Source organism: Pleurodeles waltl, chromosome 4_2 (assembly GCF_031143425.1).
Source record: "Pleurodeles waltl isolate 20211129_DDA chromosome 4_2, aPleWal1.hap1.20221129, whole genome shotgun sequence".
In the NCBI taxonomy this organism is placed as follows: Eukaryota; Metazoa; Chordata; class Amphibia; order Caudata; family Salamandridae; genus Pleurodeles; species Pleurodeles waltl.
In genome coordinates this window covers 934205782-934349960 of record NC_090443.1, presented here as the reverse complement: position 1 = coordinate 934349960, position 144179 = coordinate 934205782, and positions in this window count along the sequence as shown.

Below are 144179 nucleotides of genomic sequence, written 5' to 3'. Positions count from 1 at the left end.
GGATTCCTGTGATATTGATAAAGCCTGCGGTGCTGTGGCCTACTCCAGTGGAGCGGCAGCATAGAAAGTGGAAGATGGATCCCTGTGATATTGGCAGAGTCTGCAGTTTTGTTATTTAATCCAGGGTAGCAGCATGCAAGGTGCAACATGGATTCCTCTGATATTGGCAGAATCTGCACTCCTCTGGCATACTACAGGGCAGCAGAAGCATATAAAGTGCAGTATGGATTCCTGTAATATTGGCAGAGCCTACAGTGCTGTGGCATACTATAGGACTGCAGCAGCATATAAGGCGTAGTATGTGTCCCTATGATATTGGCAGAGCCTGCAGTGCTGTGCTGTGCTCCAGGGCAGCAGCATATACGGTGCAGGACGGATTCCTCCGATATTGGCAGATCCTGCAGTGCTGTGGCATACTCTAGGGCAGCAGTACACTAGGTACAGGATGGATTCCTGTGATATTGGCAAAGTCTGCAGTGCTGTGGTGTACTCAGATATGTAGGCCCTTTAGCTCTGGATTTATTAACTGGAAAGAAGAGAAAACTCTCTCGCTTTATATGATGTTAATAAGACCTGCTTAATGGATATTTTAAATAATATTGCATGAGAAGAGAGTTTTACGAGTCACTCACTAATTTGGCATGCATGGATGGCTGTAATGAAGCTATGTCACTTCAGCATGAAATTAAAGATAACTCAGATTTTCTAATGTGTTTCAAACCAATTTTTGGTGAAATGTTTGGCCTGGTGTTGCCCACGCCCTGGTCTTTTTGTGCTGTTAAAAGATGTCTAGATCAAGGGTTTGGTCTGCGTCTGTCTTTCTCAAATATGGCTTGCAAGGTGCTTTTTAGCATGTGCCTCTTTGCATGATTGATATCTGTTATACCAGTCAACCTTGTCTTCCCCCACACTTTTTGCATTCCTTCTCCATTTCTGCTGATGTTTTTGCTGGCCTTGGGACTCAGTGCAATTTACCACCGGTGCTAAAGTTCATGTGTTCACTCCTGAAAACATGGTAACATTGGCTTATACTCAATTGACATATTTAATTTACATATAAGTCCCTACTATAGTGGTCATACATGTACCCAGGGCCTGTAAATTAAATATTACTAGTGGGTCTGCAGCACTGAATATGCCACCCACTTAAGTAGCCCCTTTAAACATGTCTCATGCCTGTCTGTGTGCATTTTTGAAAGTGCAATTTCGACCTAGTAAAATAAACATTTTCCCAGGCCCCAAGCTTCATTTTCATTACTGCATAGGTCGCCCGAGGGTAGGCCCTGGACTGCCCAAAGGGATTGGTTCCCATTGCTGCATATGTTTTGCTGGATTTTTACTTGCAAAACATCACGCTCAAGAATTGTTTATCTCCCTGCCTTTTCACAACAATTGGTGATGAGTTCAATTTTTGAATTACCCTTAGATGTATTCATTATTGTTGTCATGTTATTTTTTTAGATTATAATTACTGTACCTGATACCGGGATGATTCTCTGGCTTGTTTTACTTTTCTATGGAAACCCGCCTTTTTTCAGGATATTACTTTTAACATACTTCTTTTTTGTTAGTGTATGGCTCACTGCTTCGCATTAATTTTTGAAGTCCTGATGATGACCTAGTACACAATTGGGGTTGAAACACCATTCGATTAAAATGGTAAATGGAACCCGTGTGACTGCAGTCCTTCGTTGACATAACTGAATGTACAAACAGCAGCATCAATTATTATCCTTTATTTCCTTTACCTTAGTGTTTCCTTACACACTACATTTTTTACCTGTTATTTGTTACTATGTGAACACTCACGAGCATGAAGCACTTTTTAAACATCAGTAACATGTTGGATACTTTCACAATGTGTGTGTTTTCATCAACTTGAATTAATTTGATGGTATCTGATTTGGTTAACCCTTTATTACATGGAACCCATGTTGTATGTTTAATAAAACGGATTGTCATAAATATTTTTGAAGAAAATCTTACTAAAATAATTAACATATCTTTGAGACTTTTTAAACATTTTACAGGCTATGAAATCCAACCCTAGAACCCACGACAAGAGGTTCCCTGGACTCCAGCTGAAAAGCATACAGCTCCAGCTCAGAGCGCTTAAAAAATATGGTAAGCTCTCCTGTCCTGGGGTCATGAATTCCATGACCTGGGAGACTCACTCACTTGCTTTTAATGTTGCTGGGGGGTGTGGTGCTGCACTTACTGCACTCCCCCACAACATTTAAAAAATGGTAGGTGGTGTCACTGTCCCTTCTAGTGGTACCACCAAGAAGAAAAATGTTGTAGGGCAATATGAGACACTTCTTGAATGGAGGAGTGAATAATACATGAGCAGCACCTGCTGCTTATTATTAATATTGTTTTTATCAACATGGGTACCCTGGTACTCACATACGGCATCTACAACATCCAACTTCTTGGGGGCTATGAGGGGAGCCTGAGGTCCCCCGGTGTTCCAGCCAGCCCCCCCAGGCAGCACTTAAACTAGGTGCTGGCATTTTTTTGTTTTTGCAAAGTGGGTGCCTCAAAGCCCAACCAGGGCACCCACAATATCCAATTTGTTGGGGTCCACTGGGGGAGCCCGAAGGCCCCCAGCCAGCCCCCATTCAGCACCCATACAGGGTTCCAGCGGGAGCTGGCATTTATTTTGCACAGTGGGTGTCCCCGTGCCACCCACCCAGGACACCTACTACATCAAAGTCACTGGGGGCAGCAGGGGAACCCCAATGCATCCATTAATCCGGCATGCTCCCCAGCCAGTACCCATTGTGACACTGGTGGGAACTGGCTATTTTTTTGCTCCTGCCTGGGGGGAGCAGCTTCTTTTCTCTGCTCCCACCCAAGTGGGAGAAAAGTTGTGTTGCCTGCCCAGGAGAGTGCAGGGAGGGAATGTCCACACTCTCCCAGGCAAGAAACACACTAGTCAGGGTAATGGGGTCTCTGGAACACTGCACTAATTTCTCGAGCCCCGGGGATGGGGTCCGCAGGGCCAATAAATAGAACATAGAAGACACCCGTCTTCAAAATGTAAAACTCATCGTTAGAAGATGAGGTCCCTAGGGCCTCTAGAATGCTAGGGGAGGGGAGCTGCATTCACTCTCCCCTAAAAATATTAATCAACCCTGAAGGATAGGGTCCCTTGGGCCAGGATGAGGCTTGGGGAGGAGGCCTCCTAGCCACTCCGTATATATGTATAAGGCTCAGGGGCATGGGGCCCAAAGGCTTCCATAAGTCTTGGGAGTGGGTGTGCATGCCTCCCTCCTCTATAAAATTCCCCAAGTCCTACAACGGCTGCCATTGCATCTTCTTTTCACAAGTTATAGCTACTTTCGGGCACAGGCTATAGTTCTTAAGATAAATATAACTGGTGAAATTCAGCAGTTTTAAATGACACTTTTATTTAACTATAACGTTCCTTCAATCTTTGTTTTGTTTAGTGAAGTTCTAATGTTTTTCTAAAACATTACTTTAATCTTTGTTTTTTTAAATATTCAGTAAGATGTTGCTCGCTCTGCACAGCACCCCGCTGGTATTAAACCCCCAGCCCCACTGGGCACGCCTTTGATGGTTTGCAGCATGGGGTTAGGTGAAGGCCCTACCTCCACAGCAAGAAATGGAATGGTTGGATTTGGCCTGTGGGCAGTCCCTGTGTCCAAACCCCTGCTTGTGCCCCATCTCATGCTGCATACCCCTTTGGCCGTGCACAGTATGTGGCTAGGCGTAATATGTGCACTGCAGTCAGGCCCTAGAGCCAACTGCTGCAGATATGCACAATTATGTGATGTTGCCATATAAAGGGTGTTAATTTAAATAGGGCTACTGAGATTGTCAAAGGATCAGAAAAGCAAAATATAAAAAAGGAGCCTATTGGTTTTATCAAGGGGTCAGCATATCAACATATATAAAGCAGTCATATTGTCTTTGTCAAGAAAATAACCAATAACAATAATCAAATGTATTTTTATAAATTCACACATTGTAATGTTTACTAAAGCTTTGTGATATAATTTGTTTAATAAAGCATTGAAATAAAAAATCATTAGTTTGTCTTTGAGTCTCTATTTTAACATTTGTCCAGCCACAAACTCCAGCCATAGAATTAACCACAACGTGTATCTGCACTCCAGCTGAAGAGCATAGAACTTCAAAGTGCTTAAAAAAGATATGGTAAGCTCTTCTGGGGTCAGGGATATAATGTTCTTTACAATGTTGCTGGGGGGATGCTGCATTCCCAGCAGCCCTCCAGAACATTAAATAAAATGTTTGGTGGTGCCCATTTCCCTCCCAGGGCCACCATCAAGATCTAAAAAATTATGAATAAAAAGTCATCACAAAGCAGGATAGAGGGCTCCATATTGGAACAGTAAATATTAACTCAGCGGTTCCTGCCACTCATTTATTATTCTGTCTTTTCATATTTTATTATTATTTGGGTGCTTTACTGTGCACATGCCCTTAAAAGGCCCTTAAAAGGCCTCCCCCACCCCTGGCGACTCCCCAGTCACCACCATGGTGGGATCTTCTATTGTTTATTAAAAGTGGGTGCCCGATGACCACCCGGGACATCAACATGTCTTCAGCCATTGGGTCTGTGGCAGGAACCCCAAGGCCCCATTACCCCATTTCCTCAGGCAGCATCTCTTCGGAGCTGGTGGAAGCAGGCTCCATTCTCCTGTGTTCTCACCCAGACAAAAGAATCTTCTTTGTGTGCTCCCGCAGTTGTGTTTTGGCGCAGGAAAGTGTGGGCAGAGCATGCAGGCACTCTCCTAGGGAGAAAGCAGAAGTGTTCAGGGGGATAGGGTCCCTAGGACACTACTTGTATTGGGCCCCAAGGGATGGGTCCTTAAGAACAATCTATGGCTTGCTGAGGGAGGTCTGATGCACCCCTATCATTTAAACAAATAGCCTTGGTGACGAGGTCCCCAGGGTCTCATAGAGGCTTAGAGAGGGGGGCCCTGACGTCCCTCCTCTATATTTTAAAAAAGCCCCAAGGGATAGGTTCCACAGAGCCTCATAGTTGCTCAGGGAGGAGGCCCCACACTGGCCTCCCCTTTCAAAACAAATTTATTGTGCTACCCCCGTCTGCGGCGTGAAATATACAACATTGTTAGCCTTAGTTTTTCAAAAACTTCTGAACGCATTTATATTAAATTACAAAAAGCACAATTTCTGGACCAAGATCTAGCTTTCTGGGAAATCTGGTGCAATTCCGTTGAGCAGTTTTTGCAGTATCTATGTTTAATTTTCATATAGAAAAATGAATGGGAAAAATGTGGTTTGGAAACCCCCATCCCCAAACCACCCCACCCCCCTGCTTTTCTCACCTCCCTCTAGAATGCTCACCCTGAAACACTCCAGGAAGGAAGTCAGGTGGATAAGACTTTTTTATTAAAGTTTCATGAGCGTTTGTCACATGGCACCATAATTATAAGCAAACCAAACCAAAAATGCTTTTCCTATGGATATGTGTCCTAACTATTTCTAACCAGCAGTGACCACCAATGGAGTGAGTTAAAAATGTCCTATACACAGGATTGAGAAAAACCAGTGGGGGCACTGCTGATGGGAAAATTACCATTGCAGGGCACAGAGGGCATTGTTTCAAGCTTTAGCAACACCACTATCCACATATAAAAGAGGACCTCTTAAGAAAATGAGATCTAGCCCTGGAAAGTAAATTAGGGAATTTATTGACAGATCAAAAGAACCAGACTTGGGATGAATGGGTGAACACTTTGTAACTGTTTCACAAGAAAACATTTCTTGTGGTGTTTCCCAATTTTCCATCCTTTTGCTACTGCTCTTTAATCTATATTTAACCCCTTTGGCCTGCCTGATTGAGTCATTTGACCTAAAAGTGTTTTCAGTATTTAGATGATTCCAAAATAATTGAAGGCTTCAAATAAGCTGACACCAAAACAACATCTAATTTACGGGAGTGCTTAGGAAATGTCCAATTTTGGATGAATTCCAACTACCTTAATCCTAATGGATTTAAAACAGAGATTATTTTAGGCCTGGACAAAATTGTGATTATGCCAGAGTAATCAGAGTAATTTCAGTAATCATGCATTACTATTGTGATGCAAAATTACACGATTACTCCAGCTTGAGCGATTAAGAGTAAAATGGGGCAAAAATCCTACCAAAGGAACAACAAACTAAGAGAGCATGAGCGGGTGCTGACTACTGCTGTTCATGTCCTGTAGCATTTAGTGCTGTTTTCTGAGGGCAAAATGCATCTTCAGGCTTATTTTGGACACAAGGGTGCATTTGGCACTAAGAAAATAGTGCTAAATGGTGGTTTATGCTTCCCATATAATTATGAGTAATTTTGTGATAATTACAAATAATTACAATTATGCCTGTTATGCCCACTCCAAGTTTCTCTGCTGTACTAAACCTATGGCACCACTTGCTTCGACTTTTTAACGATCCAGCCTATGATATTCTCCTACACTGATCCCGGGAACAGAGAACTTGGGTATAAAAATTGATGCACTAACTTTAACAAACCAAGTGATGGCTGTGAAAAGGTCTGTCTGTTTCAACTGCACTCTCTTAAGTGAGTGCTTTATCTTGTCAGATCACACTTTTAAATACCTTTATATCTTTTCTACTGGATTATTGTATTTCCATGTATTTAGAAGTAGTGGCCCAAACTATCAAGAAACTGCAACTGGTGCAAATGTTTGTGGCAAGGCATGTCACTGGTACTCAAGCACTGTTTTCATATTTCCAAAGTTTTTCCCAGCTGAACTTTGTAATCCTCAAATTTAGACACAAGACAATTGGTGTTAGGGATTTCTCAGTTACAGCTGCCCAGAATTGGAATATGCTTGCAGACACTCTAAAAAATGAATCTGATCTTCTGAAGTTTAGGAGGAAACTTAAGACCTGGCTCTTTCCTCATATGTAATTTGGACTATTGATAGCAGCACTACAAACTGGTTTATGACATACGTTAACTCATTGATACCCCAGTTGGGACATAGATGTGCTTTATAAAGCAAATAAATAGAAACATTTATAAACACTGTACTGACATCACCAGTGGCTAGATCAATGGTAATAATGGTAAGTCTTATCATATGTGATACAATCGGATTCCTGCAGCGCACATGGTGAGTAGGTGTTTAAGAAAAATATACTTCCACCTAGCTGATCCGTAGGACTTGCCAGGGGTGTTAGCAACAGGGTTTTCAAAATAGTTCAGGATAAAGGTATAAAACAGGTGAATCAGACCCCTACATGTCTAATCAGTGCACAACCGCTAGGTCTACTAAAGCAGGTACAGAGTTAGATATAGAAAGTTTCGTAGTGTAGGGAGGAGTGGCACTGATATCACATTCATTTCAAATGTGTGGAACATAGGAATATCCTGTGGCCATTGCTAGAGGTTTTTTTACCACTTCCTCGTACCTTTAGAAAATATTTGTAAATAATGTAGATGTTATTGCTGCAATTGGGAATACCAATATAAGCTTGCATATTGCTGAAATCATCTGGTTTCCCCATTCAGGCAAATTATTGTGGTAATGATCCATGGCTTCACCAACCTTGGAGAAAAATATGAATGTCCTTGCTTGGACCAAGGTAGCTGCTAAATTCTAAATGTTGGGTCATAACATCTTATGGCATCAAGCCTGAGGATTCTGGTACTCAGAAAGTGACATAGTGATCCTACAAGATGAAAAAAGGGAAGGAGGCAGGAAAGTTAGTGTTTGCCTGCTCTTGAAGTACAGAGCCCTAAGACTGAGACAGGTGAAACCTTTTTCTGGGGGGTACTTTCTGAGCTTGCTCAAATTGTAGGCAGTAGAATGCCCCAACCCTGCAGTCCTTTAGAAAGAGTCTGCAGCCCAAGTAAACGGTAAGTACTTTGCGTCATTCATTGTGTACTGGGAGAGTATCATTGTCCACAAGGAGCCTAAGGACAGTAGGCTTTGGGCCATGAGGAGGTGTTGAGAGCTCAGAGTTTGAGATTCCTTGCATGAGTTAGGTGAAGATAACTCATGTTTGGGATTCTTTCCTTAGGCTAAGACACATGGTAAGATGGTTAGACATTGTACTGCCCATGGATGAGAGGTAACACATTAAGACCCTCATTACAACCCTGGCGGTCGGTGATAAAGCCACTTTAACACACCGACCGCCATGGCAGAATAAACAAGTACCACAACGGTAACCGTCAACAGCTAGGCGGAAGACAATGTACCACCCACAATATTATGACCGACCTATCCGCTACCTTTTCCGGGGCGGTACCAATGACATCAAAAGCCTGGTGGAAACAGGACTCAGAAGTCAAAGGACTCACCGGTGGAGACTCAGGGAACAACCACGACGCCATGGAGCCTGAGTTGCACATATTCCCCATGCTCGTCTACCTTCTGCTGCATTATGAACATCAACGCTGATGAAGACGACCACGGTGAGTACTTCCGCCTAGCACACAAGGGAGGTGGGAGGAAAAAGAGAGTAACACACATGCAACACGCACCACCCGACCATCAACACCATACACACAAACAGATGCAGCAACGTTACATATTCTCCCCGTACCCCTCAGGAATAATGCAAGGACAAAATGATTTGAAGAAAGTGAGTGTAATACCATAAAATACTAGGAATAAGTGCATCAAAATCTAAACGTATATACATATTTACAAATGTAGGGACACTGCCTAGTCCTCAATGTCCGTGGGCCACAGGGCCACATCACATAGGCCAAGGCCCCACCTCACTCCTGCAATAACACAGAGAGAACACTGTAGGGGCATCAGGTTGAAAATACACAGGCACCTCAGGGGGACTGGGGAAGGGGGGCTCCTCAGCCGGAATATGGGAGAACTCCACTGGTCCTGGATGGGGCTACATGCTCACTGCTTGGTCCTGGGGATTGCAAGGCCACAGTCTCTCAAGTGGGTGGTTTGCCCACTGCTTGGTCCTGGGGAGTGCAAGGTCACAGTCTCTCTAGTGGATGGCTACTTCCATTGGTTCTGGAGGGGGCATTGTGCCCGGTGTGCTTCATCCTGAGAAGGATGGGGTGAGTGGATGGCTTCTTACACTGGTTCTGGAGGGGGCATTGTGCCCGGTCTGCTGCATCCTGGGAAGGATGGGGTGAGTGGATGGCTTCTTTCACTGATTCTGGAGGGGGCATTGTGCCCGGTCTGCTGCATCCTAAAAAGGATGGGGTGAGTGGATGGCTTCTTCCACTGGTTCTGGAGGGGGCATTGTGCCCGGAGTGCTTCATCCTGGGAAGGATGGGGTGAGTGGATGGCTTCTCCACTGCTTCTGGAGGGGGAATTGTGCCCAGTGGTGCAGATCTTGGGGAGTGCAAAGTCACAGTCTCTCAGCTGGATGTCAGACCCACAGGATTTGCAAGGCCCAGGCCACACAACAGCCCATGAATGCAGGACTACACACTGCCCGCCGATGGTGACGGCTGCTCAGTGGTGGCGCCAGTCCTTCCCCTGCAGCCTTGGATGGCTGCCCACTGGGGCTGCTACTGCTGGTGGCGGTGCAGGTGGCGGTGCTGGCAGTGGTGGGGGGAGGCTCCAGCCCTTCCCCTGAAGCCTCGGACGGCTGCCCACTGGGGCTGCTGCTGCTGGTGGTGGTGCAGGTGTCGGTGCTGGCAGTGGTGGGGGGAGGCTCCAGCCCTTCCCCTGCAGCCTTGGACGGCTGCCCACTTGGGCTGCTGCTGCTGGCGGCGGTGCTGGCGGCACTGCTGGTGGCCATGCTGGTGGCCATGCTGGTGGTGGTGCTGGCAGAGATGGGGGGAGGCTCCAGCCCTTCCTCTGCAGCCTCGGACGGCTGCCTACTGGGGCTGCTGCTGCTGGTGGCGGTGAAGGTGTCAGTGCTGGAAGAGGTGGGGGAGGCTCCAGCCCTTCCCCTGCAGCCTCGGACGGCTACCCACTGGGGCTGTGGCTGCTGACGGCGGTGCTGGTGGCGGTGCTGGTGGCGGTGCTGGCAGTGGTGGGTGGAGGCTCCAGCCCTTCCCCTGCAGCCTCAGACAGCTGCCCACTGGGGCTGCTGCTGCTGGTGGTGGTGCAGTTGTCGGTGTCGGTGCTGGCAGTGGTGGGGGGAGGCTCCAGCCTTTCCCCTGCAGCCTCAGACAGCAGCCCACTGGGGCCGCTGCTGCTGGTGGCGGTGCTGGTGGCGGTGCTGGCAGTGGTGGGGGGAGACTCCAGCCCTTCCCCTGCAGCCTCGGACAACTGAACCACCATGGTTGTAGGTGGGGGCTCTGACTGAGTCCCAGCACCAGGCCTTTTGTCCTTTTTGCCTGCTGGTGCAGGCCCCTTGCCCTTCCTGTCAGCAGCCGAGGATTGCCCCTTGCCCTTCCCTGTAGCAGCTGGTGGTGCCTCCTTCCCCTTCCCTGTAGCAGCTGCTGGTGCCTCCTTGCCCTTTCTAGATGCAGCTGGTGGTGCCTCCTTGCCCTTCCTAGACGCTGCTGATGCAGGCATCCTTTCAGTGTGGCTGCCTGGTGCCCAGGATCCTCTCCCACCTGCAGTAGCTGTCGACAATACTGTGGCTGTGGACTGGGTGGCTGAGGTGCTCGTCTAGGTTCTGACCACCCTGGCCTGATGTGAAGGACGGGAGGGGGAGTGGTAGGGAAGAGGTCAACGGTGGAGAGACAAAGCTTCTTATGGACATTGGGACAGGAAAAGGGTGAAGGTTTGGGAGTGGAGGAAGAGGAAGTGGTTGTAGGAGGTGTCTGTCTGCTGATTTTGGGTGCAGGTGCATGGGCTGGATGCTTTTGTGAGGTGAATGGCTGTTGGGTGTCTGAGTGCTTGCGTTTGTGTACTTTGGGGGGAGAGGGCACAGACACAGTGGAAGAGGACACAAGGGACGTGTGCATGGATGTGGGGGTGGTGACTGCCAGTGAGAGGCGTGTAGTGATAGGCGTGATGGTGGTAGTGGATGAGGATGTAGTGCATGCAGGTGTGAGTGTAGATGCTACTGGGAGGGAGGTGGACGAGGAGGAGGAGGGGGACACAGTCGAGGCAATGGACGTTGGTATGTCTGATTCTGGATGGTGTTTATTTGAGTGCCAGTGGGATGCCAGCCCGTGGATGGGATTCACAATGGTTGACTGCCCAACAGAGATGGATCGCAGGAGCTCAATAGCCTCCTCACTCAGGGCAGCAGGGCTAACTGGGGCAGGACCTGAGGTGCCTGGGGCGAAGGAGATGCCCACCATCCTGGGTGAGCGGGCACAGGAAACACGCTGAGGGGCTGCTGGGAGAGCGGTGTTGGTACGGGGGTGGCAGCTGTACCTGTAGTTGGGGTGGGCACAGAGGTGTCCGCCACCACCAGGGAGCTTCCATCGGAGGAGGTATCACTGTCTGAACTGTCCCCTCCAGTCTCCGCCGTGGTGCTCCCCTCGCCCTCCTCCCACTGGTGCCCTCACCCTTGGTGGATTCGGCCTCTTGGGCCCTGTTGGATGCAGCTGTTGCCGGTGCCTCTGCTCCTCCGCCAGATGATGCTAATGCACATAAGGACAGGGTGACAAAACAAAAAGGGGGAAGAGAGACAAAGGATACACTTGGTCAGTGGCGGCAACAACACCACCGTTGGCGTACACAGCACACTCACACAGGGAACAGCCCTACGCACTAGGCAATGAACTAACCGTCACAATGCTAGTCACTAGCCCATGGACAGGGACACCTAACACCAATTGCAGCATACCTGAGACCCACAGACCCCTGCCCAGTAGTGGATGCCTACTAGCTTGGTTGGTGGTATTTTTCATCAGAACCCTGCCCAAATTGGGACCTACCCTGCAATGTCCAGCCTGGCCTAGGGGCACCCACAAGCCCACATCCCCCACCCAGATGCCACCCCACCACGTGTAAGTAGTAATTGGGGCACAGTTCTCATCCCCTTGTGGCTGCTGTGATGCCCCCAAGCACCCATCCAACTCCAGATAGGCCACCACCAGTATACGGGCCATCAGAGGGGTTAGGGTTCGACGGGCACGTCTTCCTCATTGGGAGGCCATCCCCAGCTGGGCCTCCATGGTCTTCCGTGCCCAGCGTCTCAGGTCCTCCCACCGTTTCTGACAGTGGGTGCTCTGCTTGCCATAGACCCCCAGGGTCCGCACGTCCTTGCCGATGGGACGCCGTACACCCTTTTTCTGATGAATGCAGAGAAATACACATAGGAAAAGGTATCAGTCAGACTGTCCTGCCTGTTACACTTATGGGCCACCATAGCCCTCATATCCCCTTATGCACAGACATGGCCCACCATACATGCAGCACGCTGCCCAGTTCCCTTCCACCAACCCCCCCTACACAAGGCCTTCGCACACACCACTCCATGCATTCATGCCCCATGCATCGTGCTCACAGTGTACTCACCTGTTGGTCTGGAGGCCCATACAGCATTCGGTACTGGGGTAGGACCCCATCCACCAGTTGCTCCAACTCTGCCGCGGTGAAGGCAGGGGCCCTTTCCCCAGTGGCATGAGCCATGGTAGATTCCAGACACAGGTCACAGCAGCACATGCAGTGTAGGTCCTCTCCTGTTGAAGGTCAGGTAGAAAGTGAGTGAACAGATAGGAAATGGCAGTCACGTCCGCGGCGGTACATCACCATTGGCCACTGTAACCCATAAGGCCCAATGTTAACCAATGAGGAGGTCCACAGCGGTTTTCGACCACCTCCCGCAACGGCGCACAACATCTGCAGGATTACCTCATTTCCACATGTCCCTCCTAATAGGACAGGCGGACGCCATTTCAGGGGGGGGCAGGCCATGGCACCTAACTGCGTCACAGTACACAGAAGCAGCATTTGGGCCTATCCTACAATATACTGTTACAGTCACAATATGCAATGAAGTGTAGTGTTTGAAAATATGGGATACTGACCAGCTGCTCGCCGTTTTGCCCCCTAGATTGCAACCGCTGCTGATGAATTTCAAATGGAGACATCTACCTGTGCACAGGCCCCTGGTGAACTTGGCAACAATGGAGGACAGGCACATTATCTTGACCTATAGTCTTTACAGGGCCACAATCACTGAGCTGTGTGCCCAATTAGAGCCTGACCTGATATGTGCTATCCGTCACCCCAACGGGATCCCCCCTCTTGTGCAAGAGCTATCAGTGCTCCATTTCTTGGCAACTGGTTCTTGCCAAGTGACAGTGGGCTTGGCAGCAGGAATGTCACAGCCAGTGTTGCAATAGTGCTGACCAGAGTGTTGTCTGCCCTGATTAAACACACGCACAGCTACATCGTCTTCCCCCAGGTGGAGGATTTGGCCACAGTGAAAGCTGATTTCTATGCAATGGGACATATCCCCAACATTATTGGGGCTATTGATGGTACACATATTGCATTTGTCCCCCCACCCCCCGGAGAAATGAACAGTGGTTCAGAAATCGAAAGAGCTTTCACTCTATGAATGTGCAGATAGTGTGCCTGGCAGACCAGTACATTTCCCATGTCAATGCAAAGTATCCTGGGTATGTGCATGATGCCTTTATCCTGAGGAATAGCAGCATCCCATATCTGAGGGCTCAACTCCAGAGGCACAGGGTGTGGCTAATGGGTGAGCCCTGGTTCCCACCCAGTGGATGTTGGTGTATGGGTATGGTGTGGGCCCTAAGGGTGAGTGTGTGACTAACAGTTTTTCCCTCGATATTTGCAGGTGACTCTGGTTACCCCAACCTCTCATGGCTACTGACCCCTGTGAGGAATCTCAGGACAAGGGCAGAGGAACGTTACAATGAGGCACATGGGCTAACAAGAAGAATCCTAGAGAGGACATTCGACCTCCTGAAGGCTAGGTTTCATTGCCTCCATCTGACAGGTGGTTCCCTGTGCTACTCACCCAAGAAGGTCTGCCAGATCATCGTGGCATGCTGCATGTTGCACAACCTTGCCTTACGTCGCCAGGTGCCTTTTCTGCAGGAGGATGAGGCTGGAGATGGGTGTGTGGCAGCAGTGGACCCTGTGGACAGTGAAGGAGGCAGAGGATGAGGATGAAAACAACAGATAATAATTCGACAATACTTTCAATGACACACAGGTAAGACAGTGTAACTTCACATTTAAATGACTGTTTTGTGTTTGACATTGTCACTGGCAGGCTGATTTTCTCACTTCTATGGCAACTCACTGTACCCTTTGGCATCTCTATTTGCAGATTTTTGTGCCCAGCTATCGCACGTGGTGTGTTGACTGCAAGGTCATTCCTATGTATACATTACTGTACAGTTGTATTGCAGTGTTTAAAGCTTGTTAAACAAATACATGGTTCAATCATTTGACAGACTCCTAACTTATATTTTTTCAAATGGTGTTTATTTAAGTACTAATAAGTAGAGGGGGATGTGCAATGGGCTGGGGTGATGGTGGAGGAAAGTCCAGGATAGAGTCCAGTCTATGTGGATCACAGGTGCATTGTCCAAGGGGGCATAGGAAGTGGAGCAATGGCAATTCAAGGTGGACAGGGTGACAGGGTGGGATACAAGGGTGATCAGGAGAGTCTTATCTCCAGTCGGGGGTCTTGGCAATAGTCTCTAGCTTCTGCCTGGATCGCAGGGACCGTTTGCGGGGTGGTTCTCCTTCTACAGGGGGAGGGGTGCTGGTATCCTGTTGATCCTGTGGCGGGGCCTCCTGTCCACTAGCGGCAGTGGAGGTGGAGGGCTGGTCATTGGTTTGGCTAGTGGTAGGGGCCCGGTGGTGTGCCACTGCCTCCCTCATAGTGTTGGCCATGTATGCCAGCACCCCTGCAATGGAGACCAAGGTGGTGTTAATGGACTTCAAGTCCTCCCTGATCCCCAAGTACTGTCCCTCCTGCAGCCGCTGGTTCTCCTGCAACTTGTCCAGTATCTGGCCCATCGTCTCCTGGGAATGGTGATATGCTTCCAGGATCTTGGTGAGTGCCTCCTGGAGAGTCGGTTCCTTGGGCCTGTCCTCCCCCTGTCGCACAGCAGTCCTTCCAGCTTCCCTGTTGTCCTGTGCCTCTGTCCCCGGAACCGTGTGCCCACTGCCACTGACCCCAGGTCCCGGATCATCCTGTGTTTGTGGGGTGGCCTGGGGTCCCTGTAGTGGTGGACACACTACGGTATGGGCCCGCTGGGTGGGTACTGTGGTGGTGTTTCCTGAGGGGGAGGCTCTGTGGTGGTATGGGACTGTGCCTGGGTAACCGACTGTCCGGAGTTCCCTGATGGGCCAGGTTGGTCATCCAGGTCCAGATGTCCAGAGCCTCTGTCATCACTGTGGGCCTCTTCTGGGGTGGGGGACTGGATGTTGCTGGCACCTCTTCTCCGGTGACGTTGGGTGGGGGACCTGTGGATGATGTAAATGTAGTGTTATTGTTTCTGCGTGTAACATCTTGTGCATGGGTGTGTTGCCCTCTAAGGTTGTTATTGCCCAGGCAGATTTGCCTGTGTGTGAGTTGCTATTTGGTGGGCTAGGTGATTCCCTCCAATGTGCATGCAATGGTGATAGGTGTCCATGTAGGTCTGTGATGGGGGTCCATGCATTGATGTTGCATGCAGGGCTTGGTATTGGGAAGGGTGGGTTGTGATGGTGGGGTGTGTAGGAGGTGGTGGAGTGATGGGAGTGTGGGTAAGGGTGGGGATTTGTGATGGCATGCAGGTAGGGGGGGTGATAGTAGTAAAGATTTGACTTACCAGAGTCCAGTCCTCCTCCTACTCCTTCCAGGCACTCAGGATGCTTGATTGCCAAGACTTGCTCCTCCCATGTTGTTAGTCGTGGGGGAGGAGGTGTGGGTCCACCGCCAGTCCTCTGTACAGCTAGTTGGTGTCTTGCTGCTGTGGAACGCACCTTCGCCTGTAAGTCGTTCCACCTCTTCCTGATGTTATCACGTGTTCTGGGATGTTGTCCCACTGCGTTGACCCTGTCCACGATTCTCTGCCATAGTTCCATCTTCCTAGCAATGGATGTCTGCTGCACCTGTGATCCAAATAGCTGTGGCTCTACCTGGATGATTTACTCCACCATGACCCTCAGCTCCTCCTCAGAGAATCTGGGGTGTCGTTGTGGGGATGATGTGTTGGGGTGTGTGATGTAAAGTGCGTAAGTGGTGTATAGGTGATGTGGCTGTGGTCTTGCTATCTCTCTTGTGGCACTTGTTTGTAATTGTAAAGGGTTGTGAGTAATGTGGGTGTGTGTTTTATAGTGGTGTGGGTGTGGTGTGTATGGGTGTCAGGTGTGTGTAGTTTGAATTGTCCAATGTGGTGTTGTTTTGTATGAGTGTGTGTATTTTGAGCGCGGCAGTATGCAGCGCTAACGGTTTACCGCCATTGAATGTCCGCTGTTTTGATTCGTTGGTCATAATGTTGTGGGCGTAGTTCTGTTGGCCTAATGGTGTGGGTTTTGCTACCGCCAGTTTATCACTGACCTATGGGCTTGTGGACTTGTGTGTGTGGCTGTATAGTGACGGATTGCTATGTGTGTGTCATAAAATGGGCTACGGTGATCCGCTGCGGCGGTGGTATGCTGGCGGCAGTCAGCATGGCGGTAAGCAGTACTTGCCGCCAATGTCATAATGAGGACCTAAGTCTCCCCTGATTTCTCTGCCTGTGGTGAGAACGTCTTTTGGAAAGTTGGGGATGAATATTTTGTAAACTAATGCAGGATCCTCAATAACCAAATCATTCAAGTTGTGTAGGGTGCTTTGAGAGACACCTCTCCTCATTGTTTCTGCACCTGTGATGAAAATGGCCTTCCTCAGTATCTTCACTAGAGTGGAGATCCAAGAGTAGGTGGTCACAGACAAAGAATTTGTGAGACATATTGTAAAAGCTATTTGTTAACCATTATTTTTCATCTCAAACTAATGGGTTTGTTAAACAGCACAATGGTCAGTCTGACACAGAGAATTAGAAGGAACTGGAATATCTGGAGTAACAAAGGCCCAGCAGTGACTGTGGTGGGTAGAGGGGCTGAACTCCAGGGGACCCCCTCAGCACAGTACTCTGGCCTGATTGCTCCTGAGGGAGTCCAGAGAGGGGGCTCCTTCATTCACTGTGTAGGGGAGCCCCCTCAATTTTTCTTACACCACTGTTACCATTCCAGTTGTTTGCCCTAAAAAAGATCTCACAGAGGCACGTAGACCCTTTAAGCTTCACTTTGGACACCCTGTCAGGCTTATTGTAAGAGAGGTGTGGAAGAAAAACCTCAGGCAAATCACATATGATATTACAGAATATGCACTACATCTCAGGTCCGAGATGGCCTTCTATATGACAAAGGATAACAGTGACTTGGAGCTGGCCAAGAGTTGGTTATACATTAGTACAACCAAACGGAGCACTGCCCTGGACAATGGTCTTGGTAATGAGACTTATGTTAGGCAGAGTCCTCCAGGACGTGTTGATTATGCTTCTCAGTGATTAACGAAGTGAGTGAGGTGAACTATGTCACTGCTTTGGAGACGTCAAGGCAGGCCCACAAGCTCTTAAATGCCAACCACACTAAACACCACTGTTGGAGATCTTATTAAGAATAAAAAGAGAATGCGCATTTGCTTATCTGCTAGTGGTAAAATGTCTATGGTATTAAAAGGATAGAGAGGAAAATTCAACTCTGCTGAGATATCAAACTTTGGAGGCCCGAACAACTGGTGGCCCAATGCACTAAAGTGGGATTCAAAGCAATCAGTGTTTTTTACATACTGATTGGTTTGCGCCCCCACCTTCAGTTTGCTCTATAACTGATGTACTAATAGGTTGCATTGTGAAATGCCTATTTACAGAAAGTCACACAAATTCCTGTCTCATCAATATTTATGAGGGAGGAGTCTTTTTGTGACAGCACTCCGATTTACTTATTTGTTTATGTTTTTTAAAAAGCTATCTCTGTCCATTTGACGGAGAAGGCTAATTTTAAAAATTAAAGTTAGCATTCAGTGAAGGACATTTGGGGAGCATACAGTGTTCCCCTAGACCACTGTCTACTTCATTTCCCCCACAGACCCCAGAATCCACAAGCACGCATTGACGAGATGAAGCTTTCTAACAGGGGCTGACTGCACTTTGAGAATGATTGCAACCCATACATGTATTCCTTTGTGGCTCAGTAGGACTGTGTAGGTGTGAGAGCATTTTGCTAGTATGGAAGGTATTTCTGACCACAATTTGCTTTTTTCTGTCAAAAAGTCTGTGATTTTGCAAAATACAGGCTTGGCGATTACAAACAGGCTCAGGTAGTGTTCAAATACATAACCACTCTGCCAGCTTTAAAGGCCCTTTAGTACACCTGTGCGCAAGGAACTAAATGAAAAATGTAACACTGTCTATAAAGTTCTTTGAATAGCAGCATTAACTGCAGGACACGAAGCTGACTGTAGGTTATGACAAAGCATCAATCTGTCAGTTGTTGATTCTACTTCTGTCGCCTAGATGCTTTACATTTCCTTTTCTACAAGGCAAAGTGGTAATCAGATGAAAACATTTTCCTTGGCACCTTCTGTTTTTTATTGATGCCCAGCACAGATGTAATCATTTCTGCCTTGGCATAAAGTGTGTCGTGAATGTTGCAAGCTGGCAAACAACTTTCTTCATTAGGGAACAATGTTCTTGCGGTACAACATTTCTAATTAACTGGATGAATAATTTAGCTGGAAGAAAACAAAAAGAAATTATAAAGTTCAGAATGCTAATATAATGCTCACCCACATTCTGAAAAGTGTGTTAGTTTACAAAGTGTGCACAACATCGGACTGACACGCATGGTGTCCTCATCTTAATCCAGTAACGTTGCAAGTACGTCATAAGCCTTAATGTAAGCAAGGAAAATGGGACATAGCCCTCTGGCTGGGCAGTATAAACACAGCAATGACATGGGTGCAGCTGGCCCTCACTCATATCTGCTCCTCGCGGACACTGCACATTCTGCTTCATGTAATGTAAAACAAATTTATCAATTACTGCAAAAGGTGCACCTGGAACTGTACCCTATGATATGTTTTCCCAGAAAGTGTCTGTGTGTGTGTCTCAGAAAGCAAAAAGGTCATGGAGTGCTGCTCCCTCACTCCTAATGATGTATTTAAGGTCTGGAGCTCCCAATACGCCCTCTCGTAAAACCGCCCAACATCAGACCAACTGTCCGGTTTTATTATGGGTTATGTTAGACCTTCCACCTCGGACATTGAAATACCAATATGTTTGAAACTGCTGGTGGTGGAGGGTGGAGGTTCTGGTTTGCAAAGAGCATGCCATTATGCAAACCAGGCCTAGCTCGGGGGTGTTCGGCCTGGAGGCTGTTCTGCTAGCAGAGCACCCTGCAAGGTACTGCCAGCTTATGCATTATGTGTCGTAGAATACTACTGAGAGAGCGTAGTTTAAATATTACATGTACTAAAAGTGAAATGCTCATATCAATGCTTAATGACGCTGCATAGAAAATGACAATAATTAGTGTATTGCTTAAACACGCATCTGAATTACGACCATAATGTATGAGGTTACCAATATACGTGAACTAACAATAATGAGTAAAACTGTTCATGCTACGATTTATATTAACACTTACGATATTGCATTTGAATTAAAAATCTCATAGGCCTTAAGTTAGCGTGAGTTGTAGATTTAGCTGCATAGCTCTCATATTAAAAGCATTTTCTCTGTTTTCAGTGTGCTGACTCGCAAAGGGCCATGATCCTGCACTTGTTCCTTTCCTTTCATTTTATGTAACAACCCAGATTCAGTTCTCATCCGCATGGTAGCTGCCTTAGTATGAATTCAAATACAATTTTGAAACAAAAGTAGATTAATGTAATGTACAAGGACATTAGACCATGGACAAAGGAACTCATGACCCGAGAAGACGTGCCAAGTGGTGAAGAAACCCCCCGGATGTGCCACCTCGGAAGGCGTCAATTATGAAGACCAATCAAAGTGTTATAAATTATCGTGGGGTGACCATTGGAATTACCTAATGTATAATTTGATAGGTTAAAGTTAGTGGGGTATAGTAAATGTCCAATAGAATTTTGGGGGAAGGTACTACGAAAAAGGTATAAAAACTCATGTCACAGAAGGGACGTTAGAACTAGGTAGGGAATGCTGTTGATTTTATCCAGAAACTCTGTCACTCTGTTTGGTGACTTTGAGCCATAATAAACCGTCCTCACTCATAGACTGCCCCTTTACGCTTCTCCTCCTTATGAGGGAAGTGTCCCCTGTCCTTTAGACGAGGTTAGACTGATGGCGATTCGACTGATGTCCTGAAGACGAAGACTGATCCTGTGTGCTGACTTAATCCTTGGAGGGTAATTATGACAATGCGATTTGTAATTTGTCTGTTTGGTTTTCTTTTCTAGGTACCAACTGCTCATTTTTAAATAGAGGCCATAGCTAGATGTTTTCTAAATTGATGTTCTAAATTATTTTGCATGAAGCCCAACATGCTGATGCTAATTAGTGGTTAGGACAGATAATCACTCTGACTGACGTAAATAGACAAAGACTGATGTTGTGCTGAACTGAGACTTACGTGATATTCATTGTATTCTGATCTATGTTCATGCCGTGCTATGTTCTTATGTTTGTGATTCTTGCACTAATGAAATCTTATCACAGTTGTCATATTGTGACTATGCTCTTATGCTTCTTGGTTTTGAGATTGACACTTTTGCTAGTAGATTGTAATCAATAGGGAATACAATTCATAAAATTCTACCAAAAGGTGTGGTTATCCATGGCTGTAAGGTCATGGTTGCGTGGACAATTTGATTAATGTCTATAACCAAGATAAGGTGCATTGTGGTGGTGAATATTGATGACATTATTGATATATTGCTTGACATATTGATCAGTTATCTCGTCCTACGGTGTCTCACCACTGGGTCACAAGATTCATTGGCCTAAAACGAGTCCTAAAGTGTATAAAATTGACATAAAAGGACGCGTTATCACTACTGACCAGTGACTGGGATTAACTTCTGGCGATCTGGTGCCATCAAACAGAGGGATCTAACATCAGACAAATGGGGGAGTACTATTAAGAAGGTGAGGCACAGAGTCATTCAGATTGGAGCACAAGAAGCTCCTAACTCAGATTCTAAGGGCGTAACACACTAATACTGCAGCGTTTTTAAATGTTTAAAAAAGAAATGTTTCTACGGAGTCGTGGGTTGAATTCAGATAAATTTATTACACACATATTATTAATAATAGCAGGGCGATCATGTACAGCTTCTTGTCACCAATGCCTCCTTCCTCCAGCTGACATAGTCAAGGTTCCAATTATAATTCCTCGCTGACATTCTACACCCACCGTCATACAACATATGACCTAACACATCTTTCCCCTTCAAACATTAAAAATAATATAATCAATGTATTCCCACAACTATAGCTACAATATACAAAGTAACAAACATACATGAATTGGAATATACACAGACTTTAGGAAACCACAACAATCGGTATTGCTAAACATTTTTAGGAATGTTAACACTGTAATTTTGAAACTTGTTAGGTAACATTTTCTTCCTTAAAGACATCCTTGTTCAGAGTAATCTTTACTCACACTCTCATGCCTTTTATCGCTAACTTTTAATTCATTTTTATTTTCTACCTTCAGTTTATGAACCACAGACAATTTTTCTTTATTCCACCACTTGCCATCTCCCACCTGGACTACATTTTATAAACATCCAACACCTTCTTAGACGTTGAAAAGTTTGACACCCCTTTGGGAGCAATGTGAGAATTGAAAATTCTTACATAATCCCCCACATTTATGCTCACTGTCTTTCTTGGCTTCTCCACATATTTGTTCTGAGCTTGTATTCTTTTATCACACCTCGTCTAGCTTTCTCTTATTAGTAGAGAAATTCCCCATCCACTGCCTTGTTAATTGTGACGCTGGAACTTTGCACCTCAACAACACAAACGATGACACATCAGTATCCACATTAGGCGTAGTGCGTACTTCCCATAATAAGTTCTTGAGTTCCAATTTACAATTCAATCCATTAACTTTAGCTAACTGCACATTGTCTTTAGTTACCCTATTAAATCTTTCAACAAGACCATTGCTTCTTGAATGATATAAGGAAGTTTTGGTATGTTTGACTCCTAAAAATTTCATAAAATCAGAGAACTGGCCAGATGTATATTGAAAACCGTTGTCTGTCACAATTTCATCAGGAATCCCCTTCTTGTAAAAAATTAATTCCAGGAATTCAATGGCCTTAGTAGTGTTAACAACGTTTACAAATTTGACTTTAGGCCATCGGCTATAGCAATCTATCATCCCTCTAGACAGTACATTGGGACCAATAATGTCTATAGCCAACTTGCTTCACGGTTTGCTGGGCACACATCATGCAATGCCTCACATAATGTTCAACACTCCCGTCAAACCCTGGCCACTAAAAATGTTCATGTATTCTCCTTTCATTGCATGCATCCCTTTGTACCCTTCATGAGATAAGGCTAGTACTTTGTTCCTTATGCCTTCTGGTACCACCTACACATTAGATTGCATCAAGATATCATTGACTATGGACAATTCTACGTGTACGCCTCATTTAGCCTCACATTATTTTTCCATTCAGTCCAATCTTGTAAAAGACCTTGCTTAATTTCCTTCATCTGTACATCTGCATCACATGCAGCTTCCCATTCCTCTTTCATTATAGCACCTTTTGAATGACCTTCCACTGTGCATACTAATTCAGTGTCATCCTCAGTCCATCCTTCACCTTCAGTACCCACACTCAAAGCAGGAAGGCGAGAAAGGCAGTCTTCTAGCAGATCTTTTGCTCCAGGCACATATTCAACATGATAATTATATTCTTGCAATCTGTATTGCCATTTAGCTATCCTTGGAATCACTCGTTCACCACCCTTTGTTGTAACTAAATGTACTAATGGTTTATGATCCACCCTAACAGTGAAAGGTGTGCCCCACAATTGTGGCTTGAAAAGAACAATTCCCCATCAACACGCTAATGCTTCTCTTTTCATCACAGAGTACGACGACTCTGCTTCCCTCAAACTGTGAGATGCAAATGCCACCACTTCATCTTTACCATGCCTTCGCTGGAGTAATACAGCACCCAGATCTCTTTGACTGGCACCAGTCATAATTATTGTCTCATACCTGGCGTTGAATGGTTTGAATGGAATAGCATGCATAGCTTCCTTCTTCACTAAATCAAATTGTCAATTATAATCTATACTCCATTCAAATTGAACATTTTTCTTTAAAAATTCCTCATGTTTTATGTTTTTCCACACATCTGGGAATGAATCTGGTATAGAGTTCAATCAATCCCTTCAAATATCTTAATTAATCCTTATTTTCTGGTGCTTGAAAGTTGTCACTAGACTTGAATTAGGTTTCACCCCATCTGCTGATTTTATTTTCCTAAATAGACAATACTTGGTGTGTCAAATTTGCATTTGTTCACACTGAGAGTAACAACTCTGTCTTTTAAAATGGACAAGACTTGTTATAATCTTTTATCATGTTGTACTTCTCCTTCCCCAAAAACTAGCACATCATCTTGGAAAGCCACAACACCTTCAATATCTTTAAACAGACTAACCACGACCTGCAGGAAGCTGAAGCTAGCCCAAATGGCATACGTTTAAATGGGTATAATCCGTCTGGTGTTATGAAAGTCAAATGTCTAAATTCCGGGGGTAGATTAATCTGATGGTCCGCAGATGTCATGTTTAATAACCTAAAGATGCTAGCTTTCTTCAAAGTGGATAACATCTCAGTAATGTTGGGTAAAGGATGGTGATCCACCATATCTTGTCATTAAGAACACGCAAATCTACACACATGAGAATAGAGCCATTACTTTTGCGAGCTATAACAATAGGGGCAAACCAATCAGATGATTCAACCCTTTCAATAACATCCTAATGGTTTGCCTAATTCTTTCTTTAATTCTGCTCGCAATGCTAAAGGTACTCTATGAACTTTGTGTATTTTGGGATTTGCCTTCTCAACCAGTCTAATCTTGTGAGTGAAACCATTAAATACACCACCAAGTTTTTTCTGGAATACTGCAAGAGAAACACTCTTTCTGGACCGCGCCCAGCGCCACCCCCCTTGGTCCTCGCGCCCCCGCATCCCCTGCGTCTGTTTCTCAACCAACGAACTCCGCGCACTCAACCCTGGCCCCTCCGCAGAGTGCTTCCTTGCAACCCCGAAGCACACAAAAGGACCTTTCTCCTGCCGCACCTGCAACTTCTCCTGCGACAGAACGGCGAAGCCAACAACAAGAACTTCCAACACCAACCACCTGAACTGCATCCTCATCAACACACGCTCCGCACGAAAACACGCCATCGAACTCTGGGACTTACTCGACACCACCGCCCCTGACGTGGCCTTCCTGACCGAAACCTGGTGGAACGACTCCTCGGCCCCGGACATCGCAATCGCCATACTGGACGGATACAAAATCACCAGAAGAGATCGAACAAACGGAATCGGCGGCGGGATAGCCATCGCCCACAAATCTACCCTCAAAATCCACACCCACACGGACGACACCCTCAAGACAGCCGAACACCTCCACTTCCAGATCCACACGGACCCCAACACGACCCTCAGAGGAACACTCATATACCGCCCTCCAGGACCAAGAGCCCCCTTCAGCGACACCGTCGCCGACCTCGCGAGCACCCACGCCCTCGCTTCCCCAGACTACATCCTCCTGGGAGATCTAAACTACCATCTGGAAAATAACAACGACGTCAACACTGCATCACTGACCTCCAACCTCCTCAACCTCGGACTCCGTCAACTGGTCAACACTCCCACCCACATCGCCGGACACACTCTTGACCCCCTCTTCACCTCAAGCAACCACATGTCTTTCAGCCACACCTCCGAACTCCACTGGACCGACCATCACTGCGTCCACTTTTCCTATAAGAAAATCACCGAACACCACCGCATCCCTCTACCTCCTCACCGCCGCTGGGGAAAAATCACCCAAGACCAACTAACCAGCACCCTCGTCAAAAACCCACCACCCGACTCAACCGACCCGAGCGCTGCCGCCATCAACCTCCATCAATGGATCTTCGACTGCGCCAACACCTTAGCCCCACTCAAGAAACCCACCGCCAACCAAGGAAAGAAAAAACCAGCCTGGTTCACAGACGAACTGGCCGCCTCCAAAACCCTCTGCCAGAAGCTCAAGAAGAAATGGATCTTAGAGCGCACACCCGACAACCTTGCCTCCCTCAAAGACGCCAACCGTGAACACCACCAACGGATCCGAGTCGCCAAGCGCGCCCACTTCACTGAACGCATCAACAACAACGCCCACGACTGCAAAGAACTCTTCGGCATCGTGAAGGAACTCTCAAACCCCAATGCCAACGACATCCCGCCCTCCCAGAAACTCTGCGACGACCTCTCCACCTTCTTCCACCAGAAAATCACAACCATCCACGACAGCTTCAACGCCACTCCGCCGCCAGACCCCACCCCTGACGTCTCCGCAGACGCCTGCCGCCTCACCGCCTGGACCCACGTGGACGACACCGAAACAATAACAACCATGAACACCATCCACTCAGGCTCCCCCACGGACCCATGCCCACATCACGTGTTCAACAAAGCCAACGCCACCATCGCCCCCAAACTCCGCAAGATCATCAACCTCTCCTTCAACTCCGCCACCTTCCCGGACAGCTGGAAACACGCAGAAATCCAACCCCTCCTCAAGAAACCCAAGGCTGACCCCAACGATCTCAAAAACTTCCGACCGATCTCTCTCCTCCCTTTTCCAGCAAAAGTCATCGAAAAGATCGTCAACACACAGCTCGCCCACTTCCTCGAAGACAACTCCATCCTAGACCCCTCTCAATCCGGATTCAGACGAAACCACAGCACCGAGACTGCACTCCTCGCCGCCACAGATGACATCAGAACTCAAATGGACAACGGCGAAACCTCGGCCCTCATCCTCCTCGACCTATCAGACGCTTTTGACACAGTCTGCCACCGCACCCTACTGACCCGCCTCCATGAAGCCGGCATCCAAGATAAAGCCCTCAACTGGATCTCATCCTTCCTCTCCGACAGAACCCAGAGAGTCCGACTCTCCCCTTTCCGCTCCAAAGCCACCAACCTCATCTGCGGCGTCCCCCAAGGCTCCTCCCTCAGCCCTACGTTGTTCAACATCTACATGGCCCCCCTCACCAAACTGGCCCGCCAACATCACCTCAGCATCATCTCCTACGCCGACGACACCCAGCTCGTCCTCTCCCTGACCAAAGACCCACTCACCGCCAAAACCAACCTCCACGAGGGACTAAAAGCCATCGCCGAGTGGATGAACGACAGCCGCCTGAAGCTCAACTCCGACAAGACGGAAGTCCTCATCCTCGGGCGCACCCCTTCGGCCTGGAACGACTCCTGGTGGCCCACTGACTTCGGACCCCCACCCACCCCAGCCAGCCACGCAAGAAACCTCGGCTTCATCCTGGACTCCGCCCTCACCATGTCCAAACAGGTCAGCGCCGTCTCCTCTTCCTGCTTCAACACCCTTCGAATGCTCCGCAGAATTTTCAAGTGGATCCCGACAGGAACCAGAAAGACGGTGACCCAAGCCCTCGTCAGTAGCAGACTTGACTACGGCAACGCACTCTACACAGGCATCCCAACAAAAGACATCAAACGACTCCAGCGTATCCAAAATGCATCCGCCCGCCTGATCCTCGACATACCCCGCCGATGTCACATCTCCCCTCACCTGAAGGACCTCCACTGGCTCCCCGTGGACAAGAGGATCACCTTTAAACTCCTCACCCACGCTCACAAGGCTCTACACAACACCGGACCTACCTACCTCAACTCCAGACTCAACTTTTACGCCCCCACTCGTCAACTCCGCTCTGCCAATCTCGCCCTCGCCATCGTCCCCAGGATCCAGCGCAAGACCTCCGGCGGCAGATCCTTCTCCTTCCTCGCCGCCAAAACCTGGAACTCTCTCCCCACCTTCAGGAGACTCCTCAAGACCTGGCTTTTCGACCGCTAACAGCTCACCCACCCCCCCCCAGCGCCTCGAAACCCTGACGGGTACATAGTGCGCTATATAAATGAAATGATTGATTGATTGACTCCCATCCATTATTTTTGATAGATAGGACATGTTTGTAATCTTTACCTAAAACTACTTGCACAGGGTTGTTAGCATCCAACAATATACCAAGATTCTTCTGGTCATGTCAACCTAACAAACAGGCATCATCTTTTGCTACATAAACAATTCCTGTTGAAGTATTACCTTGAAAATTGAGCTTAGCCTTGTATTCCCCAAGTACTTCTATCAGTTTACCTCTGTGACCTACTAGTTTTATAGTTGATTCCTTTAATTTTATGTGGCTAAAACTTCTTTCCATTTTTGTTCACTCAATAAATTAAATGGAGAGCCAGAATCTGCCATTAGTCTTACCTCATTTCCATCAATGAGTAAATTGCAAAAAAGGTCTTTTTACTTTGTTTAAGGATACACCACACACAGCAACATTATGCATATAATTTTTGGACATGTTATTGATTGTAAATACACCTTGTTGATGTGTTTTTGACTCCGATATGATCATTTGTTCCATGCACGAAATAGCATTCTCTATTCTGGTCGCAATTTCTACCACTTTATCCAATGTTTAGTTCGGAGTTGCTAATAAGGTTTCTTGCACCTCCTTATTGTTACTTTTTTCAACCAGTTGATCCCTTGTCATTCCCTCTTCACAGGTTTTGTATTCAACAGATACAGCCAAAATCCTTAAGCCCCCCACAAAACTTGCAGCAGATTTGTTGGAAAATGGGTTATATGTAAGGGCAGGTAAGTACCTACACTTAGCAACAGGCCACTTACCTCCACTTAGGTCCAGTTAGGTCTCAGTAAATTAAACCCAGCTCAACCCTTGGTAGCTTGGCAACGAGCGACAAGGCTTAACTTAGGAGACAGAGTATAAAGCATTGAAATGTCACAAAACAGTAATTAAATAAAACACAGGATACCATTTAAAAATCCCAAACCAATTCATAACAATAGATTAGATTTTTATCTTTAAAATGACACAATAACTAACAGATTTGGATAAGGGGAACCGGAGATATGAATTTTTAAAGAATTATTGTTTTCTAGCGCCTAGAAACAAAAAGCGCCGATCTGGTCCTCTGGTCGCACCTCGACTGGGGCAAAGTCAAAGTTTAAGGCTGACCACGATGGAGCCCAGCTCGGCTACAGCCCGCGGGAGGCCTCGGTCAAAGGTTTACCTTCGCACTTAGTCGTTTTTCTGAAGATTTTCTTCAGCAGGACGTACCTGCAGTCCAATCCGACCTCCTGGAACTCTTCTCCGGGTACGTGTCGTGGGAGCCCTCGGTGGAGATTTTTACCTTCGGACTTTGTCGTTTTTTCGAGGTGAAAATCCTTCGACTGGGGTAAACCTGGATCTTGATCTGATGTCCTTGGAGCCCTCCTCAGATACGCTGGCTAGGAGGTCCCGGTCAACTTTCTACGTTTGGACTTAGTCTCTTTTTTGGAGATTTTCTTCACCGGGACAAACCTGCAAATCAGGGTGGGTCGCGGTTGAGGCAAGCCGGCTAGAGTTGCCGCGGCGGGTGGCTCCCTTTATGGAGCTTTTATTTTCAAAAGTTCTCCAAACTCCTCCAAACTTCTGGATCTTCTTCCAGATGTTCCTTTAAGGTTCTTTTGGTGTCCACAGCTCACCCCAAGGTTCCAGAAGCTCTGGGATGATCCTTGGGGGTGTGGACTACAACTCCCAGAATGCACCTGGCGCAAACTCCTTTTTGGCCACTGGACAGTTGTCAGCTGGTTGATTTCTTCAGGAGTTGGTGCAGGGGACTCTGGTTAGCAATTTCTCCTCACCTGTAGCAAGCAGGGAGTCCCTCCTTGAACCAGTTGAAGCAAGACAAAGTCCTTTTTGTGGTGAAGCCCAAGTGTGCAGCTGGTGCAGTCCTTCAGAGTGCAGGGTCCAGGTGCAGGCCAGGGGTCCAGCAGGGCAGTCCTTCTTCTCCTTCGGTTCTTCCTTGTTGGAATCTGATGGGGATCTGAGGTGTGGGTGCAGGTCTGCCAATTTTATCCTTGCTCCTGGGTGAAAAACAGGGGGGTCCTGGTTTTCCAATCAGATGCAGGGTCCTTCTCCCTCTGATGACCACTTCCTGGGAAGTGTGGCAAAAATCAATCCCAGGAGGCAACATTCCTCAAAGATCCATCATGGCTGAAAGTGATTTTTGGAGGTTACATCTGGCTGATCCCACCCACTGGTGTGGCGAAAAATCATAAACACACCCCTCTCCTGCCCTCTCCTAATCTAATCAAGGGGGCAACTAGTTGTCTGGGGTTGCAGGATGTGGGGGTGTTGCTGGGTTGCTCCAAATGTTCTTCTCTGCCTTTGAAGACCAGTTTGGCAGCCACCCCCTTCCTGCCTCACCATCTGTTGAGGGGAGATCCCCTCCTACAGGCACATCTCTTGGTGTGAAGCCAGGCCACTTCACACCTCATCAGGGCAGCCTGGCCAGGCTGCCAGAGGCTGGCCAATCAGAGCACAGCAGCAAAAACAATGCAGGGCTGAAGTTGGCAACTTTTCAGGTAAAGTTTAAAACTCTTTACCTGAACAAGTTATATTAAATCCAACAATTGGAAGTTGTGGGATTTATTATAAAAATTAATTTGATACCAAACTCTTTGTATCTGTCACTTAAGGGGACTTTTAAAATTAAAATAAAGTCTCCCCATTCTAGCCTATGAAGGCCATTCACTACAATGATGGAAAAACAAATGTGGCTGTTTTTACCTCACCAGGGCGTATAAAACTAGTCAGTAACCACCAGTACCTGTCCAAAAAGTGTGGTGGTGACCAGGGCAAAAAGGAGGACTTTCCTACAAGATTAATCTGTTATTTGAACTAATTTGTAGAATTTATACCTTTCCATAATAAATTTTTTACATGCCTTAAATCTGGTGTCAAGAGATTTGATGGCTGAGGCATAAACATCGATACCCCATCTCCTTCACCTTTTCTTAAAGCAACTATCTCTTTTTAATATTTCACATTCTTCTGATGCTAAACAGTGCCGTAAGACTGCAAATCTTTTATTGTGTGTAAATGTATCACCTTCTAGAGCATCCAAATACGCTCCAAAACTTTCCTTCCACAATTCCCATTCAGATTCAGGAGATGTAGGACTTGGTAGGAAAACAGTAGGTGGAATTATTGAATGTTGCATTTTGAAAGTAATATATGTCTGTACACAGTAGTTCTGAAAATTAAAAGTAAGTAGATGCGGTTTGCTTGAAATTCTGAAGTTTTTAAAATAAACAGTATTTGCTAATGGATTGAAGTACACATTAGTGGAAGTAAATTGATGTGCTTATGTCAGGGTGTCCGGATCCTCGGGGTTTGCACCTGTTCCCAATATATCCACCTCTTGGCAGCTCCAAACTCTGCTAGCCATTATAGCACAGAGTTAAAGAATGGCCAAGTGGGGTATGGGGTTTTAGGTTGGGAACACCGGGGAAGGAGACCTGTGGAAGTAAAAGTTAAGAACACAATAGCCAGATTATTCACATTGACTTTCATAAGCTTTGTTCATAATATCTATATACTGATAACATGAATGATCAAGAGCTTTCCTATATCATGACCTTATTAGCTCTGAATACCTGGAAAATAAATAAGGATTATGCAAGCTTTCATATCAGAGTTTTGTAGAATACAATCTTATGCTCTGAACCTTGAACTGACTCAAGTTATTTCTTTGACTAGAAACTGCTTGATAACAATAATCAATAAAAATGTTAGTTTTCAGGAATAAACTGTGTTAGACTCATGAATGATACTGTAAGGACACACTTTAATAGTAATCAATGAACACATTGTTTTTCAGGAATAAACTGTGATAAGCTCATGAATGATACTGCAAGAACACACTCTGGGGGTGATTCTGATTCTGGCGGGCTGGCGATTCCGCCCCCATTATACCGCTCCGCGGTCAGAAGACCGCGGAGGGTATTATGAGTTTTTCCCTGGGCTGGCAGGCGGTCTCCAAAAGACCGCCCGCCAGCCCAGGGAAAAACTCCCTTCCCACGAGGATGCCGGCTCGTAATCGAGCCGGCGGAGTGGGAAGGTGCGACGGGTGCAGTGGCACCCGTCACGTATTTCAGTGTCTGCAAGGCAGACACTGAAATACTTTGCGGGGCCCTCTTACGGGGGCCCCTGCCGTGCCCATGCCATTGGCATGGGCACGGCAGGGGCCCCCAGGGGCCCCGCGACCCCCCCTACCGCCATCCTTTCCCGCCATGAACAGGATGGCGGTAGGGGGGGTCAGAATCCTCATGGCTGCGGAGCGCGCTCCGCAGCCATGGAGGATTCAAACGAGCAGCGGAAAGTCAGCGGGAGACCGCTGACTTTCCGCTTCTAACCGCGGCTGAACCGCCGCGGTCAGAATGCTCGTTGGAGCACCGCCAGCCTGTTGGCGGTGCTCCCGTGGTCGGTGGCCCTGGCGGCCACCGGCCGCCAGGGTCAGAATGACCCCCTCTGTCTAGACTTTCAAGATTCAATTGCTTAGGAATTATTATACACTTTGAATATCAAACTGTGCATCAAGATTTCAATGTCTAGAAATTATCGCGCTATCTGCCGATCTGAAACACAAGGGTTAAATGCCAAGAATGACTCATGCACTCTGCCATTGATTCAACCATCAGGATTTAAATGTCAAAATATGATTGTGCACTCTGCCGATCTGAGTTGCAAGCTTTAATTGCCAAGAATGAATCGTGTATACTGATGCCGATTCGACCATCAAGATTCAATTGTCAAAACATGATCGCGCACACTGCCGATCCGAACTACAAGAGTTAAATGCCAAGAATGAATCGTGCACACTGCTGCCAATTCAACCATCAAGGTTTAAGTGCCAGGATATGATCGCGCACACTGCCGATCCCAACTACAAGAGTTAAATGCCAAGAATGAATCGTGCACACTGCTGCCGATTCAACCATCAGGGTTTAAATGGCAGGATATGATCGCGCACACTGCCGATCCGAACTACAAGAGTTAAATGCCAAGAATGAATTGTGCACACTGCTGACCATTCAACCATCAAGGTTTAAATGTCTAGATACGATTGCGCACACTGCGGATCCGAACTGTAAGAGTTACAGGCCAAGAATGAATCGTGCACTCTGTTGCTGATTCAACCATCAAGGTTTACATGCCAAGGTACAATCGTGCGCACTGCCAATCCGAACTGTAAGAATTAAATGTCAAGAATGAATCGTGCACTCTGCTGCCGATTCAAGCATCAAGGTTTAAATGCCAAGATATTTTTGCGCACACTGCCGATCCGAACTGCAAGAGTTAAATGCCAAGAAAACCATTGCACACGTGATTTAACCAAAAGGCCCAAAACTTGAGTATTTCTGAAAACGGAGTCGGGGGCCTAACCCGACCTCTGCCTTACCGCCCTGCTTGAAGATCACCAAGGAAATGAAGACAGGGCCTGGAAATCCTAGGTAGGCCTCCAGGACAGGAGCTCAGGAAAATGCTGCTGCTCTGCACCGGGACCTCTGAATAGTGAGCACGTGGAGCTGGGCTGGCTCCCTTAAATAGAGCCAGGCCCCGCCCACGTGCCACACCCAGCCAGGCTGCAGGAAAGGTTTCTAGAAAGGCTTAGAATAGGGAACACACCCTAACCACACCCTGTAATCCTGCAGCAAAGTCTTGAAAATGAGCAATACATTGCAAACAGCATTAATGATGTTTCAATATGAATCTCTAAGGCCCCAAACATTATTTTTGACCTCCACGAGGTCAAAAATGCTATTAATAGATCAAGGCAGGGAAAAGCTTCCGGCCCCGATGGGGTTCCCGCTGATCTTTTTAAATCAGAAATTGATCTTTGGGGTCCGCTAGTTACAAATGTTTTGAATAGTGTGGTAAACAGTAACGTGCCCCTTTCATGGAAATCGGCCATTATTGTTCCTATCTTTAAAAAAGGTAATAGACAAGATCCTTCCTGTTACAGACCAATCTCTCTTATTGATTCGACGGCAAAGATTTTAGGTAGTGTGATCTTGTCCCGGTTAGAAGACTGGGTGTCCGAGGCCCAGATTTTATCCCCTATTCAATTTGGTTTTAGACCTGGTGTAGGCACAGTTGAGCAAGTTTTAAACTTGCAGCTGATACTCAGCAAATATGTGACAGTCAAAAAAGAGTCTATTCACATGGCTTTCATTGATCTAACCAGTGCCTTTGATATGGTTAATAGGTCAAAGTTATGGCAAAATTTGGAAGCCTTAGGCTGTGATCCGCCTCTATTGGAGCTTATTAAACGCCTACACACAGACCTAACAATTTCTGTTCAGGTCGGCTCACATGGGCAGAGAACCTCCCCCATCCCGTCAACTAGGGGCGTAAGGCAGGGATGTATCTTAGCCCCTTTTCTCTTTCTGATTTATATAAATGGGCTCTATGATTCACTTTTAAAACATGCAAAGGACATACCGAAGATGGGTCAGAGACACCTTCCAGTTTTATTATACGCTGACGATGCAGTTTTAATTGCCCGTACTGCAAACGGTTTACAGGGACTACTGGATGTATTTTACGATTTTATGCTGAATCTGGATCTGAAAGTAAATTACCCAAAGACTTTTGTTATGACTTGTGGCCCACGCAATACAAAGTCTAAACTATTTTCTATGGGAGGGCACACTCTTAACAAGGTCAAAGAATTTTGTTATCTAGGCATGTACATGAGTTCTTCTTTGTCCTGGAAGACACACATTAATTTTAAGCTCCAACAGTTGATAAGGAACAATGAAGCAATTTTTCGCTTTTCAAATAAACTAGGTCACAGACCCCCTGCTCAGTTGAAAACTCTTTATAATTCCAAATACACTGCATCAGTCCTTTATGGGGCAGGCGTCTGGGGCTATAATAAAATACCCTCTCTTCAGAGTGTAGAAAATAAATTCCTGCGCAGATTATTGTTGGTTCCAAAATGCACCGCAAACATAATCTGCCATGAAGAACTGGGTCAGTGCTTTTTGGAGGATAGGGTCTTTATGGCTCCCCTACTGCTGTGGATCAAATGTTGGTCAAACCCTATGGCAAGTTTGGTCCAAGACTGTATCACTGATTGTCTTCAATTGGAATACTCAAATAGGATTCCCTGGCTTATGTTTCTGCAAAACTCCTTTGAGAACCTAGGGCTTAGATATATGTTTGATGATCCCCATCTATTAACCACAAACTCTAGGTCTGTTTTGAAGTCTACTTATTCCAAGCACATATCAGAGCTGAGATTTTATAGTTCCCTGAAATTGAAATCTTTCGATTCTTATTCTCGGATTGTGACTGTTCCATGCCTTGAACCCTATTTGTCTTGGTTTTCAAGTTTTAAAATAATTTCCTTTTTAACACTTTTTAGACTTAATCTAATTCATTTTAAGGTAGCTTTCCCCGAACCATGTTTCTGGAAAAAGGATTTACCGCTTTGTCCCTGTGACTCCAAATCAACCCAGAGCACTTTGCATTTTTTTCTTTTTTGCCCTTTATATGCTGCACCTAGAGGGGCCTTTATTTTACCCACGTTACGTCTTTTTAGACCTATTCATTATAAGGAAGCCCTGCTATACCTTCAGAGATTGCCTAATATCCAAATTTGTCACCATGTATTAGACTTTGTCACAGCTTCTTTACGTATTAGGAAAAGGCCTACTCCTTTTTAAATATTTTATGTACGTATAGTATATCTTTTTAACGCTAACATTTGTACTTTTTTGACTTTGTGATTTTTAATCATGTCTAGTATATTTATCTATGTATGTCAAGGGGTTTCAGATTGGATGTTCATCTGGTGCTTCCAGTAATGGTTTTAAAGTTTTATTTTACTATTTATAGATTGGGAAATGTGTCTTGGTTTGTACTTTTATGGCAATTGCCGAATAAAGTTATTTGACTGACTGACTGACAATATGAATCTCTGCAATGCAAAAGGTTAACATACTCCATTAACACATAAAGCATGAATTATTACATTATATACGGATTGGCTTTTTGCATTACGTCGCCCGTAGAACGCACACTGTCCTGATGTTGACAGCTTATAATGTAAAATATTAACAATTGACACAACAATTGACACAAGAGGTTACTGAGACACTGGTTACCATTGTGCATGTGTGTATCACAGATGAGTTAATTCAGTTTATCATATAATCTTCTCCTGATGTACTTGTCATTGAAAGCTTGGGGGGAATGATTAGTGTCACGCTTTTAAAAGTGTTCGTGTCACTGTAACTTCAGAGGAATGAAAGCGTATGGTACTGATCAATTACACGCTTTTAGAAGTGTGCGTATCACCAGTGTTTCGAAGGTTTATGTGCTATGCTATCAAAAGGTGTGTGTATCACCTTTCTTGAAGGAAATTGCCATGGAAACGGAAACTTTCTTCAATTTGGCCGCCAATGTGAGGACTCTACGTCAGGGCAGCAAGGTCATGTAAGAGAAGAGCGTTACACAGCTGCACCAACTTTGAAGTTGCACAGGGAAGATCAATGGAGCATAGGGTCACGTGACAGCACAAGAGCGGTATTCACAATTTTAAGAGCTTCTGGTTATAAGAAGATGTCCTCCAAGAATCAATGTTAAAAGCAGTGATGTCCACACTGAAAGAGGCTGTCATCGAAGTGGCGAAGTACAGAATAGTCACGCCTGCAATTCAAGCACATCGAAATCCTATCACGTGGGATGAATCAGCCAGCGGAAGTTCCTCGTCGCCAATACAGAATCATGGGTTGAATTCAGATACGTTTATTATACATATATTATTAATAATAGCAGGACGATCATGTACAGCTTCTTGTCACCAATGCCTTCTTTCTCCAACTGACACCGGCAAGGTTCCAATTAAAATTCCTTGCTTACATTCTAATGCTGACATTTAGCACCCACCGTCATGCAACATATTATCTAAAAGTTTCCATAGTAGTTTACAGAAGAAAAGTACAAGCATGAAAACGTACAGTGCGCCTGGCTTTCCCTCACTACCTCCTACTCTTATCACACTGCCAAGGTAGTTAAACTCTTCCACCATTTGTAAAGTCATTGCTAGGAGGCCGCTCCCTGTGCTCCTTTCAACAGATGGACCCAATTGGTAATCTAGAACGTTGCTGTGCTACTCACCATGCAAGTGATGAAGCATTTTCTGTATGCTCTAATTGAAGAAAACGTTCCATCCTAGCAAGAGTAAGGCTCTAGTACTACATGACATCAATCAACAATTAATTTACAGTACGGTCTATTTGGCCACACAATGAAAACCCAAATCAGAATGAAGGTTAAAGGGTTTTATTACAAACTAATATTCAGGTGAATGTAAACAATTCTCAAACACAAGATATAAAGATATAAAATCACCAAAATAAGTTATTGTGGATCAGCATAAGATAATCTAAACACTCTATGACTGCAATACAGAATAACAACAGTAAAACTTGATGTTCTGAGAATAGGCAGTGGCCCAATCTTTTACACATTAGTGCAAATCAAAATCATCTAAATAAGCTAGCTAGAGCAAAGGGAACCCTCCCTCAACATCATGTCACTAGTTGCCATGAGCTAAACTACAAAACAAACATGGGAACAAAGGGTAAAAAGTAAATAAAGGACAAAAGGAACCTGGAAAAGGGACCTCTGGGGCAAAAAGAAGCTAACTAAGAAAGGTAAAAAGTTGGTAAAAAGGGAAGGTGTCAACATTTCAGAAGCTTGGTCAAGAGCCATCTCAATGGGTCAGAAAATGTCTAAGTTGCTCTCAGCAAGCATTGAGAAAATGTAGGGCAAACGAAAAGAGGTCTGCACCTCTCAAAGTCCAAGGTAATCTGCGTTCTGCCTTCTGCCTCAAAATCGATCAGTGAAAGCCCTAGATAAAGTCACAATTTCAATTAAGTAGCATTTCATGGTGTAACTTGCAACAATTCCTCATCATTCCCCAAGACAATCCTGGGAAGGTAGCTGTTTTTGGTCTTCTGTACAACTTTGCAACATCATCAATAGGCACAGTCTTTATATTCTCTGTACCTCTTCCAAGGTTGCTTTCTTAGGCTCTCTATGAGTACAATAATAGCACCTCTATTTCCAAACTAACATTTCATGTGAAAATACCTGCAATGAAATAACATGTTAGCAGAAAATGAAAAACAGTTTCTCACATTTTAAAAATTGAGTCCTAGCACAGTTGAACTAAAATAGAATTAGAATTGCACATTAAGTTCCTCTTACTTTAAGCATGTTGACTTTTACATTATAAAATGTCAGTTACATTATTATTTGAACTTCATGTTACATTTAATAAAAACAAAACAAAACTGTTAACACATGTAAATGAATATGATGGAGAACTACATGAGCCTACATATTAATACACACATGTTATTAACATTGTTATTGTTTTAAAGGTAAATGTTCTCTAACTATATGTAGACGGTTGAAAATTCATAATCAGGGGAGGAGGAGCCAAGATGGCGCAATAGTCGGACGCGTCTCGAAGAGCTCCAAGACGGCCTCCGATAAATAAGATCCTAACTGCCCGCCTCATCCCTCCAAGACCTGCTGATGGGGACTGGGGGGCTCCCTCTGCCTCCGGACCCGGGGGCCCCCGGTGAACTGTGGATCCCGTACCGGCGAGCTGGGGAGCAGCTACCGTGCCCTCTGTGTGGCGAGGAGAGTAAGCGGCCTGGGCCCGGTGGAGGAGGGGACCGCCGAGGAGGATATGCGGCGAGACCGCGGGCCTGGGTGCGGCCGTGCCTGGGCCCGGGCGTGGTTGGAGTAGCCTGGACCCCCCGGGACTGAGTGCTGCGGGCTCTCCAGAGCGGGATAGAGAGAGGCGCAGAGGGAGGGAGGAGCCCTCGCGCCCATCGGAGTGAAGACCCGCTCCGAATCCCCACGGAATAGCGGAGTGCCCGGTGGATGGGGGCCCACACCAGGGGCCACGGGTCAGACCAGAAGGGGGTCGGCTGTCCCTGGAAGGGGCCTGACTGCCCCGAGCCCCCTCGGAGTAGTGGAAGGCCCGATGACTACAGGTACCGCACACCGTGGCCTGTGCTGCTGGGATGTGCTCCGTGTGTCCCCCCCTACTGCTGCATAACTCGCGAACGACGATGGGTGATGAGAGGGACGTCGATGAGGTCCACCCATAACTCAGACCAGAGGTGAGGAGAAGGGGAAAATACAAGTGTGCCGCTTGAGATTTGGTACAAACAAAATAGATAAAGCAACTCCGCCAGAATTAAAAGAGGGGGAAAAAACACCCTACACAAAACTTGGCTATCGGAGCTGACCCCATAGGGTGGAGAGGAGAGGCGAGACCTGCGGCAGCAGTGGTGGACCGGGAACCGGACGCTCCCCCTTGGGCCTGGGCCCCGCAGCGGCCTGCCTACGGTGGAAACAGAAAAGAAATCCTGTTGTGGCTCTTGGGCCATTCAGAAACTTAGCGACTCAGACGGGGCTCTGAGGGACCCCAGACGGCACGAGATAAAGACCCCAAGACGCCCCGACAGGGCAAAATTGACAGATATACAAAAGTAGTGACCCCCGGTGTCCGCAGGGGAGTCCACGCCTGCTCTGGACAACAATGCGCTTCTCTCGGCAATACATACATCAAGAGGAGCCCTCGAGGAATGGATGGGTGAGGTACATTCGGAGGTGTCCCTCCTTCGACAAGACCTTCGCAAAGTTGCGGAGAGGGTCACATTCGCAGAGACTCGCATCTCGGAAATGGAAGACACGGTAAGGGACCTACGGAAGGAGGTAACAGAAATTAAAGTTATCAATAAAGACGTAATGTGGCGGTTGGAAGATGCGGAAAATAGAGCAAGACGCAATAACCTCCGCTTTGTGGGATTTGCAGAAGGAGTGGAAGGAACTGACATGAACAGCTTTCTAAATCAATGGCTCAAACGTGCTATCCCGCTGGAAAAGTTCTCGATATGTTTCATAATAGAACGTGCACACAGGGCTTTGGGGGGGGCCCCGCCGGGTGCGCCCCCTAGACCACTGATAGCCTGTTTTCTTAACTATCAAGATAGAGACATGATCCTATCAGAGATTCGCAAGATGGGAGAGGTTAGGCACGAGTACACAAAGATCCTAGTCTTCCCGGATTATAAAAGGGAGGTGCAGAGACAGCGACGAGCCTTTGATACAGTTAAAGCCCAGCTTCGGGGCCTCCAGCTTGGATATATGCTCCTCTTCCCGGCCAAACTTAAAATACTGTTTCAGGGAAAATCCTTTTTTCAGTCTCCAGAGGAGGCCTGGGACTGGATTGAAGAGAGACCCTGACTTGGAAGTGAGGGATCTAGAGAACCTGAAAAGACGTCCAAGACAGCAGAGGGCGCGAGACCTAAAGAATGGTCCCTACCGGTACGCAGAGGCAGGCGGAGACAGAGAACTGGAAAAAGTATGCCCTGGCAGATTCCCAGGCATGTGGATGCGAGAGCGGACACTACGGATTCGGAGGGTAACTGCAGTGTAAGAGCCTGGACACGGAGTGGACAAGAAGGGACAAACCCACAGACGCCTGAGAACAGAGCGGGTTTGGGAAGGGAGTCCCCACACCCATTGTTGGAGCTATTGATAGAATGGAGGTGGAACAAGAGGCCCGGATTCCTCAGAGTCCGGATGGGTAGATACAAGACTGAGATGGAATGAGGCGGTGAGACATCTCGATCTTACCCCAAACTTGTAAAAGGTTTACATCCCCTTATACTAGGGTGGTTCGAACATTATATCCAGTTTACACGTTTGGGAGGGTAGGAAGGAGGGAAGGGGATACAGACCTCCAGTCTCTTGTGGACTAGAGCTATGCCGCAACATGCTCACAGGGGCCATTGGGAGGTGGGGAGGCGGGTGTGGAGGGGGTGGGGAGGGTGGTGGGATGGGTGTTAAGTTATAGACAGTTATACATTAAATGGTTATTTCTAAGTTATATGGCAAACCCACAGACGCAGACGCGAATAGATTAGCATCACGTGACATCAGAGAATGTCCCCAAACTATACTATAGTAAACCCAGGGAGCTCCACTGAGATTTATTACAGGAGATGGCTCCCGGAAGTGCAGATAGAATGACATCCCTTGGGAATGAAAAAGGTTTTAGTGTACTCTCCTGGAATGTTAACGGTCTTGGAGATAGAGTGAAAAGAGGTCTAGACTCCCAGTACATTAAAAGGCAAAAGCCAGATATAGTGCTCCAGCAGGAGACCCACCTTAAAGGCACAAGATGTAGTTTTCTGAGTAGAGGTCCTTATATAGTACTTGCACATGCGGGATACACATCCGGCTCTAGAGGAGTAGCAATTCTGATCCGTAAACCCCCCCTTTCAGATCACTCGAAAATGGGAACACGCGGATGGTCGCTTTGTGGGAGTTGAAGGGTCCTGGGGACGGAGAGAGATCCTATTGGTGAGTACATATGCCCCCCAAGACTACAAGGCCCCTTACTAGACAAGATTGCAAGGCTCTTATTAGCATACTCTGCATCCCTTCACATACTGGGAGGAGATTTTAATGATGTGATGGACATAGGGCTGGACAGATCAGGAGAGAGATTGGCAACAGGACAGGTTACCCAACTACATGGGTTTGCGGCCTCCCTGGGATTGACAGATATATGGAGAAGGATGCACCCTATGGAAAGGAAATACTCATATTTCTCGGGGGCACACAGGGTCTTTTCCCGCTTGGACTATACCTTCGCTCTGGCCGGAGAAGTGGGAAAGGTACTCGGGGCGGACTACCTCGCGAGGGGACTTTCAGATCACTCTCCCCTACTGGTGACTATGGGTGGGAAATCTGGAGGACGCAGGGACTGGTGGCTGAACGCTTGGGACCTGCAAGATCAAGAAGTGAAGAGAGGACTGCGAATAGATACCGAACTGTACTATAAGGAAAATGTAGGGTCAGTAGGCTCCACAGTGATATTATGGGAAGCCTATAAGACAGTGCTTAGAGACAGCGCCCAAAACCTAGTGGCTCAAAAAAGGTGAAGAGATAATAAAAAGCTGAGTGATATGGAAAGTGAGCTCCTCGAGTTAGAGGCGAAGGTGATACTGATGCCCACACCCACACTTCTCCGACAGCTAGAACTAACAAAGGTGGAATATAGAGAGACAGCAGGAAAAGAGGCACTCTCCCGCCTCCAGACGACCCAACACAGATTGTATGAAACTGGAGATAAAGCGGGAAGTTTCTTGCCTGGCTCGGGAAAAAAGAAAGAGAAGCTAGATGGGTTCAAGAGATAGAGACCCAAGCCGGGGTTGGAGTAACTGCCGACAAGGACATTGCCGAGACGTTTGCTAGTTACTATGGAGATTTCTATAAGGCAAGACCGTTAGAAAATGTGGACTGTATTACGAATATCTGGACAGGACAGATGTCCCCGTACTCGACAATGAGGGACGAGAAGGACTCGAGAGCGAAATCACAATAGGGAAAATCTTGAATGCTATGGCACGGCTTAGACCGGGCAAGGCACCAGGACCAAACGGCTTCCCGCCAGAGGTCTTTAAAAACCTCCGAGAGGAGGCTCCCCATTTACTAAATATGTATCTAGAGGCTTGGAGACAGGGGATCCTTCCCCCAGACTTGCGAAGGGCTGAGATTGCGGTTATATACAAAGGGGGAAGGCCCAAATGCAGCTGTGCCTCTTACAGGCCGATATCCCTATTAAACGTTGAGGTAAAGGTCCTAGCCACCGTGTTGGACACCCGAATGTTAGGGGTCATCTCTTCATTGGTTCACATGGACCAGACCGGCTTTATGCCAGAGAGATCCACAAGACACAACTTGAGAAGAGCGCATGTATGGTTAGCCACAATTATGAATCCCTTCGGAGCCGCACCTATTTCTAGCCCTGGATGCGGAAAAGGCCTTTGATGCAGTCCACTGGCCTTTCTTAGAGGCGACAATAAAGAGATTCGGTTTTGGCCCAAAGTATGTAGAGTGGGTGAGACTGTTATACAAGAAACCGGTGGCGAGGGTAAGGGTCAATGGAGTCCTTTCCTCAGAGTTTCCCACAGAGAGAGGCACGAGACAGGGATGCCCATTGTCTCCCCTACTATTTGCCCTTACCCTCGAGTCTCTGGCGTGCAAGATCAGGAACTCCGTAGACTTATATGGCTTTAGACTAAAAGCACACGAGAGTGAAGAGGAACGTATCTCCCTGTATGCGGATGATGTCCTCCTCTACATCACCCGCCCTGAGATGACCCTGCCGCAATTGTTTCTCTTGATTGAGGAATACAGGAGACATTCTGGCTACTGCATTAATTGGCAAAAATCGATCCTTTACACACCACAGGGGGGTGCTCGCATGCCCCCATTGCCGATGAGGCTACAATGCACAAAAGAAGGATTCTTACATCTAAGAATATACGTTACTCACGAGGCTGACAGAAGCCATGACAGTAATCTTGGGAGGGTGGTGAGGGAATGCAGTTCTGATTTCAACAGATGGACAACCTTGCCTCTGACGTTGATGGGGCGGGTGGCCATGGTTAAAATGATTTCTTTACCAAAGTTCCTATACGTTCTGCAGAACACGTATTACCAAATTCCCCCAGGCCAATTTAGAGACATAGACGGAGACATACGAAGTTTTCTGTGGGAGGGGAAAACCCCACGAATAGCCCTTAAAACCCTACAGCGTAATCAGTACACAGGGGTTTGTCCCTACCAGATATAGAGACATACTATTGGGCGGCACACCTTATCAATGTGAATGATTGGTTATTCGCCATAGACGAACATCCCACATTCCGTCTGGAATGGTTACAATGGGAGGGCAAGACATGTAGACAATTCCTCTATGAGAAAGTGGGGATCCAACACCTCACCCCAGTCACGAAAGTGACCCTAATGGCCTGGAAAAGAGCTAACAAAATGGTGGGATGGTATAGGCGGCCCACCAAGGTGACCCCTCTATGGGAGGGAGGTTGGTTAAAAGAAATTAAGAAACTCAAGGGCTACGAGGTTTGGGATAGGATTGGAATTTCTGAACTTGGGGATCTGATACAAAATGGGGAAATTATGCCCTTTGAATCTCTCTAGCTAGAATATGACCTAAACAGAACACAATACTTCCACTATATACGACTGAGACACGCATGGATAGCGGAGGGCTTTCGGGGAATGGATATCCCAGACTGCTCCCTCCTGGAGGGCCGGTTATTGTCGACTAAGATAACAGAAAAAGGGACCTCAGCAGTATACAAGACTATAAACTATAATATGCCAAACACACTGATCAACCTGCGCACCAGGTGGGAGACGGAAATAGGACCTCTGGAGGACATAGACTGGGAGACTGCTTTGATGTTTCCAAGAGAGGTCGCAATTAGGATACGACTCAGACTGATACAATTTAAGATTTTACACAGAATATACTATGACCCACAAAGACTACACTTGATGGGGAGGGCCAGGCGTCCAGACTGCAGCAGAGGCTGTGGTGGGGTTGGATCCTTTTTTCATGTCCTATGGGAATGTCCCAAGATTAAGGTGTTCTGGAACAAGGTGATAGGAATACTTGCTGGGGTTTTGACCGCGTAGATCCCCCTAGACCCCAAATACATACTACTAGGCATACCCAATGACACAGACCTGCCTCGAAGAAAGCTTTTGTTCTGCGGTCTAGGGTTGATGATAGCCAAAAGAGATATAGCACGATTATGGGGAGCCGAAAGTTGCTCCACAATAAGCGCCTGGAGAAAGGGCATGGATGGGTTCATGATGGGGGAAAAAACAACATATATAAACAGAGGATGCCTGCGGAAATTTCAAAAGGTATGGGGGGACTGGCTCACATACTACTCCCTAGAGATATAGTTCAGATAAGACAATGGACTCACTGGAGACACGAGAGATATTGGACCATGGGACGTTCATGGAGAGATTACAACTACTGATTTGGAAATGAAAAGAAAAGAACAGACCGGTGGGACTGCTCAAAGTGATGATGGGCGCCATAAAGGGAGTTTGGGGAAGGGGAGTTTTTCTTTACTGAATAATATGCATCTGTATCTTTTTGCTCAGAGACACTATAGTGTCATTCTTATGTGTAGCTCCTTGGAACTGTTATGTCCCAAGGCAAATAAGAAAACTTAAATAAAAAAAATAAAAAAGAAAATTCATAATCAGTAGTTACATTTCAATTAATATGGTTATACCACACAAATTTAGTTCTCTAACACTAGAGTGTAGGCACTTCATTGGTGACTTTGAGTGCACCACTTTCACATTAATTCACATATTATTGTTTTCATTATGGTCACATGTAGATCAGCATTTTAACGTCAAAGGTTATCGGCCATTTCTCCGGTGCAACACAAGCTATCTGCAGAAGTGACCACAAGAGGAAGCGCAGATGCTTCATGGCAGGGTCAATAAAAACATGTGAATTATCATTGTTTTGCCTTTGCTAAAGATCATAGTGTGTGTGGGAAATCAATGGTTCCCTTGGAAGTGTTCAATTAGAAGTACTAAGAATCAATATAGTTTCCACAACACATTTTTTACTATATAACAAACTGACATTTGGAGTGTTTTCAAGTTATCACATACATAGCATGAACAAGCAACAAGCTATACATGAACAAGGCAGGGGGAAAACAAGACTAAGAATTTTCATGAGTGCAATAGTGAAAATCTAAACTTAGGGAGGCACTGGTTCACTTAATGGATTGACAGTGGTGAAAAAATTGCAAGAAGATCAAGGAGTACTGTATGGACAGCTAGCACATTTTCCTCTCACCCTTCGCAGTTCGTAAAATGCTTCCTTTCACTCAATTTGATGGATATTTTCACTCAGTGAAGAGTGTGGTAACCAGTTTCAATCAATTCAACCCAAGCAACAATTTAAACACCATGACCCATGTGGCCATGGATGAAAAATCCAATCAAAATAAAAGTTTCAAAGCTTTCTTTATAATCACAAAGCAAAAGTCACCCTTATTATTTATAAAATCAAGTTGTAAAGATTAATGAACACCATAGGCTGACCAAAAGCACAAAATACGTTTAATCAACTCAACATCAAAACCATTAGACAATCAACAATAATGCATATTAATAAAGCAATCACTTCAGAGACAGAAACATGTTTCAGACTCAGACAGTGAATTCATTAGTCAAGCCGAACTGCACAGATTCAAACTTCAGGGATTGGTGCATAGGTTCTCCCTACTACTAACCAAATCAGAACAAGCATGTGTGGGAGCGGGCTACACATGCAGGCAACAGTCAAAAAGAAAAGACAAAAATAATTTGGAAAAGCATCTATCATGGGCTAATTTAAGCTAGCTAAAAATAATAAAAGAGGCAGATGTCAGCATGCTATCCTTTACTCAGAAAAGCAGGTTTGGGGAAATACAATTTGCATTAGACCATACCTCTCCTAGGTGCAGCATTCAATTCAGTTTCTGATGACATGTAGGTCATCATCAAAGTCCTTTAGAAGCACAATTGGGGGAAAGTGCAGAACATGGGCAGCACATGGAAATCAGGAAACGTCCAAGTTAACAGAAAAAGACCAAGAGGGGGCTGCCACTTAAACTTACGAGTCCTCCCCTAATCTAAAATACTCAAAACAGTTATATTGGTCAGTTTGATGATTCCACATTACACAAAAGGTGCAATATCCAATCAGTCCCTTGGCAAAAATCATGTTTGCAACATCACAGCAGTTTCACGTTTGGCCTGATGTCATCTCCTACTGCCTTACTTTTCAGTTCTCAGGTTCTAAAGTAACAATATCAAGGACACTGTGAAATGAAACTTACACATAATACAATAAGACTCTTTACTAATCATGTGAAACAACCTAATGGAAAAAGTTGTGTCAGCATTAATAATATATCATCAAAATATGCAAAAGCAATTCATTAATAATGCCAGTCTGTGTTAAGGCACCGCATTAAATACAACAGAGATGCGCATTTATTTCTCTGCATACATGTGACTTTAAACTAATAAATCATAAATTATTATAAATCACATTCATTTCTACTGATGGTAATTCATTCTAATGACTAAAATATTTTTCAACATTGTATAATCATGTTAGCACTTTGTCAGTTCTAATAGGCACAACGTCCGCCATGGTAGGCAGGATGTCTATCATAAAATAGAAATATGTACACTTCTAAAATATGTCAATGCAGTGTTTTCTGGTAGGCTTACATGCATGAATATAAATTATAACAAATGCTCACTTCTGGTGCATGAATACATTACTAAACTTTACGCCCCAACAGGACTAAAGTGCCTAAATTACAAAGCAACATGTGTGTCCCCGGCTGCAGTGCCAACATCTTTTTCAATGTTTGCTGGTGCAAAAAACATTATCTTAGAGCACCTAACAATGTGGGTAGCAACAATATGTTTTAATCTCATCTGCACCAATATTAAATCCAAAATATAGATTGGCTGAAATTATGTCAAATTAAATTTTGAAATAGATGGTGCTTTTAAGTTTTGAATGGAATCAAATCGGTGAGAAATCCCTGTTTTCTGTGGCAGTAGATCTGCATATCATGTTGCTCCTACATTGAGTAATCCGCTTACCAATTACAACTTTTCATTTCTATAATTGCCAAAACACAGATCCTTGGGATGGTATAAAGAAGTGCTCAATGTCTATTACATCATGCATGTGAGCTCCTGTTTCAAATGTATAGCTACACCACAGACAATTCAGCAATCATAAGCACAGCTTGGTGCAGTAATGCTTTAGGTTAATGACTTCTCTGTGATTCTTTAACTCTTCACAGATCTAGTAACTCTTGAAAAGACGACTGAATAGCAGATTGCTTGCGACAACTGCAACATTCATTACCTATAACATCCATCTAGGCAATGGGTTCTCTCTCATAAGGACACATAATAAGGGTTGTAGAATGTACGGTGGGTATACCTACTTGTTAACTGTGCAAAAATCAGCATAATGTTGTGGTATCACTTTGAATCCTCCTCCATGATGTTTCCTTGAAATGCTCCAAGGCCAAAAATAGACACGATACATGCACTTTGATAAAGTGAGTAAGTGAATGTTTATGGAAATATTAAGACAAAAGGAGGTGCCTTTAAAAATCTTTCGACCGGGTGTACTGGTCATTCTTCTTACATACCCTGCGACAATTCAGCTTCTGTGAACAATTCATAACATGTAAAACAAACAAGGTTGTGGCTCTGCATATGGTTCGCACCTCCTTATGTGTACACATCAATGTATTATTCATAAAATGAGCTTGTTCAAGCCAAGGGTGCCCATCGGTACTAGCACCTAGCCACTACAGGTACAAAATTAGTTGCTGACAAAACCAGCCAACAACATGTGAAGAATATGTACCGGGGCACACCCAAAAAGTCCAAGAAATCTAAACTTTTCTATGCTTGCAAGTCAGTGCGTGAAACGAGTATATGGTACATCAAAAGGATTTTATTCATCCGTTGGCAAGAGATTCAAATCAAGGCAAGTATAGTGGGAGAGACACAACCGCACGACTTATCAAGGTCGTAGCACGACACTTGATTCGAAGCACATTTTACGCTTTTTGTGTACATGACAGACATTGGACTTGGTGGGATGTCCAGAACACAGGATACTCAATACAGTCTTTACAGTATTGGTTCATGCCTTTCAATGATGCCTTGAAAAAGTCTCTGAGAGGAAACACGTGTCGGCTGTTTGGCTGTTGTTGCCATTGAACTTACTGTTGCCTTGATTTGAATCTCTTGCCAACAGATGAATAAAATCCTTTTGATGTACCATATACTCATTTCACGCACTGACTTGCAAGCATAGAAAAGTTTGGACTTCTTGGACTTTTTGGTTGTGTCCCAGTACATATTCTTAACAATTCATTACATGGTGGGGGCCAACTACACAATGCTTCAAGCACACCTAATGGCCCATGGAGTGGATTTGGATCTCTTTCGTTTAGAGAGAGGGACACGGCTTGGTGCCTCCTTTCCCTACTTTTGTTTGCTCTAAGTATTGAACCCCTAGCAGCCAAAACACATGCAACTCCCTCTATACGAGGTCTTCTCTTTGGGTCAACAGAACAAAAAATCTCTTATTTGCAGATGATGTGCTGCTATCACTTACTTCCCTTCAGATCTCATTAGTGGCTCTACAAACTGAGCTTTGGCACTACGAAGAGGTGGCAGGCTTCCGCATCAAAGTACACAAATCCTTATTGCTCAACTTGACCCTCCCCGCTCACGAAATGGAAGGTCTAGTGAACTTTGTGCCTTTCCAATGGGCTAAAAAACACATAACTTACCTAGGCATTAAAATCACAGCTAGAATACCAGACCTTTACCGAGCAAACTAACACCTGCTCTTACAGCAACTAAAAGCAGACCCCAAGAGATGGACATCCATGTATTTCTTGTGGCTTGGCCACATCCACATATTCAAAGTGATGATCTTACCAAAACTATTAAACCTCTTCCAAGTGCTCCCGATCGAGATAGACTGTGACTTTTTGCCTGTGCTTCGCTCCTTAATAACCCATTTAATCTGGCATAACCGCAGGGCTCATCTGCCATATAAATTGTTGAGACTACTGATTTTTGCCTATATGATAAAGCAGCAAAGTTGAGGGTGATCTCAGAGCGCTCCTTACAAGAATCTGATAAACATTGGCTACACATGGATAGAGATGTGGTAAGCAGGTATTTATGGGATGTACTATGGAAGCCAAAGCTAGATCGTCCTCCTTCTGCATACCTTAGTACTCCCACTAAAAGGAATCTTAAAGTGTGGCACAAGGTAAATCAGAATGCTGAGAGAATCACTTTTTCCTCCCCTTTTACCCTGATTCACTACACCCAGCCATCACATGCGCTTTACCCAGGCCCCGTTGACCTATTGAGGGATATGCGCTGCCTCACCATTTCTGACCTCTTTCAATGTTGGGACAGACTCACTTTTGAAAATTGCCGATATGTTAATATTCTAAACTCAGAACACTATTGTTACACACAGCTGAAGCACTGGGTACTTCACCTGGACATTAAGACCACGGCCAGTAGAGACTATGGGCCAGATGTAGGTAAGTATGGTTTTGCGAGTTGCAATTTGCGAGTCATAGAGACTCGCAAATTGCAACTCGCAAAACCACATGCAGAAAGGTGTCTCAGACACCTTCTGCGAGTCGGTATGGGGTCGCAATGACCCACCTCATTAATATTAATGAGGTGGGTCGCAAATTGCGGCCCCATACCGACTATGGGCACTCGCAAACATGGAGGCCTGCTGTCGTCAGCAGACCTCCATGTTTGCGACTGCTTTTCAATAAAGCAGGTTTTTTTTTTCAAAGTGCAACCCGTTTTCCTTAAAGGAAAACGAGCTGCACTTTGAAAAATAAACCGAAACCTTTTGTTTCGGTATTTTTCAGGGCAGGTAGTGGTCCATTGGACCACTGCCTGCTCTGAAAAATTATTTTTGTGATCATTCACAAAGGGGAAGGGGTCCCATGGGGACCCCTTCCCGTTTGCGAATGAGTTACCATCCACTTCAAGTGGATGGTAACTGCGAGTTGATTTGTGACCGCTTTTGCGGTCACAAATCAACTTACATCGCGGTGCGAGTTGCAAATAGGAAGGGAACACCCCTTCCTATTTGCAAGTCGGAAACACATTTTGCGAGTCGGTTCCGACTCGCAAAATGTGTTTCTGCGTCGCGCACAGGCATTAGCGCCTCGCAAACGGCGTTTTTCGCCGTTTGCGAGGCGCTAATGCCTTGCTACATCTGGCCCTATACCCCTATTAAACAGTTTTCTAGATGGGTGGGGGGTTCCTACAAACTTATTGCTCACTACTACTGTCATACTGCAACCCTACCACATCACCTTTTAGCGGTGAATCCCGGAGGTGAAATGGCATTAACTCTGGAAAGATATCCCAAAATTCAAACATTTTATAGGTCTGTGAGAGGTGAACTACAAAATACTTTTCCATTTGTACGTTTACCCAACCAAGGGCCTCATTCTGACCCTGGCGGACGGCGGAGGCCGTCCGCCAGGGTACCGCCGCTGAATGACCGCACCGCGGTCAAAAGACCGCGGCGGCCATTCAGACATTTCCTCTGGGCCGGCGGGCGCTCTCCAAAAGAGCGCCCGCCGGCCCAGAGGAAATGCCCCTGCAACGAGGACGCCGGCTCAGAATTGAGCCGGCGTAGTTGCAGGGGTGCGACGGGTGCAGTTGCACCCGTCGCGTATTTCAGTGTCTGCTTAGCAGACACTGAAATACTTTTCGGGGCCCTCTTACGGGGGCCCCTGCCGTGCCCATGCCGTGCCCATTGGCATGGGCACGGCAGGGGCCCCCAGGGGCCCCGCGGCACCCCCTACCGCCATCCTGTTCCTGGCGGGCGAACCGCCAGGAACAGGATGGCGGTAGGGGGTGTCAGAATCCCCCATGGCGGCGCAGCAAGCTGCGCCGCCATGGGGGATTCTAAGGGCAGCGGTAAACCGGCGAGAGACCGCCGGTTTGCCTCTTCTGACCGCGGCCGAACCGCCGCGGTCAGAATGCCATGCGGGGTGCTCCCGCCGACCCTGGCCCCGGCGGTCTTAGACCGCCGGGGTCAGAATGACCCCCCAAATGTTTTAAAAAATTCAGGCCACGTCTGATTTCTGCTGGAGTGGATATTGGTTGCTAGGGGATATCCGTCACATATAGTGGGATTGCCAACCATTCACCCATTCTCAACTGAAATGTTAGCCCAACTACTTAAAGAAATCCTGGGGTACCTGATTCTGACCTCCCCTGGGTTTGCCCAGTTGGGTTTGCTTAATGACTACCTCAACCGTCAAATGTCTGGCAATCGAGTGATACTGTGGTTGTGTCTTACAGCTGCTAAGATCACTCTGGTGACCGTATGGAAGAAAAAGGAAACACCATTGATATCTCAGTGGCACACCAGACGCTGGCAGGCCATCACTATAGAGAGGATGGTTTACATTCTCAGACACCTACAAAAATTTCGAATACACCTGGGGCTTCCTGGTAGAATTCCTTTCGAGAAGTCTCCCATTGTGTGCATGTCTAACCCGCATGACGGCACTCCACCTCTTTCAAATGTAATACTTCCAACTATCACCATCCCCTCCCCCCCTGGAGACACTACGTTTCCTGCCCCAAACTTGAGCCTTGCCCCTTCTCCATTGTCGCATACCCCATTATAATGCCACTGTCCTCACTACATACATGTACTTATGTTTAAGGGTTTTTGTCTGGGGGTGGATTTGGGGTAAAATGGTTACTCTATTTTGAGATATGATTGACAGTGATATTCTGTAGAACTGTATTATTTCACTCAGGATACCTTCTCATAGTGGAAACTGTTTGCCAATCTAGCAATTCCGATATATGTTATTGGTGTCCAATGATGACTAAATTGTTGCTGTTGTACTGTATGCTAAATCTCAATAAAGAAAGTTGGACATAAAGAGGTGCCTTTGACATCAGCGGTAGAAACATTTGCCCGCTCTGCATCTGAAATTTAAAGGCTTCTGTAGTTTCCAACTCATGTTGCTGACCTATTGCACACTATCTTTAATTCTTCAAACACAACAGGAATACTTCATGTTTTCAAAAGCATTGGATTTGGCTTGTAGACTGGCTTTAAAACTATTGTTGACTCTGTTCCTTCATTCATCAGTTATTTATTCCCCAGTTTGGTTGCTTTTCAACTACACTTGTGGTAGTTATTTGTGCAATTATCATTTTTCTTCTAATAAAGAAATAAAGCCATGAAGGGCAATGCCAATGGAAATCATCACTAACCCACAGAGCAGCAGTGGCAGAAAAATATGGCATTATACTTTGGAGCAGATTTGTTGTTGCCATTCAGTGAACACTGGTTTTGTCATTTGGTAAGCTGCTAGCTCCTCTAGAAAAAACCTCCTTCTGGTGCATAAAATATTTTGAAACAATCTGCTTGGATGTTTCCTTGGAATTGCCACCTATCGCATACTTCAATATGAAGACATATGACCCATAACTACATTGCAATGCAGCTACCCATCCTGAAGTATGCAGCACATGATTACCCATCAATACTGACCACACCTAATCCAACAGCTATTTCGATACCTGCTCCATCACCTGCTCTGGTGAGAGTCAGAGCACAAAGGCTTTCTTCCTCCCTGGATTCCAGTGACGCTGCAACATGTGAGCACCTCATCTTCTATGTCAGCAACAACTCTGGTGTTGTCAAATTCAGCCATTGCTAGTCTGCAAACTATCACAGCTTCAGCCTTATCCTCTATGACTTCAACGTATTAATTTAATTAAATATTTATGTCAACCCCTTCAACTGAAAAAGACTAACAGTGACAAGATCTGCATCACAGAATACAAAAAAAATTCCTGCTTTTTTGGAATTTACATGTAGAAATGCTTTTTAAAAGGAACAGTTTGTGTCTTTTTTGCTTTTGCTTTTTTAAAATATTTTTGTACCCAGGTACAACAATTAGAAAATAATATGATAATCAAGATTAAATAAATGAATTATTAGAGGCATTTCATTTTTTGCTTTTGATTATCTTTATGTTTCATCATTATTTTGAAATGATAGAGTTTCTAGAAGGTTGACAATTGAGTTACCCTTGTGTTTCCAAGAGAATACTGCATGGTAGAGTGACAACTGCTGAAAAGGCGTTACACCCTTTCAAAAACTGGATTAAATTATAAAAAAACATATGGAGAGCTAAAGTCAGACAGGACTTCACGCCTGGTGACAGAAGGACAGATACATAGTTGTGCACCCGCCTTGACTGAAGCTACCAAGTATTTAGCCTTAGGTAGCTGCTTAGCCGGTAACACTGCAGACTGTGCTTATCACGAGCAAAAAGGGTATATGCGTGAGAATCATCTTTGAAACTCTAAATAAGATTTTCATTATTAATGCTGTACTAATGTGCTAGAACTAAAGCTAGTATAACACTTACAAGTAGTAAATAAGGGGTTAATGCTATAGCTTCTATAGCAATAATGTTGGAGTATTTCGTATTGTTTACGTTATTATTTATAAACCTCCTTACTGTCTTAATGTTTATCTTCATTGTGTTAACAACTCACTTCATGTGCACTAGATTAGAGTTAAGTTTCAAAACAAATATTTTATATGTACATTTCGTTTTTAGTGATCTTTGATTGTGTTGTTCATTTATAGATTATTCGGTGTTCCACTAACTGTCCCTGTTAGGTCTCATGGGAATGCACGTTACCTGAAACACACCGATGGAATCATTGCTCAGTGCGTTATGTATGGGCTGCAGTTTACCTGGGTTTCTGGTTTGGGTGAGTACACTGACAGAGTCTTTGGTGACACTAGGTCAGAAATCCGAAGTTTGTGACTCCAGAAAACTTGAGAGAACATAACACAAATGAACACTATGCATGCCATGTAATCAAACTAGTCAATATGTAGAACAAAATAGCCAGAAAACGCAATGTATATCCTTGCAATAAAAATGCCAATCAAATGATTTCGGAAAAAAATATATGTAAAACTAAGTAATATAATTCAACTTATTTCATTAACCATTTTAACCAAGTCAGTATGAAAGGCTGAATGAGTAGTATGCACAGCTGCCTGAAAAGGTATACACTTGCCATGGCTTGTGTGTTTGGTGAAGTGGGACACTAGCCAAGGGCAGAAGGACTGGGTTTGCCAGTGCTTGTCTAAGTGCTTGATGCCACTGTCTGGGCCTCCATGTACTAACAAACAGTAGATCCCACTGTTATCCAAGCCACTGGTAGTAATGTTATCATGGCCACTTTGTGTCCTTGAGCAAAACTGGTCAGCTGTGGAGTCCATTTATTTATATGTGGTATTTCTCAGGGCTAATTATATTATTTGACATAGAATGTTCTACTTACACAGATGACATACAGCGGGTCTTCGAAGCTCATTGTTTACAAGTCGATCTTCAAGACATTCTAAACACTTGCATGTGAGCAATACAGATTTGGATGAGTGGCAACTTTCTAACCCTCAATGTAGAAAAGTTTAGTTTAGTATAGGTTAGGAGTTTGTAAAGCGCATGGCTACCCAAAGGCCTCCCAGCGCTAGAGCGGAAGCAGAATGACAAGGAGGCAACTTATGCTGAGAACAGAACGGTCTTCAAATTCTTCCGAAAGGAAATTTCTTGACTATCCTGAGGGAGCTCCAAAGGAAGGGAACTCCAGAGATTTGAGGCTCTAAATGCTAAAGATCGACCTCCCCATCTTGCTTTCTTAATCCGTGGAAAGTTAATTAGGGAGGCCATTGAGGATCCAAGATCCCTTTGAGGGATGTAGGGCTTTGCAATCTGTTTAAGGAAGGCTGGACCCTTATAATGCAGAGCTCTGTGCAAAGTGCAGAGGGCCTTGAAGTTGATCTGTTATTCCACAGGCAGCCAGTGAAGGGAAACTAAAGTTTTGCGGACAGGGGTCTGGGAATCTTCATAAGTAGGCGTGCTGTGGCATTCTACACCACCTGAAGTCTTTTTAGTACATGTCCAAGAATAAACCACAGCACATCTCAACTTCAAATGTCTTCTGTGTTTATTGTTCCATAGTGTATTGGTGAATATCCAAACATAGAAAGTTCATATCCATTCATAAATATGCAAAACGTAGAACAACAGCAAAGGCTGAAGTGATTGACCAAGATGCATCACATGGAAAGCCACCACTGGATGCTCCTTTGGGTCTTTTCTTCTAAAGTAGGGCTTACTGGCCCTCCCGTCTTAAACACACTGAACCAAAAAATGTGGCCAGAGCTGCCAAGTCCTAGACCAGTTAGAAGCTGACACATGAAGCGCACCATTATAAAGACCATTATTTTTAGGTTGAAACATGAAATCATGGCAAAATGAAGACGTTTGAAGAAAACAATCTTCTCTATCTTCTTGGTATTTGATAGGCTTAAAAGTGGTTGTATTGTTTTGGTTAGGGTTCGGTCGCACATCACTTGCGCTGATGACATGCCTGGGGCCCGGCAAATAGATATAATCTGTGCATGGTCTTGCTGACTAAGTGGTATCTCTGTTCTATGTAGGACATAAGTGTGATATTCTGTCTAATGTTCTCGTTGTGTTTAAGCTATGTACATTTGTGCGAGATATTAAAAATTGCGTGTCCTAATTTGTGTGAAATCCAGATGTCTCTTATGTCTCCATAATGTTTACTGATTTGATGTGTCCAAGCAGTGTGAATTATTTGTCTACTGTGTTGTGTTAGGTTCGAGTGAAGTTTCATAGCAGCTACTGTCGTAGTAGCAATGTGACAGTCCACTATGGATCTGTCCTTGCTTTTATCGGATTTATGTGAAATGTGCTGTCTGATGTGTTTTCTAGCTTTAGGTCAGTGGGTGTATAAACATGGAATGTTTGGCGGACTCCATTTCCTGCATAGATGTGGTCGACATAGACCAGGAACGAGACTTACCACGGTCAGCAGGGTTTACCCTTCACCCTGTTCATTTTACTATTGAATGACCTTACTTACTTCCCTACTTACTGTGTCGTCTCATAGCCTTGAAAAAGTCACCTGTTGTGACAAAACACGTGTTGGCTGTGTATATGGAACTATGCTCAACTGACTACTTGGTTGTATTTATGGATCAATGCTCAACCGATCTCTTTTGATGCCCTGGCTACTAATTAAAGGAATCCACTATAACCAACTCAACTGGAGTACATCTTTATTACGAACATTGTTTTGAGTGCTGCGGCTTCTGTGCTAAAATTCATGGAATGTTTAGTTTCACTGGGACATAACTGGCAGGGAGTGCCAGTGGTGAAAGAGGTAGAGACTGCAAATGACAAACTAAGGGTCTCATTTACAAGGCCCGTGGTGCCTTGCTGCACCGCCCTGCACCACCAGGAAAGGGCAGAAATGTGCTGTATCTACAAGATACAGTGCATTTCTGTCCTCTCTCCCTGTGCAGGCGCACAAAGTCCTGCCATGCACCAACATAGGCACCCTTGCACCATGCAGCAAGGGTGCCTCCTTTGTGAGAATGATTATTTTTGTGCCAGAAGGGATACCTTCTGGCACAAAAACAATCACAAGAAGTGTTTTCCTCTTTCTATGTGCAGAATGCAGCACACATACAAGAGAAAAGAAGGAAGAAATAAAGATATTTCTCCAGATTGTGTCACACTTACACCACCCCCGAGGTGGTGTCAGAATCTGGCGCATTCCCAGACCTGTAAATCTGGGAATGCAGCAGAATGCTTTGGGTTCCAGTGTTGCGTGGGAACACCCCAACCAACACCCATGGAATGCCCCCTTTATGTAGTGTTATGCATGAAAGGGTTCCATATTTACAGGGCCATGAAAAGCCACACAAACTGACTTTGCATGGCATTGTAAATATGGGCTGGCACAGAAGCCCCCAAAAAATGACGTTCTGGTGGTGCAGTATGCCACTAGGGCCTCGTAAATGAGGCCCTAAGGACCAGATTTACAAGGAACTGGCGCAGCACAGCTCTGTGCCAAGATTGGCAGCGCCATGCTGCGTCACTTCTGAAACGCAGGGGTGCGGCGTATTTACAAAAATACAGCGCACCTCTGTTTTTCCCCTAGTATTGGCAGCACCAATGCAGACATCCTTGCACCAAAGTGCAAGGGTTTCTGCATGAAAGGGAATGATTGTTTATGTGCAGGAAGGTGACCTTTCCATTCATGGCGTTTTGTTCTTTCTATGTGTGCTGCAGAATTCAGCACACATGGAAAAAGCAAAAACGAGGAGAAATAAAAGCATTTCTCCTTATTTCGCCATGCTAACAGTGCCCCTTGTGTGGCATTGGTTTTTGTCTGTGCCTCACATTTACGAATCCTTGTAAATCTGGGGCAGCGTCAAAAGCAATGGGTGTTGGGGTGGAATGCCTACAGCAATACCCATTGCACGCCCCTCTGCCGCAGAAAACTGCATCGGAGGGGCCCATAATTTCACAGTGGCTTAGCACCGCCTTGTAAATATGGCACAGCAGCATCCAGTGTCACAAAAAGTGATGCTCGGTTGTGCTAGGTGCTTGTAAACATGCCCCTAAGTGTGAAACAATTATGCATATGTTGTTTCGATGCCCAAGTTTGGGAGTACTGTAAGGCCCCTGAAATAAAAAATACAGGAACATGTATGTGCTATGAAAAATAAAGACACCAGGAATCCATTAACATCCATTAACATCCCACATGAGGTTATTCACGCTGAGGATGCGTGCGTCTGGTTTCAGGCGGTGGATTATGTACCCCCTCATCAGAGAGGAGGAAACAGAGAGTTAACTCTATGCCAGAAAGAGGCAGCATGATTTGCCCCATGCGAGCGGTTGAAATGGGCCACAATACAGACAATGAATTTCATTATTTCTTATAATTTGATATTGTTTACTATGAATGCAATCTTTTTGAAGTTATTTTAGATTAACATCAGGCTGTTCTGATTGGTGCTGTCGTGAGGAAGTGATATTTTAGAAGATAGGCATGTTCTGAGAAATTTCTGTTCCTACACTCTCTAAGATGGCCACTGTGGTTCTTACTGACCATTTGGTTGATTGTATAAATTGACTAATATCTAGTGGGTGCTTCCTTGTATTTAACTGCAAAGAACATGAATACTGGTGGGAATAAGCACAGGACTTGAATCTAATGAAGAATGATCTCCCATTGTCTGTACACTTCGGAATATTTATGTTTTATACATGCCCTAAGATGGCCGCTGTATTTATCACTAGTATCACGCCCTTTGACTAACAGGACTTCCTCTCCGGGCCGGGATGGCTTGTGTATTAAGTGTCTAGTGGGTGCTTTTTTAATTTAACTGTGAAGTACATGAGTACTTGTGGGAAGTAGAACAAGGTTTGAATCTAATGAAGAATGACTGTAATTTGTCTCTGCACTGCGGAATATTCACGCTTTGCACATGCTTTAAGATGGCTGCCGCATTCACTACTAACATCGACGAGGCATGTCCTCCGACATACGGGACTCTGTTTCCGGGTTGAGACGGCTTGCATACTAAGCGTCTGCATCTGAGGACGCCGAAATCGGCGGTATATTTAAAACTGCGCTGCGTGTCGTTTTTTGTGCCGATCCATGAATAAGGACACTCAGGAACTTTTGCTTATAACAGGAGTTCTTTTATTGATCATAATGATCTGGGAGATTTGAGCAGGTACTCTTGTTGTTTTGTATGTGTGGAAGTTGTGTTGTATTGTGTATGGACTCATTTAAAACTGCTTTTGTAACTGGGCCTTGGACTTTATTTTTATATGGAGAATGAGAATGCAATTTTGATCTAAATTTATTGGATTCAATCTGGTACTTACCATTGAGATTATAAGATTTAATTTTGTGATATCAACACTTCTGTGTAGTAGATATTCCCCACATTGTTTTCTCTTCATATTAGATGTGTTACGGCTGATTCCAGGGGTATGAGGAAATACATAAAATAATAAACCAGTCAGAAATGGATTAGGTATGTTTAATTTGGCATTTATGGGATTCACATTAATTGTTTACATATAGGTCACTTTTATATACACAAATTAATTTATGAGCGGATTACATTAGGTATTCTCTGAGACTATGGTGGTCATTACAACCCTGGCGGACGGTGTTAAAGCTGCGGAAATACCGCAAACAGGCCGGTGGACAAAAAAAGGGAATTATGACCCTGGCGGAAACCGCCAACAAAGACAGCCACTTTAACACTTCGCCCGCCACGGCGGTACAGACAAACAGCGCGGCGGTCACCGCCAACAGACAGGCGGAAGACAATGTACCGCCCACAGTATCACAACACACCAATCCGCCACCTTTTCCGGGGCAGATTCTCCGTGGATAAAAACAAGGCGGAAACAGCTTTGCTATGGGAAAACGCTCACCTGAACACACTCCACGAAGAACGACGACTCCATGGAGCCGGAACTCCAAATCCTACCTGCCCTTGTCTTTCTGCTCCTCTACGAACAACAGCGACGTAGGCGGAGAAGATACCGGTGAGTACTGCATCTACGACACGGGGGGAGCCAAAAGTTAGGGGGACACCCACCAAACACCCCCACCCTCGCATATCATAACATACACACCAATGCAGTCAAAAATATCACATTAACAACCCACAATCCCCCCGGAAGAATGAATACACAAAGCGAATTGCGGTCAAACATTGTAATGTGCCAATATACATGTCATACAAAAATATACTGATATATATCTCGAAATCTGTCATAATTATATATACAATATAAGAATTAGTGCAGATATGTACACAACAATGTCCGTGCACCAACAGTCCAAAAATGCATGGGCGAGGCCCACAATAGACACCTGACCAAAATTGGAGAAAACACTGCTGGGGCATCAGATAGAAACACTACAGGCACCTCAGGGGGAAAGGAAGGGGGGGCACCTCAGCCAGATGAATGCGAAGCCAGATCCACGACGGGGCTACATGCCCATTGATGTATCCTGGGGAGTGCAAAGCCACAGTCTCACAAGTCTTTACAGTGGGTGGTTTGCCCACTGTGCCATCCTGGGGAGTGCAAAGCCACAGTCTCACAAGTCTTTACAGTGGGTGGTTTGCCCACTGTGCCATCCTGGGGAGTGCAAAGCCACAGTCTCACAAGTCTTTACAGTGGGTGGGTTGCCCACTGTGCCATCATGGGGAGTGCAAAGCCACAGTCTCACAAGTCTTTACAGTGGGTGGGTTGCCCACTGTGCCATCCTGAGGAGGGCAAAGCCACAGTCTCCCAAGTCTCTACAGTGGGTGGTTTGCCCACTGTGCCATCCTGGGGAGTGCAAAGCCACAGTCTCACAAGTCTCTACAGTGGGTGGTTTGCCCACTGTTCAATCCTGGGGAGGGCAAAGCCACATTTTCGCAAGTAGATGCAGTTCTCTACTGGTACTGGGTGGGACTGGTTCCCAGACAGGATGAGTCTCCCCGTGAAAGTTCCTCTCCTGTCACTGTCCCAGCTGCACATGGGATAAGGATGCCTGATGTGGCGGCCTATTCATACCCACACGGTGTTTGCCTTGTTCAGCGGTCTTCACCATGGCGGTCTTTGCCCTGTTCAGCGGTCTTCACCATGGTAGTCTTTGCCTTGTTCTGCGGTGCTTTGCCATGGCGGTCTATGGACTGTTCAGCGGTGCTCTGACATGGCGGTCTTTGCCCTGTTCAGCGGTCTTCATCATGGCAGTTTTTGCCCTGTTTAGCGGTCTTCACCATGGCAGTCTTTGCCTTGTTCAGCGGTGCTTTGCCATGGCGGTCTATGGACTGTTCAGCGGTGCTCTGACATGGCGGTCTTTGCCCTGTTAAGCGGTCTTCACCATGGCAGTCTTTGCCCTTTTCAGCGGTCTTCACCATGGCAGTCTTTGCCTTGTTCAGCAGTGCTTTGCCATGGCGGTCTATGGACTGTTCAGCGGTGCTCTGACATGGCGGTCTTTGCCCTGTTCAGCGGTCTTCACCATGGCAGTCTTTGCCCTGTTCAGCGGTCTTCACCATGGCAGTCTTTGCCTTGTTCAGCGGTGCTTTGCCATGGCGGTCTATGGACTGTTCAGCGGTGCTCTGACATGGCGGTTCGGATACTGACATTGGTGTGTGGCATGACGAACTCCACACTGGACATTGGTGTGTGGCATGACGATCTCCATACTGGACATTGGTGTGTGGCATGACGATCTCCATACTGGACATTGGTGTGTGGCATGACGAACTCCACACTGGACATTGGTGTGTGACGAACTCCACACTGGACATTGGTGTGTGGCATGACGATCTCCATACTGGACACTGGTGTGTGGCATGACGAACTCCACACTGGACATTGGTGTGTGGCTTGACGTTCCATCATCGCCCAGCGGGGCTGTGGGATCCCGGTCCCTCCTGGGCTGTGACTCTGGCGGTGGTCTCTGGACCAGTGACGATACTTGGGCCCTCCTGGGCTGTGACTATGGGGGTGGTCTCTGGACCAGTGACGATACTTGGGCCCTCCTGGGCTGTGACTATGGCGGTGGTCTCTGGACCAGTGATGATACTTGGGCCCTCCTGGGCTGTGACTATGGTGGTGGTCTCTGGACCAGTGACGATACTTGGGCCCTCCTGGGCTGTGACTCTGGTGGTGGTCTCTGGACCAGTAACGACGGTGCTGGCAGTTGTGTCAGGACCGCCGGAAATGATGGCGCACTTCTCCGCCGTGACACTCACAACAGGCTGGGGAGACTTCCTCGGGACCTTCCCCACCTTCTTTGGAGTTACAGCTGACTCACCAATCGCCTTCGATCCCATTTCAGTTGTTGTCCCACCAGGAGTCTTGACACGGTCCCGTCGTCCACTCTCCAATTTCAGTGCCTTTACAGGGGGTGGGCTGACAGTGCCTTGGCTCCGGGTCCTACTGCCTGCCCTGGTGGACGGTGCACTCCAAAAACCTGGAACACGCACCACTGGTACTGGAAGCTTTTTGGCTGAGGCGCTACGACGGGACTGATGAATTGGAGGGGAGTGTGGGGGCAAAAAGGTCAATTTGACATAGGGACAGTTTCTGACGGACACTGGGATGGGTAGCTGGAGGGGGTCTGGGAGTGGAGGAAGAGGAGGTGGTTGTAGGAGGTGTCACTTTAGGTGTTTTGGGTGCAGGTGCAGGTACTGGAGGCTGTCGTGAGGTGGATGGATGTTGTGTGAGTGATTGCCGGCGTTTGTGTACTTTGGGAGGGGGCGTCACAGACACACTGGGAGAGGACACAGGGGACGTGTAAATGGCAGTGGAGGTGGTGAGTGCAGGTGAGCGGCTTGTGGTGCTGGGTGTCCTGGTGTGAGTCTTAGTGCCTGTAGATGTGGTGCATGCAGGTGTGTGTGAAGACGAGACTGGGAGGGAGGAGGGAGAAGAGGAGGAGGGGGACACAGTGGAGACAGTGGATGTTTGGTCTGTTGTCTGCATGGGTGTGATGCTTGTGTGAGTGCCTGTGGTGTGTGTGGTGCCTATGTTTGCTTGAGCTACTTTTGGGTGTTGACTTGTGTGCATGCTGGTCTGTAGGTGTGCTTGGGATGGGCTGGGGTACAGGGGATTGGGTCTGGGAGGAGGAAGTTGGACGGGGAGGCTGGACACAGGGACAATGGCTGCCATCAGTGCTGAGGCCAGAGATTGCAGGGTTCGCTGAAGGGCAGCCTGACCAGAATGAATGCCCTCCAGGAATGCATTACCGTGTTGCAACTCTCCTTCTACACTCTGGATGGCATTCACAATGGTAGACTGCCCAACAGTGAGTGACCTGAGGAGGTCAATGGCCTCCTCACTGAGGGCAGCAGGGGTGACTGGGGCAGGGCCTGAGATGCCTGGGGCGAAGGTGATGCCCACCCTCCTGGGTGAGCGGGCACGGGGCGAACACTGAGGGGCTGCTGGGAGGGCGGTGCTGGTAGGGGAGGTGGCGGCTGTACCTGTAGAAGTGGGGCGCACAGATGGTGCCGCCACCACAGGGGAGCTCACATCGGCGGACGAGTCAGTGTCGCTGGTTGGTGAACCTGTGGCCGACGTGAAGCTCCCCTCGCCCTCCGTCCCACTGGTGCATTCAGAGTCTGTGGTATGGCCGTCCATGGCCATGTGGGATGCAGCTCCCTCGTGCTCCGGTGCCACGGTACCTCCGCCTGATGATGCTGATGTACAAAAGGACAGGGAGAGCAGGGAAAGGGGGGGAGACAGAAGAAAGAGAGTTTTAGTGCATGGCATACCGCTACCGTTGCATTACACCGTGCTCCTTCCCTCTGCACATGCAATTTCTGGGATATGGCCTACATGGCAATGGTAGAAATCTGCGCACATGGATGGCAAAGGGGCAACTATACCTCAACTTGCCATTGTTCTGAGCTGGAGTAGAGTCCCACATGGCCTACATTACGGAGGGGCCTTGCCTACCTAACTCGCCCTGGCCTAGGGACACCCACAGCCCACCTCCCCCACCCAGACCCCTCTACTGCGCGCAAAGTCCACAGAATGAGGTTGTACTCACCCCCTTCTGTCTGCTGTGATGTCCTTAAGCGCCCATCCAACTCCGGGTAGGCCACCGCCAGGATCCGGAACATCAGGGGGGTCATGGTGCGACGGGCACCCCTCCCACGTTGGGAGGCCATCCCCAGCTGAGCCTCCGCCGTCTTCTTGCTGCAGCGGCAAATGTCCTCCCATCTCTTACGGCAGTGGGTGCCCCGTCTCTGATGGGCCACCAGGGTCCGGACTTCCTTGGCGATGGCACGCCAAATGTCCCTTTTCTGGTGGGCGCTGACCTACATGACATGCACAAGGAAAGAGGAACAGTCATTACCTACTGCACCGTCAATGTGAGTGGCCCCCTCCCAACTCTGCCCATGTGGCCCATTCATCCCCATGCATTTCAGTTCTTAGAACTCTGCCCCCTTCCCTCTCCCACCCAGCCCTGTCCACCCAGGCCTAGCTCATCCAACGTGCTCCCAGTGTACTGACCTGTTGGTCTGGAGGACCGTAGAGTAGCATGTACTGGGGGAGGACCCCATCCACAAGTTTCTCCAACTCCTGTGCAGTGAAGGCAGGGGCCCTTTCCCCTGACGCAGCAGCCATCGTCGCTTCCAGACCGAGGTCACAGCAGCACTAGCAGTGTAGGTCCTCTCCTGTCGAAGGTCAGGTATCTAGTGATTGAAGAGATAGTAATTGGCGGTGACGTCCGCGGCGGTGATGTCCGCGACGGGGCGCATCATCACCGCCGGCGCACCTGTTCAATGGCTCCTGGGACCCATAGGGTCCAATGTTAACCAATGCAGCATTGCGCCGCGGTCTACGACCGCCTACCGCGACGGTGTGCAACGCCAGCGCAGTTACCCCACAATTCCATTGTCCCAGTTTAGAGGTCAGGCAGCCGCCATTTCAGGGGCCCACATGGCTTCATTTACTACTGCGTCACACATACTGAGGCCTACACTCAAAACATATCCCGGAAGGGTTAATTGTCTGTTGTAGTCTTGTGTGTGACTGTGGGTACATACCTGGAGGAATGGTGACTGTTTCTTCGCTGTTGTCCTTCTTAGGCACCGTCAGTTGGGACATATGGGAAGATGGCGGAATCCTCCGGTGTACCGACCGCTGGTGGACCTGTTCACAATGGAAGAGAGACATTTGATCGTGACCTACCGGTTTGACCGTGCCACAATCCAGGAACTATGTACCCAGTTGGAGCCAGACCTGACGTCACCAATTCGCCATCCGACTGGAATCCCCCCTGACGTTCAGGTGCTGTCAGTGCTCCATTTCCTTGCAAGTGGGTCATTTCAGACTACTGTGGCCATGGCATCAGGGATGTCCCAGCCTATGTTTTCCAATGTTTTGTCCAGAGTGTTGTTTGCCCTGCTGAAACACGTAAGGAGATACATCATTTTCCCTGAGGTGGAGGATTTTCCTACAGTTAAAGGTGACTTCTATGCCCTTGGACATATCCCCAACGTCATAGATGCCATTGATGGGACCCATGTAGCTCTGATCCCCCCCGCAGGAGTGAACAGGTGTACAGGAACAGGAAGAGTTATCATTCGATGAATGTCCAGATGGTCTGTTTGGCAGACCAGTACATCTCGCAGGTAAATGCAATGTTCCCTGGCTCTGTGCATGACGCCTACATCCTGCGGAATAGCAGCATCCATGATATGATGGGTGAACTCCAGAGGCACCGTGTATGGCTATTGGGGGACTCTGGTTACCCCAACCTTTCCTGGCTATTGACCCCAGTGAGGAATCCCAGGACCAGGGCAGAGGAACGGTACAATGAGGCCCATGGGCGCACTAGGAGGGTGATCGAACGCACCTTCGGCCTCCTGAAGGCCAGGTTCAGGTGCCTACATATGACAGGTGGGTCCCTATTCTACTCACCGAAGAAGGTGTGCAACATCATCATCGCCTGCTCCATGCTCCATAATTTGGCATTGCGACACCAGGTGCCTTTTCTGCAGGAGGATGATCCAGATGACGGTGTTGTAGCAGCGGTGGAGCCTGTGGAGTCTGTGGACAGTGATGAGGATGAAGCTGAGGAAGAAGAAAACGACAACAGGGAGTCAGTCATACAGCAATATTTCCAGTGAGACACAGGTGAGTACATTTTCAGGTTTAACATAACATTACCTTTCACACGTCTACCTCTATCCTGTACCTACATTTCACTCACTATTTGTTAACTGAGTTGTCCCCTTCCATTTCAGTTTCACAAATGTGGTAACCTACGTGTCAACAGCTTGCACCCTTGAAGGGCTTGTGATGTGTGATATTGGTATGTTGGCCTTCCAATGGGTAACCCTTTTTGACACTGTAATTGACAATACAAAGTTCAAAATTATAGACTGACTCCAGTTTTATTAGTGTTTCAAGGGTGTTTATTTAAGTGCATAAAAATTAAGGGGGGTTGTGAAATGGGGATGGGTTATGGTGGAAGAATGTCCATGGCAGAGTCCAGTCTATTAATCTCACAGGTACATTGCACATCTGGGCATTGGAAGTAGAGCTGGGGCAGTTCCAATCTGGACAGGGTAACAAAGTGGGACAGTGGGGGGACAATCAGGGTAGTCTTATTTCCTGGCGGGTGTCTTGCCATCTTGCTCTGTCCTGTTCCTGGATCTCAGGGACCTCTTTCGTGGTGGTTGTCCGTCTGCAGGGGGTGGGGTGCTGGTGTGGTGGTCCTGTGGCGGGGCGTCCTGTCCACTAGCGCCGGCAGAGGTGGTGGGCATTTCATCGTCCTGGCTAGTGTCAGGGGCCCCTTGGAGTGCCACGGTGTCCCTCAAGGTCTTTTGAATGTCCGTCAGCACCCCTACAATGGTGCCCAGGGCGGAGCCTATGGTCCTGAGCTCCTCCCTGAACCCCAAATACTGCTCCTCCTGCAGACGCAGGGTCTCCTGCAACATGTCCAGGACCGTTGCCATCGTCTTCTGGGAGTGGTGGTATTCTCCCATTATGGAGGAGAGGGCCTCGTTGAGAGTAGGTTCCCTCGGCCTGTCCTCCCTCTGTCGCACAGCAGCCCTCCCAGTTCCCCTATGTTCCTGTGCCCACTACCACTGCCCCCAGGTCCCTGTTGTTGTTGGGGTGGTGGGTTACCCTGGGTGCCCTGTAGTGGTGGACACACCGCTGATTGACCTGTCCTGGGTTGGGTAGGGAGGTATGGGCCCGCTGGGTGGGTGCTGTGCTGGTGTTACCAGAGGGTGTAAGCTCGGTGTTGGGCTGTGGCTGTGCAAGGGGAACCGACTGTCCTGAGGCCCACGATGGTCCAGGCTGGTCATCAAGATCCAGTAGGGCAGGGCTGCTGTCGTCACTGTGGGCCTCTTCTGGGGGTGGAGTGGTGTTGTCTGGACCCTCTAGTGTGGTGACGTTCCTTCGGGTTCCTGCGGGGGTATAAGTACATCATTATTGCATGTGTGTGTTTCATGGTGTGCAATGGTTGGGTGTGCGTGTACACCAGTGCAGGCATTCCTGTGTGGGGGCTTGTGTGCTGATGGTTGGGGGGTGTTCTGGGTCTGTGCAGTGGGCATGCTTTAGTGCTGGGTATCCATGCTTAGTTGTGTCATGCAGGTCTTGGGGTTGGGATGGGTGGTTGGTGTTATGGGTACATTAGTGAGGAGTTAGGGTGATAGGGGAGGGTGTGAGGGTGGGGGTGTGTGATAGCATGCAGGTAGGGTAGGGGATATGATAGTTAAGATTTGACTTACCAGTGTCCGTTCCTCCACCGACTCCTGCGAGGCCCTCAGGATGCAAGATGGACAAGACTTGCTCCTCCCATGTTGTTAGTTGTGGGGGAGGAGGTGGGGGTCCACCGCCAGTCCGCTGTACCGCGATGTGGTGCCTGGATACCGTGGAACGCACCTTCCCCCGTAGGTCGTTTCACTTCTTCCTGATGTCCTCCCTATTTCTTGGGTGCTGTCCCACGGCGTTGACCCTGTCCACTATTCTTTGCCATAGCTCCATCTTCCTGGCTATGGATGTGTGCTGTACCTGTGAGCCAAATAGCTGTGGCTCTACCCGTAGGATTTCCTCCACCATGACCCTGAGCTCCTCCTCAGAGAAGCGGGGGTGTCTTTGGCGTGACATGGGGTGGTGTGTGTAAGGTGTGGGGTGGTGTATGTGGTGATGAGTGTGGTGAGTGTAGTGGTATGTGGTGTTTTGTGCGTGGGTGTTGTGTGGGTGATGGTGTAGTGTGCCTCTGTGTGATGGGGTTCTCTATTCTGTGCTGTCTCTGTATGGCCTTCGTCTCTAATTTATGGTCGTAGGGGATTGTGGGTGATGTGGGTGTGTGTTTTATATTGTGTTGGATGTGTGGGAGTGTTGTTTGTATGTGTGTCAGGTGTGTGTATTTGGAATTGTCCAATGTGGCGGTGTTTTGGAGCTGTGTGTGTATTTTGAGCGCGGCGGTGTGTACCGCCAAAGGAATACCGCGGTTGAAAGACTGTCGCGTGGATTCGTGGGTCGTAATGGCATGGGCGTGTTTCTGTTGGCGTGTAGGTGGAGGATTTGTTTCTGCATGTTTATCGCTGACCTTTGGTGTGGCGGTATTGTGTGGGTGTCTGAATTTCGGAGGATTCCGTGATGTGTGTCATAATAGCTGTGGCGGGCTCCCGCCGCCGCCGCGGTGTATTGGCGGTCTTCTGCACGGCGGTAAGCGGCTTTTACCGCCAATGTTGTAATGACCCCCTATATATTATTTGGTTACTGTATTAGTGATCTCCTGTCGAACTCTCTTGCCAGTTTCTCTTGTTGTTATGTTTATACTTATTTGTTCGTATAACTGTTTATAGCAGTTCATATTTATGTTTTCTCATATGTGTAGATAAAATGTGTTTTTTGATAATGTTACATGTGGATACTTGTCTATTGTTGTTTGTGCTTTCATTTTGTATTATGTGTTACGTTACAGCCCTGAAGAAGTCCTATGTTGAAGGAAGAAACGCGTTGGCTGTTGTCATCACAATTTTATATGTCGTTGTGAAAAAGAAGAAGAAAATAAAGAGAAGATTTATCAAATTTTTACGTTAAAAGAATTGGACTTTTCAATATAAAATTGGTCTATCTGGAAAAGTGGTGCACCACCATAATGTTTTTTAAAGTTTCCCCCTTTTTTCATAAAAAGGTTTATACCTTAGAAGCAGGTGTTTGGTTGAGGTGCACACAGAGAACAATATAATATCTTGCCTATGACCTAGCTGGAGATATATAGGAATAGGTGCGCATTTTATGAGTCTGCTGCGTTTGTTGGTTTGGGTGCTGAAATAATGTCTAGATTTAATAAAGGGGAAACAATAGCTCTGAATATCTTGCAGTAAGTATGTTTTTTCAATGGTTTTAGAAGATGTGTAAATGATGTGGTTACTTCAAGGTTGAGAATGAATAAGAAGATAATGAAAGGTTTAGTTGCACGAATATTAATAAATATACTAGATGATTGGTTTGTAGTGTTTGTTTGTATTAATTCATTTATATCCCATGGGCTACTAATATGAAAGTGACCGACCTTTCTTTTATTTATTTATTCTCCCATAAACAAAACGTCTGTGAACCACAATGTAAAATTGTGTAATTTCCTTTCCTGTTTTGTGAAGTTAGTTACACTGGTGAAAATAACGAGCACGATTCAGGGTAAAATGAGTTTGTCTAGCTGGCCGATTTACAGTCAGGATTACCCTCACAGATGCCAGTGTATGAACTTGGCCCTAAATCTGCCCACGCACAACAATAAATACCATTACTTAAATCTTGCCAAGTGGTATGTGGATCTTCACTCTGCTAGTTATGAAGCGAACAGCGAGTGGCCTCAGAGGAGCATCCAAGGCAAACAGGATAACATGGCAAATGTTTGACAAACGCACTTCTATTCACAATTTGTCAAAAAAATCCTATGGATGGTATCCGTCAGTTATGTTTCCACTTTTAAATAAAATAATTCGCAGCAAAAATGAATGGTCATATTTATGAAGGTTTTGCGTTGCCCTACCGCCACGCAAGGGGGCCCAAGGGCGATGCGAAACCCAAGTCAGAATTATCAATCCACACAAGGCCACCTTATGTGGACTAGTATGACTTGATAAATCCAGAGTTACATAACGCAGGGCAAATCGTTGCGCTACATTATCCTGCACCAGGTAGGTGAAGAGTGGGTGTTATATAAGAAGGCATTGTAGGGGGCACCCTAGCCCCCTGGGGCTCAGAGGGGTCGCCCTTGGGTCCCAAAAAAACTAATCAGAGTGGGTACCATGGTACTTCAACAAGCCCCAACATGACCCTCCTGAGAGATACAGCAGTACTCGTGAGGGAGCCAAACTGCAGGATTATGCATGCTGCACTTGGTTGGCAGATGTTGCTGTGTCAGTGGTTGGTCATGTGTGGTGCTGAACTTACTACTATTTCCTTTTTTGACAGTTGTAACATACACTCTTACATTTTGTTTCAAATTTATCTATGTGAATAGCCGCAATTTATTACAAATACCTACTGAGCAATTAGAATTGTGGCTCTACAAAGTTTTTTTAAACGTGTGCTTTTGCTTTGGCAAACTACTGTAGCAATCATGCATGCTTGATTCCCTCCATGGACTGAAGTGGACTTGTCATTTTGTCAATTCAGTAATTTATGAGCTCCCAGTCTCAGAGATTAGTGGTCTGTGTAGGGGTTCGTAGGAGTTCCTCAAATCTACCTAACTAGCAGGTGTTTCTTTTGCTTTTTTTCCCCATCCTTACATTATGCACACATAATCATATCATGCAGAGAAATTCCACAGACACCAACATTTCTTCATGCCCGTTATTTTAACATATTAGTCTTACCTGCCCACTGAAACATTCTGGTAGTTTCCTTTAGTTAGTCTTATAGAAACCCAAAGACAGATCTGTTAAACATGCATTTTCCAAACTGAAAGTGTGCTCTTTTGAGTTACCAGCTGAGCTTGGCTGTTGCATTCAACAATGGATACTGGAATCTTCTAGACCAGTGCAGGGAATGAGTTCAGTCGCAGAAGAAAGATCCTCAGACTAATGAGTGGATCACGAGGGATCATTGGTCTGCTTTCTGAAGTCAAATTAGAAGCAAGCAAAGGCCTTATACAGTACTTACCCATTACAAAATGCAGTTCACAAACCTAGAGATGGAAATATCCACCTCCAATTCACCTATATTTTCAATGGGTTGGTCTCTGTAGGTGTAAGCTTAGGAGGATTGGTAGGAAAGTGGGGTAGATCTCTGCTAAATTGGAGGTGTTTAGGTAGACATAAGGGGGGATTTAGGGAGGAGTTAGGAGAAGTTTAGAGAGGGGGATGCTAATGAAAATAATTAATATATCACCCCTTAGAGAATAATGTAAAAATAATTACATCATTTCAGATTTTAAATTGTGCGTGTGTATATAGTCTTTAAAATTATGCAAACGTAATAATTAATGTTTAAACTTTTATTAAAAATTAAAATGATATATACATTAACCAAACAAATTTAATTACAAACACTACAGAGCAATTTTAAAACATACTAGGTAGGGTGGTTTTATTTTATTTTTGTCCCAAAAATAAGTATTTATAAAATTAAATGATATGTTTCAATTATTTCATTATTTAGTAAAAATGTATTTGGAAAAGGTACTGTGTCTATCATTTTATTTAGTTAGTTCTAGAGTAAAAGTAGTTATTTTATTTCAATTATTCTACAGTTAGATTTCACAGTATAATGAATAGAATATTTTTGTTAAAAATGATAAACTTTCATAATTTTCCCTATTTTTTTCCTATAGGGAAATCTCCATCATTGTCAAGGAAATCTCCTACAAAGCTGGAAGAAATATCCACCTACTGTCACGATTCCTTGGGTCCCGAAGGGAGCCCCCGACACTTGTGGGTGCACCAGCACTGCAAACTGACCCACTGCCCCATGCAACCAGCACAGCTAAGTATATTATGTTTTCCTGTTACATGGGAAGGGGTTGACGTTTGTATTTACTTTGTAACATGGCATAGACAAAAAAAACACGTTTCATTGAACACCCATACTGCCACACCACAGATATTCACTAGTATGTGGGCAAACTGTGTTATAAGTGTCATCAGTTTTATCATTGAATTTATCATCTTGGTCCTGCAACATCTGCAAAAAGAAATTTCTTGACTTGCACAAGATCTACTGAGATCTCACACAATCATGGCAGACCCCATCGGCCATGTTGGGCACCTGTCTTCTAGGAGTCGCTTTGCCTTGAGATTCTCCGAGGCTTCAGTTCAACTTTCTCCACCGATTCCTGCTCTGCTTTTCTGGGCTGGCCAACTTTCTTCTGGAATATGCCTGACACCTCCAGAACTCTTCAACCCTCCACTCTGCCTCCCGAAAGAAAAACAAAAAAAACTGTAAGTTCTTCGTTTCGTTTTGGCGAGGACCACACCACTGAAAATATCCATGGCACTGCAACAGTGACAAGGTAACCCAATGCAAGTAAGTGCTTCCATACTAGCAGAAAGGAGGCAATAACTTTGTTAACATTAACCCGGCGCAACTCATTTATGGTGCAACCTTTGGTTTGATTGAGCACTAACTCAATGCAATTTAACTGTGCCATTTATTATTTATTAGAACCCTAACTTGGCATTACCTACGCACTAACCCACTAGGCACTACTGCCACAGCCTCTTGTTCTGATAACAGGCAAAAGACTGTCTAGGACTATTGGCGCCTCTGCTACAGTTGCCTGTGCTGATAACAGGTTACAGTCTTCATAGAACTATTGAACCTACATTCAAATTTACAGAATTACTGACCAGTATGTTGTGGCAATGCGGGCGGGTGGAGGAAGGAAGCCTTATCAAGGTATGAATGATTAATGTGGTAATGCCTGCTGTCCTTATTATATTCCTGCCTGATCAATTCTTTCTCCATAGATCAACCCCTAGAGAAGAATCTGGATGGAAGAACATTATCCACACAGTGTGTATCCCCAAACAGCATAAGGACGTCTAGCTCCCAGTGATTGATCACAGATAGAAGGGGCTGGGGAAGCACATGTGAGTGATAACTAAGAAAAACAAGGTCTAAGGTTTCAGAACACAGGTTACTCATTTTGTGACATCTCTCCCTCTCTTAAAAGGTCACCAGTTATGCACTCCAAGTCATCCCTGATGACATCCATCATCCAGGCCCTCTTCCCTGGCCCTTACCCGATGTTCTCCTAGTTATATACAAACTCACAGGCAGTAAGGTAGGGTATGAGGAATTGGATCAATGTTATCCCTGCGAACCAAGCAGTGCGAGCTATAAGGTAAGTGTTGCATTGTTGTGACCTGACAGAAGGCAAAGCCCAACATCCATAAAAGTGGGTAACGCCGCTCTGTGGCAAGAGATGATAACCTTTCAAGCGAAATAACACAGGTCAAAAGATCCCTGGGAATTACCACCGCCGGTCCTACATATGAAACCTGTGTTGAAGGTTCCTAGTTTTCAAATGCCAACTGGTGCTTCACCAGCTACGGTGAGTAGTACCAGTACCCCTCCAACACAGATACATGTAGTTTCACTAATGCTTGTCCCTTTAGCACCCCCAGAATACTTTTATGGGGATGCTAATAAGTTCAACATCTTTCTCAATCAATCCTGGAGCCGTTCCCAATGATGCCACTAAGGTAGCGATTATACAATCCTACTTAGGAGTAGATTTAAGCTTTAAGGCCAAGTCCCCTTGTAGAGCAAGTAGCCGTACAACTTTAGGCAGTTTAAGGAAGCCATGAAAACACTTTTGTTCAAGGAACAAACGAGCTATTGTATTTAAAGCAGGGATCTACGGATCTGCTCCATTATACATCCACATTTAATTGACTGGTTATAGAAGCTGAATGGCCAGAAGACTAGAGAGTGTCACTGTTATATAGAGGACTTAAGGACGAGGTTAAGGACCTCTTATCCCAAATCTTGAACCCCCAAACGATTGAGCTGAGTTCATAGACTTAGGGCCTGATTATGAGTTTGGTTGTCTCAGGACATCCAAACCCATGGTGGTGGTCAGACCACCACAGTCCTGGTGGTCTGACCCCCAGATTACGATCCTGGAGGTCAGACGACCGGGAGACCACTGCCACCACCAGGATCATAGATGCTGATGAGTTGTCGAGTTCAGCACCTCCATGCTGATCGTGACTGCACTTTCCACCAGCCTTTTCATGGCAGGGTCCCCACCATGGAAAGGCGGTCAGAAAGGCAGTGGTGGTGGTCACAGGGGGTCCCTGCACTGCCCACAACCATGTCATGGGCAGTGCAGGGGCCCCCCTCCCAGCACCCTTGGAAATCGCACTGTCTGCTATGACCATTCAGTGTGCAGTCGCCACATTCTGAGGGTGCTGTGTGCAACGGTATTGGCCTTGACTCCCTTAAAAGAAGCCAAGGCCAATTGCATGCACTGTTTCTGCCAGGCTGACTGGCAGAAACATCCTAATACCATGGGTGTGAGGCCATCAGGTTGACAACAGCATCATTCCCGTGGCTTTGGAGATCTGATGGTCAGACTGCCAAAGTCATAATCAGGCCCTTAGTAGTAAAACTAAATCTTTGTCTCTGCTAAAGGAAAGGGGAAAAGGAGAAAAGCAAAACCGTAGTTCATAAAGTCATAGTCATAAAAGGGAATAGGAATTATTTCCCCAATAAAATCAGTGCGCCTGAACCCATGCAGATAGGGTCAACATGAGGCCCTCTTACAAAGGAGGAAAAGGAAAAAAGAAGGTAATTGAACCAGTGCCTCTTCTGTGGGAAATTAGGTCACTCTGTTAAGGAGTGCCCAACCCATCCATCTAACAGAACAAACAAGGCAGGGGTGTCTGCCAGTTCTGTTGCAATAACTGAACAGTCAAAAAACGAGTAAGCTCCGTAGCCAGTGAGGTCAACTTACTTGGTCAGTTTTTAAGTTCAACATGACACTGGCCTGACCCTGCATCATCTTAGAATTTCCATAGTGCTAACTTCGAAGTCCCAACATTCCTGGGTTGTAGAAGCGTTCATAGATTCTGGGGCCACTGGAAATTTAGTGGGCACATAGTTTCTGCACACCCAAGGGATCTTGACTGTTCCAAAAGATAAACCAGAGTTAGTTAGGGCAGTGCACGAAAAGGAATTGTCCTCAAGACTCATACAATGCCATGCAGAGACTCTCGAGATGACGGGAAAATGCACTTACTGAATATTTACACTTCAACATCATTGATGTACCATAGTTGCAACTCATCTTAGGAATCCCATGATTAGTCACTCATAACAGACAGATCAATCTTTCCGTTCAGCCTTCTGTGCAACTTCCTGCTTTCCCAAATCCACCAAACAATATACCATCCAGGGCGCATGATTTTCCTAGACACATCCATAGTGTGCTAGCTCTGGAGGGAATACCAGAAGAGTATGCTGATTTAGTTGAGGTGTTCGAAAAGCAAATACCTTACACTCTATAGGGATTTCGATTGCAGGATATATCTGGTGCTCAGAGCAAAACTATCCTGCAGTGACATTTATTCTCTCCTAGAGAAAATTAATGACCACCCTCACACCTACCTTGATGAGTATCTGACCAACTGATTTATCTGTCACTCTAAATCCCCAGTGTCATTGCCTCTCTTCTTTGTGTCCAAGAAGGAGGGGAGCTCAGAACCTGCATAGACTACTGCACAGTGAATAGTGTTACCATTAAAAAATTAAAGATCGCTACTCCTTGCTCTTGATACCCACATTGCTAGACCAGGTAAAAAACGCTACCATCAACACTAAATTTGACCTGCATTGGGCATATCACCTACTGCGAGTTTAAAGGGCTGATGAATGAAAGATCACATTTCGAACAAAGTACGGTCTTTACGAATACCAGGTCATGCCCTTCAGACTTTGCAACACCCCCGCAGCCTTCCACATTTTTATTGATGAAGTACTAAGGGAATTATGTGTGCGGTGTAGTCTATATTAACAATATTTTAATCTATCCAAAGAACAAGGACCTCATTACAATTTTGGCGATCAGACCACCAGACCACCTTGCTGACAGTCCTGAAAAGACCGCCATGTTGGCAGTCTTTCAGACCACCCTCTTATGAGTTATGCAGGTAGGACTGCTGACTGCCAACCAACAAATGGCAGACTGCAAGCGATGCGGCAGACTGGAAATAGGCAGTCCGACATCCAGCGCTGACAACGCAGCAACCAACCAGTGACCTTATTACAAATACACAGTTGCTGTGGCGGACACCCATGGCAGTCAGTCAATGGCGGTCCAAACCACAGCAGTCCGTAGTCACCAAAGTAATACACAACTGCACCTTGGATGAATTTGAAAATAACGCAGTTGCAACACATTGCCATACTGGACATGCCTGCAAAGCACACTATAAAACACACCCTATCACACATCACAATCCTTCACATTTACACTAAAACACATAGATGCCCGAGCTAATTCATTTCCATACAGTACAGATACTGGGTACCACTTTTCTTCACCATTCCATACAACACCCTGTGCACACTTTTGCCCAGTCACACCCTTTTGCACTTCCCCTCTTTAGTGAGTCACTGTCACCCATTTTGTTTTTACCACCATGGCACATTAAAAAAAATCCCAGTTTTTCTGAAGATGAGTTAAGAGTTGTGGTGAATGAAATAAGAATATAAGAATAAACACAAATGTTTGGAGCACAAGTCCAGCATGCTCCTCTCAGAAGGAAAATGGAAATGTGGGACAGGATTGTTGACAAAGTGAATGCTGTAGGCACCACCCTGCACACTAGGGAGGACATTAGGAAGAGGTGGAACGAGCTCAGGGGTAAGGTCCATTCCCTGATCTCCAGGCACCAGCTGCAGGCCAAGAAGACTGGTGGTTGCCCTCCCAGTTCCCATTACACCTCATTCTATGGAAGGAGAAGGTCTTGGCCATCCTGCATCCTGAGGGCTTGACAGGAATACCTGGGGTAGTGGAGTCTGGTAAGCCACAACCCTACAAATGGGACCAAAATGCCATGTCATGAATGCCCACAGCTCACCTTTCACCACTTTTACTGTCACTCCACTCACCAGCCCAGTGTCCATCTGTCCAAAGACCTTGATTTGGCAAAACACATTTGAAGTGCACCTACTTGGGGAGATGACATTTGCATAGTGTGTGTAGTACAGGTACTGACATGACTGCAACTCCCAGCAGGCACTAGTCCTGTAACTTCAAGCATCAGCACAGTGCTCACATGTTACAATACATCTCTTAGTGAACTCTCAATTGCACTGTACTGACCTGGGGGAGGACATTGGTCAAGGGTGTGTACTAAAGAGAGTGACATCACTGCAACTCACAGGGAGACACTGTTTCAGCAAATCCAAACACAAGAACAGTGGTAACTTGTCAAAAGACCCGTGTCTCAATTTAAGTTTACTCAATTTGGAAAGTAGGGGGAATGACATGACTGCTAAGGTCAGGAAGACCCTGTGTCTGAAAAACCAACCACCAACTCAGCGTTCTCTTGTCCAAATACCATTGTTTGGTAAACCACAAATGAAGTGGCGTTACCTGGGTAGATCACATTTGTATAGAATGTGTAGTACAGAGACTGACATGATTGTAACTCATAGCGGGCACTGTTTCTGTAACTCTAAACACCAGCACAGTGTCTTCTTGTTCAAAGACGCCTGTGTCTTAACTCTCTACTGAAGTCTACTCAGTTGGGAGGATGATGTTTGTACAGTGTGTGTAGTACAGGGACTGACATGATTGTTCACATGATTGTTTAGGCCAATAGGCTCTGTTTCTGTAACTTCAAACACCAGCACAGTGTTTTCTTGTCCAAAGACCCCTGTTTGACAACTCTTTCCCTACTGAGTTTTACTCACCTGGGGTAATACCATTTGTCAAGAATTGGGGAGTAGTGAGAATGACCTGACTGCAACTCCCAGCAGGTCCTGTGTCTGTAACTCCAAACACCAGCACTTGTTCAAAGACCCCTCTGTATTAACTCTCTATTGAAGTCTACTGACCTGGGAGGATGATATTTGCACAGAAGTGTGTAGTACAGGGACTGCCACGAGTGCTACTGCCAGGAGGCTCTGTCTCTTTAAATCCAAACACAAGTCCAGTGTTCTCATGCCCAAATACCCCTGTGTCTTACCTCTCAAATGAAGTTCACTCATCTGGGAGGATTACATCTGTCAAGTAGGCGTAGTATGGATAGTGACATGACTGTAACTACAAACACCAGAACAGTGGTTACTTGTCAAAATACCCTTGCCTGCCAACACTCAATTGAAGTTCATTCACCTGGGAGGGATCAAGATACAGAGCATGCTCAGCTCTGAGATGTGTCTAGCCACTTGGCTCCATTTTGACCAGCTAACCCAAGATAACACTATGGAAGAGAGAAAGGACAGCCTACCCTTGTCTAAAACAATGATCCCAAAGGCCTTAACATGCATCACCAGAATGGCATTGGCAGCAGATACATTCACATTGCACTATGCACATGATGACTTTAGTCACATATACAACATACTCCTGGGCCTGCCTGCATCACAATCAACTAGGCCTCAAAAATAGCAAATCCATATCTTGCCTTGCCACTGTTTTACCTGCACTGGTGGCAAGATGGCATTCTCAGGCCATCCTCAAAAGGGCTAATGATCTCCACATTTTGACTCAGATGGAATTGGAATGTTTCACAAATGTCAGGTCAGTACAACCAACATCATGGGTACTTATTGCAATAAGATTAACTGCAAAATAACTTTGCACCAGGTCTATGCCTAATGTAACAGTAACTTGTGGGAGGTAGATGTCACAGTACAACCAGTAATATTGTATCTTTCACATCAATAGGCCACGCTGCCACTGGGCACACAGAGCCCACAGAAGAGACTGCCACTACCTCCCTGGATGAAGACCTCAGTGAAGAAGACACCCCTGGACCATTGAGTGTGGAGGACAGTTCTGGCCAATCTGGGCAACCTCCTCACAGGCTACAATGTGCCACTGTGTGCAAGTTAGACTTCTTGTGTGCTTGTAGTTGCAGTCTGTGTGGCATCAATGGGATGTACAATGTGCAGGCATTGGTGGGCAGTACCATATGTTAAGTTAAGTCACATTGGGGGTGATTCTGACCGCGGCGGTCGGCGGTCGCCGCCCGCCAAGCGGTTCCCGCCGAAAGACCGCTCCGCGGTCAAAAGACCGCAGTGGTCATTCTGGCTTTCCCGCGGGGCCGGCGGGCGACCGCCAGAAGACCGCCGGCCGGCCCAGCGGGAAAGCCCCGTCAACAAGGAAGCCGGCTCAGAATTGAGCCGGCGGAGTTGAAGGGGTGCGACGGGTGCAGTTGCACCCGTCGCGATTTTCACTGTCTGCAAAGCAGACAGTGAAAATCTTTGTGGGGCCCTCTTACGGGGGCCCCTGCAGTGCCCATGCCATTGGCATGGGCACTGCAGGGTCCCCCAGGGGCCCCTCGACACCCCATACCGCCATCCTGTTCCTGGCGGGCGACCCGCCAGGAACAGGATGGCGGTATGGGGTGTTGGAATCCCCATGGCGGATTCCCATGGGCAGCGGAAAGTCGGCGGTACACCGCCGGCTTTCCGCTTCTGGCCGCGGCTGTACCGCCGCGGTCAGAATGCCCGGCGGAGCACCGCCAGCCTGTTGGCGGTGCTACCGCCAACCTCCGCCCTGGCGGTAATTACCGCCAGGGTCAGAATGACCCCCATTGTGTTGTGTGAGGTTTTTGGGGTCCGAGATCCTCCTTGTGTTGGATGCACATAATAAGGTATGAAAACATTACTGCCATCCCATGATATCTCTTTCCTCGTGATTGTTGTAAATGTCAGATAACATGTATGTGCACGACAGCATGAGCTGTGCATGCATGTTGTATGATTAATTTGAGAATAACGTGAGCAATGTGTATAGTGGCACAGAACTTACAAGCCACATCTCAATTTGCAAGACTGTTGAGTGTAAGGCATATTATGTGTCACTGTGCCCTTCATGTTGCCACACACACCGCATGCCAAATTGCTGTTGGTTACATGATATACTGTTATGCATGTAAGTGATGGGAATGGAGTCAATCAGTCAATCAACCAATCAGGAATTTGTAAAGCGCACTACTCACCTGTGAGGGTCTCAAGTTGCTGAGGAGGGGGATAGGGGAGGGCGGTCAGGGGGAGTGTCATGTAAGTCAGGTCTTCTCAGCCTGCAGAGGCCAGGGGCTGTCAAATGTATCTCTCAGTGTGGGACCTAGTCTAGGCTGTGGTAGACTTACTGTGGCTATGCAACTGTGGCACCGTGGCCACACACAGCACCCTGGCAGAGCCTGTCATGTGGCCAATTTGATGCTCTGGTGGCAAAACCTGTTCTGAATGCCTCATTCCTTTGACTAGATTAGGAATGGGTACAGAAGTAAATCATTAACCTAGTCCATATGTACGTTTAGCATCATTGTCAATGTGTGCCTCGGACTCATGACATGTCCCTTACTCATACAGCTCTGTTATCACCTTAACACAGGTCATATTTGCCTGTATGCACATATTGTATTACTGACAGTCTCACAGTGCAGACAGTGTGTTGATTCCTGGGAGGCCATGATATGTGACTCAGTAGCTTGGTCACATAGCAGAAACATAGCCGAAATGCATGCCTTTGTTAGTTGGATGCCATCTCTGTAAGATATACACATATGTCCAAATTAATGTTCTGTGGTACAGGTACATAACACAGAACCCCACCACTCGAAGTGGCATAAGTCTGCTTTTGTTATTCCACATGTCCACAAGTGGACAGGGAAGACACTTTCTGTGCCCACAATGGAAGCCCCTTGATTATTGACTTTATGCATTGAGTCATTCTCACAGAGTGTGAATGTGTTGGTCCATTCATGCCTAAGGAGTTTATCCTTCAGAAGCCACATATGTGTGTAGTGTTTCATTGTGGCTCACATCACAGTAAAGGAGCAAGGGCTGCCTGATGTCAGTAAGCTTGCTTAGTCATTATAGGCCATGATCAGGATAGCGGGTTAATCTGTATGCGCAAATACATATCTCTGTGATCAGGTCCAGGTACTTATTGGCTTGCGTGTTTCACACTTGAAGAATATTTACAAATAGGAAAGTCCTAGCTTGGTGTTACTGACATGCATGTGATTCAATTGTTTGTGATGAAAATTGTGAATGTAATCTCTTGATTTGTCTTCTTGATCCATGCAGGTCAACACCCATCAGAAAAATTGACTATGGAGAGCCATCACCTAGAAGGTGCGACCCTGTACGGCCACAAACGGTGAAGCACTCACTGTCGGAAGAGGTAGGAGGACCTGAGCTGCTGGGCCCAGAAGATCACAGAGGCCCAGCTGGGGATGTTTTTCCAGTATGGATGGGGTGCCCGTTGGACCATGAACTCCCTAATGGCCCGCATTTTGGCGATGGCCTACACAGACCTTGATGAGCGTTCAGTGACAGCACAGACCACAAGGGGGTGAGTACAGGGAATGTTCCTGCCTTTCAGTGAATGTGTTAGTTTCTGACAGCTCACCCTAATGGTTAGGGAATAAGCCATGTGAAGCACAGTAGATGAGTGATAGTTTGTGCAGACATGTCATGTGTTGTATAGTGATGTGCCTTGCCTATGTGCCCATGGACCTAGGACACAAATATGAACAATCCACAAATAACTTGCTCTCCAGGGACAACATATGGCTATTGTTGGGAAATGGCCTCTCTGGAGAGTCACCCCAGACATTTTGCCTTCCCCCGCTTCTTTTTCTGACCTCATTTTTGCTGGCTTTAGGACTCTGGACACTTTACCACTGCTCACCAGTGCTAAAGTGCATGTGCTGTCTCCCTAAAAAAATGATAACATTGGCTCATACCCAATTGGCATATTTAATTTACTTATTAGTCCCTAGTTAAGTGTGCTACATATGCACAGGGCCTGTAATTTAAATGCTGCTAGTGGGCCTGCAGCATTTAAATGGCACTGATTGTGCCACCCACATAAGTAGCCCCTTATCTATGTCTCAGGCTTGCCATTGCATGGCCTGTATGTGCAGTTTCACTGCCACTTTAGCTTGGCATTTAAAAATACTTGCCAAGCCTTAATCTCCCCTTTTCCTACATATATGTCACCCCTAAGGTAGGCCATAGGTAACCCAAACGGCAGGGTGCTATGTAGGTAAAAGGCAGGAAATGTACCTATGTGTTTTATATATCCTGGTAGTGAAAAACTCCTAAATTCATTTTCCACTACTGTGAGACCCGCTCCTTTTATAGAATAGCATTGGGACTGCCCTCATATACTTTTGGAGTGGTAGATTCTGATCTGAAAAGGGTAACCAGGTCATATTTAGTATGGCCAGAACGGTAATAGAAAATCCTGCTTATTGGTGAGTTTGTATTTTATATTACTATTGTAGAAATGCCACTTTCAAAATGTGAGCATTTCTCTGCACTTAAAACCATCTGTCCCTTACAGCTTTTGTCCATCAACATATGGTCTGTGCTGGTTGACAGCTCCCTTGTGCATTTTACCCAGACAACCACAAACACAGGACACTCAGTCATACCTGCATTCATCTGCATATTGAATGGGTCTCCCTGGGCTGGAAGAGTGGAGGGCCTGACACTTACATTTCAGAGGCCAGTGGCCTGCCCTCACACAATGGACTGCTAAACCCCCTACTGGGATCCTAGCAGCCAGAACTGAACTGAAAGGGGAACTTGTGCACTTCAAAACCACTCTTTGAAGTCTCCCCCACTTCAAAGGCATTTTTTGGGTATATAAACTGGGTTTCTGACCCCACCAAACCAGACACCTATAGACCTACACCTGCACCCTGTCAGAGAAGCTGCCCAGCTGTCCAAAGGACTCATCTGGGCTGCTTTGCTGAGAAGGACTGCTGCGCCACTGTTGCCCTGCTGCCCTGATCTCTGTACTGGGGGTGAATGTTTGACATTGTTCAGCATTCCGTCCATCACTTGTTCTTTTTGCATTTGTCGCCCTAAGTGGGAAGGGTATGTCCAGACGTGGGTTCTGGTGCTTCCCATGCCACTGGATTCAAGCTAGCCTGGCTGATGAGGGGTGAAACCCTGAAACCAGTCCCAGGATGCTTGTTTCCAGTCCAGGAAAGACCTGGCCTGTCAGTTCAGGCTGGACTGTTCTCATGGGTAACAGGGTCAAGACTGATTTGCATATGTCTGGGTCCAAACTAGAATGGCCTGGGCAGAAAAAAAACTATGGATTTAGGCCCAGATCTCTGTACTGGGGGTGAATGTTTGACATTGTTCAGCATTCCGCCCATCATTTGTTCTTTTTGCATTTATAACTAAGACACTACTGTTTATTTCTAAGGATTGAGACTCTTTTAAACCTTTTAAAAGTGATATTTTAAGTTGTGCTTATTGAATCTTTGTTGTTTTTACCTTATTTTACTGAGCTAGATATTATCTATTTTTCCAAACTTGTGTGGTGTATTTTTGTGGTGTTTTCACCCTGTTACTGTATGATTTATTGCACAAATACTTTACACATTGCTTCCTAAGTTAAGCCTGACTGCTCAGTGCCAAGCTACCAGACGGTAGGCACAGGATAATTTTGAATGTGTGTGACTTACCCTGACTAAGATTGTGGTCCCTACTTGGACAGGGGTGTATACCTCTGACAACTAGAGACCCTGTTTCTTACAGCTATGTACATTGATCAATCCAGTACTGTTTGTTGTTGTGGTGGTTGTAAACTATATGCAACAGATCACTACTCTTCAGTGTTACAGGCCAAAGGTAGGTAAGTGATGGATCACTGTCCTCAGCCATGTGTCTGGTGAAATGAGTATTGTGTCATCTGCCACCCAGAGGCTAGTTGTCTTCAGCGTATGACGGGTGCTTGTGCCTCACTACAGTCTGTAATATGAAGATGGCCATCATACATGTAACAGAGCATATATTGTTCTTTGGGTGCAGCTACAGATCAAAAATTTCCCTCTGTAAGTTGGGAATGTCCATTGACATGATTAATGTGCCATTACGTCTGCCAACATTCCTTGAACCAACATACCAGCATGTGTCCTTTTCTCTTGGACAATACATTTGTAGGCTGCAGTTTCATGCATGGTCTACCTGTGTCGATGGAATGATGTCTGTATTGCCTCACATATATGTGCATGGCAACCTATGTGTGGAATGAGACATTTAAAATGGGAGAACATTTCATGTTGTGCCACATACAGGAGTGTGTCACCACTGTTTATTGGCTGACACATACCCTTAGGCATCATAGCATGTCATTTGGCATGCACAACTGCAGTAGGAATGAGAGATATTACAGGTAAGACTAGTTTTTGTTTCCTAGTCCAGGGATTGGCAACCTAACTGCAGCAAACAAATACATTCCTGGAAAGCATTAATGGTGCAATGTCTGGTCTGCAGGGAATTTTACAGGCATTGGCATCCACACTGACAGTAGCTAGTCACCCCCCACCTTCCAGCCCCCCTCCACCTCTCTCTTCCCAATCCAAATCCTCCATTCCCCTACCTAGCCCAAGCATGCCGACTAATCCCCAAGCCCCCACTTCAACACACAAGAATAACACACACAGACACAAGCACCACAAAACACACTGGCACGCAAACAAACAACAGACACCCAGAGACACAACATAAGTCACCACTTCCCCAGACACCCCACCCCCCCCCATCCCACACACAACATTACGCATACCCACAGGCACCACCACAACAGTCAGTGACACACCCACCACACCCAGCATACCTGCAGACACCACCCAACAGACACACAAACATCCACCACAACCACCATACCCACAGACACCACCACAACAGACACACACACATCTACCACTTCATCCCCAGCACCTTCACCTCCTAGCCCCCAAGACACACAAAATTACATACTCACCATGCAACAGACACCACCCAAACACAAGCATACCTACCAGATGCACACACCCACTATATCCATACCAACACAGCAGACAACCACCCCCTCAGCCTCCAAAATCCCCAGCCCATTCTTCTGAACCTCCCTTTGTCCCTAAGAAGGTTTTTATATTTATGTTTTTATGTTTTACCTTGACCTTTCCCCGTTCCCTCCACCACCCTGTCCCAAACCCAAGATGCTGCTACCCACCTCCCATCCCACAACCTCCAAGTCCTCCCCTGTCACACCTGCCCCCCTGCAAGCACCCATACCTCATCCCCTCAAGAAGAAGCCTACCCCTCCCAAGAAGCAGTCCACCCCTCCCAAACCCAAACCAATCGATCCCAAATCCAACCCCCCCCTTTCAAGGATGATCCCTGAGGTACCTGCCTGCCCTCTTGATACCCCTTCCTGTGGAGGTTCCCTTGCAATGATGTGTCTGTGCACGTAACTATGGACTGGCCAATGGCCTTGGACTTTAAAAATGTTCAAGTTAATAAACTCAAACAGTTGGTTTTTGGGGTATAAATCTGTCCTGCAATTAATTTTCTACCTTTATGTTGTTTCTGGGTGACTTGTGTTATCTGCCTACAGGTGTGTGTGTTTCTGTGATCTGCTTCCTGATCCATTTGCTGTTGTTTGCACTATCTGACTTTGTGGGCAGTGCTGGTGCCCCCCATGACAAGGGTATATGCTGACTGTTTGGATAAGTGGGTGTAAATGCAATGTTGGTGACATGGCATTATGTTCTGTTTGATATGGTAAGTATTTAATCTTGTGTTGCCCAATGTGAGTGTGTATGGTGTTGGACTTGTCCAACTGATATGGATTATGTATTCATCTTATGTCTGGCAGCTTCAGTTTTGTTTGTGCAGACATGGAGTGTGTTGAATTGTGCTACCTTTGGTAACATTTGCCTGTGCATATGTCCATTTAGCTGTGTGTACCTTGCAGCTACTTCATGTAAAGGTATGTCCCATGCAGCTGGCGTTGTATGTGCTTTGTTGACTTGCACTTCCACATTGTGCATATAGGCATGTCATTAGGGTCTAGTGCTGTTTGTCCCATAGACACCTGAAGTGCCAGTTCCTATGCAAGTGTTGTTTAAGGGGCATGTGCAAAGTGATATGTGTCCTAGTGTAGCCCTCTTTCCTGAGTGTTCCTGATGCTGCCATCCCGATTGTGTAGGTATTGTTTCCATAGTGATCTCTGTATTTTGTCTCTCTGTGTATTGTGCATCCCATTGTCCTTCCATTGTGTTGCAATGTGGGTAATGTGTGTGTCCATTGCGAGGCTGTTTACTGGGAGTGGTGTTTGTGTTCTGTGCAACATCCATACATATGTGTGTTGAATGTGATGACAGTCCACGACATGTGAGGAATGTGAGTGTGTAAGCTGTATTTGTACAACTTGGGGTGCTGTTGGTGTTGTGTGAGACAATGTTGTGTACACTTCACTGTCCCTGTGCCTGATGTTAGCAGACATGTTGTTGTGCAGTATGTGTAACTGTGAATGTGTCATTGTTTAGTGAACAAATCTGACTTTAAACACAATGAGACATGTACTTGTTGCCCGTACTGTGACGTCCCCATATGATGTGGCTGACGGCACGACGATCTGTTGTTGAGCTGCATGATTCAGGTAGGTGTGTGTGTACTTACGGTTGGTTGCATTCACAGCAGAGTGCATTTTGAGCACGTTCAAGGGTCATCAACAGTGACAGAACCTGTGTGATGTGCACCATGGCGGCACCAAACATGAAAGGCTGTTTGCAGGTGAGTGTCTCCTTTTATAGTCCCCGTATCCCGCTACAGAAATTTAGTGGATTGACTGCCATGGTCACATTGGTGGTGTGCAACCTCGTAATGTGTCAAGCAGAAACACTGTCTCTGCTGGCCTGTTTGTTCAGCCTTGTGACCGTGGCAGTCTGTGCCGCCTGGCGGTGCCGATGGGACCGCAGCAGTCTTTCCCCCATAGGCCCGCATGTCTCGTAAAATGATGGACCGCCAAACTCGTAATAAGACCCCAAGTCCAAGCATGTAAAACAGGTGAGAGCCATCCTCCAGAAACTGCGCCAAAATTCCCTCTATGTAAAATTGGAAAAAAGCATATTTCATTCAACTGAGTGGGATTTCGCAGCAGAAGAAGCACTCCAAGCAATAAAATCTAAATTTACCACAGCACCAGTGCGTATGCCCCCATATCCAGCAAATTAATTCATCGTAAAAGCGGACGCTTCTCAATTTTCTATCAGGGTATCCTATCCCAGAGGAATGTAGAAACAGGGCAAATACATCCTATTGCATATAACTTACCTCTAGAAAATAATGACCCAATTGCAGACCGTGGATTGTTGGCCATTAAAGCAGTCTTTGTAGAATGGTGCCATTACTTGCTGGGGGGGCCGGACATCCCATCACGATTAATACAGACCATCAAAATCTAAAATGGGTGCGTTCCATCAGAGTTTTGTCAGCATGACAACTTCGCTGGATGATGTTTTTCAGTGATCATAACTTTATCATAGCATATCAACCAAGAAAAGAAATTCCCTAGGCAGACGCCTTGTCATGTATTGGACATTGTGATACTGACATTAACACTAAAGACCAGTGGCCAATCCTACCAACCACCTGTTTTCTCAAGCAGGCATTTGTACGTCCGCCATGGTGGACAAAATAAAGAATATCATTTTGTCAAAAAACCGAGAGGAATGGTTGTCAACATACCCTTCATTAACTTACAATACTGGGCTCCTCTTCTACGCTGACACCCAAATGTTCAGACTCAGTTCAGAGTTACAGTTCAGTGCGATGTAACTCAGCCACGGCACTTCACTCTCTGCTCATACAGGCATTAAAAAAAAACTACCCCTTAGCAAAAATACATTTTTGGTGGCCCTCCATGTTAGACGATATACAGAAATATGTTAAGACATGTGCAGTATGCACCCAAAGTAAAACCCCTCATTAGGCACCAAGTGGGCTACTGCATCCAATCCCCATTCCACCAAAACCATGGCACACAGTTTCCTTAGACTTTGTTGTGAAATTAACACCAACATAATCCAGGTACCGACGTAGACGACTTGTCTAGAATGGCTCATTTTGTTCCCTTAAAAAGCCTTCACACAGCTTTTGACTACCTTCTTTGTTTCTGACTAACATTGTCTGCCTTCATGGCATGCTATCTTTTCTCATCTCTGATTTTTGAGCCCAATTACTTCCCACTTCTGGAAAGCCTGATGCAAGGCATTAAACATTAAGGTGTACTTGTCATCAAGCTATCATACTCAAACAGATGGTTTAACCAAGAGGACAAACCAAACAGTGCCTTTTTTTAGACCACGATGAAGATTGGGGATGTCCTCGTTTTATTGCACTCAAGGTTACCACCCTAAGGATGTCTCATGGGATGAGCCCATTCTTACACAGGTATCCACTAGGGGTATGCAAAGAATTCCACACCGCCAGCGGAGTTTGTGCAGTTTTCCTCACTCCGCGCAGAGCATGGAATTCCGAAAAACTCCATGAAGTGGCACAGAGCACTTTTGTCTCTTGCTTGCTAACGTTAAGTTGGCAAGCACGGCATGAGAAATCTGCTGCACGCATTGAGGAAGCTGTCGCACAAGTAAAAAGTCTACTTGAGCGTCAGAAAGAAGTTAGGGCCAGGTGTATCAAAGCTTTTTGCATTCGCAAACGGTGCGAATGCCTGTTTGCGAATGCAAAAAGCCATTTCAGAATGTATCAAAGGCATTCTGAAAGCAATTTTAAGGAATCGATAAAATAGCGATTCCTTAAAATTGCGACTCTCTAAATAAGAAATCGCAAATAAGGACTCCTTATTTGCGATTTATAAAGCACATGTAAGAAGCAATTCCTTAATGCGAATTGGGCATTAAGGAATCGCTATTTACCACCAAGTTGAACTTGGTGGTAACCATGTGCAAATTTAAAAAATGCATTTAAAATGCATTTTTAAAATGTACATGTAAAGCACACATGCCCTTTTGTCATGTGTGCACCTTACATGTTGTAAAAAAATATTTTGAGGCCCCCAGCACCAGTTAGGAATTCGCCATTTGGGACATGCAAAATATTCGCAAATATGGGCAGACAGGCCCATATATGCAAATGGGGGCCGGTATCGCAATTTGCGATTCGGTAATAGCATTTGCAATTTTTAAGAAATCGCTATTATCGAATCGCAAATGTGATACATTGCATTTTGCGAATCAGAAATAGCGATTTCTTAAAAATCGCTATTTCTGATTCGCAAAAGGCATTCTTGACACATCTGGCCCTTAGTGCCCTCTGGCGCTCCGCATGATGCTGTTTGCACTGATTTATAGCGCAGGATAAACTCCTGGCACAGAAAATCAGCGCAAACAACACAACTTACCCAAATGTCATTCACAACTGCAAAAGATGTTTCAAAATGTCCGTTTCCAATTGGCCAAAACTAAAGAATACAAAAAAGAATTTGGTGACCATCACTGTACAAAATAACCACAATATAAAGCGAGTGATCAAATGGGGCTTTCAACAAAAAACCTTGCCTTAAAAGTAAGAAAGAAATGCCTTCCCCTGTTTGTTGGCCCTTTCCTTATTTGTACTATAGGGAACCCAGTTGCGATAAAACTGACACTTCCCACTACTCTCAGGATAATTCCAGTATTCCATTTATCCCTAGTTCAGCCATTTCACCCTGAGACCAGAAAAAGCAAGCCAATTCTACGCCTTGAAATTTAAGGGAAGCAGGAATATGAAGTCTGCACTATCTTGGACTCCAAATGGGTCTGTGGCAGACTTTTTTACCTAGTAGAATGAAAGGGGTATGGCCCGGAAGACCGATCCTGAGAAGCTCTGGCCCATCTACAGAGTGCCCCATGACTTTTGCTTTCTTTGAAACAGGGATTCAAGACAACCTATGATCCATTGCCACAGTTTTGTGGAGGGGGACGGGGTGGCTTTACTGGAAGAGTACTTTCACGATTCCCCAGGTCCCCAAGGGAGCTCGCGACACTTGTTAAACCCCACCCACAGACCTGTGCAACCAGCACCGCTAAGTATATTTTGTTTTCCTTGTTACATGGAAAGTTTTTGATGTGTATTTACTTTGTTAAAATGGCATAGACAAAAAATGCATGTTTCATTGACCACCAATACTGCCACACCACAGGTATTCATTTGTGTATGGGCATCACCGTGTTAGCAATGTTGTCATTGAATCTACCACCTCAGCCCCCAGCACCTGAAAAAAGAAACGTCTTGATTAGCACAAGATCTACAGAGATCTTGCGTGCTCTCTGCAGACCCCAGCGGCTATGTTGGGCGCAGTTCTATCTAAACCGCATCCATCTTCTAGAAGCCGCTTTGCCTCGATACTCTCCAAGCCTTCAGTTTGGCTTTCTCCACACGTTCCCGCTCCACTTTTCTGGACTGGCCTACCTTCATCCAGAACAAGCCTGACACGTTCGGAGCTCTTCAACCCTCCGCTCAGCCTCATGAAAGTAAAACAAAAAAAACTGTAAGTAATTTGCCCCATTTTGACGAGGACATCACCACTGAAAATATCAGCGGCATCACAACAGCAACAAGGTACCCAATGCAAGTAAGCACCTCCATACTAATTGAAAAGTGGCAATACCTTTGTTACATTAACCCGATACAACTTATTTTTGGCTTGTTTTCGGTGCAACCTTTGGTTTGATTGAGCACAAACTGAATGTAGTTTAACTTTGGTGCCATTTATTTATTTGAACCCTAACTTGGCATTATATATGCACTAACCCACTAGGCGCTACTGCCAAAGCTGCCTGTGCTGATAACAAGCAAAAGGCTGCTTAGGACTAACCGAGCTCCTGCTACAGTTGCCTGTGCTGATAACAGGTTACAACCTTCATACAACTATTGAACCTACATTCAAGTTTACAGAATTACTGACTAGTACGTTATGGCAATACGGAAGGGTGAAGGGAGGAAGGCTTATTAAGGTATGAATGATTACTGTGGTAATGCCTGTTGTCCTTATTAGATTCCTGCCTGATAGAATCAATACTATCTCCATAAATCAACCCCCAGAGAAGAATCTGGATGAAAGAACATCAGCCACACAGCGTCTATCCCCAAGCAGCATAAGGACGTCTAGCTCCAATTGATTGATTGCAGGTAGGAGGGGTTGGGGAAGCACATGGGTGTGATAACTAAGAGAAACAAGGCCTAAGGTTTCAGAGCGCAGGCTACTCATGCTTTGACATCTCTCTTTCTCTTAAACGTTCAACAATTACGCACCCCACGGCTTCCCCAACAATGTCTATTATCCCGACCCTCGTCCTTGGCCCTTATCAGATGTCCTTGTAGTTATATACCAGCTCACAGGCAGTAAGGTAGGGTACGCTGAATTGGGTCCATATTGTCCCTGCAAACCAAGCAGTGCAGGTTACCAAGTAAGTGCCTCATTGTTGCGACGTGACACCTACATGTGAAAAGTTAAAAGGAGTAACTTTACACTCATAAATGTATCTCCACCCCTGTTTTCAGAGGATGGAGCCTTCCATACTTTGGACTAAACTTACACTCACAAAGGTGAATAGCCAAAGCAGTAAATGTATTCCAAAGTGTAAGCGTAATTTCACATGTGTAGATTCATCCATGTGAAATTTACCTTTGCAAATAGGATCAACAGTGTATATATCTACACCTAGACCTCCATTTGGAAGGGGCCAGTTACTAAAAGCATTAACTTGAATCCTGCATCTAAATGGATGTTACCACTCTCACAATTCAGGGTGTGTATGTCATGCAGCTCTCAGAAATTCTCCTGCACTCTTCAACCTGTGGAAATAGGAAACAGGAAATATATTTCAACTTTGCTCAATGCTCCTTATAGAGGCAATATCAAGGTGAATCACTTCAAACTATAAAAGTACATGACTGTGAGTGTGTATTGTCACCAAAGTCAGCTGTTTATCGGAATTATTATCCCCAAAGAGAACCCAAACATAATCCCATATTTTCATCTCAATCAAACTTAACTCAGCATAGTTGTGAAAGTCAGAGTAGAGCTCCATATGTATAGAAAGCCCATACGTCGCTGATTTCTCCTTAAATCAGGCCAACATGACCCTACATGTGTCAGAAACACACTGGTCATTAAGATACTCCAGAGGATGATCCCATAGGGGTGAACATATCACCCTGTAATGCCAATAATGTATCTGGATGAACATGCTAATCTACTCTTTCGGTCTCAACGGAGACCAATTGGGGCCTACCAGTGTGCGTGTGGTGCAGCGGGAATACAATGATACATGTACTATCACTTTTGCTGGGTGCGGGGTTGGACCTCAGGCCATATCTCAGCCCAGTGTTCCTTTGATACAGTGCTGTTCTGCTGTTGGCTTCTCCTCTATCTGCGAGCTTTCCAGGCACCTGTTCCAACCCCTGGTCAAGCAGCTGGCTTTCCTCTCTGCTTCCCTCTGGCTGGGGTGTACTCTCCTTTTCAGGGGTAGAAGCTAGGACAGGTGTCCACTTCTCCATATTCGCTAGTGTCTTCACACTGGATCATGCCTGCGCAGTGCAAAACCACAACATGTTACTTGTCACCACTTCCTGACCTCTCTGAGTGGATATCACGGTTCCTTTCACTGCTGTCACTTTCCATGACCCCTTTTCAAAAAGGGTGTGAAACTTCCACTCAGTTTGATGATCACGTAGGAGAACCAAGCCACCACCTCTCAGGTGGCAGCTCGCCGAGCCCGACTGGTCCTATTGTTGATCTTCTCTCTCCTGGCCTGCACATCATCCTCATTGAGGAGCAGAGGTTGCCACCCTGGTCCTGTAGGGATGCTGTCCCGAGTATGTCACTGGAACACTAGGTGCATCAGGATGCATTTGGTTGTGGAGTGGGGGTGTTACAACAGGTTTGCAGAAATTGTGTAACTCCCATTCTCAGTCCTGGCCACTCTCAACTGCCGCTTGTAGTGATTTGTTCAATGTGCTCATAAATCTCTCTACAGTACCATTGGCCTGAGGCCACTGTGGTGTTATTTTCTGGTGCTTGATGCCTAATGTTTCCAGGTATTGGTTGAACTCCTCGCGCTGAAAGGAGGGGACCATTGTCTGTCTTGATGGCGGATAGCAACCCATATGCTGCAAAAGTATTTTCCAGCAGTGACTTGACATGTGAGAACGCCATGGTAGCCACTAACTCCGTTATGGGGTATTTGGATCTGTCATCGACGATCACCATGGTCAGCCTCCCATCCAGGAAGCTGCTGAAGTCCATGCTCACTTTCTCCCACGTGGTTCTCGTTGCAGCTTCTCTTGGTAGGGGGGCTGGAGCTGCTGGGTTGCAGAGGAGCTGGCACATTGGGCAGGTGCACAAGACCTCTTGTATCTTGTTGTCCATCTGGGGAAACCAGATTTTACTCTGGATTTGTGATTGATGTCCTTCATGGGCTAAGGCAATTGTGCAATCTTCCATTTCACTGGGAATGACAATTCGCTGGCCTTTCATGATGATCCCTTCCGGCATCAGACTGAGCTCGTCTCTCACCTTCCAGAGATCTTAGAGCTGTGCCCTTCTTGTCCGGGTGCAATGATTGAGAAATAACCATCAGGCATTGTTTGTGATGGCATCTTCCACATGGTTCATGACATCATGCCTGGTTGCTGCCTGCTTGATTTCCTCAATTGACAACACTTTTGGGCAGGCCGCAATAGTCACCATGTGCATGAACTCCTCTACCCCTGCCTCATCAATCCCTGCACTGTCCCGTGCCACTGACATGTGTTGTGATAAAAAGTACACATGGTTCCCTACGTCAGGCCGTTAGACTACCTTGAGGCGATATGGTAGTAACTGTACCGCCCATCGTTCAATCCATGGGGGAGGGTGTTGGGCGGTCCCTGTGGACAGGCTCACCAGTGGCTTGTGGTTGATAATCACTTTAAATTCACAGCCATAGACATACAGGTGGAAGTGGTGGCATACCTACTTTATGGTCAGCAGCTCACATTCAATTTGTGCATTGAGACCCTCAGTGGTTGTGAGCCCACGGCTTGTTGAATGTGAAGGGTACCCAGATTCCTGTATCTTGCAATATGATCGCACCTAGGCCCACATGGCTGGCATCCACCACTTTGGTGACCTTTTGCCGAATCAAAGTATGCCATTGTGGCATCAGCTAGGAGGGCATTCTTGATGCTGGCGAAAGCTTCTTGCTCCACCTGGCACCAAAATCATCTGGCGTTCTGTCTTGGTGAGTGCCCTGAAAGGCTCTGATATGTTGGCAGGGTTTGGGAAGAATCAGGCACAGTAGGTTGTCATGCCCAGCAAAATGCGGACCTCAGTTGGGTTCTTTGAGGCTGGGTTTTTTCATGGTCATCGACTTTTGAGGGTCTACTTGTATGCCTTCTTGTAAGAACACAAATTCAAAGAATTCCACATTGGGCTCAAAGAATGAGCACTTCTTTTATTTAGAGTTAAACCACTTTCCTTCAACCTCTGTAAGGTGGCCTTTAATCGCTTGTGGTGATCTGCTAGCATGGAAGAGAAGATGAGGATGTCATCGCTGATGTTTAGTACTCCTTCCAGGCCAGAGAGAGTCTCCCTTATTGCATTCTGGAACACTTCTGCTACTGACGAGATACTAAAATTCAATCTTGTAGTGGCATAGCCCCACGTGTTGAAAAAGTGGTTATGTATCAACTGTCAGGATGAAGTACCAACTGGTGGTATCCACTTGGCCCTGTTTAAATATGTGATTATGTTGTCCATTGTTAGTGTCATATGGCGCTCTTGGCAGATTGCTTTGTTGGGTAACCTCATATCTTTTCATGCCCTGATGGCCCGGGCTGTTTGGGTTTTTCAGTGACCACCAGTGGGGAATACTTTTTCAATCACAACCAACTTCTCCAGCTTTACCAGTTAGCTTTCTACTTGCTGGTGCAAATGGAATGGTATTCAGAGGTCCTTTAACACAGTCGGTTAGATTGTCTTCTCAATGTACAGCTTGATGGGAGAGCCCTTATGACATCCTAGTCCCACAAACAGTTCTGGGAATTGCTCAAGTATGTAATTGACTTGCAGGGTGTGTATTTCTTTAGTGAAGAATGCAAGGCATTAGTCTTCTGACATATGGCATCCAATTAGGGTGTCTTCCCCTTCTTTTGTAATAAGAAAACGTGCCTTCACTTCCTGGTCTCCATGTCGCACCAGCACCTCCATGGCTCCTACTAGGGCCAGTTCATTTTATCTTCTCTTTTTTCTCTGCTTTTACTCCAACACAGGGTTTCATTCTCTAGCTTTGGTTTTGTTTCTTTTATGTTTTAGGACTACAGACTGTACATGTGGTGTTTCCTAGGTTCCTTGGCAGTCACAAGCTAAAAATCTCTCTTTTTGCTGTTTTTGATGTTTTAGAGCTTACTGTGTATAATTCAATGTAATTTAATTAGTGTGGTTATATTGACACTGTTTTATTGTACATTTTTTAATATTACTCCTGATGTCCATGTTCAGTGGTATCTGCTGAGTCCTAAGTCGTTGGTGTTGATGTTCTTCCTGTCTATTCTGCATTACCTTTGACCACCATGGTTACCGGGGGAGGACGGGGGACTAAGTAGGGTGGCTGGGGAGAACCTGCAAGAATTGCAGGTACACCACTTGGAACGGGTGCCATTTTTCCTCCTTTCTCTTGTGTCTTCCAGAGCTGCCATTTTGGGCTGCGCTCTAGTGGTTCTTCCTGTGGGTTTCCTGCCCCCATATAAGGGTGACTATGTAGCAGCCGCGCAGCGGAAACACTTGACTGCTGGTACTCCTTTTTAACTTTTGTTTTTAGTATCTGATACTTTGCCCTAAATCGTTTTTAATTATTGTGATTATATTGACACTGTTTAATTGCACATTTTTTAATCTGACTCCTGATATCCATGTTTAGTGGTATCAGCTGGGTCCTAAGTCATTTGTGTCCATGTTCTTCCTGTTTGTTCTGCATTATCTTTGACCGCCTTCCTTACAGGGTGGAACGGGGGACTAAGTAGGGTGGCTGAGGAGACCCTGCAGGAATTGTAGGTGCACTGCTTGGGATGGGTGCCATTTTTCATCCTTTCTCTTGTGCCTCCCATCGCTGCCATTTTGGGCTGCGCTCTAGTGGTTCTGCCTGTGGCTTCCCTTCCACCATATAAGGGTGACTATGCTGCAGACGCACGCAGCGGGCACGCCACTGATGCGCCTAAGGCATGCCTAAGGGAAGCCCATTGAGCCCATCCTCGCCCGGCCAGGTCCAGGGACCAGAGATTCTGTCATCCAATTCCAAAAAAAAGTAAATCTTCACTTCTAGTGAACTGCACTCACTTAGAACATTTCCACCTGAGGGCTGCCTCCATTCTATCGACCTCAGTTCAGCTGCTTGTATTTGCAACAGTTGTAAGTTGTCTCCCTGGCTTGGTTATAGCCAGCCTCAGGGTAACAGCAAAGTGGCAGTTAGGCAGTTGTTCTTAGTCAATTGTCGGTCCTTAGCCTCAAATAAACTGGATATTCAATGTCTTTTAAGTGAATTGGCACAAGATGTTCTAGTTCTAACAGAAACCTGGCTCCATGAGGAGTCTGCCCCCAACGTTGCACTCGCATTACCCCCAGGCTACTTTGTAAGTAGGCTACATAGGGTGGATGTTAAAGGTGGTGGGATAGCCACTATCTATAGGGACACAATCAAATGCTCCTCTACGCCCTTTATCATTCCAGACTGTGACAAAGTTATTGAATTCAACTTTTACGTTTTCTGGAATCCTCGTATACAGACCTCCTGGCCCTTCTGATCAATTTATTCAGGCCCTTCATGAGTTAGTCTCAGGTCCAGTCCTTAATATACCTAATTTTGCTCTTCATGGGGATTTTAACATTCATGTTGATGATATTAATAACTCTGATTCCAAGAATCTTCTTTCTGATCTTGCTTCGCTGGACCTTACACAGTTGGTTAGTGGTCCCACACATATTAATGGACATACAATTGATCTTGTATTTAGTAACATCACTGCATTAATGGTTCAAAGCCCACTCCTGCTTGCTTGGTCCGACCATTTTTTAATTGCTCTGAAACTTCCTATCCCCTTGACTTCCATCCCCCCTCCTTCGACCAGGTGGTTGGGCCACTGTTGGCACAAGTTGAATCTCAGAGAACAACCCATGGTATTGGAAAATTCCAGACCTGACCCCTCCGACCAAATTACTTTATCGTACAACAGATTCAATGAATGGATCTCCAATTCAATGGATACTGTACTACCAGTAAAGGCTTTTACAAAGGGTCACCACAATAGGAAATCTCCCTGGTTTGCTCCTTATTAATTGGAGTTAAGAAAGGCTTGCAAATGTCTTCAGAGAAGGTGGATGAGTCTTATGAAAACAATATGAAATCCGATTATAGGAAAGCTATTAGAACTACCATATTGAAATAAGAACAGTCCAGCCCTCCTATTATGCAACTAAAACAGAAGATTCTGCCAATTCCCCAAAGAGATCTTTCAAATGTTTAAAGAAATTGTTCAGTCTGTTCCTCCGAAGGACCCTGTAGAGGTTTTCCTTGGAGCATAGCAACAACCTGCCACTCTCTGCTTTCAAAAGAAGGTAATGAATATCTATTCAGCTTTTCCTGATAAGTCTATCCAGGAAGTCAATCAAGTTAGCCAGTCTATTTTTCAACAACCCGTTGCCTTGCTCTCAGTTTTTCCACACCTCTCAGTCAAAATCGTGACAATCCTTTTTCATACAATAAAATCTGAGTCTCCCCTGGACCCCGCACCTCCCTATATGCTTGCCCAGGGGCGGGATATTATTGGTCCGATTTTAACTGACCTACTCAATGTATCACTTACTGGTCTGATTCCCCATCAATGGAAACATGCAGTGGTTAAACCTCTGCTAAAAAAGCCTCATCTTGACCCTGCCCTTCTGAATAACATAACTACAGGTTGATCTCTTTGCTTCCGGTTGCCTCCAAGCTTTTGGAAAAACATGTTAACAAATATCTCTCTGGCTTTCTTGAGGACCATGATGTTCTACGTCCCACTCAAATTGGTTTTAGACCTCAACACAGTACTGAAACAGTTTTGCTGGTAGTGATGGAAGAGCTAAGGCGTCGTCTTGATCTAGGAGGCTATGCTGCCATCATTCTCCTGGATTTAGAGCAGCCTTTGATATCGTGGATCAAACCATTCTAATTAAAAGAATTTCCAACATTGGTATCAATAGTTGTGCTTTAAAATGTCTCACTTCTTTTTTGGAGAATGGTATCTTTCAAGTTCTTGATAGTCCTGTATTTCTGATAGTTTATGTCGTAATTGTGGGGTGGATCAGTTGTCTTCATTGAGCCCCACACTTTTTTTTACAGTTATATGGACCCACTGGCAGTGATTATATGTCCTTATGGTTTGTCACTGGTTTCTTATGCCGATGACACCCAGTTGGTTATTTCATTTTCCTCAAATTCTAACACAGGTCAATTTCAACTAATACCTTGTCTTCAAGAGGTAGCCAGATGGATGGCGGACTGCAAGCTAAAACTGAATAAAGACAAGACAGAGGTTATGTTATTGGGGAACAACTTTCATCATAGGTCCCTGCCCCTTGTTCCGGAAGGTCTAAAGACTTTACCTCCTCCGAAAATCACAATAAAGAGTCTGGGGGTGTGGCCGGACTCCAGCCTTACATGGACCATCAAGCAAGAAAGCTTGCTGCCATCCGTTTTAAAGTGCTGAAGTTGTTGAGGAAAGCCTTTGATGTTCTTCCTTTCTTAGCCCAAAAACGTAATGCTCAAGCCCTCATAATCTCATGTTTAGACTTTGGAAATGCCCTCTACTTTGGCTCACCTGAGTACATAGTGAAGAGGCTCCAGGTTGTGCAGAACACCACTGCTCACCTTCCTATGAACATCCCAAGACATCAATCTGCTAAATCCTCCACAGCTGCTCTCCACTGGGTAGCCATGCGCAATACAGATCCCTTAAACTAAACTAAACTAAACTGAAATGTTTGAAATAATAATCAAAACTATTTTTAGCCCACTTGGGCATTATTAAACATGTTGGCTGGATGGTATGGTATACAATTTCTGTTGCCCCGGGATACATTGGACATTGATGTGAATTTGATTACGGGGAAAAGACTTTTGGGGTCATTACAACCCTGGCAGACGGTGTTAAAGCCAACAGGCTGGCGGTCTTTTTTTTAGTATTATGACCATGGCGGCTACCGCCATGGTCATCCGCCGTTTCCCCGTTCCGCCCACCAGGGCGCAGACGACCGCTGGCCTGGAGACCTGGGTCTCCAGCCCGGCGGCCGTGACAATACCGCCGCCGGTATTGTGACCCGGCTTACCGCCGTGGATTTCCAGCGGTAGGAACCGCCATGAAATCCATGGCGGTAAGCACTATCAGTGCCAGGGAATTCCTTCCCCTGATAGGGGTCTCCCCCACCCCCACTCCGACTCCCTCCCCTACACCCCCCATCACCCCTGCCACCCCCCAACGGTGGCAGGGCCCCCCTCCCCACCCCGACCCCCAACATAACATTACTGACACACACCCGACACGCACGCAGGCACCACCAACACACATACACGCACACACACCGACATACATGCCAACATCCACACACACACTCAGACACGTACACCCACATTCACACATTCACGCACACATCCATACAGACATACATACAGACAGACACGCACACATTTCCGAAACACGCAACACCCCGCAAGCATACACGCACTCACACACCCCCCCTACATACACAGACGCACACCCCCATGCACCCACACAACACACAACACCCCCCACCCCCCTCCCCTAACGGACGATCAACTTACCTGTTCCGTCGATCCTCCGGGAGGGGACGGGAGCCATGGGGGCAGCTCCGCCAACACCACACCGCCAACAGAACACCGCCGCGCAGAATCACAGGACGTGATTAGCTCAGCGGTGTTCTGTTGGCGTGGCGGTGGAGGTGGAGCAACCTCCACTTCCCCGCCGCCCGCAAGTATGGCTGTTGGCGGTCTTCCGCACGGCGGCCCCTCAGCGGTCTTCTTAAAAGACCGCCGCGGTTGTAATGACCACCTTTGTACTGAGGCAAAGAGTCTATGTGGAACATTATGCGATTGCCTCTGTTTTGTTCATAATCTATTCATGCCTTAAGTTTGGCTGTTGAGAGTCTGCCATGTTGAATTAGCATGATACCGGTATCCACTATGCTGGCATAATTAGATATTGTATATAATCATGAATAATGACTGAGTTTATAATGAACAGAATATGTAGGACCTACATAATAATATGTGCTATGATGATACCTATGAAGTAATAATATTGATAGTTATACAGTGGACTCACAGGTCTTTGGATATGTAGCCAATATAAGATTGAGCTGTGTTAATGTGGCTGCCATTATACGAATGAATTGTATTTGTTTTGGTAGTCCTTTGTTGATTTCTCTAATGTAAGTGGTTGGTATTCACGATATATGTTGGGAAAATGAAGATTTTCTTCACCTGCGACCAAGGCGCCAAGAGCGCTGAAATGTGTTATGTGTCGGTTCCGTATCTGACAACCAAGTGCAGTTTGTTCTTGAAATAAATTATGGGATTTGCAACACAATCGGACTGTGGGTGATCCTTTCGGTATTGCGTTGGAGGTGCTGTATCACATTCACGGGCTGCCTCGCCCACACACGCACCGCTGGGACCTGGGCAGGAGGCTCCTCGGAGGACATTTATATATATGTGTGTGTATATGTGTGTGTGTATGGGTGTGTGTGTGTGTGTGTGTGTGTGTGTATGTGTATATATAAGTTTTTCACTGAAAAAACTGCCACTTACCTTAGTATACATTTTATATATATATATTTTCACTGAAAAAAAACAGCCACTTACCTTAATATACATTTTTAACACTCAGCAACTTTAAGTAAAGAATCAAACTCATGGGATGATGTCATCAGTAATCTCATTTGAGATTTCATCAGTGATGTTATCAGTGATGGCACTGACCATGTCATGAATAATGTAATATTTGAGGTCATAAGCAGTGCATTATGGGGGCGCAAGTTATAGTTAACTGAATTAACTATAACTGCTAAATTTCTTTGGTTTGGTACGAATGAAATGTGAGCCTAACTATAACGTTCCTGTGACCTTGTTTTTTCAATGAATTTCTAAGGTTTTTTAATTCTATTTCCTAAATATAATGTCCCTTTAACCTTTGTTTTTTTAGTGAATTTCTATGGGTTTTTAAAATTATATTTCCTAGCTATAATGTTCTTGTAATCTTTGTTTTTTTCAGTGAATTTTTAGGGTTTTAAAAAAATATATTCCCTAAATATAACGTTACTGTAACCTTTGATGTTTCCACTGAATTTTGACTTTTTTTTATTAATATTTTTTATTTTATAGGTATAACTTATTCTTACTTATGGTTGTTTTAGTAAATGTTTGAGGTGTTTTTAAAATAAAGTAATATATTTACAGTCAAAAATCAAACCGCTTTTTAAATAAAGATTTTGGAGTTGTGTACCCCTTGAAAACCTTTGCGACAGGTAACTCGTGTCCGGCGTAGTTTCAGTAGCATAAAAAAAATATATAGACTGTGTGTACTCTTTTTTTTTTGCAAGAGGTTCTCTAACAAAATTATAAATATATTAGGAAACTTAAGAAAATAAATGTTTTTGATGGTTTAACATAAAATTGAGGAGTTGTGACCACATCTGTTAGCTGCACGTATCTCCGGAATCACGGTGAATATGCGACTCTGACATATTTTAAAAAGTATAAAGATACTATATTACAGAGCTCTAAAGTATAATTTACATAAAGAGGTTTATTAGTAAACCAAAAAATAGAATAGATAAGGAAAATATTCAGTTCTAAACTCCTTCTAACATATTTTATGGAATTGCTACCTCTGCACGACAGAGGCTGGTAGGGGTTGCGTACCCGATGTGATATAAGAAAATATGCTTCTGATAGGTGGAACATCTTTCTATCAAAAATATAGAAAGGTCCCACCTCTTTTTTTTCTATCATTTTGAGTTTGGCAGCACTTGTGCCCACTTGTGCTGGAGAAGTTGAGAGTGCTTTTCTGTTCCTTTGTCTTTGCATTACCTTTATGTGAAAATAATGGTAGGTGCTTCTGAGAATGTTCTTGATGATAACCTGAATATCCTGGAGGAAGAACATAAAGTAGAAGAACAAGAACCACAAAGAAAACACAAAGGAAGTGTGATATGGGAGTTTTGCCCGCAAAGTTACTTGTAAGATAAGCCAGAAGGTGCTTTCAAGGGGGAGTGAAAAAAGTACAGCTGCAGTACACCTGAACAACATGCATTCAAATCATCTGGTGAGAGCAGAGATGAGACGTTTGGAGATGGACAAAACTGCATCATCTTCTAGGGACACCCAAGTTGGAGCATGGTCAAGCACTCCAGATGTCTCTAGTGGGTGCATGGGTAGCTGTATGGGTGAGTGACTGGGTGCATGAGTGGCTGTATGGGTGTGTGACTGGGTGTGTGAGTGGCTGTATGGATGAGTAACTGGATCTATGAGTGGGTGTATGGGTGTGTGACTGGGTGCATGAGTGGCTGTATGGATGAATGACTGGATGAGTGAGTGGCTGTATGGGTGAGTGACTGGGTGCATGAGTGGCTGTATGGGTGAGTGACTGGGTGCCTGAGTGGCGGTATGGGTGAGTGACGGTGTATGAGTTGCTGTAGGGTGCATAAGTGCCTGTTGGGTGAGTGAGTGGGTGTGTGAGTGACTGTATGGGTGAGTGGCTGGCTGCGTGAGTGGTCATTTGGGTGAGTGACTGGGTGCATGAGTGGCTGAATGGGTGAGTGACTGGGTGTGTGAGTGGCTGTTGAGGTGAGTGACTGGGTGTGTGAGTGGCTGTTGAGGTGAGTGACTGGGCGTGTGAGTGGCTGAATGGGTGAGTGTCTGGGTGCATGAGTGGCTGTAGAGGTGAGTGATTAAGTGCATGATTGGCTGTATGGGTGAGTGAATGGGTTCATCAGTGACTGTATGGGTAAGTGATTGGGTGTGTGAGTGGCTGTTTAGGTGAGTGACTGGGTGCATTAGTGGAACAATAGGTGAGTGTATGGATGTGTGAGTGGCTGTAGAGGTGAGTGACTGGGTCCATGAGAGGCTGTATAGGTGAGTGACTGGGCGCATAAGTGTATGGGTGTGTGACTGGGTGTGTGAGTGGCTGTATTGATGAATAACTGGATGCATCATGGGCTGTATAGGTGAGTGACTGGGTGTGTGAGTGGCTGTCTGGGTGAGCGACTGGATACGTGGGTAGGTGTATGGGTGTGTGACTGGATGCATGAGTGGCTGTATAGATGAATTACTGGATGAGTGAGTGGCTGTATTGGTGAATGACTGGGTGCATAAGTATTTGTATGGATGAGTAACTGGGTGTGAGAGTAGCTGTATGGGTGAGAGACTGGATGTGTGTGCATATAGGTGAATGACTGTGTGTGTCAATGAGTATATGGGTGAGTAAGTGGTTTGCATGAGTGCTTCTATGGGTGAGCTACTGGGTTTGTCAGTGTCTGTATTGGTGAGTGACTAGGTACATGAGTGTCTGTGTAGATTATTGATGCAACACATGAGTACCTGAATGGGTGAGTGAATTAGTGCATGTGTGCCTCTAAGTGTGAATGACTAGGTGTGTAAGTATTTGTGTGAGTCATTTAATTAGTTTCCTTCATTACTGATAACAAAAATTGTCCTTTAATCTGTATTTCAAGACAAAGAAGACAAATAATAGTTACATTTTGATACAATTATGTAGACATGTTATGTTCCCCCCTCCACTTCTCTCAGCTGCTATACTTTTTCACTATAAAAGAATAGTGATTAGCTGCTCAAAACTGAACAGTGGGGGAAAAATAGTCATATGGACTTGAAAAACCTCATAAGCACATAGCACGTTATTTAAAATTAACAATACTATAGATAAGACATAACTTCTCAATAATTTACTTCAAATAACTATTTTTTGCACTCATTACAATTTCTGAATAAAATGAACTTATCATATAATTACTAATTGAAGTAAAGTACAGATTCCTCAAACATGTTGGTAATCATTATACCTGGTACAAAAGTATTTTTTTCATAGATGCACTATGAACATATTAATGCACAGTTAATTTTTCCATATCTTTACTTGACATCACCCTTGATAGGCCAAATTATATCTTAACCAGTGGTAATTGACGAACAGAGAAGGCTGTGCACCGGTTTTGTGCATGAAAACGATTTGAATAGATATGGAGCACACAAAACTTTTTCCAATGTTTTTAAAAACATCTCCATTGTTAGGCCGAATGATGTCTTAAATTGAAATCATTCACATACAAAAAAACTCTACCCAATCCTATTGTACTGATCCATATTAAAACTATGGTTGAGGAAACATTAAATAACAAAGGAATTTGGAAGTTTGAAAGGCAGTTTTTGTTTAAATTGGAGGCTGCTATAATTGCATTCTGTCCATCCACTTTGAGCGTTCAAATATACAGTGTAATGTCCAGAAGTATTGTGTACCCCTTATTGGAAGATGATAGCTAAGGTACAATATGTTTTACCAGAAATAGATATCTGTCCAGCTTGCATTAAAATTTGCAGTCTCAGTATCCAATTTTGTTTCATCAGCTCTGGATCGCTGAAACGTATTTACTACTCCTCTGTATAACCAAAATAGAGAATACAATTGATTTACATGTTGGACATGTCATATTTTGGTCACTATTTGTTTATTAATTTTTCAAAAGATACACTTTTAGAATCTGGCAGAGTTAAGTATAAAAATCGCTCAGATTGAATTTCAGCTGTAGATGAGAAAGAGTAATCCTCTAAAATGCCAAGGATCACCATAATGAATTGCTGTGCAGCTTGTTGAATGTTTTGAGTAAATACTACAGATCCACTATTTGTGTGTGCTAGTTCTCGAATTCCTGAAGCAGATTGTATTAACGTTCTGTTACAAGATAAGCGTTGAAGGCAATTAAATAGTGCTGTGCACAATGTGCTCTGTGGTTTTTCCTGGATTGCATTTTCAACATGTGGTAGATGGAAGAGAACATTGAGAATAACATTAGCATAGCAGTTAACACCACTAGTGTTATCCAACTGATAACTGTTAGAAATAGGGTTTCTGGTTGGCTGGGGTATGCACCTTAGCCAGGCAGAACCAACCACTCTAGTAAGGGCAAGAGAGCTACACACCCAAGATAACCCCTGCTCACCCCATTGGTAGCTTGGCATGATCAGTCAGGCTTATTCCAGAGGCAATTTGTAAAGCGTTTGCACAACACACACAACTCACGTGACACAATAAATACACCACAAAGGAAACACAACAAGTTATATAAAAAACTGTATTGCATAAAACATCATTAGCCCAAACATGCCATGTATCAGTAATACCCTGCTACACAAGCAGTTGTCAGAACATCAAACAGGTTACTATTATTCTGTGACAATAAGCAGTAGTCAGGTAAACAAATAGGTTACTAGTATCCTGCAACACAAACATTAGTCAGTTGTCATTATCACCAAAAAGGCACATGTCAAACGATAATATCAAAAATGCCAAGACATATGCGTTCATGTACATAAAATGAAACATTCCCTGGAAAGCCCATGAAAAGGAAACATCTCCCTATGGCAAATGTCATAGAACCGTACACAGGGGCACTACCTTACACCCAGTAGGCAAAAAAGCAAAAGTAAAGCGCTGTTCATGCGCTACGAGGAGAGCAATGCGGAGAAAGCTCTTTATGCACTCTGCTGAATAAACCAAGGAGCAGAAAGCAGAGCTCCGTCTACGGTTAGCTCCTTGGGAGGCACTTGAGCAGCACATAGAGGGGTAGGCAGGTCAGCACAACGTAGCAGATGGTTATTTGGTGTTTCCTCCTGGCAGTCCCATAGGGCCTAGGGTAGCCACAGTCAGTGAGGCAGCTAGCAGCAGGGCAACATTCAGAAAATCAGCCCAGATGAGTCTTTGGGCCACCCAGTAGGCACCAGGCAGCAGTGCAACATAAAGAAGAGCAGTCCAGATGAGTCCTTTGTGCAAGCCAGTAGTCCCTCTGGCAGAGGTTCAGTCCCAGTTCCAAAAGGGCTCCAAAAATGTTGGGGGCAACCCCCTGTAATTATACTCATTTTGCACAGCTTCCACAACAGGGGGAGAGGGTGTTCCAACCAGCACTAACCGGTTCCAGGAATGTCCCCTTTCTGATGGATACAACTACCTGTGGATTCCTCGCCTAATGAATACTCCCATGGCGCCAGCATTCGACGGAAATCTTCTTTCTAGCTTCTGCACGTCGACGAGGACGTCACGTTTGCCCACGCGACGCCGTCTGACGTCATATAGGCAATAAGAAGTCCTCGCCGACGTGCCGACGTCAGTTCCCTTTTTTCCGTGCCATTCGAAATGGTTACCTTCGAGGGAGCTACTGTTGCCTTTCGGTTACAGTGTGTTTTTTCTGCTGCGTGTCTTTTTCTCTGAGGTTACTATGTCTCAGAGGAAGTCTGGTTTCAAGCCCTGTCGGGAGTGTGGGGGCAAGATGTCAGTTACTGACCCACATTCGGACTGCTTGTGGTGCTTAAGTTCAGACCACAACGTGGCCATGTGGGATTCATGTCAACACATGAATCCGAAAGCCCTGAAGGAGAGAGAAGCCAAACTCTTTATGGCGAAGTCGAAAAGAAAGGAGAAGAAACATCATAAGAAATCCTCCTCGCCGAAGTCGCATCGACGTCATCGAGACTCCCGGTGCCGTCGGGACTCACGGCGCCATTCGAGCAAGGAGAGGTCTCGATCTTGGTCGCCATCGGCTCGGCGTCGGAAGACTTGGGAGGTCAGTCCCACAGTCACTCCTCATCCATCGACGCCGTTGCCATCTCCGGCTTTGCCGACTTCGCCTGGGCAGACGTCTTCAGTGATTGAGATGCCACAGCCTCAGGTGTTCTCTCCGACGTCGCAGATATCGAGGCCGGCGTTGGGGTCGCCTTCGATCCAGGCACCCCAGTATCCGGCTTTCCCGGCTGCTGGAGCCAATAATACCGTATTTTTAAATGCGATGTTTACCATATTCCAGCAGATGGCTCCAGGCAGTGCTCCGACTGGTCCTTCGGGCCCGTTGGCTTTTAGCTTGGGTGCACCGGCGCCGATACGGCCAGCACTCTTCATGCCCTTTCTCACCTTGGGGAATGTGGGCTCGGCGCCGGTGTCGGCTCCGGTGGCTCCAGAGGTTTCGGCCCCGGAGGTTTTGGCTCCATCGGCTTCGGGGTTTCAGCCAGTGACCCCGGCAGGACCATCTGAGACTCCGAGATGCACCTCTCTTCGTCCGGCGCCTGGCTCGGCGTCGAAGCTTCCCGTGGCACCTGACATGGCGTCGGACGGATCCGGTGATCGGCGTCATTCCTCGACTTCTGCAGACGCCATGTCGACGCCGCGTATTGAGGAGAGGTTACATTCGAGGAGACGTGTTCTCCGCCTCTTGGAGGAACAGGAATATCAACGAGTCCTGGAGGTAGGGGAAATTGAAGATTCTAGCGAGGGTCTTCATGGACTGGATACAGCTAGTGGCCTTGATACTTCCCCTGAGTGGGACTTGTCATCTCCAGGGGAGTATACTGAGGAGGCAGCCACTTTTCATGCTGTAATAAGGAAGGCGGCTAACTTCCTCGAACTGCCTTTGCCGGTGGCTGAGGCGAAACAGAATTTACTAACTGAGGTCTTACATCCGGCCTCTACATCGGCAGAGCCTCTTTTGCCATTTAACGAGGCTCTGCTTGAACCGGTATTGGAGGTCTGGAAGAAGCTGGTATCTTCCTCGGGCTGCACCATCTGACCCTGGCTTTCTTTCCAGACACCCTACGCCGGAGAGCTTGGTGGTCCAGGCTTCCTGTTCTGCTAGATCTGCGCCTGGATCTTTTCCAACAGTGCCGGGGGACAGAGACTCCAAAAAGTTGGACTCACAGTCGAAGAAAGTGTTTTTTTTCCTGTAGCATGGCGTTAAAGTCCACCAACGCTACGTGTATCTTGGGGCGGTACATCTATGCTCTTATGGACGAGATAACATCATCGCATACAGAGCTTCCTCAAGGACTCTTGAATCTCGTGTCTGATGCTCAGGCTGCTGCAACCCAGGTTATCCAATCTGGGTTGGATACAACTAACTCGGTGGCTAGAGCGATGGGCACGGCGGTGGTTGCGAGGAGACAGGCTTGGCTTCGCAACTCAGGGTTCTCTTCGGATGTGCAGTCGACCCTGTTGGACCTCCCGTTTGATGGGGACAAACTTTTTGGTGCCAAATCAGATTCAGCATTGGAGAGGTTTAAAGAGAGTAGGGCCACGGCCAAGTCGTTAGGACTGCAAGCCGCTTCTTCTGCCTCCTCCAGGTTTTTTAGGAGGTTTCGAGGATTTGGTTGTGGCTCATCCTCCTCTTCCTTTCGGGGGAGATTCCAACAACCTACCTCCTCTCTCACCTTTAGATCATTTAGAGGGAGGCATAGGGTCCGTACCAGAGGAGCCTCTCAGCAGCACTCTGCCTCTTCCTCGTCCTCTGGAGGGGTGCAGCAGGGGAAGCAGCCTTAGGCTTCCACCAATTCCCACTCACTCCTCTCCTGTAGGGGGACGGTTACTGCATTTTCTTCACAAGTGGGGGGTCATCACATCAGACACCTGGGTTAACAGCATTATGGTAAAAGGCTACACCATTCCCTTTCGGGAGTTTCCTCCCCCATCCCGCCCCCCCCATCTTATTGTTCAGAAGAACACCTCCTGTTGTTAGAACAGGAGGTTCAAGTCCTCCTTTCAAAGGGCGCGGTGGAGTTGGTTCCAGAGCAGGAGAAGGGTCAAGGTTGTTATTCCAGGTACTTCCTGATTCCCAAAAAGGATGGTCGGTTGAGACCAATCCTGGACCTGAGGATTTTGAATTGGTTCCTCAAACAGGAAAAGTTCAAGATGCTGACCCTAGCTCCGGTGCTTTTGGCGTTGAACAAGGGAGACTGGATGGTGTCGGTCGACTTGCAGGATGCTTATTTTCATATCCTGATTCTCAAGTCGCACAGGAAGTATCTCCGGTTTGTGGTGGGGTCGCAGCACTATCAGTTTGCGGTCCTCCCGTTTGGTCTTACTTCAGCACCTCGAGTCTTCACGAAGGTGATGTCGGTGGTTGCGGCAGAGCTCAGAAGGAAGGAGATAGCATTATTCCCTTACTTGGACGACTGGTTGATAAAAGCCAAGACTCCGGAGCTTGCGCTGCATCATCTGCAGTCGACGACTCAGTTGTTGTTCGACCTGGGCTTTTCGGTGAACGTGCCCAAATCTCACCTAGAGCCCTCTCAACGCCTCCTGTTCATAGGGGCAGTACTGGATACAACATTGGATCGAGCCTTTCCTCCGCAACAGCGGATTCAAGATATTCAGGAGTTGGTTCCAATGTTTCGAAGTGGAGAGGTCATTCCAGTCCTCAAGGTCCTTCGTCTGCTCGGTCTGTTTGCCTCCTGCATACTGTTGGTCACGCATGCTCGCTGGCACATGAGGGCTCTTCAGTGGTGCCTCCGAAGGCAGTGGTCTCAACACAGAGGGGATCTCGAAGGTTCTGTCAGGATCTCCAGGGATGCTGCCACGGATTTGAAGTGGTGGATTGCGGATGACAATCTTTCCCGGGGAAGGCCGTTCACGCAGCCTCCACCAGTGACCACGGTCATAACGGATGCTTCCACTCTAGGGTGGGGAGCTCTTCTGGGGGACCTGGAGATCAAAGGGCTTTGGTCTCCAGAGGAACAGACGTTTCATATCAATCTGTTAGAGTTACGGGCTGTACGTCTGGCTCTCAAGGCCTTCCTCCTATCCCTTCGCGGTCAGTCGGTTCAGGTCCTGACGGACAATACTACCGTGATGTGGTATATAAACAAACAGGGAGGAGTGGGGCGTACCTTCTCTGCAGAGAAGCTCTTCGACTATGGTCCTGGGCAATGGACCATCAGATTTGCTTGGTAGCAAATCGTCTGGCCGGAGTCTTGAACGTACGTGCGGACAGTCTCAGTCGCCATTTCTCGGCCGACCACGAGTGGCGTCTCCAACCAGATCAAGTCCGTCTAATCTTCCAGTTGTGGGGATTTCCTCAGATAGATCTGTTTGCCACCCGGGAGAACTCGCACTGTCCGTTATTCTGCAGCCTCCAGTATCCGGTGCAGGGAGCTTTGGGGGACGCGTTTCAGAGAACCTGGTGCGACCAGTTGCTTTACGCGTTTCCCCCCATACCCTTGATTCCTCGAATGTTGAGGAAAATTCACCAAGACCGGGCCCAAGTAATCTTAATAGCTCCGGATTGGCCAAGAAGGGTGTGGTACTCCGACCTTCTCCAACTCTCACTGTGCCCTCCGCTCCGTCTCCCTCTCAGGGCAGACCTCCTCTCGCAGTCGCAGGGGCAGGTTTTACACCCCAACCTCCAGAGTTTGCACCTACATGCCTGGAGATTGAGCGGGGCAACCTGAGTTCCTTTTCTCTCCCGCCTGATGTAGTGGATGTTATCTTAGCGGCCAGGCGACACTCCACTAAATCTATCTACGCTAATAGGTGGTCTAAATTTGTGGTATGGTGTGGAGAGAGACAGATTGATCCCTTACATGCTCATTTGTCAGATGTTTTATCATTTGCTTTGTCTTTAGCACAGAGGGGTTGTGCAGTGGCTACTATTAAAGGTTACTTGTCTGCCTTGTCAGCCTTCATTTGTCTTCCAGACCAACCTTCGTTATTTAAATCTCCTATAGTACTTAGATTCTTAAAGGGCCTTATGAATAAATATCCTCCAAATCCTTTCGTTATGCCTCAATGGGATTTGTCCTTGGTCTTAACTTTCCTTATGGGGTCTCCTTTTGAACCTATGCATTCTTGCCCCTTAAGATTGTTAGTTCTTAAGACAGTCTTCCTGGTTGCTATAACATCTGCAAGGAGAGTGAGTGAGTTTCAGGCTTTGTCAGTGAAACCCCCTTATACAACTTTTTACGGGGATAAGGTGGTGTTGAGGACCAAGGCTGCTTTCCTTCCGAAGGTTGTTTCAGCCTTTCATTTGGCCCAGGCAATTACTCTGTCCACGTTCTATCCTCCGCCTCATCCTTCAAAGGAAGAAGAGAGACTACATCGCTTGGACCCAAAGAGGGCGTTAAGCTACTACATAGACAGAACGAAGGATTTCAGGATGGAGGATCAGCTTTTCATCGGATACGTGGGCAAGAGGAGAGGAAAGGCAGTCCACAATAGAACACTCTCCAGATGGGTTGTTCTTTGCATTAAAATGTGTTACTCTTTAGCAAAGAAGGATCCTCCTGATGGTATTAGAGCTCATTCCACCGGGGCTAAGTCGGCCACTTCGGCCTTGGCTAGAGGTGTTCTTGCGGTTGACATCTGCAAGGCCGCAACTTGGTCGTCCCTTCACACTTTTGCAAGGCATTACTGCTTGGACTCGGAGGTCAGAAGGGACGGCCATTTTGCACGGTCAGTGCTGCAGGATTTCTTGGTTTGACCATATAGGCACCCACCACCGGGAGCGGTTCTGCTTTGGGACTCTATTCATTAGGTGAGGAATCCACAGGTAGTTGTATCCATCAGAAGAACGAGTTACTTACCTTCGGTAACGACTTTTCTGGTGGATACATTAGCTACCTGTGGATTCCTCACGGTTCCACCCGCCTCCCCGTTGCCTCTCTGGTCTCACCAAGTAATTCTTGAGTGTGCTCCTTTTGGTCCGGAGGGCTACAATAGATTATGTATATATGGGCATATGTATATGTTTATATGTGTATATATTTATATATATATATATTTGTATATATATATATATTTACTGTACATATTTATTTATTTTAAAGAAAAATGTATACATATTAACCCCTTTGGTGCGGGCGTTGGCCACTGGCCGACGCCCACACACCCTCCCTGGTGCGGGTCACGACCAGTGGCCGACACCAGGGAGGGGGTTAAAAATCCACCGGAGGATTTTGTATTTTTTTTTTTGTACCGTAGGAGATGCGGAAGAGCTTCCGCGTCTCCATCCCACCCCCCTCCCTGGCCGTGGATCGCAGTGCGGCTGCGATCCACGGCCAGGAAACGCCCCTAGGCACCAGGGATCTTCTTTGGGGGGGTCGGCCCCCTCGTAAACGGGCCGCCCCCCCCCGGGGGAAATATTTTATATATTACACAGTTTTGGGGGGCGATCGCGCCTCCCACAATAAAAAAAAAACGGAAAAAAAATGGCGGGGTCGGCCCTTGGAACACGGGCCGACCCCAGGGGGGAAAAAAAAACCTGTAGTTTTGCCTGGGGGGGCCGATCGCCCCCCCCAGGTTAAAAAAGAAAGAAAAAAAAAAAAGTTGGTGGTCAGCCCTTAGGGTGACCATCAATGGGGCCATTTATTTTTTTATACATGTGTGCTTTTCCAAGGGCAAGCACACATGTATAAAAAAAAAAAGATTTGTGACTTCAGTGTCTTGTTTTCTTTCTCTCTCTCTCTCTCTCATATATATGTGTATATATGTATACACATATATATATATAGATATATATAGATATATATATATATAGACATATATATATATATATAGATATATTTTTTTTTTTTTTTTTTTTCAGGACAAGCATTGCAGCGTCCATGTGCAGTTTTTCCCCACGGAGAAGGAGAGAAGCAGGTAAGCGTTCTCTCTTTCTCCGGTGGGGAAAAAAAGGCCAAAACGGCCTCCCCAGATGCCAGGGAGGCATCGATGGAAAGGGGAGGCTCTCCCCTTTCCATCGATGCCTCCCTGGCACCGTTTCCTGGCCGTGGATCGCAGCGCGGCTGCGATCCACGGCCAGGAAACGCCCCTAGGCCCCAGGGATCTTCTTTGGGGGGGTCGGCCCCCTCGTAAACGGGCCGCCCCCCCGCCGGGGGCAATATTTAATAATTTACACAGTTTTGGGGGGCGATCGCGCCCCCCACAATTAAAAAAAAATGGAAAAAAAAAAATGGCAGGGTCGGCCCTTGGAAAACGGGCCGACCCCAGGGGGGGAAAAATAAACATGTAGTTTTGCCTGGGGGGGCCAATCGCCCCCCCCCCCCAGGGTAAAAAATAAAAAAATAAAAAATTGTTGGTCAGCCCTTAGGGTGACCATCAATGGGGCCAATATTTTTTTTATACATGTGTGCTTTGCCAAGGGCAAGCACACATGTATAGAAAAAAGGTTTGTGACATGAGTGTTGTGTTTTCTTTCTCTCTCTCTCTCTCATATATATGTGTATATATGTATACATATATATATATATATATATATATATATATATATATATATATATATATATAATGTATATATATATATATATATATTTTTTTTTTTTCAGGACAAGCATTGCAGCGTCCATGTGCTGCTTTTCTGACTTGTTGGTGTGTATCTGGGCTTCTAACAACGCCCACCTCACGCCCATCACTACCACTCGTTCGTGGGCTTGCCCTTCAAAAATCCTTTGATGACATTGGAAAATGATTTACCTTTGTCCCTCCTTGGGGAGGTTTTGTTACCGCCTTGGCCATCGCCCCTGGTACATGGCTAATTGCACTTTTGCTGTTACGTTTAACTGCGAGCGAACTTCTTTTCCTTTTGTGTAACTCTTCACATGATGCTCATGGTGGCCGTGGCGCTGTGAATTGGCTCTCTTATGTGAAAGAGTTTAACTTTCAATTATCAATTTATGTGGCAAGAAAAGTTGGGTTAGGAGTTTATAACGCTAATAGCTCTAACTCGAGCAGATGCGAGACCCATTACATTGTAAATGCTTATTATTCTTGTGTGTGTTGTTTTATAATGGTGAACAATTTCACCGCACTCCACGAGGACCGTGATCAAGACTCCTTGGTGAGTTGAAACACGTTGGTGGTTATTGACTGCAATAAAATACACTTTTATTTGTACTTCGTGGAGTGCGGTGAAATTTTTCGGCATTAGATAATTTCTAGATTGGTCTTCTCTGTCACTGGGCACCGGCAGTGGAGTGTGCCGCCCAGCAACCCTTCAACCACTTTGTTTCTAAACATATATATATATATATATATATATATATATATATATATATATATATATATATATATATATATATATATATATGCAACACAAATTGGTTAAAAAGAATGTTGCGCAGTGCACTCCACTGCCGGTGCTCAGTGATGGAGGAGAGCAACCTCGGAAATATTTTGTGAACAAGAATCTCACCGCACTCCACGAGGTTCAAATTGACATGTTTTATCGCAAGTATAAACAATGAAAGAAAAGAGGGACTCATTACTGTGATCAAGAATCCTTGAGAGTCGAAACGCGTACGTGGCTGTTGCTTGCAATAAAAGATGTCAATTTGAACCTCGTGTAGTGGGGTGAGAATCTTGTTCACACAATATATATATATATATATATATGTATATATATATATATATATATATGCATGCATGCATGTCTTTTCTGTAGTGGCAGTTGCCATAAAGTAGCTGAGTGGATTAGTAAAGGCAAGCGTTACCTGCGCTTTAAAACAAATGTAATGCCAGGGGGACTATGGAGATATGAGTTGCACTTTTGCTGGGTAGTACTGAGGGAATTAGAAGAGGAGGTAATGGGAGGCAGAGCACCAAAAATGACTGTTGCACAGGGTGTGTGGTAAGGTGAAGTAATACATTCTTTTTTTGTTTTTTTCAGTGTTTTCAGAAAATCTGCAGAATTGGAGAAGAAGCGAAGGTAAGGTGACGACATTTCCTGTTGTACACAACAAACATACCCACACGCAATTTTGTGACTATCTGCCTTCTACGTAGGCCAGTAATTTAGAGGGACAGTTTAGCCAGTTGCAGAGATGGCGTCTCGTTGGATGACTGCTGATCAAGCCCTAGCTCGGGTTATGGAGGACAGTTCTGATGTAGGCTCAGAGACTGAGACAGCAGACACTGAGACAGCATCTGAGGGAGAGGACAATGGGGCAGATTCTGGGAGTGATTTTTCAGTCGGTGGAGTCCCATCTGACGACACCTCTTCCAGTGAGTCTGAAGGAGACAATGACGACATCCGTGCTGTCCCTTCGCAAGCACATTCGGGGCAGCGGGACCACATTGGGTTAGCCGAACCCAGAGAGCACGTGCTTGCTGCCGCAAGCACAGAGAGAGTGCTCTCTTGGCAGCCCCCCTGTTTGGTTCAGCCCCAAATTCCACCTTTTACTGGTGACGCTGGATGTAAAGTCGATACAGCTAACTTTTTGCCAGTCGACTACATCTACCTGTTTTTGGATGTTGACTTTCTTCAGAAAGTTGTGCAGCAAACAAATTTGCGTGCAGACCAATTTCTGAGGGAGCGCGGAGGCACTCTAGGGCCCCGTTCTAGGGCACGCCAGTGGACTCCCACTTCGCTGGCGGAGTTGAAGATATTTTTGGGCCTTACGCTCAAAATGGGGTTAGTACAGAAACCCACCTTGCAGTCCTACTGGACGACTCGCACTGTTTGGGTAACTCCCATCTTCGCACCATACATGAGCAGAGATCGTTTTTTGCTACTGCAGCGCATGCTGCATTTCAATGACAATTCTGCTGCATTGCCCCGGGACCATCCAGATCATGACAGGTTGTTCAAAATTCGGCCTGTCGTGGAACATTTGTCTGCCAGGTTTCCAGAGATATATACTCCTGGAAAGAATATAGCAGTCGATGAGTCCTTGATCCTGTACAAAGGACGGCTGCTTTTCAGACAGTACATTGTGAGCAAAAGAGCTCGCTATGGCATAAAGCTGTACATGCTGTGTGAGAGCTCTACTGGTTATGTGTACAGCCTGAGAGTGTATACAGGGAAGGATTCTACCCTAAACCCTGTAGGTTGCCCTCCCGTGTTAGGGGTCACAGGTAAGATTGTATGGGAACTTGTCCAGCCACTTCTTCACAAAGGTTATAACCTTTATGTGAACAATTTCTATACAGGAGTAGAGCTGTTCAGTGAGCTCTACAAAGCTGGCACTGTGGCCTGCGGTACAGTTCGTTGTAACCGCAAAGGATTCCCGCGGGAGCTTGTTTGCAAGAAGCTCCAGAAATCACAGAGTACTGCATTGCGTTCTAACGAACTGCTCGCAGTCAAGTTCCTAGATAGACGTGATGTATACGTGCTCACTACAATTCATGATGAGAGCACTTCTCCCATCACGGTTTGGGGTCAGATGGCCGAAGTCCACAAGCCCATCTGTATACTCGATTACAATAAGTACATGGGTGGAGTGGACAAGAACGACCAGGTTCTTCAACCATACAATGCGTGTCGTAAAACTCACACTTGGTACAAGAAACTGTTTACCCACCTGATTCAGATGGCAACATATAATGCGTATGTTGTTTACCGTCAGACAACAACAGGAAGACTCATGACTTTCCTTGACTTCCAGTTGTCTGTAATTGAAAGCCTCACTGCTGTTACAGAAGAAGCAGCAGCCTCCACCTCATATGTTCTGGAGGATGTGGCAAGGCTGCAGGAGCGACACTTTGCTGATCGCATACCTAAAACACCCAAAAAGGATCGTCCATGTCGTCGCTGTAAAGTGTGCTCAAAGCATGGAAAGCGGCAGGAGAGTCGGTATTACTGTCCCCAGTGTCCATCACAACCAGGCCTCCATATCCCTACTTGCTTTACGTTGTATCATACTAAAGCAAAGTTCTGGGAAATCGACTGAGGTTGAGCTGCTGTTGGGTAATCCTTTCAGTGGCAGTGCATGGATACCGAACGTCCATGGGCCACTGCTTCGTTAGGCAAGGAGCCACAGAATTTTACTTCATCATGGACTTCCTTTTGGCGTGGTCGGTGTTCTGTTCAATTAACATGCATTTTCTTCTCCCTACTGCATATACTAGTGGACAGAACATATGCCACATTGCCATGGAGTACCCTTTCTTCACCTGCATGTCTACCTTACTTTCAACGGTAGATATGCTCTCTCAGTTCGAGGAATCGCTTTGTAGGGCATACTTGGAAGCCCCCAACTTGCTTCCACAAACTAGTATAGGTTCACTTGGCTATTATACAGGATTAGCCAGGACTCTGATGAGAACAGAGACATGGATGGGTAAGGAAAGCTTATGGTAGGAGTGCCTTCACAGGGTTATTGCACAGGTAGAAGGCAGATAGTAAAGGTAGTACAGATGTACATCATCTACACCTATGGATTCAAACCCATTGGTGCCATCCCAGCACTGAAGGAGAATGACTTGTATAGGTCAGTGTTTGACCTGCTTTTCATGTTCATCCTCCATCAGAACTTAGTAGATGTTCAGTTTGCTGTATAAGTGCATTATAGTCACATCACTGCACATAATGTTGGCTGGGACATATGCTACGTTCTCATGGACTCCCCTATGTACCAAACACTACCCTTTACCATAGCCTATGACCTTCTCTTTAGGGAACATCATGAGAAATCCCCAGCATGTCTCCCTTAGTTTCAAAGGTAGATATGCTCACTCAGTTCGAGGAATCGCTTTGTACGGCATACTCGGACACCCCCAACTTGCATCCACAAACTGGAAGGAGTTGGATTTAGCACAGAGAGTGCGTTAAAGGCGCATGAAAAACATGTCTTCCTGAGCCTCAGGTGGCTGTCACAGGAGTCATTAGTAAAGGTTTGTTACGCATGCATTTGGTAATGTTAAGGAAGAAGGAGGCAGGTAGCCTATGACCTTCTCTTTAGGTAACAGCATGAGAAATCCCCAGCATATCTCCCTTAGTTTCAAAGGTAAATATGCACACTCAGTTCGAGGAATCGCTTTGTACGGCATACTCGGACACCCCCAACTTGCATCCACAAACTGGAAGGAGTTGGATTTAGCGCAGAGAGTGCGTTAAAGGCGCATGAAAAACATGTCTTCCTGAGCCTCAGGTGGCTGTCACAGGAGTCATTAGTAAAGGTTTGTTACGCATGCATTTTTTTTAATGTTAAGGAAGAAGGAGGCAGTTACTGGACAGGTGGTAAAATGTAGTCAAACTTATTCCGTTCTGTGGCGTGTGAATGTGATGGGCCCTTGTCTGGCAGCGGTAAGTTAATGTGAGTGGAGTGATTGATTGGATTGGGCCCGTGGCTGGCGATATGAAAGGGTTGTTTGTTGTGCGTGAATGGCGTGTGAATGGACCATAAAGAGGTTGGTGCCTGGACGCGGCTTTATGGCCCACCTTCAGAAGGCTTGCTTTCAATATTCAGATACTTTGATAAGTAATCATGCTTTGAAACCATAATTTCTGGTGGTGCTAAAACCAACCAGTGTGAGTGGTGGGTTAACTTTAACAAACTAGTACCAGGGGAGTCCAAGGGTGCAGGACTTGCATGGCTCTCACCAGTTTTCCTTCACCCAGAATCCCCTTGAAATTACATTATGTGCTTAAAAAACACATTTCCTTGCATTTCAATGAGCAGAAGTCCAGGGATCTGCAGGGATCCTCAAACTTCCTACCACCCAGTGTTTCCCCACTTGTCCTGATAAAAACACAACCCCGCTTGTGTGCCTGCGCCTAGTGCATGCTTCAGGAATGAATCACTCCAGGGTTCACAGTAGACCTCAAGCAATGACTACCATTGACCCTTGTGTGATCCATTCCTGTCGCGGGCGCTAGGCCTACCCACACAAGTGAGGTATCATTTTTATTGGGAGGCTTGGGGGAATGCTGGGTGGAAGGAAATTTGTGGCTCCTCTCAGATTCCAGAACTTTCTGTCACCGAAATGTGAGGAAAACGTGTTTTTTTAGCCACTTTTTGAGGTTTGCAAAGGATTCTGGGTAACAGAACCTGGTCCGAGCCCCGCAAGTCACCCCTCCTTGGATTCCCCAAGGTCTCTAGTTTTCAGAAATGCACAGGTTTGGTAGGTTTTCCTAGGTGCCGGCTGAGCTAGAGGCCAAAATCTACAGGTAGGCACTTCGCAAAAAACACCTCTGTTTTCTTCCAAAAATTTGTATGTGTCCACGTTGCGCTTTGGGGCGTTTCCTGTCGCGGGCGCTAGGCCTACCCACACAAGTGAGGTATCATTTTTATCGGGAGACTTGGGGGAACGCTGGGTGGAAGGAAATTTGTGGCTCCTCTCAGATTCCAGAACTTTCTGTCACCGAAATGTGAGGAAAACTTGTTTTTTTAGCCACTTTTTGAGGTTTGCAAAGGATTCTGGGTAACAGAACCTGGTCGGAGCCCCGCAAGTCACCCCTCCTTGGAATCCCCTAGGTCTCTAGTTTTCAGAAATGCACAGGTTTGGTAGGTTTCCCTAGGTGCCGGCTGAGCTAGAGGCCAAAATCTACAGGTAGGCACTTCGCAAAAAACACCTCTGTTTTCTTCCACAAATTTGAATGTGTCCATGTTGCGCTTTGGGGCGTTTCCTGTCGCGGGCGCTAGGCCTACCCACACAAGTGAGGTATCATTATTATCGGGAGACTTGGGGGAACGCTGGGTGGAAGGAAGTTTGTGGCTCCTCTCAGATTCCAGAGCTTTCTGTCACCGAAATGTGAGGAAAACTTGTTTTTTAGCCACTTTTTGAGGTTTGCAAAGGATTCTGGGTAACAGAACCTGGTCCGAGCCCCGCAAGTCACCCCTCCTTGGATTCCCCAAGGTCTCTAGTTTTCAGAAATGCACAGGTTTGGTAGGTTTCACTAGGTGCCGGCTGAGCTAGAGGCCAAAATCTACAGGTAGGCACTTCGCAAAAAACAGCTCTGTTTTCTTCCAAAAATTTGTATGTGTCCACGTTGCGCTTTGGGGCGTTTCCTGTCGCGGGCGCTAGGCCTACCCACACAAGTGAGGTATCATTTTTATCGGGAGACTTGGGGGAACGCTGGGTGGAAGGAAATTTGTGGCTCCTCTCCGATTCCAGAGCTTTCTGTCACCGAAATGTGAGGAAAACTTGTTTTTTTAGCCACTTTTTGAGGTTTGCAAAGGATTCTGGGTAACAGAACCTGGTCCGAGCCCCGCAAGTCACCCCTCCTTGGATTCCCCAAGGTCTCTAGATTTCAGAAATGCACAGGTTTGGTAGGTTTCCCTAGGTGCCGGCTGAGCTAGAGGCCAAAATCTACAGGTAGGCACTTCGCAAAAAACACCTCTGTTTTCTTCCAAAAATTTGTATGTATCCACGTTGCGCTTTGGGGCGTTTCCTGTCGCGGGCGCTAGGCCTACCCACACAAGTGAGGTATCATTTTTATCGGGAGACTTGGGGGAACGCAGGGTGGAAGGAAATTTGTGGCTCCTCTCAGATTCCAGAACTTTCTGTCACCGAAATGTGAGGAAAACTTGTTTTTTTAGCCACTTTGTGAGGTTTGCAAAGGATTCTGGGTAACAGAACCTGGTCCGAGCCCCGCAAGTCACCCCTCCTTGGAATCCCCTAGGTCTCTAGTTTTCAGAAATGCACAGGTGTGGTAGGTTTCCCTAGGTGCCGGCTGAGCTAGGGGCCAAAATCTACAGGTAGGCACTTCGCAAAAAACACCTCTGTTTTCTTCCACAAATTTATATGTGTCCACGTTGCGCTTTGGGGCGTTTCCTGTCGCGGGCGCTAGGCCTACCCACACAAGTGAGGTATCATTTTTATCGGGAGACTTGGGGGAACGCTGGGTGGAAGGAAGTTTGTAGCTCTTCTCAGATTCCAGAACTTTCTGTCACCGAAATGTGAGGAAAACTTGTTTTTTTAGCCACTTTTTGAGGTTTGCAAAGGATTCTGGGTAACAGAACCTGGTCCGAGCCCCGCAAGTCACCCCTCCTTGGATTCCCCAACGTCTCTAGTTTTCAGAAATGCACAGGTTTGGTAGGTTTCCCTAGGTGCCGGCTGAGCTAGAGGCCAAAATCTACAGGAAGGCACTTCGCAAAAAACACCTCTGTTTTCTTCCAAAAATGTGTATGTGTCCACGTTGCGCTTTGGGGCGTTTCCTGTCGCGGGCGCTAGGCCTACCCACACAAGTGAGGTATCATTTTTATCGGGAGACTTGGGGGAACCGTGGGTGGAAGGAAGTTTGTGGCTCCTCTCAGATTCCAGAACTTTCTGTCACCGAAATGTGAGGAAAACTTGTTTTTTTAGCCACTTTTTGAGGTTTGCAAAGGATTCTGGGTAACAGAACCTGGTCCGAGCCCCGCAAGTCACCCCTCCTTGGATTCCCCAAGGTCTCTAGTTTTCAGAAATGCACAGGTTTGGTAGGTTTCCCTAGGTGCCGGCTGAGCTAGAGGCCAAAATCTACAGGTAGGCACTTCGCAAAAAACACCTCTGTTTTCTTCCAAAAATTTGTATGTGTCCACGTTGCGCTTTGGGGCGTTTCCTGTCGCGGGCGCTAGGCCTACCCACACAAGTGAGGTATCATTTTTATCGGGAGACTTGGGGGAACGCTGGGTGGAAGGAAATTTGTGGCTCCTCTCAGATTCCAGAGCTTTCTGTCACCGAAATGTGAGGAAAACTTGTTTTTTTAGCCACTTTTTGAGGTTTGCAAAGGATTCTGGGTAACAGAACCTGGTCCGAGCCCCGCAAGTCACCCCTCCTTGGATTCCCCAAGGTCTCTAGTTTTCAGAAATGCACAGGTTTGGTAGGTTTCCCTAGGTGCCGGCTGAGCTAGAGGCCAAAATCTACAGGTAGGCACTTCGCAAAAAACACCTCTGTTTTCTTCCAAAAATTTGTATGTGTCCACGTTGCGCTTTGGGGCGTTTCCTGTCGCGGGCGCTAGGCCTACCCACACAAGTGAGGTATCATTTTTATCGGGAGACTTGGGGGAACGCTGGGTGGAAGGAAATTTGTGGCTCCTCTCAGATTCCAGACCTTTCTGTCACCGAAATGTGAGGAAAACTTGTTTTTTTAGCCACTTTTTGAGGTTTGCAAAGGATTCTGGGTAACAGAACCTGGTCCGAGCCCCGCAAGTCACCCCTCCTTGGATTCCCCAAGGTCTCTAGATTTCAGAAATGCACAGGTTTGGTAGGTTTCCCTAGGTGCCGGCTGAGCTAGAGGCCAAAATCTACAGGTAGGCACTTCGCAAAAAACACCTCTGTTTTCTTCCAAAAATTTGTATGTGTCCACGTTGCGCTTTGGGGCGTTTCCTGTCGCGGGCGCTAGGCCTACCCACACAAGTGAGGTATCATTTTTATCGGGAGACTTGGGGGAACGCTGGGTGGAAGGAAGTTTGTGGCTCCTCTCAGATTCCAGAACTTTCTGTCACCGAAATGTGAGGAAAACTTGTTTTTTTAGCCACTTTTTGAGGTTTGCAAAGGATTCTGGGTAACAGAACCTGGTCCGAGCCCCGCAAGTCACCCCTCCTTGGATTCCCCAAGGTCTCTAGTTTTCAGAAATGCACAGGTTTGGTAGGTTTCCCTAGGTGCCGGCTGAGCTAGAGGCCAAAATCTACAGGTAGGCACTTCGCAAAAAACACCTCTGTTTTCTTCCAAAAATTTGTATGTGTCCACGTTGCGCTTTGGGGTGTTTCCTGTCGCGGGCGCTAGGCCTACCCACACAAGTGAGGTATCATTTTTATTGGGAGACTTGGGGGAACGCTGGGTGGAAGGAAATTTGTGGCTTCTCTCAGATTCCAGAGCTTTCTGGCACAGAAATGTGAGGAACATGTGTTTTTTTAGCCAAATTTTGAGGTTTGCAAAGGATTCTGGGTAACAGAACCTGGTCCGAGCCCCGCAAGTCACCCCTCCTTGGATTCCCCTAGGTCTCTAGTTTTCAGAAATGCACAGGTTGGGTAGGTTTCCCTAGGTGCCGGCTGAGCTAGAGGCCAAAATCTACAGGTAGGCACTTTGGAAAAAACAGCTCTGTTTTCTATAAAAAAAATAGGATGTGTCCATGTTGTGTTTTGGGGCATTTCCTGTCGCGGGCACTAGGCCTATCCACACAAGTGAGGTATCATTTTTATCGGGAGACTTGGGGGAACATAGAATAGTAAAACAAGTGTTATTGCCCCTTATCTTTCTCTACATTTTTTCCTTCCAAATATAAGAGAGTGTGTAAAAAAGACGTCTATTTGAGAAATGCCCTGCAATTCACATGCTAGTATGGGCACCTCGGAATTCAGCGATGTGCAAATAACCACTGCTCCTCAAAACCTTATCTTGATCCCATTTTGGAAATGCAAAGGTTTTCTTGATACCTCTTTTTCACTCTTCATATTTCAGCAAATGAATTGCTGTATACCCAGGATAGAATGAAAACCAACTGCAGGGTGCAGCTCATTTATTGGCTCTGGGTACCTAGGGTTCTTGATGAACCTACAAGCCCTTTATATCCCCGCAACCAGAAGAGTCCAGCAGACAAAACGGTATATTGCTTTCAGAAATCTGACATCGCAGGAAAAAGTTACAGAGTAAAACATAAAGAAAAATGGCTGTTGTTTTCAGCTCAATTTCAATATTTTTTTATTTCAGCTGTTATTTTCTGTAGGAAAACCTTGTAGGATCTACACAAATGACCCCTTGCTGAATTCAGAATTTTATCTAGTTTTCAGAAATGTTTAGCATTCCGGGATCCAGCATTGGTTTCACACCCATTCCTGTCACTAACTGGAAGGAGGCTGAAAGCACCAAATATAGTAAAAATGGGGTATGTCCCAGTAAAATGCCAAATTTGTGTTGAAAAATGTGGTTTTCTGATTCAAGTCTGCCCGTTCCTGAAAGGTGGGAAGTTAGTGATTTCAGCACCAGAAACCCTTTGTTGATGGCATTTTCAGGGAAAAAACCACAAGCCTTCTTCGGCAGCCCTTTTTTCCAATTTTTTTGGAAAAAACAAAATTTTCACTGTATTTTGGCTATTTTCTTGGTCTCCTCCAGGGGAAACCACAAACTCTGGGTACCATTAGAATCCCTAGGATGTTGGGAAAAAAGGACGCAAATTTGGCGTGGTTAGCTTATGTGGACAAAAAGTTATGAAGCCCTAAGCACGAACTTCCCCAAATAGCCAAAAAAGGGCTCAGCCCTGGGGGGGGGAAAGGCCCAGCAGCTAAGAGGTTACATTTATGGCCATCTTCTTGCAATGATGTGTGGTTTACAATGTTATGAGATGTTGCTATTGTCTTTCATCACATTGGATTATTGTTCTCAGGCACGTAAAAAATGTTGGTACTGACGCTTCACGTCGGCGAGGACTTCTTATTGCCTATATGACGTCAGACGGCATCGCGTGGGCAAATGTGATGTCCTCGTCGACGTGCAGAAGCTAGGAAGAAGATTTCCGTTGAATGCTGGCGCCATGGGAGTATTCATTAGGTGAGGAATCCACAGGTAGCTAATGTATCCACCAGAAAAGTCGTTACCGAAGGTAAGTAACTCCTTCTTCTCCTACAGCACAGGCTCCAGACATCAGTAGGGGGTAAATAAGCCCTTTGTGTGAGACCAGGGCACAGCCTTTACAGATGCAGGTGTGCCCCGCCTCCACCTTTCCCAGACCAGGAATACCATTCAGTATGCAGATACATTCTGGTGACACCTCCACCCTCTCTGTGTTCAGGCTGTCTGAAAAGTATGCACAAAGCCCAGCTGTCACTCTGCCACAGATGTAGATTGGAGTCAAGCTATAAAACACCAGAGTCATAAGCCCAGAGAAATGCTATCTTTCTAAAAGTGCCATTTCTATAATGGTAATAATAAATCCACCACCACCAGTTAGAAGCATTTCTCATTACCATTATAGCCATACCAAACATGCCTATGCCACCCCTCATAGATCAGACAATACCACTTACACATAGGTTAGGGCAGTGGTTCCCAGCCTGTGGTCCGGGGACCTCTGGGGGTCCGTGAAGCCTCCTCAGGGGGTCTGTGAGTGCTTAAAAATTAATTAATATTAGATTAATAAAGTGTTTATAAATAACGTGGTTAAATGTACAATTGAAAATTTGTAAACGTACTGTAAATGTCAAGGAATTTGAAAATGGAAGCTACAAATTTAATTAGTATCCTCAGATTGATTCATGGGAGCAGAGTGAGTGCATCAAACTGAATATATTAAAGACAATGTGTTGCTTAAGTTAAATTTAGAAAAGCTCTAACCTTCCCATTAAAATTAAAATGTTTTTTTTGTATTTGTTTGCAAATGAAATAAAATGTGTTATTTGTGTTTGTGTTTCATGGAATGCTTATTTCTGTATTTTTTTTATTTAGTTTTGGGGTTCAAATCATCAACAATGTTTAAGTCTGGGTCCCTGGCTTCCAGTAATGACTCAGTGGTGATCCCTGGATTCCAATAATGATTCATTGGGGGTCCTCGGGTTCCAGTAACGATAAAGTGGAGGTCCACAGAAGTGAAAATGTTGGGAACCATTGGATTAGGGCATTTCCAATGCAATCCTATGAGAGGGGCAGCACTCACAGTAGTGCGGAACCAAATAGGCGGCTTTTCACTACTATGACATGTGTTACATAAAGACATATGTCCTATCTTTTACATACACAGCACCCTGCCCATTGGGCTTGCTAGGGCCTACCTTAGGGGTGACTTATAAGTAGTAAAAGGGGAGTTCCAGGCCGGTCCATGTGGCAAAACACTGTGCACGTAGATTCTGCCGTGGCAGGCCTGAGACAGGTTTGAAAGGCTGCTTCTGTGGGTGGCACTAGCTGCACTGCAGGCCCACTTGTAGGATTTAATTTTCAGGCCCTGAGTATAGGGATACCATTGTACAAAGGACTTACAGGTAAATTAAATCTGCCAATTTCGTGTTAGCCAATCATACCAAGGTTAGAAGGGAGAGCACATGCACATTAGCACTGATCAGCAGTGGTAAAGTGCTCAGAGTCCTAACAGCAAAACAGCAAAAAAAAAAAAGGGGTCAGACTAAATAGGAGGAGGAAGGCAAAATGTTTGGAGATGACCCTGTAAAAAGAGCCAGGTCCACCAGTAACCAACAATATCTCCATCTTTTTCCACTTTTCCTTTCTTCACACCTTCTTCTTTACTTGTGCCTTCTGTCCTTTGTGTATTTTTTTTATTGTTTTGTCAATTTCCACTTAGAATGTAATATATTTTTTTCATAAACAGGATAGTGTCCTAAATGAGGAGCATATTTACTTCTGTTGTACTCTCTCATGAAATTTACATCTGCACTAAGCTTGTTCTCATCAAAATCTATTAGAAGCAAACCAGATAATGTTCAAACTCGTGACAATGCCACAAACAACATTCACTCTTTAAAAGCTGTACCTCCGTTATTTATGAATGTAGCATCAACACTTAACCCTTGAGACGTTTGGATCGCTACAGCATACGCAAGACAAACTGGAGACTGTTTTAGTCGAACATACAAATCTTTCACTAGCAAACAGCGTACAACACATCATCCAATTTGCTTCACAGCATCAACCTGATCGAACATTATAGCTAAGAATTCAACCTGATCACGGTTGCGAAAACGAATAAAATCAGCAATTTTACCCATGGCACCATTTGCCAATCATTCTTCTACATTTAAATTCCGTCTTAAAATTACTCTACAGTTTTTACAAACACGTAAACACTTCTCTAGTCCAGAAGTCCTGGGTACAGATTTCTCCAAAGAGTCTAATTTATCTTGCAATTTTTCACTTACCAGTACACTTTCTTCTTGGTGTTCCATTTTGTCAATTGCGGTAATCTTCTAAAAACATTCCTTCTCAAGTTTAATTTATTCCTCATTAAATGCAGCACACTCTTGAATGGGAGGCAACAAAGGAAGGATCTGTTTCCCCTCTTTACAAAAGTTATACATTAGCTCTGCTGCTGTCTGCTTAGAGCAAAACAGTTTTTCAACAAGTCAACTTTCCAACACACGTTTTCCCTTTCCTTTTGGAACTCCTACTCTCATGTCCTTTAGAATGTTTCCATACTCCTTGTCAGAGGCTTGACGCATATTTTTCACAAGTTCTTTGTACTGAAAATAGTGCCCAATGTTGACATTGCCAATACTTCCTAATACATTTTGAGTCTCTTCATGTGAAAGAGTTTTGAAAACAGGTCATTTTTTTACAGGATTAAGTTGTAATAGGTCTCCAAAAACAATCAAATGCTTTCCTCCAAACACGATGTTGTATTCAGTTTTTAAAATATCTTGCATTTGAAGGTGGACAAAGGCAAACATTAGATTTGAAATCATGCTTACCACATCAATAATCAAAAGCTTCATTTTCTTCAAATCTCTTGCTACCTCATTGCAAGCGTCACCTGATAACTTCTAGTATTCCAGTTTATTGCCATGTTCAACTGGTAGCATTAGCAGTATATTTAAGGTTATTCCTTTGATATTATGTGCAGCTAGTCCAGTAGGTGCTGTTGCCACACAGGATAAGTTTGAATCTGTGGTCTTCTGTAGATAAGTAGAGATACGTTTAATTTAAAATCTTTTTCTGGTGCCAGCTTGACCACTAATATATAATAGTATTGACCTGAAAGATGAGGAATTGCATTCCTTTTCTCATGTTGTAATCCATGTTCTATTTTACCTTTTACTTCAATATAATCTCATTCTGCTTCTTGTTCAGTTGTCCAAATAACTATTCCAGATCTTCTGATTCTTGTCTAGCTTGTTCCATTGCAGTTTCCACTACGTTCACAGCTATTGCAGCTTCATTTTCAATGAAAGGCTTTCCAAGAGTATCCTCACTTGAAGGTGCTGAGCTTTGACTGGTTTGAGAGCTATCCTTACCGACCTCAGCATCAATCATTTCTTCCTGTTGTATCCCATCATTTAACATTTGTAAGTAGTTATTGAACATGGGACACTATCTTTGACAGCATTAAAATAATCTTCACAGCAGTCATAATTTCCAAGTAAGTCCAATACAATACACCAAGGTTTGAGCACTTTAAGAAGTGCTAAATAAACAAATAAAACAAAATCAGGAGTTTGACAGGTCAATCTTTGATGATTAATGATGACAATATAGACTCAATTTCTAACCCACATTTGAGTGCACCTTTTATCCATAGTAGCATGTGAATGTGAAGAGCACCTCTTGCCTGGTACTTTGCACCAAAAGAAATCAGTTACTTCTCCAAGAGAATTTGTTGCAGATAAAAGCAAGCATAACTTGGAACCTGTGGTTGAAATATCTACAAATATTAGCGGGATCTAATGAGCAGAGTTCTTCAGCTGTCTTCAAATTGATATCTTTTAGATTAGAGTTTGCTTTTCTCAAGAATTCAATTAGATTATCCCACACATACTCTGCACAACTCAATGTCAAAAACCTGGTTGGTGGTCCTAGGTTTCTTAGCATTTACTTCAGTTCTCCATGACGACAGAACCGGTATTCATTGGTACCATGTTGGCCCGCCATTAAATTAATTAAGTTATAGTCCAAGTTTTCATCCTTTTCTTGATCTTTGTTAACTAAATCTCTTGCAGACATATTCTAAAGAATAACTCCTATTTTCAGAATATGATTCACTGCACACAAAGGGGGTCATTCTGTCCCTGGCGGTCCATGACCGCCATGGCGGAGGGCGGCGGAAGCCAACAGGCCAACAGGCTGGCGCGGTCAGAAAAGGGGAGCCGGCGGTTTCCCGCCGGTTTCCCGCTGGCCCAGGGTATCCGCCATGGCGGTGCTGCTTGCAGCACTGCCATGGGGATTCCGACCGCCTTCCCGCCAGCCTGTTTCTGGCCAGAACCAGGATGGCGGGAACGGGAGCCGTGGGGCCCCTGCCCTAACAGGGCCCCATACAGATTTTCACTGTCTGCTTTGCAGACAGTGAAAATCGCGACGGGTGCCACTGCACCCGTCGCACCCCTGCAACTCCACCGGCTCCATTCCGAGCCGGCTTCATTGTTGAAGGGGCTTTCCCGCTGGGCCGGCCGGCGGTCTTCTGGCGGTCGCCCGCCGGCCCCGCGGGAAAGCCAGAATGGCCGACGCGGTCTTTTGACCGCGGAGCGGTCTTTCGGCGGGAACCGCTTGGCGGGCGGCGACCGCCGCGGTCAGAATGACCGCCAAAGTCCAGACAAGTCAGTTTCAAATAGAAGTTGAAATATGTATGGGATACACTGTCTGAATCCTGGATATTCTGAATATAATCATGTTGATTGATATTTAGCTGCTGGTATTTGTATGGGCTGATCATCATACCGACCTCCTACTCCTGTGGGAAACAAGTGTGGAAAGCAGCAAGCCTGTAAACTCTTTTCCCACACAGTCATTGGAGCTCCCTTACCTTGCTTCATCTGGTAAAGGTCTATAGCATCACCAATGACTTATTTGAAATGAAATGGATGGATGTTGTAGTGCTCATAAACGTTTTCTGATCGGGATGTATCCACTTTCTCCATTTGTCCACTTGGTCGCAAATTCTCATCATCATTTACATTTTCTACATCATTCTGAACATCAAGGTTTTTATAATAAACATTATTTTGTACCAAGTATAATGTAGCTTGTTTAACTTTATTAACATGAACCAATTATTGCCAAATTGATTTATTCTTACTAGGTACACCATTTATCAAAATAATAAGTGGTTCTACATTGTCTTTCTTGTCTCCTATAGTTTCAACATTTTTTAAAATCTAATGGCAAATACAATACTCTTCTTTTAAGGCCTTTCAATAACTCTACTAAATGCAATTTACCTGTCTTTGGTTCCAAACGTATAATTGCTTTACATGGATGTACAGATTGTAGTATAGATTCAGATACATTTAAGTCTTGTAGTTGTTCTGGGATTCGCACAAGTTCTAATCCATTATACACTCCTCTAGCAGGTGTTCTCTTACCCTTTAACTTATCATAGCAGTACTTACAAATAATGTGCCGAATTGACAAATCAAAATGTTATTCTACAAATGAATAAGCAGCAAGTTCTTGCCACTTTTCCCTGTTTTCCCTTTCAGTTTTGTAAAATATTTCTACATTTCATTTTTGACGTTTATAGTGCATGTGCCTCCAGCAAACTTAGGCTTTTCAGAATAAGCTGTAGAAAACTTTATAAACTGTTATTCAAAATTCTCACTAGCAATACGTGTGCTCCCCTCCTCCATAGCTGTAACTACAAAATCCTCATTCTCCCTGGAACCTTCTTCATGACCAAAGAACTGGAACTGCACATCCTCACAAACATTACCATGCAAAAGTACTTTATTCATGTGTCCTAAACACAATGCTGGAGTCTTCACATAGAACAATCTCCTAACTAAATTTAATACTTTGGATGGTGAACTGCCAACATTCTAAAATGATGAAAGGTGCTTTGGCACACTTTCTTGGATAAATATGCTAAAGAATGTCCTTGTACATTTGTAAACTTTCTTACTTTGCATAGGTTTAATCCTTGCAAAATTGATTTTTTTTGCTTCAGACTTCTACAAGGAAACTCACGTACAAAAGTTCTTAATAAGTCAATAGACTGCTGCCAAATCTTACTAATACTACAATACCTCCAGGGTCCTGTCTACACCTTCCCTAAACCTCTTCAGCTATCACCAGTTGTAAAGATGAATAGATGATGAAAGGAAGTCAGGAAACACGAGGGTTTATCCAAGTTTCTTCTTTATTGAAGCAGAAGCTTATAAGGAGCAAAGCATCCCAGCCTCCGCACGTCGTCTCAACCATCTTCATCTCCCCCACAACATTCTCTCAAAAATCTTCATACCAAGGTTCCATCAATCACATAAGCTAAGATTCTGAATGCCATAGATACAACACATCTCCCTCCCATGACACACAAAAGAAAACATGCGTATAAGAGTAATTAACTTAGAAAAACACAAATCCAAAAAGAAACAACAAAAAAAACAATTCAGAAAATCTTTCACATCAATTCATAGTCCTTCAGATGTGGCGGAGACCTGACACTTCTGTTCGATCTTCTCAGAACTGTATTCCTCGTAGAATCATCTGTTCCTTCATTTTGCACACCATCTTTATCCAGACCAATACTATCACCACAATACTTGACCATCCTATTTAAGTTCCATATCCGGTTATCATGTGTTTTTACAGCATTGGTGAAGAGTTTCAGCACTCTCATAGGAGATGATAATTTCCTCCCACCCCCTTTTACAAGGGGTTTCTTAATCAAGATCCAATCACCAACTACAATCGCTGTCTTCTTCACAGAGTTCGCTCTCTATCAAAGTTCAGTTTACTCTTTAGCATCCTTCCATGTTCCTTATGCCTCCAATTCTCATCCACCACCACTCTTCCTCTACTACCCAACAGATTATTCACCCAACTTGGCTCAAGAATCGTACTCCCACGCCTACCTCGGAAAAGAGCAAATGGCGTCTGGCCTGTAGTAGAATGTGGAGTGTGCCTATACACACTTAATTTATTCAATACCTCTTGTCTCCAGTTCAAGCGACTTCCCTTAGCAATAGAGATAGTTTCCTTAATAACTCTGTTGAACATGTCAACCATACCATTGCATTCGGGATGATACAAAGCACACAGCTTATGCTTAATACCACACCCTCTCAAAAAATAATTTATCTCTTTGGAAACTAGTTGCACACCATTATCAGTGAGAAGAGTGGAGGGAATACCTTCCCTAGTTATCAAATCTTTCAGGAACTCTATCACCTTCTGAGTCTCGATGCTCTTGGTAAAACACAACTCAGGCCAACTGGAAAACATGTCCACAACCACGATTATGTACTCCACAGTATTCTCACTATAAATGGGTCCCAAGATGTCCAAAGCAATATCTTCCCATGTCCACCTTGGTTTATCCCTTATCACCATAGGTTGCACCTTGGGTTTCATAGCCTTTTCACTAATAGCACACTAGACACAATCTTGCACCACCCTTTCAGTATGTGTATCCATGCCAGGCCACCAGTAAGAAGAACGCAATCTTTCCTTAGTTTTTGAAATGCCCATATGACTACTATGTGCCTGGTGTATTAAATGATTTCTTACATTAGAAGGAGGGACTAATCTTGTACACCCTTAGCAGCAGATCACGATCCACCGCTAGTTCATCTCTTACACACCAGAAATCTTTACTCTCCACACTACTTTGATGTTTATTCTTCCAGCCACTCTGTATCAAATTCATGACCCCCACCAAAACACTGTCTGACAAAGTTTTCTGACGCCACTTCTCCTCTGAGATGATTTGAAAATCGACTTTGCACACACGCTCAAAACTTTCCAAATCATCACACAAATAATCATCCCCTTGAACACTTAAATCTGGTGGTACAAGCCTAGATAAAACATCAGCTGAAACATTGTCTGAACCAGGAACATATCTCACAACAAAATCATACTCTTGCAAGCCTACAATCCATTTGGTGATTCTTCCTGACACAGCTTCAATACCTTTTGAGCAGAATACTCCACACAAAGGTTTGTGATCAGTTCTTACAATAAACAAACCTCCCCACAAAAACTTCTTTAACTTCAAACTACAGCAAGATCCTCCCTTTCTATAACAGATTACTTAGTTTCAGCATCCTTCACACTTCAGCACAAATAATACAAACAACAACTACTGGTATGATGAAACTAAGAAACCAACTAAATAACTATACATAAACAAAGTCTTAAATATCACACAAGGGTTACAAAAGCACCAGTCAGTGTGTTTGTCGTCTATGGTAGACAGAAAGTTCCACAAACAATTGAATGCGTGCCTATCGCAGTAAATCCAAGAGCGACAGGCTGCTAAAAAGAGCACCGAGAAAGTAAGGTCCCGCGAATAAGTTAATCATCACAGTGCGGCATTTGCGTTTGAAAACGTGCAGAACCATGTTTTATTCGAAGAAAGCTCTTCTTCTGTAATCAGTAAACGTTGCTAGGACAACATGTGATGTTTCAATGTATCCCTGGGTGAGGACGCTCGTAGCGTTGCCAGGAAACCACAGCGTGTGTTGCCTGATGCGTAAGCATGCGGTAGCACAGGACACTCGTGCCGTTGCCAGTAAGCACAAGATAGCTGCGGCCTTGTGTTGCCAGGATACCGTAACGATGCTGTAACGTACAAAGCGTCTCTTGGGAAAAGACGCCGCCAGACCAAAACAAGAAAAAAACCACAACGTTTTACCAAATTGTCGAGAGCGCAATGCCAATAGACAAAGAAAGCTTGATGTGAATAACAACACCAGACAAGCACGCTCATTGAGTTACAGAAAACTGAGCAGGTGGATTGTCTCATTGTAATAAAATGCACAGCGCTCTCTCAAGAAAGACAATAAAAACCTCACAATAGGAGTTGGGATGCATCTTTTCCGCAAGCAGTGTAGGATGATACTGCTCGTCGCCAGTGTTGTAAAGATGAATAGATGAGGAAAGAAAGTCAGGAAACAGGAGGGTTGATCCAAGTTTCTTCTTTTATTGATGTTAGAAGCAGAAGCTTATAAGGAGCAAAGCATCCCAGCCTCCGCACGTCATCTCAACCGTCTTCATCCCCCCACAACATTCTCTCCAGAATCTTCATACCAAGGGTGCATCAATCACTTAAGCTAAGATTCTGAATGCCACAGATACAACACACCTCTTCCATATTTCTAGAAACAATCTTCGCTTTTTCAATTGGACTCCCCTCCTTCATTTCATAACATCGATCAGATGGATCCATTGCATGTATTAATGTTTTTTTCTTGCAAATAACCTTCTTCATTAAAAAAAGGTTCTCTACTGGACGTATGCTTCCATTCACCAGTAAATATTTTACAGAAATGACTTTGTTAACAAGTCTCTTTTTTAGGCTACATCTCTTCATACCCAACACCATTTTATCCAAGTCTCTCATCCTATTGATAATCAAAATGAAAAGTTTCCTCTTCAAGGCAAATGCCTTATCAACTATAACCTCGACAAATGTTTTTTGCTTTAATACTTCTCTCCTCTTTCTCTATTTCTTCATATTTTAATAAGATTCTGAATTACCCTGATACAAAACATTCTCACTCTAATTTCTTTAAAATGTTTCTGTCTTCTGGTTGAGCTTTTAGCTTCCCTATTTGACTCCTTGCCTCTATTTTCACAAATGATTTTATTTTCTGTGACTTATTTAAAAGTGTCATGTTTCTTTTCTTCAGCTTACAAAGATTTCAGTTTTCCACATACAGTTTTTAGAACATTTTCTTTTTGTTTTGCTTACATAGAACTCCTTTGTATATGGTTTTGTGTGATGGTTTGATAGAATGGAGGAATGGCTTCATGTAACACTGGAGCCATGTCATCTCCCAACCATGATTTAGTTATGAAAAATAAGTTAGGTTGTGTGTCGGTGAGTAGGTCATAGATGTGGTACTAGTTTTTAGAGAGTAATTGAGCATTTATTGGTAGGCAGTTTAGAGATTGTGTTTTGGTGGTGATGTGACTGTTTTGCAGAAGAGTGAGCAGTAAATTCTGAACTTGTAATAGGTGTGCCTTAAGTGCTAATATTAATTGTATGAGGGTCACAATAGAGTTGTTTTGTAATCTTGTTCCTCGCCCAGCAGGCTTAGAAGGCATTTTGTCCCAGATAGAGAATGCAGGTGCCCTTAGACCGGGTGTTGACAGTATGAGGGTCAGCAAGTACATGTCCAGATGTCCGGCCTGAAGGGCACATGGTTGATGCGTGAACTGTGTCTTGATTGGCTAAGTGTACCCAACAACATGTAGCATCCAACTTTATGGTGTTTTGGGAAATCATGGTCCCTCTGGCCATTTGTGCTATATTGGGGCCAATCTCCAGGAACTATTGTAGTGTTGCTGCCGATATGTGGGATCTCATCTGAGCTTGTGAGTTTTGCTGCTGGCTTAATGTTACCTGTCAGTCATTAACCTTTAGGCCTGCGCCACAGACCCTGTCTGGCCGCATACCTTCGTGTTGGGGTTTGACGGAGAGTTAATGACAGGGGAATCCAACAGGGCGATGTGACTTTGTGTATGACAATTTATTGTTTGGGTATAAAGCTGTTTTGTTGTGGTGTGTTCATTGATCTAATGTTAACATCAATGTTAACAGAAAGTATTAAAAAAGTGTATGTAATATTGATGTGCTGGTGTGTATGTCTTTTTTGTGAAGTAATGAGATGAGATATTGATGTAGTGGTTTTCTGTGAAAGATTTGAATGTAAAGTATTGCTGGTGAGTGACGGGGTGGAGCTAGCCTGACAGCACAATGGCTGGCACCTCGTGAGGCTCTGCTGGGCATCGGGCCTCATTTCTGCATTTATCCTTTTGGGGCGGCACTTACCTGGATCTTCTTGACAGGCGGCCCGTTGGAGGCGTGGGTGCTCCCGGCTGCTGTGGCAGGGGGCACGGGGGAGCCCTTGCCACGCTGATCCTTTGCTGGAGGCGGAGGGCCTGGCCCACGTTGAGCATGGCGGGTGGAGATACACCGCCGCGGCCTTTCCTGCCGGGGCTGGGCGGACTCGTGCTGAGTGCATCATCGACGGCTGAGGCGCTGACGCCTGCTGGACGAGGAGAGAGCTTTCTGCACGGGGCCGGATCGGCGGTCGTGTCGGACCGTGGCCCCCAAGGACCCCGCTGCTCCCGTGGTCCCGTGGCTCCTGGAGAATTGGGGCAGATCGGCCCTCCGTTCTAGTGAGGTGGGAGGCCCGCGCGGGTTGCCGCTTTTTGCCGCCTGCTGGGGGCTCACCTGGCTTCGGAAGATCAGCAGTGAAGTGATCGCGAGCAACTGTTGCGAATGGAGGGGGTGCTGGAGGTAATACATAATAAAAATGAAGATTTGGAGGCACGCTCACGTCGCAACAACATTAGACTGATTGGCCTTCCGGAGTCCACGGACATTGGTAGGATGGAGAACTTTGTTGAAGGTATGCTCTCTGAGGTTTTTCCCAGTGAGCTTTCGTGCCTGTTGGTGGTGGAGAGGGCGCACAGATCGGTGGATACTCGGCCTCCGCCTGGGACCCTGCCTTGCCCCATCATCATCCGTCTGCTGAATTACCGCGACAGGGATGTGGTGCTTCGAGTGGCAAGAGAGTGCCGTCCGGTGATATATAAGAACTCTGAACTTAACTTTTTTCCGGACTACACTCCTGGGGTGCAGGCAGCGTGCAGGGCCTTTCTACTGATTAAGCGCTCCCTTGGACAGATGGATGCCAAGTTTTCTCTTATATATCCTGCGATACTGAAGGTGCAGTATGGGGGTAAACTGCATTTCTTCACTGATCCAAAGGTGGTGGCTAAATTCGTTAGGACGATTCCTCGTAGCTCTGCGGCCGCTGATTCGAATGGGCCTGGAGCGGAGCGTGCGTCTCTCAGTGATAATAACTGAATGGCTATGGAAATAGGTGGATCAATTGGCCGTTTAACTACAGTGCTTAATGTATTAATTGCCGTCTCAACGTTCTTGTTCTTTTTTGGGCCCTGTGCCAGCCTTTCCCAGTCCTGGTCGGGACTACGGGTTGAGTGGTTAGCCCCTTGGATGAGTCCTGGTACTATGACACCGGTTAAGGGTTGGGTTTTTGTGGTTAAAGGGGAAGTGGCTGCTTGCAACGACCCGATTGGGGGGTCTGTGTGGGTGGGGGTTGGGTTTGGTCAAATGTTTGTCTCTTCTTGTCTTTTTACTCCCTTTTCTCTGCTTTCTCTGTTTGAGTGTGAGTGGCGGGCGTGGGGGGGGGCGGCCCGGTGCTTCGTTGGGAGTGCAGGGATGACACGGGAGAGGGTGACTTTGATTCGTTGCCTTACCTGGAATGTGCGAGGTTTCAACGATGAGCATAAGGTGCAACTCATGTCTGCGTACGTTAAGCGCCAGCATATAGACATATGTATGTTGCAGGAGACTCATGTAGTGGCAGCTACGATGCGCCGATTGAAGGCTGGCTGGATTGGTGAATGTCACGGCACGGTGTATTCGCAGTATGCCAGGGGTGTGGCGATTTTGATGCGCAAGGGACTGCAATGGCAAACCCACAGGGTGATAGTGGACCCTAGTGGACGATATGTGTTGCTGAGTGGATTGCTGTTGTATAGGACTTGCAGACTCGTGTCTGTGTATTGTCCTAATACGGACGATCCAGAGTTTTTTAGCGAGGTCTGGTGGCTGGTTGAATCGATGGGGACAGGTGCGGTGATCTTGGGGGGGGGGGACTTTAATGTGATCTTGGATCCGGAGCTGGATCGGGAGAGTGTGGCCAGGGTGCAACATGTGGCTGCAGCTAGGGCTCTGTCAGCTGTTATGGCAGATGGGGCCTTGGTGGATATATGGCGAGCGAAGCATGGAGCTGAGAGAGAGGGAACATGCGTTATCTATGTCCATAATAGCTGATCTCGAATAGATCGCTGGCTGGGTTCGCAGGATGTGGCGCTTTGGATGCAATCGGTGGAGCACTTGGCATTTTGAGGAGAATGGCAGGTCCGTGAGCTCGGCTGGAACGTTGTGGGAGGCTTTCAAAGTGGTCATCTGTGGGATATGTATTTCGAAACAGCATGGAGTGATGCGAGCGTTGCGCCATGAGTTAGCTGATCTGGAGGTGCGGATAGCGGACTTGGAGGCGCGTTTGGTGATGGGTTGGTCTGGTGACACTCTGGCGGCTCTGCGAAGCGCAGTTTCTCTTTATGAAGAAGCCTCTATGTGGGAAATTTGTTTCTTGTGGAGGTTTGCCAGGGCGAGGCGCTACGGTGAGGGGGAGAGAGCCGGGCGCACGCTGGCGAGCATGCTCTGTAAACCTTGGGCCAGCAGCTATGTCACTGAAATAGACAGCTCTGCGGGAGAGCGTGTGGCGGGAACGGACGGAGTCATGAAGGTGTTCACTAAGTTTTTTGCGGACCTGTATTCTGAACCCGCTGAGCTGAATGCTGAGGCCATTCCGGACTATTTTGCTGAGATCAGATTGCTTTGGTTTGAAGATGTGCACAGAGCTTACTTTGACGAACCCTTCCCGGTAGAGGAGGTAAAGACTGCGATTTATGCCCTACTTGGGGACAAAGCCCCTGGCCTGGATTGTCCTGACTCCTGCATTTTATAAGGAGTGCTCCGATATACTTGCTTCTCAACTACTGGAGGTCTATGCTGAGGCAGTGGAGACCAGAATTCTCCCCACTTCCCTCCGGGAGGCGCTGATTGTCACGATCCTTAAGCCTGGGAAGGATCCGTTTAGCTGCGATTCATATAGCCCGCTTTCTATGATTAACATAGACAATAAGATCTTGGCTAAAATGATAGCGGCACGGTTTCAGCCGTTGATGATGAAGGTGTTGCTGCCGGAGCAGTTGGGGTTCGTGTCGGGGCAGTCCACGGCGCATAATTTGCAGCCGTTTTTTGCAGTTGTCAATTCAATTGCTGCAGAAGAGGTTTCGGCGGTGGTGTCTTTGGATGCAACAAAGGCCTTCGACTCGTTGGCATGGAAGTATCTATTTGCGCTTCTTGGCAGAGTGGGTATAGGCGAACGCTTCGTCAATTTGATACGTCTGCTGTATATAGAACCCCTCGCTCGTCTGCGGTAGAATGGTAGCATATCGGCCCCCTTCCGTGTAGCCCAGGGAACTCAACAGGGATGCCCTTTGTCCCCGTTACTATTTGCGGTAGCAATGGAGCCACTGGCGGCTTTTTTGCGAGAACACCATAACTACAAAGGGTTGCCATTCCGGCAGCGGCATATCTTGATTTATATGTACACCGACGACATTGCAATGTACGTGCGCGAGCCGGGGAAAAATCTAGATACGTTGTTGGATGAGATAGTTCGATTTGGCGTGATTTCTGGCATAGTGATCAACTGGTCTAAGTCTGTTGTGCTGCCTCTCTCCTCAGGGACGGCGTTTTTTTTGTCCCGTTATCCTAACGAGTGGGCGAGCGGTCCAGTGCGGTATCTGGGAGTCTGGTTGAGCTGTGATGTTGAAACGCTCTGGATGGCTAACTATGGCAAGGTCATGTCTTGGCTGGAGGACAGGATTGAGGCGTGGCGCTCGCTGCCACTGTCCTTGATAGGGCGCATCGCTATCGCTAAAATGGTAGTGCTGCAGACATTTTTGTATTTGTTTGTAAATCTACCTCTCGTCCTCACAGTGTTTTTTTTTAAACGCATTCGCTCCGCTATGATTCGACTGGTTTGGGCAGGTGGCCAGCCTAGAATTACATGGGAGAAATTGACGCTGCCGTTTGAATTGGGCGGCCTTGCTGCGCCGGACCTGGAGCTCTATTATCATTGTACACAAGCTCATTTCTCGTATTACTGGATTCATCCTGTTCGATACATGCCGCATCTTGCTCCTGAGAGCGATGAGGTCTGGCCGGATGGATAGATGTGCGTTTTGGGGAGCCTGTCTCGGCCCAGGTCTAGGGGAGTGGATACGGTGGCCTGCACTATAAGGGCATGGATGGCTTTATTGAAGCGATCAGGCATACGCCAGCCCTTTGCGCCATCGATGTTGGTGCTTGCTGTTGCAGATGAAAGGATGTTCCGAGATTTGCGGTTGTGGAGCTACCTTTGTGGCTCGGACCTGTCTCTATTAGGGGACTGGTTTGTGAAGGGGCGGCTCATCTCTCCGGAGGTGGTGCTTGGAGACACGACTGATGGTGCGCTGCATCGGTTGTATGTCTTGCGTGTACGTGCAATGCTTCGCGCACGCTATTCTGGTCCCCCAGAGACCCCGCAGATATGCCGGGCGCTGGAAGTACTATAGAGTGCACAGTTGCCGAGGAAGCTTATTACCAAGTTGTATGGCTGCTTGCAGGGAACAGCGGGAAGAGAGTGCAATGTCTGGAAAAGTAAAGTGGGAAGCGGATGTCGGTGAGGCCACCTCTGATGAGGTATGGAAGAAGTGCTGTGCGCATATAAGGGAATTGTCACCAAACTATAGGCTGTGATTCATTCATTTCAAATTTTTGCACCGCCTTTATCACACCCCTCGAGGTTTATGCGCTATGGGGTTGCGTGCGGATGCTAACTGTGAGCGATGTCATGCCCCGGACGCTGATTTTCTCCATCTGGCGTGGCACTGCGGGGAGGTACGCAACTTTTGGCTGGAGGTATTGCAGGTAATAGAGGGGATAACCGGCCTGACGTTGGCTCCCTCTCTAGTGTTTGTGTTGCTTGGCTGTGTGGATGAAGTGCCGGTTGCTTTGCGGAGACTGGTGGGCATGTTGCTGCTGTTGGCCAAGCATAGAGTTGTCATATGTTGGGGAAGGGGCCAACCTCCTCGTGATTCTGAGTGGCTGCGCGATGCTTCGTTCTGTCAGGAACAACTGACGACATACTGGGAACTAATGCCTGAGGGCTCTAGACCTCAAGACATTTGGGCGCCGCTGCGCTCCTTTTTGGAGACTACTTACTAAGAAATGGGTGCTCATTCCGACAGCTCATGCATTTGGGAATTAGCTTTGAGTTGCTGATCCTGTGTGATGTTGCTGATTGTGGTGATAAAGTGCTGTGCTGCCTATGCCCCTTGCCTGCTCTCCTCTCTATGTCTTTGCTTGTTTCAGATCTGTTTTTCTCTCTTCGGACGTACAAATTTACTGTTAGCGGTTGGACTTGCGCCCCTACGGCCTAATATTCTGGCACTGCAGGCGGATTCTGATGTCCTTGAACTGAGAGGGGGACACTCCTCCTGATACCTTCCTTGTGTGAACTGCTGGAGCAGCCTCGGTGTTGCGCGCTGTGGGGCTATGTGTGTGCTAATATTACTTTGCCCGAAGGGCTTTCTTGTTGTATGTTCATTTAAAACTGAATAAATAAAAAAAAAAAAAAAAAAAAGTATTGCTGGTGAGTGGCATCTGAATAGTACAGGGCTGGTGATGTGTTTTGGAGAAGAGTGTATATGGTGTGTAAGAGGGGATGTTATGAGTGTTTAGGTTAGATCTGATCACTGGAATATGTGTGGTGGAGTGAAAGGTAAGGATTGTTTGGTTGTGTGTATTTTGTAAAAAGAGGAGAAGGGTGGTGGTAGATGATGTGATGAAAGGCTCAGCATAGGTTGTGTTATGTGGTCTATTTGGAGGAAGCAGAGAATAGAGGTGATGTTTTGTATGAACAGAAAGTGTGTGTCTGAATGCACACATTTGTACAATGTGGTTTTTTGTTGTGTTGGTGATATGTGTATTTGTTAGTGGTACAGGACAGAGTTGTGTTTTGTGTGAGAATGAAAGTACCAGAGTGTTGTAGTTGGGGTAGAAGGGTGTATAGGTGTGGTTTGCGAGGCTTTGTAGTGATTGTCAAGACAGTGAAATCTGTATGAGATTTGTTTGTGGTACATGAGTAGAATGCCTTAGCTGATATTGTGTTTGGATGTTTGCAGATGTGGAAGTCTTAAGGTGGTAGCTGGTAAATGAAAAATTGGGCAGCATCTCTGGCCCTAGGCCTGACCCGGCCTTGTAACAGGTGGGGGAGGGCTGGAAGCCTAACACAGTATAGGGGAAAACTAGGAAAGAAATTCAAGCAGTCAGGGGCAGAAACAAAACAGCTGTTTTAAAGTACAAGTACAAAATTCGCAGAAATCAAGAGGTTAATTTAAACAATCACAGATGCAATGTGTCCCAGCTTGAGCCGCCCCAACGCCTCCAGGAACAAAAGTCTTTAGTGGATCCATTATTCCACCACAGATGTGGGGACAGAAGTGCTTTGTGGACCGAATTTCTCACAACATTTGGATGGACAGAAATGTAGTGTGGCTTCAATCTGCCCCACCTTTAAAGATGAGAGGTCAGGATACGTTCTGTACAGAAAGGATTCCTTTTTGTACAGCACATATCCTGAGCTCCAAATGTGTTTTTGTCTATCCAATCCGCCACCGGCCCCCAGATCAGAGTGACACGTTTTCTCGGATTTCTGCTCTTATAGGGATACAAATGATTCTCAAGATGGTACAGAGACAGCAATTTCCATAGCCATTGATGGTATGGAGGAGGTTTGGGGTTCAGCCATGCTGCGGCAATTCACATGCGAGCCACTGCCATTACTATAAAAATAAAATAAAATAAAATGTCATAAAAATAAAACAAACATCAACTGTGCACATACACAACGTTCTTGTTTGCGTCATAGTATTATACCACCTAGAAGATTTCCATAGTCTAACTTACATAAAGAATTGACTTTGCAGCGATTTGCCCCATATTTTAGGGGTTCCCCCTCACTTTTTTTATAACACACATGTGCCCTCCAAGACCATTAAACATCATACTCTACTCCTGACAGCTGAGCTCCATATTTTACTCCTTTTTTACCTCCCCCCACAACTGCCCTCCCCCACCCCAACCCCTCTTCACCCTCCAGCCCTCCTCCTTCTTCCACTCTAGTGAAGTGTTCAGACTCATACTTGGTATGTTGATGGTTTGTGTGCCACTCAGCCTCTTCCAGAGCCCAAACATTCATTAATCACCATGTGGAAAAAAACAATGAAAAAGCAGTTAAATATGCAAAGAGGTAGAAAACAAAAACAGAAGAGGTGGCTAAGAAAAAAAAGTAATGGCAAAGGTCATATCAATTATTCTCTAAGTGTCACAGACTGTGAAGCCAAGTCCAAGCTTACATCCAGCCTAGTTCCTATGTTATCCTGCTCTAGTTCACGTTTTCTAAAAATTCTTTCAATCTCAGATGTAAAGACACAAGTTATCTTTTTGTTGATTATCTTAAGTCTTGCTGGTTTTTTTTTAAAAGGCCTGCTCCCCTTTATCCTAAAATGGATTGATCAGTTGCATCAGCCTCCAGCGTCTCTCAACTGTGATGTGACAAGAGTCTGGTCTAACAAAAAAGGAACTCCTGTCGACATTTCCTTGGAGTTCTTGCATGCTTTCTCAAACACCGCCTGTCTGAGGAGGAAATTTCCAAAGAACACCAAGATAGCCCTTAGTCTTGCATTTCCATGATCTGACTGTTTCATGGTAAGTAAAAATCTGTGTGCCTTTTGAACTTAATGATCCTAGTTCTATCCTTCAAACTCTGGGAAAGCTCTGTGGAATAAATTAACAATGAACCTCCTTACATCACCAGCCTCTTCACCATCCTCTACACCCAAGATTCTTAAATTATTCCAGTGTGGCCGGTTCTCAAATTCTTCCAATTTCTTTTGAGTGTCCTCAACCGTGCCTCATGTGCTGCTGTTTGACCCTTTATAGAGACCATATCCACCTCCGGCTGTGCAGCCCGTCTCTTTACTGCTGACATCCTTTCTGATATCTTTGAGCGTATATTCGTAATCTTGGATATTGCTCCTTGTAATTTCCTAGTGGTGGCCTGGGCTCTCCTACTGTCTGAGTGGGTTTCCTCCCTATGTGGCATTATCCTTTAGTAGATTACTTGAAGAGTTGGTGCTTCAGACATTGCCAACAGCTCCAGGGTTGTATGATCCTGAGTTCCTGCTAAACTTTCCAAAACATACTGTGTTGTTGAGTTGTCCCATTGTAAATCATCACTAGCTCCAGTCCTTCATGCCATGAGTTCTGGGACTTTCGAACTGTGCTCCATGTGTTACAATCCACCGTTTCTCCCAAGGGAGAATCACTCTCTTCACACAGTAGGCTGCCTGCAGAGTCATCTCCTGAAGCGTCATCCCTCAACCTATCTGACCTGTCTGACATTAAAAAAAAAATCCCTAGCCTCAGTGTCTGAGCCAGTTTTACCAGCATATGTGCTTTCCTTCTTGCAGTTACCCTTCCTAATTTTCCTGGACAGGCAGTCTTGTAGTCAGGGGAACCCCCCAGCTCCTCAAATCCCCCTCCCTTGATTTTCACCACCCATTGCTGTAGGTGCTTCCATGCAGTGCTTAATACCTCTCCCAGTCTCTGGCTTTTGTCCCTCTTGTTTCCCCTCCACACTCACCCCTGGTCTCCCTGAGATCTTCACTGATCTGTTGTCCTTTGTTGTTGGTAGAAAGAGACTAGTCTTATACCAATATACAGGGCTTGGCAACATCTTCGTCTGCAGCTCCTTAGCTGTGATCAACAGTGTGTCCTTCTGACATTCTAAATTCTCTATGCAGGATAGCACTTGCTCTGCTTCCCCCAGAGTTCCTTACCCTCCGTTGGTCTTGTCAGGGCACTCAGCTGATGACAGTGGGATAGGGGCTGATCCTCCTGCTCAGTAGCTGTTTGCCCCTGCTTGCTCATAGATTTTCCTATCAAATCTGCAATAGTTGGCCTGGTTGAATTGCAAGTTCTGTGCTCTCTTTCTTGTCTCCCCTGACTCTTGAGAGGATGCCATGGTGGGTGCACCCACAGGCTTTCCGCACCCCATCCTGACACCCGTACACAGGGCCATTGTATTGCGAGCCTTCATGGCTCCCATGCTCTTGGGGAGCATTACCCTGTTAGTCTCCCGATATCCCTTCTCTTGCCGCCACAGCCTCCCAAGCTCTTGCCGCCACAGAGCAGAGGTAGCAGTGGTCTCACTGCCCCAGCAAGTGGGCATTTCAATAAGTGTCCGTTCGTTTCCAGGAGTCCGCCCACTGATCCCCAGCAGCTGTGTATAACGCCCATGCACCAGAGGGGGATCCGCTGCCTGCAAGCTCTATTGGCTCATATTGTGAAAAAGCTATTGCATTTTCCGACTGGCTCTGGAGAGGTGAAGAGCTGTGCCGAGTAATCTCGGCACATGAAATTAGCTGTTTAAAGGTGCACAGTGGCACAAACAGGGACAGTGTACCTTTCTTACAATATGGGTCTAAGTAAGCTGGAAGCTACTGTTTTTTTTTCACAGGTATGTGTAAGTAAATCCTTATTATGGGTGTAAATTCACACTTTGAATCCCACATGTAGACTTACACTTGTAAAAAATTTCTGATTGCGTACCGAAGTTAGACATAAGCGTGCCAATGACATTGCAAATTGAACATACATACTTATATGCAGGATCAAACTATTCCTGCAGGCCCTTCTGCATTAGGGCGATTGTTAAAAAATAACGGCAGTATCATGTGTGACAAATGACCTATATTAGCAGTTTCAGAAGGCCTTATGAAAATTCCTCTTCTGATTCCGATCACAACTTGAATGAGCTACTATTAGCACCATGGATGTGATTATTTTTTGTGTTAATGGCAAAATGGAAATAAATAAACGAGAAAATTAGAAATAAGAACTATTAATCAGTGTCTTCAGAGCATTGCTAAAAGAAGACAAGTTTACTTTGATGACATATAACTTTGTTTCCTTTAAAAAAATGACTCCACTTAGTACTTCAAAGAACCATATTCTAAGAGTTTAACATCCTAGTGTGTTTCAAGCTAGATAGAGATTTCAAATTTGGGACCTGCATTTTGAGTCTG